Genomic DNA, 119,471 nt, shown 5'->3' with positions numbered 1-119,471 from the left:
AGATAACGGTAAAAACTTGGGAACGGAACACCTTCTAAAAAGGTTAACTGGGATCAAGTTGTTACTGATGGAGCTGTGAGTAGAATCATCTGGAAATTTATACCTCCATCTTCACCCTGGTGGGGAGGATGGTGGGAACGTCTTATCGCTCTTGTTAAAGATCTTTTTAAAAGAGTATTGGGTAAAGCAAGCTTGAAGTATGAAGAGTTAAATCCCCTATTGTGTGAATGTGAAATAGCCTATCACGTACGTGTCAGATGACAATGAACTTGAACACTTAACACCGTCTATGTTTATGAGAGACTTAATGGAATGTGGTGTACCTGATTTTGATAATTTGGAATCTACCAGTCTTCAAAAGATACACATGTATCGGTTGAAACTTCGTGAAGACCTACGTAAACATTTTAGACTGGAGTATCTAGGGCATTTGAGACAGAATACGAATAAAATTAGAAAGGCTGATGGTATTAAGGTGGAAGAAATAGTTCTCATTGAAAATAAAAATCTAAAAAGACTCTACTAGCATTTATGAAAAATCACTGTGATTTTTCCTGGTAAAGATGTTGTTACACGTCTAGTGAAAGGGAAAACAGCTTGTGGGAAAAAGTTACGTCCTGTGCAATGTCTGTATTCACTTGAGATAAATTCAGTTTCTTCGGAACCTCTTCGACATCGAGCGTTAAAAAGTAGAAGAAAAATTTTTCAATTTACGAAAAAAAATCCAAGAAATAAGACTGCTGATCCTGTCGATGACCAACCTTACTGAACCAGAAAACCTGATTGGGACGAGAGATTAAGACTGTCAAGAGACTTGATCTTTGATCTCTTAATTTAGTTTTGAGTTTTAAAATTTTAAGCTCAAAAGGTGGAAGTGTTGCGTGCGCGAGCGAAATTGTATACAACTCAACCCCGGAGTTTCTTGTACAAAAAGAACAACTACAACTTCTACTTTCTTCTGGTAAATAATGTGAATAAAGAGTATTCGTTATACAGAATGTGAGTTTTTCATTTGAAAGAGTAAAAGTATCTTTGAAATAATTATGATATTATTTACCCTTAATTTAAACGTGTTCACTTGTGATAAAAGATCTTATCTTATTTTACGTGTCAAAAGAATCTGATGATCCAGCGTTTTTTAGTAATTTCAAATTAGTTTCGGTTTGTGTATTATTGAATGTTGGTACAACACTGTCTGTGCAGCCCAGCTACTTAGCCAAGACACATTAGTAAACATTCCAATTGCGACGGACATCATATGAGAAAATATAACCACTCGTTTTCTCTTCTAAGATATCCCCACAAAAATCTCGCTGATGGAAACTGCCGAAGAAATAACAAAAAAATAATGAAATAGAAATTGTGGAAATGAGGCGATTCCTGAAACAAAACGATACTCGGAAGAAATCACCCGTCCTTATCACGAAATTAGGAACACGCTTGCCAGTGGATATTAAGATTTGGTTTAGAAATCAAAGAGTGCAACTTTTCATTGATAATCCACGACAATGTACAAATTGCTGCAGTTTCATGCACCCTTCAAGGATATGTGAAGAGCAAAAGATTTGTCATCTGTGTGGCGACATTCACGCAGGCCTCTGTCAATCACAACAAAAATGCTTAAACTGTAAGGACGAACATTCAGCCACATCGAGAGCATGTCCTTTGTTTATTAAAGAAAGGATATTTTAAAGCTAAAACGTAAAAATCATATTACAACAGCTGAGGCAAGACGAATCTTTAATCAATCAAAAAAAATCTAGTTACGCTGCAGCTGTAAAAATAAATACACCTATAAAAATATCTCCAGAAATAATAAGCGAAAAAATGGAAACTATGCTCAATAAAAGGAATGAAAGGATTGACTCAATTATCCACACAATTAAAATCAAAATGAACGAGCAAATAAACACAATTCCAGGGATGTTTGAAAAATTGGTGGAATCGTTGTCACATACTAACTTAAACGTAATGAGTAATCTTGGAAGCGAAAATCTTTCTCCATCAAGTAAGAAAAAAGCTTTAGAGAAAATTCGCAAAGCATCTGCTATCCCAATGCAATTGGATGCTGGTGCTTTTGGTTAGTTCTTGGGCTCTCTCTTTCCTTTTTTTTGTCCTTTTTCTTTTCTTTCTTTTTTTTTCTCTTGTGTGTCTTTAAACTTTTTCATTATCCCATAATTCCACTGGGATTGCATTTTTTTTATCTTAAATTTTTGTTCATTTTCTCTTTTACAATGACTTTCGTACTGTAGAGGTCTTAAAAAAATGGCTAAAAGTTCCTCCCTTTTCTACATTCAAATTCTGGATTTTCTTAGAAACATTTTTCCAGCAGATCACTTCCTGTGTTCAATTAAAAAAATTTTTTATTTAGACAGGCAAGATCGGCCTGCAAATAAATAGATTGCTACTTTAACATAAATTTCTTATGGTTTTTTTCTTTCTTTTTTTTTTTTTTTCTGCTAAAAACTGTTTGAGAGCTACATGAAAGAGAAATGAAATCATTGATTTTATAGACTCAAAAATTTAATGACTGTTAAATTTGCTGTAAAGTTATTTCAAGAAAATGACAATAATACTTGAAATCGATAATGAAATTTCTGAAAATAAAGAAAGATGAATCGATGAAAAAGGTTTATAACTCACATTTTGTCTGACAGTCATTTAAATACGAGTGTGTAATGTTTACATATTATTTTTATTGCAACTCAATCTCAATTTTATTTTTTCAGAGAAAGTTTTAATAAGAGAAACGCATATAGGGTATATTAAAAAATCATAAAATTTCATTCATTACAAAATATCTATTAGCAAAATAAAAGTATTTTCAAATTAGTATTTTTAAATGTTAAAATAAATATTATATTTAAAAAAAAATTCTGAGCCATGTTGAATATAAAATTTTTATTAAATTGGTATCATGTATATGTAGGGCACAACTGAATGCGACTCTCAAAACTTAAAAATAGTTTTTAAACGTTATTATATTTTTAGTGTTTGTTTTTGTTTTTTTTATTTCGCGAATATAAATAATAATTATATATAATAGCATCAATAATTTCCTATTTAGAAATAAATGTATAATTTCAAAGTACTGTTCAACAAAATCATGAAAGGTTTTAAAGATTATAATTTGTAAAAGTCTCTTCCAACCTTTTTGTATTTTATCTTTTAACCAAGTAATCCAATAGAAATTCCAATGAATCGTAGTGAATTCTCAATGCAGTGCGTAAATATATTACGTCATCCATCTTTAAAAATTAAAATTAAAATAGACATTATAAATATAAAAATTTTATATTTCAAAATATAATTTTAAGAGTACAAGAAGCCTACGAAATGGATAACAGAAAGATGAACTAAATGGGTATAAAATCGGTTATGTTTATCTTATTCCATTCATCTACAGCTTCTTTCTAGTTGTATAGAAGAAATATGAGAAACAAATTGATTTTTTTTACGATGATCCATGTATAAAAGTATGTATTTTGTATGAAATATTTTTTACAGGATAACATTTTTTAACTTATTTTCAAAATATGAAGAATAAAAAAAGAGCATATAAATTTTGTGATACATTAGTTGGAAAATAAATAACATCGAAAAGAAAATACGCATAAAAAAATTATTAGTATCGCTTTGATTCTCATGATAAACACCAGATAATACTTTGTTATCAAAAACTGTGGAAGTGAAGTAGAATTATAAAAATCTCTAGCTATATATTCAAGTGAAATGATTAAAATTTCAAAAAAAAAAATAAATTTCAATCTTCTTCACCATTTTTTTTTACCTCGTATATTGATAAAAAAAATGCATTGCATTCATGTGATGAAAATTAATATAAAATTGATATTTCTCAGATTAATGTAACAGCAATTCATCGGGGGACCAATCGAATTCCATTTAAATACGATGTAAAAAAATGTCTGCAATAGGCAGATATATTGTAAATGGAAAAGACATAAAATGAGTCTTGGATTTCCATCAACCCCAAACCACAAAAAAACAATTCCTCGACAAATGATATCATGTGACCGAAAGTTAAGAAGTCTGGCCCGACACATGCGAAAGAAGGGGTGACACCTGCAGGAGGACAGGAAGCATCAGAAACAGACTTTCAGCCTCAGGGATAGCATTCCCCCATCCCCTTAATTGAGACCATAAAGGAAAAGGGAGAAATCTATGAGTGAGTTGAAAAGTGAACGGACAGATTATTCTTCGATTTACAGTATCATTGTAAACATTCGAAACTGCATATCACTGAAATCGAGGTTATTCACAGGAAAGTGTTTGTAAGTGTAAAGTCGTTCTTAATAGTATTGGTGAGTTGACTTTCAGTGATTTGGCATAAGGATAATTTTTAATTGGTTGTGAAATGACCTGGCATTTGCGTTCTTTATAAGCGCCATCTTTTGACAGAATATAGAACTAAAGTGAAATATTTAGAGAAGAGATATTTTTTTAGAAAATACTTAAATAAATAAATTAATTAAATAAGTTATTTGGAATAAAATTAAAAATCAGGCTTAAATAGATAAATTAAATCAATCACACTTCACTTAAATAAATTAATTAAGTATTAATTACAATTAATAAATTTTATTATTAATAATAACTAAAAATATTTAATTAAAAGTGTGATTGATAAGCACTTATTTGGAATAAATATTTAAAAATAACAATAGTAAAAATATTTGTTATTAAAAAATTCGTGTGTTTCTTTGGTTCACGGGTGTTCTTTCTTTTATTTCACGTTTGTTTCTTTATTTTATTTACCAGTTTTATTAGAGAATGTAGATATCACAAAAATAATTTGTAACTTATAAATTATAACAGAATATAAAGAATCACAAAATTAAAGGAACATCTTTATTTCAATCACAAAAAAATGTTGTTGTTGTTTCTGATCCAAGGTGGTATAGCTGCGCTATATCACCTCCATGAAATCAAAGCTCTCTAAAAAGTCCAAAAACAATAGCGGATCCCTTAAAATCTCAAAAATCGTAAAATTTAAACATTTAAGAATATGTGGGGGAGGCTTGATCTGCCTTCAGCCAAAAACATTCGGCAAAGATCCTCCGTCCGTGTTGGAAGGTGAGGGATTTGGTGTGTCCACTTAAAAAACGAGAGAGCCGTTTGCTGTTTTCTAGAGATATTCAGACGGTGACACCAACTGGGACTCTTAACAAAGTAGCGTCAGCAGGTGGGACTCTCCAAAGTGCACTCGACTCCATTTTTTTGATAGAGGAGATTTCAGAATAAGTCTTAGAACAGTCTTAGCTAAATTATCCGCTATCTCATTACCATTTAAACCAACATGTGAGGGGACTCACTGACAGTGTATAAAGTGTTCAGCGGAGAGCCTGGCAATAATAATGTTTAGATAAACAAAAAAGTGTTAACATCACTATTCAGTCTGTGGTACTATTACAAATTTTTGAAATGTGATCTTAAAAACATAATGCATCAATTGTACTGTCATTAAGCCTGGAATGTAATTTTGTGCAAACATTATCAGCTGTCGAAAACACTCTTTCGGCATGTAAGATAGCTGGTGATACTGTTAGCAATTTGCAATATACTTTTTCCAAATATTTACTTCTAAATACCTCATCTTCAAATAAATCGATTTCTCGTCGGATGGTTTTGGATATAGCTAATTTCTGTATTGTATTTTGGTTTCTTGAATTTTTTTATCGCTAATTTTAATTTTTGTTCAAGAAACAATTTCTTTCACATTAGTGCCATCTTAATCTCCGATAACTGTACCGAATTCTTCTGAATGTGGATTGCTTTGTGGGTAAAATTTTTTTTTAAAAATTTACTATAACCAATTCAAATCTGATCAAGTTTAATCACTTTTCTTTTTCATTTTAAAAATCATTATAATTATGTAAATACGGTAAGACATTTTCTATTTCGGTATGCCTTTCTTCTGTGCGATTTTTCAATGTAATATTTAATTCTTGAGATAGTGATGTGTGCTGCTTTTCAGTGACTGCAACATGAAATTTATTGTTGCATTAGCTGTTAATAAATTTGAATCTCTCCGACATAATGCCTCAACAGCCAGTTTGTATATTAAGTTATAACAACCTGTTCTGGATATTAAGTCGAATTCACTATCTGAAAAATTAATTTGTCGGTGTAAGTCGATTATTGCTTTTTGGATTGGATTTCTCAGTTTGAAAAAACGTTCCATCATTAGGAGTAAACTGTTCCAACGTGTTTTAGAATCTCCTCCTAAACATCTCCTTTCATCTTTCCTCTCACTCCTATTTTGTCAAAGTAAACCCATACTAACGCATGCGCAAAAGGTGGAAGGTTTTACAATCCATTGTCATAGAGTATTTTATCACTTCTTTTGATTGTACGATGCAACTTTTTATTCACAGTCTAATTAATTTCGTCCGTTAGGGAGACATAAAAACAAAAACGTATACTATTTTGCCATGTTGGCGATCCCTGAACAATTTAAACAATTACAAGACAATTTAAACAATTTCTAGTAAATACCGAAAAATCGGCATTTAAACTTTTGAATAACGGTATTACAAAATTGTACAAATGGCTCAAAATACCGGTATTCGGTATCCCGGTATACCGGTATTGCAATCTCTAAATGTCATAAATATTGTTTCCCAAAATTTTAAAATACTACACAACATTCTGAGTTACTTATGTCACTTTATCAAAGCATTATATTTTGCCCGAACTGAATATATACTTTAAGCATTTGTGCGATTGCTATTTGTTATTTCTTGAAAATAAAATGGCCATTGTGATTGATATTTGTTATTGTTTGAAAATACATTAGCGATGTTGCATACTATGAATTCTCAATTTATATTGTTTCTTGCAATACACGTTTCTTTGCTTTACATTAAAATGAGTATATCCATTATTTGAGATTATATAATCAGTGGCGTAGGAAGGTCTATTGGCGTCTGGTGCGGACTTTAACTTCTATTGTCTAGTAAAATACTTCCATGTCTACTAAAATATAAAATAAAATTTATTAAGGAAGCAATTTTTTTTTTGTTTTTTCTGGAAAAATCGCCTAATGTTAATTATTTAAATATATAAAATGGTGGGCTGTAGGTAAGGCCACGAATGCCTTGTGTGGCAATGGCGAATAATGGTTTTGAAATATAGATTTTGGGCATAAATATAGCAGTTACTGAATAGATAGTGCATATACGTAATTTTTTAGTATACATAGTATACATAATACATACATAGATTGAAAACAAAATGTGACGTGGAACTACAATTGTAGTCACAAGATTACACAACGAATTCTATTATTTAAGGCATCGCGTTTATGAGTTATTGCGTTTATATGCACGCGAAAAGTACAGATGAGAGTACAGTATTTTCAGTTTTTGGATGGCTTTAAATTGTATGCAATTTTATTTATATAGCTCTGTATGATTTGTAGATAGCGAGTTCACTTGTATTCGAACAGCAAGACAGACAAACGTCCTCTCCATGGATCTCATTTAAGCTTAGATTGAACTCTAAAAATTTTATCGAAATTCTACGTATACTTTTTTGCTACGTCTACTACGTAAAGCATTTTTGAGTGGTCCTGTTCGTAGACAGACCGATATAACGCCAAAAATGTGTTTCTGGAACTCAGGGAGGCTTGAAACGTAGAGATTAAGCGGAATTTCGTGTTCGAATTTTTTTGGCGGTTACATTACCTTCTGTATACTTTTTATACGAGAAGATGAAAAGAAGTATTTATACAAACCAGCAATTTTTTTGTCACCGCTTTAGAGTTTGTGCTCTATGCGGATCGCACCCATCGCACCTACCTTCCTACGCCATTGTTTATAATCTGTCTATCTGAACCATGCACAAATAATAATTTTCCGTCTCAAATAAATAGCTAAAATAATTTAAATTAAAACTATTTCGGCAGTTATGAACACCTTATTGTTTTTCTACCAAATAATATCATTTATTAGAAATAAACAATTACGGATCAGATGCTATACAATTAATTTATATTATTATAAATTTATATTTAATTTGAAAACAAATGTATATCTGATTTATTTAGGATTTATTAATCTACTTATATATTGAAGCATAAATACATCGTTTAAGAAAGTGCGATGGCATATTATAAGCCTAATTAGCAAATTTTTGAATTTATAACAGTAAATGTAACCAAAGAAAATATTGTTACGGAACTTCAATTCCACTTCTGTAAAGTCAATAGGTTCGCTTGTAGAAGGTGTATGGTGTGAAAACAATCAGCAGGCCTCACTAACAAACGATGACTTTTATTAACACGAAGACAAGAATACGCAGACAACAAGTGCACAGTGGAGACGTACACAAGTAACACACAGCCTCATACTACAACAAAAAGTAATAGATTAGTAATAATCGGTAGTAAAGACAACCAAATCACACAAAGCGGTCAGACAAAATTCAGTAGGAGGAGGGAATCTACTTAACTACTCTCTACGGTTTCTCCAAACGCTTGCAATTCTCCACTGTCTCCTCGCTTTAGCTGTATCCTAGTGTCGATTCTCTACTACTCGACTAGCTACTGCTCACACGACTCGATGCTTCTTTTATAATAAATTCCATTATTCGGCAAACAGCTTAATTCAGCAATCGCTTGAGCTCCATTCAACACTTCTGCTTCAACTGATTGGCCGTTGACTCGCTATGCGACTCTAAACCTCTCGCCACGACTGTCTTCAGCTTAGACTGCCGGCCATTTATAGTTCCCTGAGCAGGGCTGAGAAAGTTCAGGAACAATTAGACATATCTCGGTTCCTATTGGCTCTATCGCCAAAATTCTGGAAGATTACAATATTATCTATTTTGTCGCTAAAGTTTCCAAGTTTGTCGCTAAGCCTTGAGATTATTGATTCGGTATCCGATCAACATCCAATAGATCTGATCATAAAACAGCCTTACCAGTGATTGAACTAACCATGCTGGGAAGCATGGTTAGTTCAATGAAGATGCTTCATTAACTTACTTTAAATCAATAATTTTTAGCATATATACAGATATATGTTGCTGAGAAAATCCTTTGAAAGGTAATGGCGTAATAAAAATTGTATCAGACAAAATGGTAGTATATGTTAAAAAAAATTCGAAAACATCAATTATCGGGTTTGGCTGCATTCCGTCAAGTGGTTATCACGATGTATAAATAAGTTACATTGTTTCTGATAAATTTTCTAATGTATGTCGTGAATCTTTCCTTTTAGTAAGATTATTTTTATATACGAGGTAGTATTTTATACCCCAGTACCACCACAGTGTGCAATATTTGGGAAATAGCAATATTACGTATATCGAGGAAAAACGAATATCATATAAACAATATGGATGTAATAATAAAGAATATAATTTTTTAAAAAATGCGGGATGTTTCGATCGAAAAATTAAGGCACAAAAGTAATTGCCTTTGAAATCAAGACTTATTTTTCCGAAAACATTTACTGTTTTTTGAATTTGATTTTTTATGACATTATTATTATTTTAAATAATAATATTTTTTAAAATTTTTATTATTTATTTTAAAACATTTTAAACATTAATTGAAGGTAAAACAGTTCTCTTTGTAACGCGCATCTCTAGATAGTTGGTCTAGATAGGAAAATATTGATAGGGTTTATTAATTTTTGTGCTAAATAACAGAAAAATTTGAGACATGTATGACTTTTTATTTGTTTTAAACGCACGTCAAAGCGTCTTCAACTACTAAAATATTTTTGCTGTATTAAAATCAAACCCTGTTTTGAGATTAACACAACAAATCCAATTTAAAACATTAACATTAATAAATAATTAGAAAAAAAAACCCAAAAAAACTTAACATTCCTAAATTTTTAAGAAAAAGAAAGAATGTTTCGAAATCAAAGCGAAAAGCTCTTTCTAAAAGTTCATCTTACTTTTACAATCAACAGATGGCAGCATGTCATAATGTACAATACTATGAAGAAATATTGAAATTTCCGACAATGTTTGATTTCAAATTTGATAGTACTAACTGATTCTACTATAAAAATCTTTAGCCGTTATGCTAATTGTACTATGTAGCTCTCTAATTTTCTATCGGTTTCCTTAAAGTTTGAGCTTTAAATTTAAGTGCTAGTGATTAAACTTCAATTAATATAAAAACAGTTTCTGCTAAAAATAAACGTGTGTGTGTGTGTGTTTTAATATGAGCACAGAACTGAGCACAAAATAGAACTGTTCGTCATTGAAATCTTATGGACACAACAGAATAATTTTCATAATTAATGCAATATCTCAAATAATAATTCAATAAAAATTTCTTTCATTCCACACAAAATTCAGTTTACAATTTTGCACTCAAAAGAGTATAAATGACAGAAATAATAATATTTTATTTTGTTTCGATGAATAAATATACTTCAAAAATTGTGAGGTTTAAATTTTATACTGTCTTTTGATCTTAAGGAATCATATTCAGCCAAATATTCTTGACACTCCAACTTTTGAATAAATAAAAAAAAAAAAATTTCTACGCTCTGCAATCAAATTTGACCGAATTATGAAGTTTTGAACCGTATCGTTTTAAGAAAATCAGCATTTTCATAATATTAGACCAATCAACCTTGGGGAGCTGGTGTATCTTCTCTGAGCAGGCGATCAATTGAATGGTCTAAAATCTCGCATTTTTATAAGACAGTAATATTCAAATTTTAATTACTCACTAAGATTTAAAGAAATAGTGTGGGCCTTTCTTTTATTTAAAACCATTCGATGTTGGCATCCAGCTAGTTCCCTGGGAATATCGGTTATATTTAATTTTCTTTAAATCATGCAGATATGACTTCATATCCACAATTCCTCCAGACTTCATAAAGGGCCGCGGTGGCCAGGTCTTGGCTTCAGGAACCGGAGGGTTTCAGGTTTGAGACCCGATTCCACCGAAGAACCGTCGTGTAAGGGGGTCTGGTGCACGTTAAATTCGTCTCAGCCAAACGTCCTCCCATTAGTGTGGTGTGGAAGCTTGGAGAGGGTATTGCTAGCTCAGGTGTCCTCCTCATCATCTGACCGTGGTTCAAATTCTTGAGGTCCTGTCCCAGTATAGCCCCAGTGTTGCTTTAAAACGGCACGTTAATGTAACTAAATTAAACATCCAGACTTCATGCCCATTATCAGACAATAAAATCGGATTTTTTTAAATTGTCTCTTACATATGCTTTGTTACGAATATTGTGTCGAATGGAGATCTGTCCCATAACATCTTGCCGTTATTGAAAACGTAAATGTCCGGTTCATATATCTTTTAAATTTCACGGTATGTACCTTCAATTTTTTTATCCGTCTGGCAAACTGCAGAGATGTTAAATAATATCCTTCTTCTTCAGTTATCGATAATGGGAGAAAATCAGGCTTTGAGAAAGTTGAAACCAAGAAAACGGTTTGAACTTCAGGGAAACAATGTAATCTACTGTTTGAAATTAGGCAAAATAAATAAATAAAAAAAAAATTAAAAAAACCCTGACAAAATTAGGAAAAATTTGCACGGTTATTAAATTAGTATCATCGAATGAAAATTTTTAAAATTTGAAACGGTATAAAATTTATTTTTGTGAGATTATATTTTCGGAAGTTATCGCGGAAAAATGCAAAAATTCAGTTTAATTTTTAATTAATTATTAAAATTCTAATGAGAAATTAGAAATATCACTCTAATGTACACATTCCCATTTTTACAGAGTATACGTGTGCGAAATTTGGAATCTCTAGGCCAAATGGTCTGACGTATAGAGTGTCAACACACACACACACTATTATTATTATTATTAAAATTGGAAAAACATGCCAAAACTACTATTTTTAAGAAAATTATCAAGGACTTAGGTGAACAATCTTTGTTTTACAAATAATTTTATTTCACTTCTTTTTTAATGAGGAAATCTTATATTTCTGAGATTAAAATAAAACGGTAAGTAGTTTCAGAAAAATAGGCCGATGCGTTTAAATTAAAAACTACTACATTTGAATCTAATTTCCATAATTTAGTCAAATAGCAAATCTGACAACCAGTGCTCAAAGAACTAAATTCAAAGATTCAATTCATTTAATTTTAAAGGAACTAATTTCATAGTTTCATGAATTTTTTAGATAATTATTAAATTTCAATTAATTTTTACACTCCAAAACAATTTTAGTGCAGTATTTTATTCGTATTATCTATATAGATGATAAAATTGGCGAAGTTTTGTTTAATATGCCAAATAAATATACAGCAGAAATTTTCGTATAATTTATTTATTATTGCTATACATAATTTTATACTGTCTTCTTCAAAATTAGTGAATTACTGGGAGGAAAATGAAATAAAACTATAATGCAAAGCTACTTCTAGGATTCAGATAAGGTTGAAACTGCAAAAGAGCAACTTATTACTACGAAAGGAAGAAATAACACAATAATGCTGCGGGTGGTCGAAATCGAAGGTGTCACTTTCAAAAAACACTGCTAAAGAAGGGGGAAAGCATCTTTGAATTTTTTCATGGAGGGTCCACACTCAGGGAAATTTTTCAGAATATTTTTCCTTAAAACCTAAAAGTTAAATTAAGAGTAGTTGAGCATTCTTACCTGTAAAAAGACTGTAAATAGATCCAACTTGTATTTATTAAATAAACATGCATGAGCTAGGGCATTATATGTAGGGGAGCGTTGTTGAATTTCCCCTTTCCGGCGGACCTTTAGAAGAAAAGAATGGATTTGTATGAAACCCGGTCCACTACTCTTCCATAGCTCCAGTCAATACATAAACAAAAAATCGTGATTCTGAATGTTTTTGAAAGATTAGAAATTGGAAAACACAATTAAACTGGACCTGTAAAAGACATTTTCCTTATGGCAATACTGTTTCACTTACCTCGGTTCAACATACCATTACAATATGTTATCTTTTAGGCAAAAAAGAATTACTAGAAATCTAGAAAAAAATTGATGGTGAATTGCGAGATAATTAGACTTGTCTTAAAGATATTTGAAGACTTTTATGAGTTTAACATGGTTTAGTAGATTAACATCCCATCATAAAGATTCATATTCATTAAACTAGCATTGAAAATTATTCACGAGAACTATTTTGAGATGGCCCTGTTCATTTTGAACTAGGCATAGATGAGGAAACGACTTGACAGTAAGCACCTAAGTGTGCCATATCATCATCAGGGATATTTTCCAAACAGTAATAATTCAACGTTGCTATGAAACTTTACGATATTGTATACTGAGGCATTCCAAATCACTTATGAATTTTTAGAGAATCCCAGACTATTCGTAGAATAGTAAAGGTCCCCAAAAGCACCAGGAATAGTCTTTATATCATTATTCTTACACTTTAATAACTGTTCCGCAGTTGGCAAATGATCATATGATTAACTTCAGGATTCGATTTATTTCAAGTTGCCGTCGATCCCACTACAGATCGCAATCCATAATCTATCTGCTACTCTTTGGTCTATATTGCTATTCTTTATTCCAAATTTGGCAGGTTTGATATTTTAACCAGATTCGTAAAATATAAAGTAACTTTGTACTCAGTACATTTCTTTGTTAAAAATGTAGTATAGATTTTTTTTTATTTACTTTCTTTTTGCTCACTGATATTCGTTTCCAATGTTTATCATGTTTATATCTTTGAATCTCTTCAAGGTAACTTTTTATTTCTGAATTTTATAATTTCATTTCCGACCTGTATATGACTGTATTAATAAATTCTTGTTGCATTTTGTTGCATTCTTCACCACAGTTATTAAACGTAATTGTTTGAGATAAAATATTTCCCCGTTATTTAAATTACGCCAATTAACTCTTACAGGAAGAGTGATTCTAATTATAAGGGATATATCAGACAAGCATAGAAAGAACTTTGAGACACCTTTTCAAATCGAGAACCGGAATTCTATCCAATATATATAAAAAAAATACTGTTAGCAATTCAACCGTTCTTTTTATATGGTAATAATTTTTCAAGAACAGTAATAGGCATGAACTAAGTACAGAGAGTAAAATAGAAAAGCATCATGCTATTTTGGCTTATGCAAATTGCTATAAAGCATTAGCAAAGAAATATAATAACAAACTTATATTAAGATGAATTTTTCTCTCATTATTCTGCTTTGTGGTATCAATGTAATATTACAGGGATAAAACCTTTAGAAATCATTTCTTAATATATAAATATAGGAAGAGAAATTTTAGTGAATTTCCCAAGAGAGCAATGAAATTCAAATCTTGATTTGTTTGCCGTTCCATGCATTAAGAAAATCCAAGAAAATTCGGCTCTTATAATACCATCGAAATGGATTTGCAAAAAAATTTGAAACCCCCAAATGGGAGATGAAACTAGAAGCTGGCGTTGTTTCTTTCTTGATCCTACCGAGTTCATGAATTATTTTAGTTAAATTTGCAGAGTCGCAATACAGGCAAATTTACTGCTTTTTATAGACACTTTGTATGGTTGTAATATTCTGATGCATATTTCTGCATATTAACAAAGATTTATGCCTATGATGTATATGAGAGGCTCTTTAGATGCATAACATCAAGTTGCATCCAAAGTAAATGAAAATATTTTAAGGAATTATTGAAATACTGATTAATTTAGCTATGAAATTGAATGAAAAATTCATATTGAAATTGCTGACCATGGCTGATGTATAAGGTTTTCCTTTTATTATTGTTTAGTATACATAAAAAAATACCAAATTAATTTATCTTAAAAAAATATGAAGTGGTATCTTATTTTTATAATCACTTTGGGCGGCAATGATATATATGCATTTTATTAATAAAGCAATAAAGGATTTGTGTTAATGGAAATGTTAAATTTGTTTACAAAATATTTATCTCAAGCATACATATTAATATCTCTTTAATTAAAAGCAGACATAGAGTTTTTACATGGATTAAAATGAGAAGATTGTTTTCTCTCTCTAGATTCCAAACATTTCAAAATATTTGAATCTATCTCATTATATTTAAGAAGGGAAAAAATGAAATGGTAGACTTCAATTTATACAGTCATTTTTTTATACCTGATTTGTAATATTAGTGGAACCATTTAAGTTAGGATCAGTGACTGAGGCAGCGCTCCTTACAAGTTCCACATCCTTAATATTATTCTTTTGCTAGTCAGTAAAAAATAAATATTTTCTATGATTTGCATGATTTTTAAATTGATGTTTCATATGTTAATAGTATAAAATTGAAAAGGAAATAATGTCATTCTAGCAAATTAGCAAAAAATTCATTGGACTGTATGGTTGAAGAGATCTGATTTAATAGGAATACAACAGACTTTCTAAGCAAATGGTCAAATTCACGAATAAGATATCTTGTTAGCTGTCTCATTTATTTAAAAAATATTATCATCAAGTCAAAGAAAGGGCAATTAAAAGCATTTTTAAGCATTTTCGTTGTTTTCATCGGATATATACTACACTTGTATCTCAAGCTATGAAAATGTTGGTTTTGTTCCTGTTTCCTAGCTGATTAACACATATTTGCACCGAATGAGAAGCGGTAGATCAACAACTTGTTGGTAATTGATGGAATGGAATTTCTATCAGTAAGGGGATTCAGGGATCGTCTGGTATTTAGGAATTCGTTTCTAAGGGAGGGAGGAGAGATATAGAAATGATTTCCCGACGGAACTTTTAATTTGAGTCATTAGTCACAACTGTCAGTAGTCACTAACGACTATCCACTTCGTAGAGAAATTCTGGAATTAATTTATTTTGAGCTCTATGTTGTTTTGCTGTATTTGCTGTCATATTTTTGAAAATACCCAGATGTCATCGATATTATTTCTTTGAGGCAGAGTATAGGATATAGGCAGTTGCATTATCAGCGTTATATATATATCCATTATATATATAACAGAATAGAATGAATTTAAAATTTTTTGCATACATGCATAAGTTCGAACGATAGGTGTACTAAGTTTAACCATACACTACATAGACGGTCATATCTGCATGACTATGATATTTGCCTTGTTTCAATCATTTTAAAATAATTTAATAATTGATTATTTTCTAACTATAATAAGGAAAATAAATTATTTTCTAATTATAGTTAGGAAAAACTTTCAATATGAGAATTTTCCCTTTATATCTTATCAATTCCTCAATACGAACAAATTCCATAATTAAAATGATATAAAGACACGAAAGTTTTTGTACACCAGAAATGAACTGATCAAAGGCTGCAAACATCAGTGGCATTTGCAGAATAAAATATAAGTTTGCATTTCGGTTCTAAATTCTGTGATATGTTAAATAATTAGATAATGAATATATAGTTAAATATTTTGAAACATTCTCTCACAAATCTTCAATACTTTGACACAAAAGAAGATCTGAAACTAGTTTTCAGAACTGGAAAGCTTCACATGTAATCCCTTAATAAAAAGAATTACAAGCCCTAATGATTATTTAACAGATAATGTCTCAAGTAATCAGAATTTTTAATCTTTTTCCTTACACTTGCAATGGAGTTGGGAATTATACGTGACAAAATATCATCAACAGTAAGCTAGGCTTTAAAAGGGCATGAAAAGCATAACAACCTGGTGAACTATTTAATTCCTTGAATTATACACTTGATTCATAATCACACTTGAATTAACTCGTATACTTCAACTGTCTCGTTCAAATGAAAATTTCATTAAGTCGTCAGATATCATAAGAATTAACGAGTTCTACACACATTGAATATCAAAGGGCACTAAAATGGTGCTTTCACAGGAGCGACAATGGAATTAGAAAGTATGTAAATTTGTTTCGAAACTGAACCACAGCGTCGAATAGTCATTTGCATAAAAAATTCCGTATTTTGAAACAAACCACATCCTATCTCGTTTTCGAGAGGATTAATTAAAATTTAACATCAGAAACAAACAACATTTCAGATTGTTTATAACTTTTCACACTCTTTGGAGTGTCTTCAAATTCCACTTAGCAGTCGAAACACGGCAGCTTTCAAGTTTAATTTTGTAATCGGATTATTTCAAATGTCAGAGATCTTGCAATTAACAGTTATCACTGAACTAGAGCCCAAGAAGAAAAGCACGAAGCAAAGGTAATGAAATCAAGAGTTTACGAAGTGTCTCTTAATGTTTCCTTTTTTCCCCCTTTCTTTCCTAAAGCGTTTTACTTTCATGTTTAAAACAGTGGGATTTTTATATTCGAATTTTGAGAAATCACAAAATGCGCTCTGCAAAGCTTTACTACAATTTTCGAGATAATATTTTCATATGAATTGTTAATTTGATTACACAATCTTTGAAGCTTTGATAATCAGTAATAAAAAATCTTTTTAATACATTAATTGCATAAATAAATAAATTCCAGCAGGAATGGTTCCTATATATTCTGTAACTTTCTGTTCTGTCTGTTCTAACTTTCCTATATATTCTGTAATAAAGATGCCATCCCCATCCCCCCTCATAAAATTGTGGACCTTGGGAAAGGCCACTCCTGATTTGTGGACAATAGTTATGAAATATTGATCTTCGGCGTGAATCTAGAGTTTTTACTGAATTTATCGTGCGATCTTTGGTGATTATTCCCCAGCATGCGGTTAATACACAAATACACGAAAATCAAAATGTATTTTAGACGCATTTTTTTTCGATCGATTGAATCAAAATTTGGCAAAGACTACAATTGTGGACACAAAACCACTGTCTAAATTTCATTTATTTAAGTCTGCGTTTTTGAGTTATTGCGTTTACAGATATATGGAAATTCCGATCTACAGACGGCCAATCCCTTGACAGATTTAGTTTAAAATTTGATAAGGTTCTACATTTTAGATGCTCAACCTGTGTTCCAAATTTCAGTTATCGAGTTCTTCACGTTTTATAGTTATCATGCTCTCTTGAGCTCTGATAGCTAGACATATAGACTTCCTCTGAACGGATGATGTTCAAAATCTAAATGAAATCTGGAAATGTGGTGTAAAGTCTATATACCAATTTTCATCTGTCTAGCTCAAAGTGTTTTTGAGTTATCGTGTTCGCAGATAGATGATAGGAGTGACAGATATAGTTCTGAAAACATGCTTTTAGAAATCACGGAGGTATGAAAAGTGGAAATTTGTCAAATTCCAAAATTCGATTTTTTGGAGATTACAAAGCATTCTCTTTGTATATTTGACAGTGCTTGTTAACCAAAATAATATGAGATAAATACTTATTTTTAAAGATTTATGAATATTTCTTTTTATGATTTTCAATTGCATTAACACACTGGCTACCGCATGATTTGATATGTATATTGTCCTATGTACATCTTCTATCTGATTAGTTCACTCTTTTTGACTAATTAGATGATCTTTTCTCTATAACAGTTTAGACATGGAAAGAAAGGGTAATTTAATTAAATAGACGATTGATTTACAGTCGTTTACCATGGCAGCGAATGAATTAATTAACATATTCGCAATATAGAAAATTTGGATTAAAATTATTTAATATTTTATGACAATTTTTATTCGAGAATCAAGGTTCAAAACATCATAGTGTAGGATATTTTATTTTTCGGCCTAATTTATACCAGTGCAGAATTACTTCCTATCGCGATCCAGGACTTTTAATCCAAATATCCCCAGTAAAATCATATCAAGGATTTGAATCACACCTCTCTTTCAAAAGTATTGATCACTGTTATTTATGACTTTTTAATATTGCTTACATAATACAGTCGCTCGAAAAAATATAATGAGCACCGTAACCGTATGAAAAGTTTTTCAAAAATGGAAAATGACTTTTAACGATGTGAATATAAAATATTTACAAATATGAATTAAACCATAAAATATTTACAAATTTGAAATAATGGGAAAATTAAAAAATAAATCTTGAATTAAATGTGAAATGTGTTAAATCAAAATGTGAAAATTTAAAGGAACAAGTTTGAATTAAATATGAAAATTTCATGAGAAATGTTAAATTTTAAAGAGAAACATGAACGAGTTTGAGTTAAATATTTTACAGGAATGTGTAAAAAGAAATATTTTATACACCATGCTGTAAATTGTATTTTTCCAAGATTGGTCATACAGAGAATCCAAATAATAATAATAATAAATAACCCTGGGAACTCTTCTTCGGAAGAAGAGTTCCTAGTGTTATTTTGGGGGGGGGGCGGGGGTTAAAATAAAACAATGCCATTTAAATAAATATAAAAATACATTTTATTTAGAATTATTTTACAATTTTTAAATTTAATGTATATTTATTATAAAATATATATGTTTTTCTGGGAACACAAGAATTGGCATTTTCCATTGCCAAATCTATTGGTTGACAATCAGTTAATGAAACGTGTGAAGATGACGTCTCTGCTGGAGGATTAGTCACTGGTAACCTCCAATAATTGTCTTGTGGAGGATTAGTCTCCAATCGAATGTCATGAGCGGGTGGAGGACAATAATACAAATCTCTTCCAAATTCTTCTAAAAAATCATCTATTGCTTCTGCCGAAATGTCTTTTCGAAAATACTGTCGATTCGAGTCGTCCACTGAGGTCTCGGATGCAGGCTCCACTGACGTCTCTTGTACAGGCTCCACACGAATGGGAGTCAAATATCGTGTTCTTTTCAGTTTGTTTGCTGGTCTCGCCGGCACTTCAAACTCGTGAGCAGGTGTCAGATGTGGCAAGTTGTGCACCTGCAGAGAGAAATGTTTGAGCACCGTAAAATCCAGGTGATGTTTCACCTTTTCCCAAGGCAAAATGTCTATGGCAAATAACGTTTTCTGCACCGTCAAAATGAGATAGAACGTTTCAGGAGGCACGACGTAGGTGGTGTTTGGTCGCAGTACGTACTTGTCCTAAAGATACTGATCGTACTAGCACAAACTTCGCCGCATCGGGCAGGGTTTCGCCTTACACTCTAGGCTCTTGGTGGGCAAATGATAGATCAGCATCGGTGCCTCCGACGTTTGGTAGACGTGCTCTTCTTTCTGAGAGACATTCCACAACCCAAAAGAAAAATGTTGTTTGACCAGGAACATGTTGTCCATAATGAAATGCAGGCATCATCCGACGTATTTTACTGTTGGAGGGAATACGTTTCAGTTTCATAGACGGCGTTTTCCAAATGAATTTATTGGGCTCGAAAAACTGCATTTTTTTGACTCCAAAATGGCCCTCTTAAAATTGTCGGCGTCGAGTCCGTTCCCTGTCCAGTCTTGTACACGATGATGGAAAACACTAAGAATCGCGACTTCCATATAAGAAATGAAGGCTTGCACTCTACTTTGCAGCATATAAAGACTTGTCTGAAATGATCTCCTATTTATGCCCTCAATATGTTTTTTTTTGTATTTCTAAAAAGAAACTAGTTTTAACCAGTTTTTAAATTATAATCATTCATTTATGACCCAATACATCTGGTCGCATTCTCAATGCACAAACTAAACGCGTTTTGGAGGATTTTGAAATGTCACAATCAAATCTCCAGGCTCGGGAAATAGTCCAGATTTGGGAACTTCTGAAGGAAAAGTCACTGGTAAAATGTGCATTTGAAGAGGAGAATGCTCAGCTGTGGAGGGTACAGCAACAAACTCGGTACTAGGTGGCTCCGCAGTAGAGGGTCCATGAACAGATTCAACGGTAGGTTCTATAGTAGAAGGTCCAGCAACAGACTCATGGATAGATGGCTCGGGAGTAGGTTCTGTAGTAGAGGGTCCAGAAATAGTCTCGGTGGTAGATTCTATAATAAGTTCTTCAATAGACTCGATCAGACTCGGAACAGACTGCATCATCTTAGAGTCTTGTCGAGTTTCTGTTTGAAGTCTTTTTTTTCCTCGTACTCTCTTGTTCTGGCACGAGACGCTTTTGTATCTCTAATCAGTACAATTGCAAATCTATGACAAAAAGTTCTATCCAGTCTTTGACAATGATGGAATTGTCATCTTGTTCTTCCACACACATGAGCAGAGGATATTTGCGGACAGTCGACACAAATTTCCTTATGCCATGTTTGTAAACAGGCCTGTAAAAAGAAACTTTTCAAAAAATTGAGCCAATGCCGGGTTTTCTGCAGCCATCCAGTCGTGAGCCACTTTAAAGTTGACTACGTGGGTGGAGAGGGTCTGATGAGAAATAGCGAACCCTTTCAAAGGCAGCACTCCATGTCCTTGAACAGCCAAGAATTTAAAGTGATTTTTGTAACTGTACGGTTTCTTTTTCTTTAGCAGCATTTCAATATCTAAAAGTCGGAACAGCAACTGCCCAGTCTCGCTGATGAGTACGGCCACTGGAGAGAGATAGGGAGTGAGTGCGAGTTGAAACCACATAATTGCTTAAATGCTTTGCTGACTCGACTTTTTAACAGCCCAATAGAAAAAGTTTCATGGATTTTTTTTCCACGATTTTTTTTTTTTTTTTTGGAATCTAAAGACATTTACTTTGTTGACATTTACTGTGACCCAAGGTTTTTCTCAATAATTTTGAACAAATTCGTCCATTTGTGAGAGTAAATTCTTTCTCATCTATGCAAAGAACCATCATGGCTGGCTGATGCGTAAACACTTCGGGCAGGTCCGGAATAGGAGATAGAGGAAGTGCAACAGTCAGCACTGACAAATCCTGCAACATGGTAGGCTGCATATTAAACACTTGAGGCAGGTGGAACAGTCAGTATTCAGCAATATGGTGAGTTGAAATCTTTCCAAATTATTTAATGTATTTGAAAAAATATTTCACTTTCCTTTCTTTCTTTTTTTTTTTTTCTCAAAATATTTTTTTTATCAACAACCATTTTTTTTTTCCCTTATCCATGTGGAATGGGATCCACGTAGAGATGACGAATATTTTAAGAGCGGTTATTGCGTAACCAATATCAAAAAGTCACAAATACCAGTGATCAATACTTTTCAAAGAGGGGTGTGATTCAAATCCTTCATACGATCTTACTGGTGATATTTCAATTACAGGTCTTGGTTTACGATAGAAAGTAACAATCGATACGATCTTTCCAATGAAGCTCTGGAATAAGAGTTCAATCAGACATAGGGAAAGTCCCTTATCCACTGATGCACTTTCCAGGAACAGACTTCACACAAATAGTTGTGGTGGGCGGTGGGACCTATTGATCACATGCAGAGAGCTTCCTATTTCACAAGAATCAGGTCCAAGCTCTTTCTATCCCATCGCATGATAAGGACCATCTCTAGAAGCTATACTCGACTTGTCTCATTGTACGAAAACATGATTTCTTTCGCACTCAAGTCTCCCCAGAAAAATATTTATTTGTGTTTTTAAACAAGTTTCTGCAGATATTCAGTGCTCCAAACAAATATCGTATGTGATATCCTTAACAGGATATAATCACCATAATTACTAAATTTACACGATTGAAACGATTTTATATTCGCATAGTTAAATTTTCTGTGCCTGGTTAGCATGAGAATTCCGCTGCTCTGAATGATCGCCGGGTTTTTTTAAAGACAGATTTATAGCTTATTTTCAAGCTCTTTTAAAAATAAAAGGAATATTTTAAATAAATTGCCAATGATAAAATTCTCTTCATGGACTTTTAAAAACATCTTGGGAAAGATGCACAGAAATTCATCAAAATGTAAATATATTTTTTAAATATATAACAGAAAAATCTAAATGGTGGCATCACATATACATCACTACTTTGTTTACATATCATCAATATTATGGTTAAAAATGTGGTAAAGAAAAAAATGCTTCGTTTGTTAAAATTTCGAGGATTTCAGAATTTAATGGGAAATAAATTATAACGCTCGCATTTAAAATATTCATTTATTCTTTTTGCTATAAACTGATTTTCTTTAAAATATTTAACACTTTCAATTGAAATGAAATTAAATAAATTAGCAATTAAAATAAAATATCTTTGCTCCCCCCCCCCCTTTCTCCAAAGTGTTCTAAAGGTATATAAAAGAGAACTGAAATAATTTGATTCGAAAATATAATTTCATAAATTTGCAAAAATAATAATAATAATTTCAAGAAAATACCAGTAATGTTTACTGAGTCTCAATCAATCTAAACTAAAGATTAAAAAAATTCTGGAAGTAAAGGGAGATAAATTGCTGAAAAAGAATTTCAACCAGCCTTTCGATTGTCAGTCATGTATACTCTAGATTGTATTGTCTACACATTATTTTGTATTTTATATTTTCAGTGAAAGTTTTAATAAAAGAAATGCACATAAACTATATTAAAAAATCATAAATTCCATTAACTACAAAATATTGATTATCAAAACTAAAATACCTTCAAATTAATATTCTTATATATTAAAAAAAATTCTGCATTTTTTTAAAATGTCTATTGTAACATTTTTAGCCATGTTTCATGGAAAACGTTTAAAAATCGATATCGCGTAGGATATAGATAAATGCTTGTTTGTGTCTCGCAAAACTATATAATTTTAGGAATTAAAAAAATATTTTGTGCAAATGGAATACTTTGAAATGTTATATTCTAAACTTAGAGCCAATAAAAATGTTTTAAAAATATTTCATAACGAAAATTAAATTTATAATGTAATTATTTAAAATGAGACAACTTCTACCGATTTAAAAAACTGTATACCTGAAACATAATTACTGAGCTAAGTATCAAATTTTCTGAAATTTTTTATTGGGAACCGCGCTTCTAAAAAAAAAAAAAGAGAAAAAAAAGGGGGGGGGATTCTCTTGAAAATAGACTAATATCTTCTCAACCCGAATTAATAATAATGGACTTTGCTACTCTAGAAAAAGTAAAGGTAATCGATTTTGTTTGGTCCCAAGTCAATTCTTTAACTATTATAGATAAGACTATTTCATTCTGAGAATTTGTTATTGATTGAGAGCATTTGGAAAAAGTTCAGAGATTTAATGCAAAAATTTGAAAGTTTTCTCAAATATTAAACAATTATACATATACATATACACATATATATATATATATATATATATATATATATATATATATATATATATATATATATATATATATATATATATATATATACACTTTTTACTAAATACTAATTTAAATATGACGACCCTTTTGTTCGGGCACGCATGTAAGTGTGTCTAATTCTCAGCTTTCTTATGAGTACAAATATTTACGCACTAAATTATTCAAAACATGCAAATTTTTATTGACATGTAAGATTTAAGAAAAGAATTAAGTAAAGAATTAAAATTTAAAATGTGAAAGCATAAGAAAACTATTATTTAAAATGAAATTTCATCCAGGTACTTTTCCCTCTGTTTTTCGAGGTGTGTTAAATATGAAATAATGCAACGTTCAAAATTCCTAATTAAAATCGGCCTGTGGGTAAAAGGTTTACGGAAAATTAGCAGATGTTTTGTGCTTGGGAGGTCCGTCCTTTATTCACCCTCTTCCTGAGTTTACTCGGCCCTTTACCAGCTTTGATGACTCGACTTCTGGGAAAAAAACTCTACCTGAAAAGGAAGATCAATATCTTTCATTTAAATAGGCAATTACTAAACACATGTGGAGACTTGAATACTTTTTTCTACACCAAAGTTCTGATATTTGTTTTTTTATTTTGTTTTCAGCTTCTTGCATCTTTAAAAGCTTTAGTTAAAAAAAAAAAAATTGTAATCACAATAATTTTATTTTATTGTTCACCAAATTTTAAATTTTAAATTTTTTAAGGAACTTTTTTGAAAAACCACTTGCTAATATATTTTATTCACTAATCTTGATTGTGATTATTGTAGATTTCAATTCAAAATGTTCTCGAATATATTTTAGCTGAATTAATGTAAAAAAAAAATATAAATAAATAAATAAAGCTAAAATGCAAGACCGCTGGAGACTATACGATTTTATGTAAACAAGTAATGTAAAAAAATTTTTTTTAATTCAATTCCTACTGAGGTTAACAAAGAAAGATTTTATTTTAGTTACTTTTTATTAAATAATTATCAAAAAAATTATTAAGTATCAAAAAGTTATTAATTTTCGCAAGAATTGAAAAATACTGAAATCCTTGCATTTTATCTATTGAACCTGTTGATTTCAATTTTCATTACAAATTGCTAAAACTCTTTTTAAAGTATTAAAAATTAATTAAATTTAATTAATGAATTAATATTTGAAAAAAACTGTATTGACATCAAGTATCATCCAATACAAGTTTAAAACAATGTATTTGGATTCGAGTGGATGAATAAAAAGTATTTTATTAACAATTGAAAAATTGAACAAGATATATAAATATATATAGGAAGAGTATGAGCTAATAGTAGGAATTGAAAAAGAAAGTTAATAAAGCATTCTGAAAAAATGTGTTTAAATGACATTTGGACGGATACTAGGGATTTTTTTATTTTCCTGAAAACTTCATTCCAAGTAGTAATATTAATTATTAAATTTGTCGCTTATTGTATAATACCATTTGTTATGATTTGAATTTTAATCCAGTTGTACATCGTATAAGATTCTTACTTAGTTATTATTTCATTGTAAAATCAAATTAGTCTTTTCTTTATTTTTATGACCACAAAAGAATATATACATTCGTTTAATGACGATGCTGCAGGAAATTTAACCTATAGAAAAATGGAGAAAATAGTTCAAATCCAAAGTCCTTCTTCGGTAAACTTGCAGAATAGTGTAGTAGAATGAGACAATTAATAAAAAAATTGAAAAATTTAAATACAGTAAAAATTTTATTTTTCCGTGAGGTTACGAGAAACAAACATAGCATTCGCAACATTTTAGTGAAAACTACGAAGAAATGTGATATAATAAAAATTTATAAAGGGCAGAGTGAATAATTAAGATTTTAATTCATTAATAGTTATAAAATATTCTAACAATACTATTTTTTCGATGCTATGAAATCAAATCAGTTCTACCTAAAAATGTGAACGCACACACACAAAAAAACAAACAGATACAAATGTTTTAATAGCAGAACAAGAAATAAATTCACCCCATATAAAAATTTATACAAATATATACATTTTTTTTTTTTTTTGTTTCAAGAATTAAACCTTTCTCCCTAATTTTGAGAAATAATTTTACAATTCAATGTAATAAAAATGTTTTAATAAGTTTAAACATTTTTTTAAAAATTAAACAGATCAGTCACATTTAATTTATAACAACTAGAACCTTATCAAAGCAAAAATTATAAATATTTTTTTAATGAAATTTTATGCAGTGTTATATGAAACAATTGAAAATCAATTACCAAATCCCACACAGATTTGATGGGTTTTGAAACTACAAGGCAATTTTAATTTTTCTAAGAAATCGAAAAAACAAAACGGAAATTTGACGCGATAAGCAACTAATGTCCTGACACTGGTTTTGAGTGGTTGAGAATTAATTGGCATTCCCACTGGGTGGAAAATCTGCAGAAGACGAAAACAATATTTTTGCCCTATTTGTGACACTTCAAAATAGTAAACAATGTAGTAAATATTAAACAATGTAGTAGATGAAGAAATTCAATTTTTAAAAAATCGCATTTCAGAGCAATGCATAAATATATTACGTCATCCACCCTTAAAAATTAGATTTAAAACCGACATTTTAGAAAAAAAAAGGTTTATATTTTTTCAAAATACTTTTTTAAGAATAGAAAAAGCCTATAAAAGGAATATAAAATTAGTTATGCTTCTAATAATACATCCATCTAATGATTCTTTCTAATTGTATAGAAGAAATGAATGGTTTCCTTTACAACGATCTATGAAATCACATCCATAAAAGTATGTATTTTGTATGAGAAATATTTACACGATAACATTTTTTTTTTCAAAATATATTTAACAAAAAAGAATATGAGACCTCTTCGTTGTATAATATGTAGAAACTAATTAACTTTAAAAAAATATTTTTTTTCACTTTATTAAAATAAAATTAATCATTCTCAGTATAATGCACCATGAAACCTTATAATAAACGCTAGACAATGTTTCGTTATCAAAAACAGCAGAAATGAGATCGAATTATCAATAACTACAATAACAAATTCAAGTAAAATGAATCTCAAGTTTCCTCTGTGTTGATTTTTTTACCTTGAAATATTGAAAAATATATTTAAAAATAAAAAAAAATATTTTATTTATAATGCTTAAAAATTAATACACGATCGATCATTCTTAGTTGAATGTACCAAAAATACATGGAAGGAGTCAGTCGATTTCAATTTTATGCACGATATTAATGTAAACTCTTAAAGTCGGCAATAGGAGAATATGTTGTAAGTAGAAAAGGAATAAAAAGAGTTTTGGATTTCCTTCAACCTAAAATGGCAAAAGAACAACTCCCCGTATTGACATTATGCTATCAAAACTTAAGCGGCATGAGCCGACATCTCTGAAAGAGAAGAAGGCGTATCGGCTGATCCCTGACCCTCCTGCGGGAGGAAAGGAAATCCCAGAAACACAAAACATTCTTCTCTTGCGTCCTCAGGGTCCCATTCCCTTAACAGGAAAAAGGGAAAGGGAGAAATCTGTGAATGGGTTGAAAAGTGAACGGACTGGTTATTATTGGAACTATCATATCATTGAAATTTATCAGAGCCGTGACTTAAGAAGTCACCGCTCCGTTTAATGGTATCTACCTTGACTTTCCGATATTCGCATTTGATAATGCACTGTCCCATAAAGATCATTTTTAATTGCCTGTGACATGACTTTCTGATGTCATTCGTTCTGTGCACTCTGCTGGAACCATCTATTAGTAGAATAAAGAGCTAAAGTAAACATTTTAAAGAAATTACATTTATTTTTAATTCAACTTTTTCAGAAAATGCTTTACCTCAATAAATAAATTAAATAAAGAGTTTTGAAAACAATCAAATTTAAAAAGTATGCTGAAATAGATAAATTAATTCAATCACACGTTACTAAAATTAGTAAATTAAGTATTAATTACAATTAATAAATTTTATATTTAATACTAATTAATAATTTTTAATTAATAATATGATTGAAATAACAGATATTTGGAACAAATATTTAAAAATCAGCAAAATTATTTGTTATTCAAAAAATCGTGGATTATACATCTCTAGATCCATGTTCACTTTCTTGATAGTATTAAAACCACAAATGGCCACCCATCGCACGCAATTCTTGCTACACGTTGAGCAATCCCCAGCATTGTTTTTTAAAACAATGACCGACATTTCATCGTTTTCTCTTGGCCAAAAGACTCCAACGGACATGGCTGGCCAATGGGTCACGTATAAGATCGTATTTTTCACATTTGCCACGTGTTGCATTAATTTCCTCTCATGGTCTGGATCGTTTTCCGTCACGTACGACGTTGTAACATTGGTCAACCAATATCCACCGTTTCGAAAACACAATACGGCCATTCTCTCGACGTCAGCACTTGAAGGCTGGCACACTTCGCCCGGCGACAGGCGATGGTTCCAGAGCGGCAGCAGCAGGTGATGGTTCTGAATAGGTGAGAGACGCGTGAGGATAGAAACTGGGACCTTTTGGTTAGCAGTCCAGTAACGATCCGATTTTACCATAACAGCTGTTCGAGTAGAAGCGCTGTTACTGGCTTATATGCTATTCACCACAGTTCCGACACGACAGATGCGGGCGATAGTTTTAGCACGGCAGCACCAGATAATGGTTCCAGCACAACAAGAGGCTAATCGTCCCATTCGTCATCGGAGATATCAGCCGTCAAAAAAATCTTTTCTCTTTTCTGAAATTTTTTTCAACAAAATATTTTCCTATTGAATTTAAACGTATCGTTTCTTTCTTTAAAAATAGGTCAAGGTCATTTAAATTTTTAACGAGTTTCTACGTTTCAAAAGATTTGGATGCCATTTTCAATTTTTTTGAAATATAAAAACCCTATGACTCTACGCTATTCCAATTTTGAAATTTAACCATCAACATGCTAATATACTAATCCCAACAATCAATATTCTAATTCCCTCTCGAAATCTAGAGTTTCTCTTCATATAATCTGATACATATTTTGCACTGTGTACATTTATTGAGAAAAATTTTTGTCGAAAAAAATTTACTGAAAATGTGATAAAATATTTCGGAAGAACGATTTTCAATTTTACTGAGCAAAAAGAAATACTATCTACCGATTTTTTCATATAAAAGTAAGAGAAAGGAGCAAAATTATATTCACTGTTTTGATATTGTATTGATTATTGTAGATAAATTAATGTAGTGGAAAAATATGATTGTTTTTATTCTGTAAACATTATGCAATACTCAATGACGGAAAAATTCTTCAAGTGTGGAATATCCACAAACGAACTGGTATTACATCTCGGAAAGAATGAATATGAAGAGCGAAATATTATAACGACAAACGCAGATCCTAAATCAAGAACTCCCCAAATGAACCCGTTTACGCTACAAACCTTCATAAAAGAAAAAAAAATCGCCTTGGAAATATATTAAACATGAAATTTACACTCAAGGGGAAAATCATGCTTACAACACAGGATCCTGTCTGTTGCGTACGCGAGCGAAATTGTATACAACTCAACCCCGGAGTTTCTTGTCAAAAAAAGAACAACTACAACTTCTACTTTCCTCTTGTAAATAATGTGAATAAAGAATGTTCGTTATACAAAATGTGAGTTTTTCATTTGAAAGAGTAAAAGTATCTTTGAAGTAATTAAGATATTATTTACCCTTAATTTAAACGTGTTCACTTGTGATAAAAGATCCTATCTTTAGGGATGACGAATATTTTAGGAGCAGTTATTACGTAACCAATATCAAAAAGTCACAAATACAAGTGATCAATACTTTTCAAAGAGGGGTGTGATTCAAATCCTTGATACGATCTTACTGGTGATATTTCTATTACAGGTTTTGGATCACGATAGAAACTAACAATCGATACGATATCACTGAAATTTACCGGAGCGGTGACTTCACTGGAAAGTAACAATCGATACGATCTGTCCAATGGAAGCTCTCGAACATAACAGAAAAGGAGAAATCTGTGAACGGATTGAAAAGTGAACTGACCGGTTATTGAAATCATCATATCACTGAAATTTATCGGAGCGGTGACTTCACTGGAAAGTGTGAAGTCGCCGCTCCACTTCATGAGAGTAACCGGTCTTACTGGTATTCGTATGTGTTGATACACTGTTCCATACAAATCGTTCTTAATTTCTTGTTATTTAACTTTGCATATATTCCATTTACTGCTGGCGTCATTTATTGGTAGAATATAGAACTAAAGTAAACAGTTTAAAGAAATGACATTTATAATTAATTAAAATTTTTCAGAAAATGATTTACTCCAATACAGAAATTAAATAAATAGTTTTGAAAAAAATCAAATTTAAGAAGTATGCTGAAATAGATAAATTAATTCAATCACACGTTACTTAAATCAGTAAATTAAGTATTAATTACAATTAATAAATTTTATATTTAATATTAAATAATAATTTTAAATTAATAATATGATTGAACTAACAGATATTTGGAACAAATATTTAAAAATAACAATAGCAAAATTATTTGATATTCAAAAAATCGTGGATTATGCATCTCTATCGATTGTTACTTTCCTGTGATTCACCGCTCCGGTTAATTTCAGTGATATCGTATCGATTGTTACTTTCTATAGTGATTCAAAAGTGTAATCGAAATATCACCAGTAAGATCGTGTAGTGATCTTAGCGCCAATTTTCAGTCATGTCATTCTAAAGCGCTACATATCTTCTTTTCCTAATACAATTTATGTTAATACTTCACCCAGGAAAATCCCCGTTCTATGTATACGTGCGCTAAGCAGTGATGTTCCATGGTTGTTTAGAGATGCATAATCCACGATTTTTTGAATAACAAATAATATTGCTATTGTTATTTTTAAATATCTGTTCCAAATATCTGTTATTTCAATCATATTATTAATTAAAAATTATTACTTAATATTAAATATAAAATTTATTAAATGTAATTAATACTTAATTTACTAATTTAATTAACGTGTGATTGAATTAATTTATCTGTTTCAGCTTACTTCTTAAATTTTATTTTTTTTCTCAAAACTATTTATTTATTAGAGTGAACCATTTTCTGGAAAAGATGAGTTAAAAATATATGTCATTTCTTTAAAATGTTTACTTTAGTCCTATATTCTACCAATAGATGGCGCCATCAGTAAACAGAGTACATGTAATCAAAGTCAATCATGTCACGAGCAATTAAAAATGATCTGTATGGAATAGTGCATCATCAAATACGAATATCGGTCCCTCACGTAAAGTGGAGCGGTGACTTCGCACTTTCCAGTGAAGCCTCGCACTTTCCGGTGAAATCACCACTCCGATAAACTTCAGTGATATGCAATTCAATGATACGATACGATAATTCCAATAACCGGTCCGTTCACTTTTCAATCCAATCACAGATTTCTTTCGATAGCGTCCATTGGACAGATCGTATCGTCACCGCTCCGGCAAATTTCAGTGATATCGTATCGATTGTTAGTTTCTATCGGGATCCAAAACCTGTAATCGAAATATCATCAGTAAGATCGTAAGAAGGATTTGAATCACACCCCTCTTTGAAAAGTATTGATCACTTGTATTTGTGACTTTTTGATATTGGTTACGTAATAACTGCTCTGAAAATATTCGTCATCCCTATGGTTGTTAGCGAAATAAAGAGTTAATTTCCTAATAGAGATAAAATGCTTTATAGAACACTCTACATGAACATCACCACAATCGTATCAAGGATTTGAATCACACCCCTCTTTGAAAAGTATTGATCACTGGTATTTGTGACTTTTTGATATTGGTTACGTAATTACCGCTCTTAAAATATTCGTCATCCCTACCTAACAGCAGGTCAAGTTTGCAAATCAACCAATCACAAGTACGATGACATTACTCATATATGTATTGAAATAATTTCCGAAGATTGGTTTATTCAATAAGAATTGAATTTTTGATCATTTGCCTCATAATACATTAGGTCATCAGGCATTCTTTTCTTTTACATTTCAAGTAAAACGCTTAGATTATTTCTTTACTTTAAAATTTGCCACACATAAATTAAACATATGACGTTTGATACATTAACTGTAACCGTAACCATCCGGTATTAAATCGGCGGGAGCGTCTCTTCATCAGCTGATTGCTTTTTTCAAATTAATGTTCAGCAAATTTTTTTGTTTGTTAAACATGTTATATTAAATACTTAACTTAAATATTAAACACTTTTTCAGAAATAAGCTAGCTTACATATCAATTTAATCGGTATGAGCTTTTTTTTTATTAACTAAAGAATTGTTCCATTAGAATGACTTGAATTTTGTGTGTCGAAACTTTTTTGTTTGAAAGCATGCACTATTTTTATTTCCTCATTTCAAGAATTAATTTATCATCAATTTCGTAGAAGTAGTTGCTTATTTTAATTTTTTCATCTCTTATTTAGACACACATTAATTAATTTTATAGTAATTATGATGGCTGCATACTGCATGGGATAAATTTTTTTTTCAAGGAATCGCATATATATGATTTTCATCTAATGTTTTATGAATAAAGAGTTTATTTCTACTTTATCAGTGTTAGCTCTGTTTTTCAGTGTAAAGAAAAGTATTCATGCTTTATTTATTTTCATTGGATTGTAGAGAAATTTACTCATAATTTTATCCACTTCAGGAAGTAAATGCTTGCTAAAATGTATCTGTTCTATATTTGTCTTTTAGAATTTTGAAAAGAAAATGTTCTCATTCCTTCTTTTAAATTGGAAGGAATTGGTAAATTAATTATGTGGGCTTAAATTTTCTTGACAGGCATGAATAAGTATGTGCACATTATTTTCCATTCTGTAGGAACTAAAATTTTGTATTTAAATTATTTATTTGTAGTCATGTTCACTTAGTTCAATTTGGTTTCTTAATTCTTGATGAAATTAGATCTTTTAAACATATATGGTTAATTTTTTTTTATTTACAAGCAGAGATTTAAAAAGTAGCAATTTCATCATATTTTACTTACTTCAGAAACTTAGGTCATGAATTTCTATTAATATCCAGTGAAGGGATATGTACTACAGTTGAATTTATTTATATTCTTGGATGCTTATTATTCTAATATAATTAATTATAATAATTTCTAGAATATATGCTTTTTGTTGTTTTTTCCATTTTTTTTCAGAAAATACACTTAAGAGATCCCTCTTTTTTTCGTTTTATAGCTATTTCACCATATAGATGTGGAGAGCATATAATCATAATAAGGGGGAAACATGGTAGCCATTGTATTTTGACCATCTCAAGGATGGCCATGGTACAAACCAGAATTTCCTTTGTATGTTATTTACTTCACATTCCCATTTCTAAATGTTTAGGCATGCAACAATGCTTGCCTTCTTTTTATAATACTGGTCAGAAAACTTGTTAACCTTTTTAATCATTTGATTTTAGGGCACCTTACTTTGATAGTTATAATAAAACAAAGTTATTAATTATTGTTATTGATGTATTATAAGAAAGATTATATTTGGGGCTTACTCTTGTTTAAAGATATATTGGTTCTTTGTCATAGCTCTTACATTGGTGTTGATAATCTTTGCAGATCTGAGTGACTTTTTTTGTCAAATTTGATTAGTTTGTGTCAAACTTCGGTCTAAAAACTACAGAAAATTTTCTCATAAAGAATATATATAATAAATGCAATTTATTATAACATCCGGGTTATACGATACCTGCTAATTACATATTTTTTAGCTGTTTTGAAATTATAATTTCCTTTAACTTTTCCGGAGTACCTTTCTACATAATTGTTAAGAATTAGTGAAAATAAATAATTTTAATGCAAGCCATATAATTTTTCCCGCTAAGAAAAATCCAACATTGCACTGAAAATAAAATTAATACTATAATAAAAACTTATATCAATTTTATTTTTAAAAGACTGGAAAATAAGTCATACATCTGTTTAAAAAAACTGGGCATTCTGTGGTGGCTGAAACCTCTTCAAATTGATGCCCAAACATATGAAATTTCAAAAATGTATAAATAAAAAAATTAATCTTCCTTTGTAACATTTTTCTGTTAAGTTTAATCATCAAACGATTTGTATCACAACAAAAAAGTTGTGTATTTTATTTCACCTGAATTCTTAATTTTGTGTGTCTTACAGTTAAAAAGCATGAAAGGTAATAAATCTCCTTTCCCTTAATATATAAATTTTGTTCTGCTAAATTCTAGATCATAAATAAAGAGAAATTTTTTTCTATGTAACTATAAACCCTTTTTTAAAAATGCTATTATTTCAAATAATGTTAAATTGTTACTTCTTTTCTTTGCTCTTTACACTCTTTAAAATCATGTTGCATTTTAACTAGTACGAGTATCCTCGTAAGTTAAATATACATACAGGGAAATTTTTTTCCAGATTTGAATGGCAACCCTGTTTATAACAGGATGCATATCATTATTAAAAGTTCTTATTTTTTATTCAAGTACTTATATTTTTCTTCTGTTGGAGTGGGGGAATCCCTTATGCTAGATTTACCTGATTACCGACTGTTTTTCTTTGCTATGACAGATCTTTCCGTGAATCCGGACATTAGTGGGAAAGGTTTTATCTCAAGTTAGAGAAATACTGATTGAATAAGGAACATATATCCCTTTCATTCATTAGGGTCCCCACCATTTGCTTGTTTAGACAGGGAGAAAACTCCTTTCCTCCGAGAGATGATTTTATGTATTCACTTAAAAGCCCTAGTTTTGATTTTTAACAGTGAGTCAGTATTTCTCTTCACATGATTACTTCTTTGTAGAACATTTGTTACTAGTATGTAAGTATAACAGAAAAAGAAATGTAATCGCCAGAAAATTTAAACTTTCTTTTTCACCCAATCTTCCTGATTCAAATCTCCGAATAAAACATTTTTGGAAATGTCTGTAAACGCTAAAACACAAAACAAAATTCGAGTTGAAATTTCTGAACACCAAATTTGCAGATTTCTCTCAAATTTTGAAAGAAATCTATTTCCATTCTTTATTTATTTATATCTGTTTATCCAAGTACAGGTGAATAGAACTTTAAAGCTTTAACAAAACTGGTAATATTTAGCGCACAATTTTAGCATCTAGTTGAACATTTATCAGTCTTTCTGCTCGCTTGCATATAAATATCATAACAGAGAAACACAATAATTTAGATAAATGAAATTTGATAAGTAATCTTGTTTTTAAAAATTGTAGCACCATCGTAAATTTTGAGTTCAATTGACTGACGAAAATGTTATGAAGCATATTTGTTGCTCTCCCCCCCCCCTTTTTTTGTTTTTTTTAAATACTATGCTAGACCTCTGAAAATAAAATATGTTTGTACTCTTGACTTTCATAGTTTTGCCCAAGGTTCCTACTTTTTATGCTGGAAGGAGAGGTAATGATATCTTTCTTAGAAAGTATGCAATGAAGTATTGGACATTTTCAGCTGGTTTATATGTGCTGCAGAGCATATTAAACCATTTTTTTTAAATGTGTCTGAGTGATTACCCACCCAGAATGAAATTGGCTTTTTATGCATGTGATATTTATAAATTAATAGAACTATTATTGTATACTTTAAAAGAAAGTTTAAGAAGAACATTTATTTTTGTCCGACCCAAATATTATGGAGCATATTTGTTGCACCTCCCCTTTTTTTTAATACTATACTAGACTTCTGAAAATAAAATATGTTTGTACTCTCGACTTTCATAGCCTTGCCGAAGGTTTGTACTTTTTATGCTGGAAGTAGAGGTGATAATATCTTTCTTAGAGAGTATGCAATGAAGAATTCGACATTTTCAGCTGGTTTACATGTGTTGCAGAGCATATTAAATCTATTTTTCAAATGTGTCTGAGTGATTACAATCCTAGAATGATCCTGGCTTTATCTGGCCTAAATAGCAGAAGGTCCTTATATTTATAAATTTTTGTATTCTTTAAAAGAAAGTTTTATGTGTTAAAAATTTTTTTCTGTACATTGCTAATGTCAGTGTAATTTTTCAATTACTGCAGAATAGAGAAGATAATACAGGAATAAGAGGGAACAAATTATTGTAAATCTTACATTTCACAAAAGAAACATCCAATTGTTATATCCTTTTCTAGCGTGATTGTCATTAGCTTATTTAAAAATGCCTTGGAATACAAAATGAATTCATCTCCAGTAAATTTTGCATTGCTAAGAAATTATGTTCTACAGAGAACAAGTAAGGGTGGGAAAAAAAAAAAAAAAAAGAAAACGTTTTTGTATTGCATTTTTATCAAAAAGGTATTTAGAAAAATCCAGACTTCATATTGATTTCTTGGTCAAGTTTTCTTTACACAGTTTTGATTTTAATGTCTGGAAAATGAGAATGAACTAGCTATTTTTATCCTTTAATTGAATGATTATAAATAATAATAAAAAAAAACTATAGAGTTTTAAAAATTAATTTCATTCTTTCTCATGAAAAATCATCTGTTGAATTCAGCATTAATAAAAATATTGATTTGGAAAATTTGAATGAAAAATATTTCACAACAATTATTCTTATGACTACATAAAACAGTCTGGCAGAATCCACTCAGTAGTCATTAATAAAAAAGTTAAGAATTTTAGAAATTCAGTCCATTTAAAATATTGCCTATTTTTGTAGATGGTAAAGGAAATAGTCAGTAGCATAAAGTTAGAATCTGATTTCTTGATCTCTTTATGATGAAAGAAATTTCTCTTATAAAAGGGAAATGTTGAAATTGAACACAAAACTATTTCACTTGTTTGGCAAGCTAGAAAATTTTTACTACTAATAAATTCTAATGAGTTGGAAAAGTTTTTTGGGGAAACTGACTTTAATAAAATGTGCTTGAATTTTATATTCTAGTTTTGTTTTCTTATGTTCTAAACCTTTTTTCGAGGAATTGGAATATTAATGAGGTAGGAATATAACTTTTTTTTTTCCCTTATGGAATTATACAATTGTTAATTGTATAATTTAAGACGTGGTGAAAGTCATTTAATAAAATCTATTATTATTAGTCTATGCAACCCATTTAAGACTGCAAATAAAATTACTAAATATAGTGAGTTATTGCAGGAGGAAATTTACACTTTCCATCCCAGCTATGCTGAATCGTATTTATTGCATATACAAATATACTTAATTTTTGCAGTAATTTCTCAGTAGGTGCACTGTTACAAATTATAGGATTAATTTAACATTCCACTGGTGGATGTAATTATTTTAGATTTCTCTTGCTTTTAAGAAATATCAAACAAGATAATTTTATTTTTATTTTAAGCTTATTCACTGAATTTCTTCATTAACATTGTAGAAATATTTGCTTAAATTGTATATTTATTGTAATTTACTGACTTTTCCTAGAACTTATTCTATTATATACTGAGCATGAAATAATTTTCCCACTTTGGAGGGCTTTAGAATGGCCATTCGTCCAAATGAGATGAAATTTGAGCTACAGTTTATTCAAATGATGTGCTTAACATTTATTAAACAAAAAATTTTTACATGAAAATCCACCAATAAATGGCAATGTAAATACACTTTCAAACATTTAATATGCTTTATAAATGTTAAATAACACACATCAAAAATGTAGCATTAAAACTACTCAAGATGTTTTTCTTCATGTTCAACAATGTGCTCTAATCACAGAACTATATTTGCCATATCTGACTGGACATGTTTTGGTCCATCATTGTCTTTTAGGAAACTTCACAATCAAAAGTTGCACGGAATGAATTCCAGCGAACTAAGAAGCCATATAATTGGAAAATGATGACTAATCACTCGCGAATCTGTGAAATGGTGTTGTAGTAATTGCTTTGATGATGTGAGGATGTGTATTATACTACATAAATATAATGTGACAATAATAATAAATAATGTTATTACATCTTTTTATTTTCTTTGTCTTGGTTTTAATATTTGAAAATTATAGTTATTTCATGGCCATTTCTGTACTTACAGCATTTGTCCATCTTTTGAATTGATAAATACTGAAGTAAAATGAATAGCTATGTTTAAACATGAATTGCTAGTAACTTTTTTTTGTTCATTCTTGATTTGTTTATATTATATGCAGTAATATTTATATTAGTCCAATCACAGTGTTTTGCTTGAATTTTTTTCCCCTCTTTGCTATCTTTATGTTTTACCAAACCTTTTAGTGATATAATAATGGAAAAATCTAAAAGGTTTGGAACTAAATAAGAGTTTCATTATGTTATTTTTTAAAATAAAAATGAAAAAAATGCCCCATTCTTATTAAGTAAATTAATAGGGATGTTTCTTACAATTTTTAATATTGTATATTTGTAGTTTGTATTGCTTAAATGTATTAACGGGTTTATGAGATTGTTCTTCGTGGTTTATTTTTAGTTTAGAATATTTTCAAACTTTTCTTGTTGAATTTAGTTTCTGTAATATTTTGCATCTCAATTTATATGATTCATGATGTCATAAACTGAATTTTAATTTTTTAGAATCATATCTTTGATTAAGAAATTCTTCATTCAGACATTCTTCCATTTCTTTCTTTTTTCTCTTTTAAAAATATTTAATTTCTGTCCGAGTAATGGCTTGCTAATTTTTGCTTTAAAGGATCTGTATTGCTTTGATAATGACAGTAGTGAGAGTAGCTGAAGTATTCAGAGTGCCAATTGAAAGCAAGCTTTAAAAATTGCATCATTTTTCTTTTGCTGTTGTTAAGCAATTTTTAAAAAATGCATAATTTTTCTTTTGCTGTTGTTTTAGAGTTCTTGCATTTCAGAGTTTACTGATACATATGTTAACTATTTATCTATGTACGTATTAAGCTATAATTGAATTTTATAAGTTTAAATTATCAAATTAAATAGTTTTCAGTATTTATGTGGTGCTGCCTCCTGTTACTGCAAATATATCAAACTCAATTCGTCTATTTTTTATTATGTCATAATTTGTATAAATTCTGGCATTTTATAAAATTAAAATGCCTAGTAAATATTTTAATTTTACAGAATTTATTGTGTCCAATAAATCCTTAAAAACAATAAGCTTTTTAAAAGTATCATTTTTAATAGTTGCTTTGTTAATAGTTTTTCATAAACATTGAAAATTTCTATATACTCAACAAATTTCTCTTTCCAGGGAAGCCTATTGCCTTGAAAAGAAACTTAAGAAATAGAAGATATAGACTGATATTTACAAAAGGTAAATTGATTTTTCATTTGGCATACTTTCAGGGAATAGGACTGAGCCTAGTTTTTGTTTTCATATAATTTAAAACTTAAATGAAGCAATTGTTTTTTGTTTTTTTTTAAATTTAGACTGTCTGCCTAGTGAAAAAAGAGGGGAGGATGTTATTTTTCAACTGCATAATCAACATATACAGTTAAAATTATAATAGGTAGAGGTGGAATGCATCTCAATTTTTTTTATGTACAATTTTTGATTTTATTTAATTGAAGTTTTTATTTTATTCTATAAGGAATAAGTATAATTTATAGGATGGCTAATTTCAAATTCATGGCTTCTTGTTCGAATTTGCTCAAATGAATGCCAGATTCTCTTATTTTCCAAATGCTATCTATTTAAATTTTAACATAAATAAATTTACACATGCAGAAGTTCTGTTTACAAAGTATGTTTAGAAGATGAACGACTTGTCAGTTCCTTCAACTGGAAGTATGCCTTAAACTTATTCAATTAATGATGTAAAAAATTACTGACTTCTCTTGTTTCATTTGTTCAATCATAGATTTAAAGACAGCAGGCTTCTAACTGAAGATGGCAGTCAAAAAAGATTTTAGTATTTCAGATTTAGTTTGGGCAAAGATGAAGGGTTTTCCTTTTTGGCCAGCCAAGATAGTAGAACCCCCTACAGATAAAAAATCTACTCCTAAAAAGGCACGTCATTATGTATTCTTTTTTGGAAGTCTAAATTATGCATGGATAATAGATGAAAATATTGTACGTCATTCTGAAGAAATGCTACAGTCTACTTCCAGTAAGAAAAAATCAACCCTTTTAAAATTAGCAATAAAACAAATCATTGAAGAAGCACCCAAACAAGCTAAATCACTAGTCAAAGAAAATGAATATCCTAAGAAGTCTCCTAAAGTATTAACAAGTGGTACTGAAAAGAAGATTGCTAAAGTACAAAGAAAGAAAGTGAAGAAGGAAATCCAGGAAGTTCGAAAGAGAATTTTACCTAAACGACGTTGTACGGATAAATCAGAATATGAAAGAACATCTCCTCCTCTAAAGTTAACTAAAAGGCCTACTGAAGATTTCTCTGAATTAAATACACCTCCTAATTTAAACTGTAAGTGTATAGCTGTTAGCAGACCATTAGATGAGTATCCTTCTTCAGGAATTACCAGCAGTGAATTTCTGCCATTTCCTACTTTTGAAAATGAAGGCCAAAAAGAAACTGAAGAAGCACCCAAACAAGCTAAATCACTAGTCAAAGAAAATGAATCTCCTGAAGTATTGACGAGTAGTACTGAAAAGAAAATTGCTAAAGTACAAAGAAAGAAAGTGAAAACTGAAAGCCAGGAAGTTCGAAAGAGGGTTTTACCTAAACGACGTTGTACGGATAAATCAGAATATGAAAGAACATCTCCTCCTCTAAAGTTAACTAAAAGGCCTACTGAAGATTTCTCTGAATTAAATACACCTCCTAATTTAAACTATAAGTGTATAGCTGTTAGCAGACCATTAGATGAGTATCCTTCTTCAGGAATTACCAGCAGTGAATTTCAGTCGTTTCCTACTTTTGATTTACATGAATCCAATGAAGCCATAAAAGCAGAAAATGTCACACCATCGCATAAGAAGATTGGATTTATTGGTCTCGGAATGATGGGTCAAAGGCTTCTTAAAAATCTGCTTACTTCCAATCACAAAGTCACAGTTTGGAATCGAACCCCTGAGAAATGTGCAGATTTTGCTAAAGTTGGAGCTGAGGTTGCACATACTCCAAGTGACGTGGTTGAGAACTCTGACATAATTTTTTGCTGTGTTTCTGGTCCTGAGGCCTCAAAAAGCCTGGTTTTTGGAAACTATGGCGTTCTGTCAGGTCTTGAAAAGTCGCCACCTGGATCAAAAAGTTATGTTGAAATGACTACATTGGATCCAACTACATCAATAAACATTCACGAAGCTATCACAAGTAAAGGTGGGAATTATCTTGAAGCTGCAATCTGTGGATCTAGAAAACCCGTAGAAGATGGAATTTTGTTAATTTTGTGTGCAGGCGATAAGAATGTTTTTGTCTCTTGTGACAGTTGCTTTTTTACCTTTTCAAAAAATGTATATTATCTTGGAGCCTATGTTTGCTTCGCTTCTCAGATGAATCTGATTCTTAGTACAAGAGTGGTAGAATCACCTGCTGCCTTGTTAGAAGCCTTGGACCTTGTTGAGCGTTGCAATCTTTCTGAGGCCAGTTTCTTTGAAATTATGGAACCAATATGTTCACCTCTTCTTATAGAAAAAGGAGAAGCCATATTATCACGTATCTTTAAAACTAATACTGCTCTTAAGTACCAACAAAGAGATATAATTTCGGCTCTTACATTTTATATAGACCGTGGACACCCAATGTCAGTCACGACAGCAGCAAATGAAGTGTTCGAACGTGCTAAACTTCGAAATTATTCTGACCATGATGTATCTGCTGTTTACATGGGAACTGAGTATTAGTGTCAGTTCATTGTTTTGCTATACTATGTTGTATGCCTGAGGGACATATATGTTTTTTTTATCCCAATTCATTGTAAAATGTTATAAAAGATTTCATAATCCATTAAAGATATCATTCATACAGTTTTATTTTCAATTTAGTTGTGTCTTTTTATTATTTAGTCTTAAACTTTTATATTTTCATTTTATCATCATTGGTCATTTTATATTCTGAAACCAGAGCAGCTTAATTATTAAATATATTGAATAATGATAATAAAGCGCCTTATTCCTTAAAATTTGATTTTTAATATTTATTCAATTTTGATTAAGAATATACGTACATGGTGTGCAAAATTAGTCCATGCATTGTTCTCAGCTGAAGAAAAGACATTTAATTCTCAGTAATAAATTATCCTATTGTATATATATCCCCCCCCCCTTGATGCAGGTACAGAAAGAATAAAATTGCAGTATAAAATGTGCTCATATAATTCATAGACTATTGCTATTAATGAATTATGGAAGTTTTTATTTGTGTATTGTACAATTTTAACGAATTTAAATTAATAATAATATTTATACATTTCTTCTACTTGGAATATAAAATTTTTTAAGGAAAAAAAAAGTTTGTTATTAGATACACAATGAAAAAAAATTTGTATTGAGTTAAACTCCAATTCACTCGAAATATTTTCGAAATTTACTATGGTATGAATAGCATTTTTATTTCTCGTACTATATACTGTGCCAATAGATTTTATATTATACACTTATTAGAAAAGACCTTTTTATAATTTAAAAGTAGTTTATTTATGATTTCAATAAATATTACCTTCTTAGAAATTATTTAAAACTGTAATAACTACCATTATGGTCTAGAATCATGTTGTAAAAATATAATAAATATCTTCTTTAAATGCCAAAATACATGAAATCTTATTATAAAATTACAGCTAGTAAATGAGTGTGTTAAAAGCTATATTTTTTACCATATTTGAGCAATTAAAATCAATGCAAATATTATTTACTTCTTATTTAATTTGATGTTAGTGTCCTAAAATCCACTTCACTGATAAAAATATTTTAAATTTATTATAACTATTTAAATCCAAACTAATATTATATATATATATATAGATAGATAGAAAGACAAATGTATTATTTTTCATCATTCAACTTAAATATGATTAACTCTGAGCTCAGTGAGTGCAAGAATTCCAGTGCCTAAAAGTCCTTCTCTTTCTTCAGATAAATTACAGGAGGGGGACACCAATTAACCTATAATTCAAATGTGTGGTCTGTTTTTTGCCTCCTATAGTTGCAGTTTGAAGGAAGGGTTTGTTTATTTTGTTGCTGAATTTACACTCATGTGTGTTTCAAAGATTTTAGATGCCTTTTTTTTTTTTTTTTTTTTTTTTTTTTTTTGTATTTTATAATTACTTCAGAATTAAGACTAAATTCAAAAAATAAAACAAGAGTAAACTATATTAACATCAAACATTACTATCATCAAATCTTCTTTGGATATTTTTTTTTCCAAAAGTTTATTTTCTTACTTATCAAGGATGAAAACATTTGATAAAATTAAAATTGGTATTTTCAGTTTGTTTTTTAGAATTAGTGTTTTATTTTTTAAACCTTTATATAAAGGATATAAAAATTATGAAAACTTCAATGAATAGGAAACTATTTTAGTACCAAAAATCTTGAAAATGCAAACTTGTTTTTAATTATTAAAGTAAAATTAAGCTTGCTTTTATTTGCTTTTTGAAACTAATCAATAATATTTTTACAAACTTTGTAGATATAGTGCAACATTAAGTAAGGTGTTTATAGCTCGAAAAACTGAAAGGAATGCAATGAAATGGTTGAAAAGATGCACCATTAAAATCTGTTATTTTGCTAAAATAATAAAATTATTTTCTCAACATTAAATTTAAAACATATCTCTAATTTCCAATAATACAAATTCCACAAAAAACTAATTCTGTGAAGATGGCCGTGAAGAGTATCTTAAGACAATTCTTTTGCATCTTCAACATATATAATCTTAATATTATCAGTTAAAAGTGCATAATTATGGAGAAAAAAAACTGCTCTGGTGATATTTTATGATGAAAAAATTATTGCTACCCAAATGCTCATTTGATTACTCAAATGTTACCATTATGATTGCCCAAATAATCATTTTATTCCTTCTCATAAAATAATTCTATTTCATAATCATATAGTATTCTTACAGCAATTCAAATTAGTTTCTGAATCAAAATTAATATTTTCGATTTCATAATTAAGACATAATAAATTCTATCCCAAACAGCAAGATTTTTGCGTTTCTATAAAATTAGGAAGTTTTTAATAAAAAAATAAGATTATCTGTACTTTTCGTGCACATATAGACACTTCTCAATCAGTGTTCATAATTTTTCAATTATTTTCAAAGAAGTTTCATGTAAATTTAAGTTAAATGCATCAAATTTTACTTTGTTTTTAAATTTTAGACAACAATTGATTTTTATTAACAGTCACCACATTTTTTTTAAAAAATGCACTAAATGTGAAAAGAACAGTAATTGTCAAAATTTTTTTATTTAATATCTAAGTGGCGATGTTGGTAAAGCAATAAATTTAGAAAAATTCATTTATAATTAAATAAGGCATCAAAAAAAATGAACAAAAAGATTTTTTAAAAAAACATCTAAATAATCAGTGTCAATAAAAATAAAAAAAGAAAGAAATAGATTTTTTAATTGATTTACAAATATTTTAATTAAATAATTTATTTAATTTTTAACTGATCATTATAAATATTTTAATAAAATTGAAGCATTATTTGTGTAAAAATTGAAATCAATTAAAAGATACTTCTGCAACAAGGAAATTAATAATAACCTTTTAAAAAATGAGTACAATTATAATAAAGCAAATCTTTGGGTCTTGTCACATATTACAGTAATAAAAATTCACAACATATTTTTAATTCGGTTTTTCATATTTTGCCACTTCCTACCTCTTTTTTTATTACTTGCATTTTCTATTTATTACTTTAAAATTTTAGTTATGTGTATTAATATTTTATGGTTTATATAATCACTACAGTGATTACTGTAGTGCTTAAACAATAGAAAAGCACGATGATAATGTTCCGTTATTGTAGTTTAGAATAATTTATTATGAAATCGGCAAATTATTAATTGCAAACAGGAACATATAAAAGGACCAGAAAAACTGTTTAGAAAAAAAATTAAAATTCTGTAAAAAGAAAAGATCAAAATAAAACATTTTAATTTCGGTTACAGTTAATAATTCTCGCACAAATAACAGACTTATTATTTCCAATGAGCACAGCTTCGACAAGTCAAACCTGCCGTCCTTGTTTCTTGCATTCATTTCTCAGAATCAAAAGTCCTAACTATTCGGATCTAATTTTCTTTTTTCTTTTTCGGTTAATGGTATGCGAGTTTTAATGGCGCAAGAGTCAACTTTGCTAAAATATGTAATTTCTTTTTTTCTTTCGGATATCAATGATTAATTGCTATCGATGTTTTCTTCTACAAAGAGCAACTTTATTTTTCAATGATATCCAGAACACCAATTAGATGAAAATCTAAAAAACTTTAAAAAATAAGTAAAGTGACGAAGGTATAAGTTCAAATACTTTTTTAATACATAAGAAAACAGTGTGGAATTTTTAACTGACTCTGCATCACATAAAACTATTATTATTTTTTAAGATAAAAAGAGCATTTCTCAGAACTATTTTTAAAATCTGCTTCGTTTCACCAAATAACTTTTTGTTAAAATGTGCATCAAGAATATTTTACTAAATATGACCAGGAGACTGTATAAAAATGCACAGCTAATGATGCAATAATATAAAATGCAGAATAATAATTATGCACAGCTTAGATCAATTTTTGGGTAAAGCGTATTTTGGGTAAAAAGCGTATATCTATCTCTACCGATTTACAATTTTTCATGGGGTCACCATTAGGGTGTAAATATTTGTAGTCAAACCTAAAGATCATGTAGCTTTCTCGACTTAAAATTGGCATAAATACAAATTATGAAAGAAAGTGTCAGATTTTAAACTCCCTTTTTTCTGTCGAGAAAAATAAAACGGAAGTGATAAAATTTTAGCAGATATATATAGAACGGTTTCAAAAATGTAGAAGAGTCATTGCAGATACATGCAAGATAAAATAGTATCTCCTCACCTTTAAATTTTAAAAATGCTGCGAATCCCATTATTTATTGCATATGAAATCTGCTCCGCTTTTCATAATTAGGGCTTTGGAACACCCTGCTCTAGTAAAATTTCTCTAGAAATGGTTACTTTAGTTTCGTGCTGCCCTCTTATCTTTTCGCCCATTGGTACAACACTAATCGTACTTTAGATTTCATCAAAAGATGGCGCCATGATATCTAACAAAGGCCGATCTTGATGAAATATATAAAAAAATTGCCCACGGAAATTCTGATTGACATATTTTACTCCTTTTCTCACAATAAAGTTTTCTTTAAAGATTTTTAATTTCTTCTTTCACAATTTTTCCTCAAACCTACTCTTATAATTTAATAACATTTTTATGAGCTTTTCCCGCCATACAATTATTTCATTCGTTTGCTTCACTTCATTTCAGCATTGACATACTTTTATGAAGGACTAACCTTCAAGTCCATCTGATATTTCAACTGAAATGTAAGTATATAATATATTAGTCACAATAATTAGTGAATTAATACAAAGTTTAGACGTATTATAACTGTTTACAGAGTGAAGCGCTTCGAAATTCGTAATATATATTGCAAACTTTCATATTGCTTTTTCAGCTCTATGAAAACATTAATAGACTAGTTTCTTCTATAATACACTAGTAATTCATAATTGATTAAACTATTTATTAATACCTCTTAATTATATATATGATTTCTCGAAAAAATAAGTCAAAACTTTTTATTTATTTCTCTAATTACAGCTCATTCTTTTTACCGGAAATCTACCGGACTTCTACAGTACAGTACTAAAGGTAAGAATAACAGTTTCATATCTTCCCCAATATTATTTCAGTATTTTAGTAGTATATTTTCAGTATTTTAGTAGAATGAATTTTCATCATTAAAAAATAGGACTTTAAAAATTTAAAAAAAAAAATCCTTTTTGAATTAGTCAGTGCAAATAACTTAAATCCTAATATTAAACTTGCATAAATTGCCAAAGCGTCAATCTTTTAAAATATTTATTTTACTTTTTCTTTTCAAAGTTATGAAAGATTATATGGTCAAAAATACAAAAAAGATGATTAATATGAGGGTTTGTAATAGACGCTATTAAATGTTATGGTCATACCCAAATAAAAGTTTTGATTATTTAGCAATGTGTATGGTTGAATCATTTAATATATATGTGGGATGGGAAGAGAACTGCCTTTTTGAACTGCTTGGTGAATAAAACGTTTCTTAATGTTATATTCTGATCTATTATTATTGTTGCTTCAAGGCAGAAGGTGTACTCTAATTCAGAAGCCAAGCCCAGCAACATAGTTAAATAGGATTAGAAATTCAGTTAAAATAATAAATTTTCTCAGTAAAAAATTTATTTATTGATTTATAAAATTGGAAAACTAAGATCAAGTAAACTATGTAAACCATTTTAAAAATTCATGGTATGTGCTCTTTGAATAAAAGGACAAATTGGAAATTTTTTTAATACTAAGTCTTTCAAAAGGATAAACTTATGGTTATTTTCATTATATTTCAAGTTTGATTCAAAACAATAAGGTATGAACATTTTTTTTCTTCTTTTTAAATTTTCTAATCGGTTAACAAAATCCTTGTTTTATAAATTAAATTCCTCTTCTGAAACAAAACAATATGATGCTCAGAAAAAGCTTTGTGCTTTTTAAATTTAATTATTTTAGATTTCTCTTACTGTAAATTTTAATGATTGTGTAGTAATACATATATAATTTTGATTATTCTATAATAAGCATTAATATATTATAAGATCTTTCCTTAAAGCATCACAAAAAAGTAAGTTCCTGGAATGCATTTTTATTGATTAATGATAGTTTCATTTTAAGAATTTTTCTGCTAGTTGAATAGCCTTTTATTTCAAAATTTCTTAAACTCCAAATATTTTTTCATTTAGTTCTGGTGGAAGCATTCCAAAATGTCAAAAATTAAGTGAATAAATTTCAGTTATTTCAACATATATGGTGTCTATAAAGATGAGTATGCAAAGGTTATAAATAACTAGATATTTACTTTTAATAATATAATAAAAAAAATCAAATAATTTTTAATAGTATTCATAAGTATGAATTCTGTTTGCATGAAATTGATTTTTTCCCCTAAAACCGCTATTGCTATCATGATAATTCTTTAGTACGGATGATTCATTTTGTTTTGTCAAATAAATGATGGAAATTTATGTCACACAATAATTCAAGGACATATAATTTTTCTATCTATAGGATTTATCAGTACAGATTGAATCTATAGGATTCTTACTAATACTGATTCATATTTGTGCAGTTTCTTTCTATCTTACAGTTTCTCTCAATAATATGATATTGATATACAAATATAATGAAATGGCTAGAAAAATCAAATTAAATGTTTCTGAAATTAATACTTATAGTATAAAACAACAAAATTATATATCTATATTTTTGTAATCCAGAATGCACTGATGTAGAAAAATATAAAATAAACATATATCAAATTTATTTTACGAACTAGAAATTTGTGTACAAACTTTTATTATTTCTTAAGGCTTTATAACTTAGGAAAGTAGAAGTTCTTTTCAATGCGAAGATAAATTTTAAATGAACATATTTTATCGGTAAAAGTTAGGGTTATTTTCAATATATAAATTTAATTTTGTACACAGTATTTAAATACTTCAACAATCTAGTGTAATTCCCCTTCAGTCCTCTAAAGGACAATATATTAGTTTTTTTTTTTTTTTTTAATTTTTAAAAAATTGCAACGTTGAAATTCTATCGCTGGACGCTAAAATATTTTACTTATATAGAATTTTTTCTGCCTAATTTTCTGTAAAGGAAGTGGAGTATAGTATGTCTTATTACCAGTTAAGGGAAATCTTTACGCAGTTGGTGCCATCAGAAGCAGAGAATTGATTACTTAACTCATTTTTTTTTTTTTTTTTTCCAAATGCTTCAAAAATATACGTATCTTTGATTATGATGATAAGATTTTACCACAACCAATACTCAAGTCTGGTACTGGTCTGTAATATTTTCATACATATCATCCTCTATGAATGTTTCTGAACAAATGTGGTCATCTACTATCTATCTATAAAGTTTTTATCTTTCTTCTTTGTTTTTAATGAAAAGAAAAAGGAATTCATTGTGTGTAACATGTGTTTATAATTATTTCAGTTCAAATATATTAACAAAATACTAGATGCAAGCCCTAATAAGCAGACTTATAGCCAACCAGTCATATCTCAGAACTATTTGTCAGATTTATTCACAGATGATGCAGTACAAAAACACATCTACATTGACAAAGTTTTTAAAAATGAAATGAATTGTTTAGCTTTAGTGGTGGTGGTGGTGGGGGTCTCCCCTATCCATATTGTTTATAAATATGCAAATCAGAACTGAACAATAATTCTATTAATTAAAAAATAATTTAAAAACAAAATGAAAATATTGTATCAAAATGAAAAAAAATTATTCAATGACAGCAAAGTTCCATTAACTTTTAGTCCACCAACTGTAATAAAAGTCCCTTGCACAATTAATGAATAGAATATTTAGTAACACTTAAAAAAAGTGGAAAATTGATCCTAATTAATTTTTTTCTTTATTGCTTGAAAAGAAAAATGTTTTAGAGCTGTAAATTAAAAAAAGATATATAACACGAATGAATTTTATAAGTTTTTGTGACAATGTATTCATATAGATCAAAACATGAAAAACGTTTTCTTTTCCTTTAAAAAATTTTTTGAGAAAAAAACAGGAAAAATGTGTACCTATAATGTATCAAACAAATTAACTTTTTGTGTTTAATATTATTTTTAATTTCTAGAGCATTTAAAAAAAATACAAAGTGGGAAAAAATGTATTTTAGTATAACATTTATTTAGTTACAGTTAATTGTTTAGGGAATTATAATAATGGGTCAACATTTTATATTCTGTTTAAAATAACTTAAAACTCAAAATTCATACCTTTGCTACCGTTACACGTGGAATGATTAATGCAATGTCTAAAGGAGGAAAATTGGGAGGGGGGGGGGGTAGAGCATATTATATATTTAAATAAAAGCGAGCCATTAAAGCTTACATTCGTAACACTAACAGAAGATGGGCTTTAGTTAGGCTGCCTTTTCCTATAGAAAGCAAAAACAATACCATTTTTGCTAATTATGTCAATAACTTGATGACCTCAAAAGCACCAAAAACTTTCAAAAGTGGAATGGAGGTGGAATATTATAGATTTATATATATGCAATAAATTTGATATGATGGTTAATCTTTTTTTTTAAAATTCCAACTAAACATAGCCTCATTTCCCTGCAACTGACTCGATCTAAGAATAATGAATTATTAAACTATCAGATTATCATTGCAATACCATAAATAATGCATGAGAATAAGATAATTTTTTAGGGTGAATAAATTAAGGTAAGTAAAATTTTTTAGATAAGCATACAGAATATAAAAGTAAAGGCAAAGTTAATTGACATAAAACAGCCGATACAATTTAAGTGAGAATCCATTATAAACTAGATGTACAAAATTTGTTCTTCAGAAATGAAGGAACTTCTTAAATACAGCACCAACAATGCCACATTGATGAAATTTAGGTTTCTTGGAATTTTAAATGCAAATGTTCTGCTATCTAGAGGAGTAAAAAAAACAAGGATGTCTATTGTTTTTGACTATCAGTAAATGATTTTCAATGGTTTCACAATGTTTCATTCTACTAATGAAAAATACCAGCAAATTGACAAGTTTGAAGAGAATTACTGATATAAAAAAAATTACAAGTTTGAGAATAAATTGCCCTGACTTTGCCTGATTTTTCAGAATTCCCGATCAGCTGGCCATCCTGATTATCTCTCAGATTTTTCACATAATTCAATAAGAAATTAATTCCCCACAAGTATATTTCTTTTAAACTTACACCTTGCAATTATTTTATTGTTTAACCAACTTTGTGAGAATCTTTTTAAGTATATTAAATAATACAGGGAAAAGAAATGAAAAATGAACTTCAAAATATATTTTTATTTGAAAATACATAAGTAACTAAATTAACCTATTAACTTTTTCAAAAAAAATCAGAAATAGTAAACAGTGTAAATATACATCACAGCAGTATATTGTATTTCATGAGTTGTGGCTGATCAAAGTAGTTTTAGTTTAAACCGACACTATGACTTAATAAATTTTGAATCCTAAAGAGCTGAGGAAATAAACAACTGTTTTGTTATTCAGTTAACCTATATCAGATCCTAAAGACAATCAATTTGCTTAAAACTATGAATAAACCTTTTTCAATAAAAATACTGATACTTTTATATGAAAATTGGAATTGAATAAGAAATTAGCAGGATTTGTAATATGCTTATACAATTTTATTTTCTGAAATTATGATAGTAAGATTTATGCCAATTTCTTTGCTTTAATTAGAAATAAAAAAAATCTAATAAAATTGTTATTGTATTTTGCTTAAAAGTTCAGTTACGAATTTTTAATTGTAATTTTAAATTTACAAAAATGATTTGATTAATAAGCAGAATTTTATTTTATATCATTTGCTGTTATTTTAAAACAAAATATTCCATTTAAAAGAATCATAACATTAATAAAAAATTCTGCACTAACAAGGAAAAATAATGTATTAAAAATTTAAAGGTCAAAACTAATCTTTGGAAAGCACGAGGTTTAAAGAATAAAACTTTAAATTGAAATGACGAAAAACGTTCTGATACTTATAAGGATATTCATAGTGGCTTTATAACTTTCTCCTGCTGTTTTTACACCTCAAAAGGCATTGATTTATACTCTGACCTTCAATTTTTTTGTGATAAAAATTTTCTTTAGATAATTGATTAAGATTAAAAAAATTTTTTTTTTGTAATTTTAAAAAGCTTTTATATTTATTATTTTCCACTTTTAAGTCTTTATCTCTTATGGTCTTCATAGAGGCGTAAAAAAAACCTAAGCTTAATTCAAAAATCAAATGCGATTGCACTGCATGCAAAGAACTATGCCAAAATATCTAGCCTTCTTTAACTTTACATCAATATTATAAACAATCGCATAAAATTTCAATGTGATAAACTTAAATATTCTAAATTTCTAAGAATAAATATTTGAATTTTAAAATTATCTTAAATATTGTAGTTCATGTATTCCTACTTGATTTTTTTAAAATTTCATCTCTCTAAAACATTTTTAGAATTTTACTTTAATTACTTCGTCAAGAACATGGCACTCTATGCAAATTGGGATTTTAATTAATAGATTTTTGGAATTTCTTTTAGTTTTTATTGTGTCTTAATTTCTCCATAGTCTTATTAGATTTGTAATAATTTTTATTTCCTACTTTATATTACTATAAAAGCATGTTTAATTATTTTTATATTTTAATTTAAATTTTATCCTTTTATTCTATATTTTAACAATGCTGCCTCCCAATAAAAATTAGATTAATATGCAACACTTAATTTAGCAGGATATTTAAATGAAACTATGGTAAATTAAAATTTGTGCCAAAGAAAAATGTTAACTGAAAACATATTTATAGAAAATTATTAAATTATTATTTATTAAAATTTAGAATGTAATATTTATTCTTTTTTTAAGTCTAAAAGATTTACAAAATCTAATCTAAGACTTAATATTTACAGAAATGTAGAACACATATTTTAAAAAAAAATGTCTTAGGCATCAAAACAAATGCCTATATCATAAAATAAGAAGAAGCACTTTTTAAAAGATAATAGTTTAAGTATCTTTGTTTTATTATGTTGAATAATAGCTTTGTTCAGTCTGGATGTTGGTGTTTGATTTATGAGCAAAAAAAAAAAAAAAAAAAAAAAAATTTTTTTTGAGTCAAGTAAATGGGAGTCAAGGATTATAATAGATACAGATATTCTGGAATTTATAATTTATATATCTGGAGAAAGTAAATAATGGCATGAAATTGCAATGAAAAACCAGAAATATCAAATCTCTGGTCAAATTTCAAATAAACCTGGACATGAGAGATGATTTATTTTTAAAATATAAAGAGAAAAAAAAATGAATGGAAGCATAGCACAATTTTTTTTAGACATGTATTAAAATAATTACTATACCTACAGTAGAAGGAAAATATGCTTCTATAATAAAAATCAAAAAAGTACTTTTATACAGTGTATTGCCTAGGAATTCTTGTCAAATGTAATGGTCATTTGACAAGGATTCATTAAAATAGTAAATGAAGAGAAAAGGGTTGCAATTGTTAAAAAAATATACTGGTTCAAGATTTCTTGTATCCAGTAATATAGAACAATAAAAGGAAATTAAAGTTTCTACTACCTGTATGTAGCATTACATTTGACACATTCAGTCTGAGCTGCTGCCTGATCAATCCATCCCTGCTATCAATCATGGAGTTAAAAATCTCATAGCAAAATTGAACTATGGCTGCATTGTATGTATCAAAATATAATTTTCATAGATGAAATCACAGATAAGATTGTTTAAAAGAACTTGAAGCAATGAACAAAACATTTAGGCTTAGGCTCAAATTTCTTATTTCAGAAAGATAAAGATCTAAAACCTACAACTAAAATTATTACATTATTTTATTTGTTAAGTATAATAATATACCTTTATTAAGCTTGAAATAGATTTGAATGTTTTTCATGCAGGTCTTTAATAAAGGGAAAATGTACTTTACTCAGTGTTGGAAAACATCATATATATATATTTGAGCATTGCAAAACAATTTTTAAATGGTATGGCAGTTTAATAGGATAATTAAAAAAAAAAATATTATAATAAAGCTTGCATTTGTGAATGAATGCATTATTCTTTATATATTATATAATATTACTATTTCAATAGAGGAGAGAGGTTTAACCTCTTCATTTGCTTCTTTGATTTTATTAAAATAAATACGAAAAAAAAAGGCATTTAATAAAATTTTCGAATCGTATTATCGTACCCGTAACGTGCATTTTTAAAGGATAACATCTTGCTAACGATAAATCGTTAATAAATCCAGTCATGAAACTTTCAATTTCGATGAAAGCGGTATAACCATAATATTGAGAGGTTGAAGCTGTTTCATAGTAATAAAGCAGATCGTAATTTTCTAGAATGAAATAGTGGACGTTACCTTGACTACTTGTATTCATCACACTTAAGTCCACTTGAAGTATACAGAATTTATATTTAATAAAATAATCTAAACCAGGCTCTTACAAAACAAGAATTAATCGAAAGCATGCTTTCAAATTTTGAGTTGGTATTCTGATTCCGCAGTGAAGTGGAGGTGTGTTAACTGAAGAAAAATGAATCGTGAAATAGCGTTAGGCGGGCGTCCTAGTGAATTGTATTGCAAAAGTATGATAAAATCATTTTAAAATTATTTAATGTTTGTATAAATATTTTTCTTAATGTGAGAATTTTATTTCATGTATATACATTTATTTTGTAGTTTTAAAACATTTTTAGTTTTCTGATAGCTATGAAAAAGCTATCAGAAAATTAAAAAGTTATATTTCTCCAAATTTCGATAATTTAAAACTATTTTTAATTGATTATCATTTAGGGGTAATATATCAGTGATATATCGTGGAATTTGAACGTTTACTATGCTTTTAAGGGGTTATATATATTTTATTTTTATGTACGGGTAACCGTATCTGGAGATGTGTCGTTCAGGCAGAAATAAGTTCGAAGATCTGGGTTCAAGCAGTCGGATCTAATAATTGAATGTGTTCCGTCACGACCTCCGTAATACAAGGCCTCACAACTAGTTTGTGACGTCACACAATTAGGATGATTGCCTGCCGTGAGCAGAATCCTGCTTTCTTCCTTGATGTTTAGGTATATTTTAAATTCACTTAAAAATAACTTACTATTCCTAATATTAAGACATGAATCTTGCATAAAATTCAAGATTTATTTTTTCCCGTGTGAATAAAAGAAACGGCATGATAGAAAATCTTATAAGTCCTCTATAGCGTATTGACCATTTAATAACATTCAAACTTTCGAAGATGTAAATTTATTAGATATATACATTGAGGTATTGTTAGTTTTCTTGTTTTAATAGTTTTTTTTTTATTTTATTAAAAGCTGTTAAAAATCGTTTTATTTTTTCCTTGAAAATATTTTTTAAAGCTTGAAATTAAATTAATCATTAAGACTTTTTAAAGCTTTTGATGATTTTTTTTATTGTAGTGACAGGTAATACATGTATTTTATAAACTAACATATAATTGTTTACTTCTCAAATTACTTATGAACTTTCAAATAAAACATTAATGTATTTAATATCAGATTTAAATTTTACACCAACTAATTCTGTTGATAAAAAAGAATTACTTTCACACCTTGTTTTTTCACATTAAGAATTGTTTTCATTTAATATATTAGTAATTCATACAATTTAATAAACTAGCTTTTTATTATATCTGATTTCACATTTCAATGCACTTATACTTAATCTGAAGTAACGGTAAAGGATAACACAAATAAAAAATCACACACTATTTGATTCATAACATTTTATTTTCAGAGACAATAACAAAATACATTTTGTTTCTTAACTTTATTATAAATTTCACACAGACAAATGAAAATAATAATATTAAATAAAGTTAAAATACAAATTTATAAATAAAAGTTAATAACAATATTAAAAGAAACAATTGTGATAAAAGTCAATTAACAATTTAAACTGATATTACTTGTTATGCTTGAAAATTTAATATTAAATATTTTTATCATCCCTCCTCTTTTTCAAGTTAGTAGTTTTAAATTTTTTTTCCTTTCTTTTTTCTGCTTTCTTTACAGCTAGGATTTTTTTTTTTTGAACTAAAGCTTTAGCTAAATTATCATTTTTTTTTCTTAACATAATTGTTATCGTCGATTAAAAATGGATGTATTAGAAGAAAATACGGATGACGTTATGTAGTTATTCAGGCTTTATTTTGTGCAACCGCTTTCAACGGGTTACAGCATTCGAATGTACAAGATCACATTTGTTGTAGGTGGCGCTCTTGCATGCCATGACGTAACATTCCGCCCGGCGTTGAAATATGCAAGATTTCAAAACACTTTTAATTATACAATTAGCTTACATTTTCTAAAACCAAATAAATAAACTATTCAGATGAAATATTTACAAGTGAACAACAAAATTGCAAAATATATATTAATTAATTTATATATATTAAATTTATATATTAAACATGATATAAATAAAATAAGTAATTACATACAATATATACAACTATCTTAACTATTTTAAATTTCAAAGTTATCCCTTATTGGTAAGAGACAAATTTTTGAAATAGGGCGTGTAAAAATACCTGTGTTAGTTTTTAATTTAACAACTCTTACTCTGCCTTCATTTCCATAAATTATCTCTAAAATTCTAGCCATTGCCCATTTGCAAGGAGGCAAATCATTTTCCTTTAACAATACTAAACATCCGACCTTAACATTATTTTTTTTGAATTGCCACTTATTTCTTTGCTGTAAGTGGTTCAAATAGTCAATTTTCCAGCGTTTCCAAATTGTTTGAACACATTTGGTAGTATATTGCCAGCGCGACAACCTATTGTCAGAAATGTCTACAATTTCCGGTTCAGGTATTGAAGTTATTGGGCGTCCAATGATAAAGTGTCCAGGAGTTAAAACTTCATATTCATTAATATTATCTGATAATGGGATTAAGGGACGTGAGTTAAGTATACCTTCAATCTGAATTACTATTGTTTCAAATTCTTCAATAGTTATTTTACTGTTAGCTAAAGTTCTATAAAGATGGTGTTTAAATGATTTTACTCCTGCTTCCCATAAGCCTCCGAAATTGGGAGAAGAAGGGGGAATAAATTTCCATTGAATTGATTCTGCGGATAGGTAATTGGCTAAAGTCTCATTAGTCTGACAAACTAGTTTTTTTAAGCGATTTAATTCTGAAGCTGCACCCTTGAAATTAGATGCATTATCCGACATCAATGTTGCAATGCGGCCTCTACGGGTGCAGAGTCTCTTTAAAGATGCAATGAAAGCTTCAGTCGTCAAATCTGTTACCGTTTCTAGGTGAATAGCTTTAGTTGACAAACATACAAAAATCGCTACATAAACTTTTGAATATATTCCCTTTCTTTGGTTTTTAAACTTTATTTGAAAAGGACCACAAAAATCTACACCAGAATTTAAAAATGGAGAACTAGGAGTTACTCTTTCTGAAGATAAATTTCCCATTAACTGGTCTAACACCCTAGGCCTTTGCCTAAAACATCTAATACAATCATGGACAATTTTTCTTGCAATACCTTTACCATTTAAGGGCCAGTATTGTAGTCTTATTTGATGTAACAAACCTTGTGCACCAATATGTAGACATTTTTTATGTACATGCTCAAAAAGTAACTTAGTGAATGTATGTTTACTGGGTAAAATTATTTGATGTTTAGATTCAAATGGCAAGTCAGAATTTTTAAGTCTACCGCCAACTCTAAGTAATCCCTTTTCATCTAGGAATGGATCTAAAGATCTTAACTTACTTGTTTTAGAAATATTTTTACCTTTATTTAGTGCATCTATTTCTGATTTAAATTCACTCAACTGAGCTACACTAGCTAAATATTCAGTACTTTTTTGCAGCTCCTCAGTAGTTAAATATTTACTTATCTTATTACGAGACTCCTTAGCTTTAGTGTTGTTAATAAACCTGAAAATAAAGCTAACTATTCTAATTAATTTTATGAAATTATTTGTATGATTAAAGAGTTCATCATAAAAATTTGAATTAGAGTCATTAATATTCAGAGTCACAACACATTTTAGTTCATCAACAAAAGCAAAATCCTGCATGGATTGATTGTCTACTGGTTCATCAGTAAGTTCATCTGAACCAGCAAACCACATTTTATTTCTTATGAGTTCATCTGCACTGCATCCTTTAGAAATAATGTCAGCAGGATTGTTTTTGCTACTTACATGCTTCCAATGACAATCTGATGTGAGGGTTTGGATCTCCGCAACCCTATTGCTGACGAATGTTTTTAGCTTATAGGGCTCAGTCTCGATCCACGCCAAAACAATAGTAGAGTCTGTCCACAATGAGATAACATCAATGGGCAATTGCAGAATTGGAACTATCTTTTTCACTAATCTAGATAACAGCAACGCAGCACACAGTTCAAGTCGGGGAATGGTAAGTGACTTTAATGGAGCCACTCTGGATTTGCTGCATACTAGACTAGTTTTAAACTGTCCAGATTGGGTGAAGCACTTTAAATAGACAACAGCAGCATAGGCACGTTCTGATGCATCAGAAAATCCATGAATCTCAATGCGAACTGCATCAGGAAGTAGAATAAACCTTTGAATTCTGAAGTTGTTTACTTCCCAGAGTTTTATGTAGAACCTTTTCCATTCTGTCATTGCATCAGATGGTAATTTTTCATTCCAGTCCAATTTTATCTTCCAAAGTCCTTGGATAAATATTTTTGCCTTTGTAATGAGAGGGCCTAAAAGTCCAAGTGGATCATAAAGACTCGCTATTTCTGACAGCACTTCCCTTTTTGAAAAAGAGTCCTTAGGCTTGATCTTTACCTTATTTGTAAAGCAATCTTCTTTTGGATCCCAAAACATACCTAATGTTTTTACAGAACTAACACCTTGTTCTTTCGAAAATGAATAGGATGTGGTAGACAGGTTTTGTAATAAATTAGAGTTATTAGCGACCCATTTGTGAAGCTCAAATCCAGCTCTTCCGAGGAGTTCAGAAATCTGGGTTTGAAGATTTTTAGTATCTTCTAGCGTTGCATCACCTGACAGAATGTCATCCATGTAGAAATCAGAACAAATCACATCTGCAGCCTTAGGAAAGTCCTTTTTTTCCTCATCTGCTAAAGCTCTTAAGGTCCTGGTAGCCAAAAATGGCGCAGAAACTGTTCCATAGGTTACTGTAGACAGTTTGTAAATCTTCACTGGACCATCAGCACTTGATTTCCAGACAATACGCCGTAAGTCTCTTTGAGTGGGATCGATCAGTATTTGTCTGTACATTTTTTTAATATCTGCACTAAATGCATATCTGTGCTTTCTGAATCTACTTACTATGGAAAAAAGATCTTGCTGAATAATACCTCCATTTAGTAAAATGGAATTCAGAGAATATCCACTTGTTGTTTTTGCACTTGCATCAAAAACCACTCTTAAGGGAGTTGACGTTTTCTCAGGTTTATATATCGCATGGTGGGGAATGTAATAGTTCACATTGCTATCAGCTTCAATTTTAATCTCCTCCATGTGTTCTAAACTCTCATATTCTCGCATAAATTCCTTATATAAGATTTCCATAGTATTATTTTTGTTTAATTTATTCCAGATACCATTTAGGCGCTTGATTGCATTTTCTTTGGAATTTCCTAGTAATGATTCGGCATTTTCCTTTATGGGTAATTGAACTATAAATCTTCCAGTTTTATCTCTTTTATAGGTTTTAACAAAATGCTCCTCACAATAAATTTCTTCTTCACTCTTTGTTATTTCTTTAACATTACCCGGCAATGATTCCAATTCAAAAAATTGTTTAACTGCCTCATCTAAATTTGGTTCACTTACGAGATAACAATTGGCTTTTTGAGGTAACTGGGGAAGAATGCCTGTAACTAAATAACCAAACTTAGTATTTTGTAATATTACATCTCCATTTTGCAGACGAAGTTGCTCAGGTTTTAAAATCTCAAAAAATAGCTCACTTCCTAATAGTATATCAATTTGACCTGGTGTGTGGAAATTGAAATCAGCTAGTTCAATTGAACAGGGAATATTTAATGCAGATATATTTAATTTCGATACAGGAATCTCATCGGTTATTTTAGGAAGAATAGAACATTTCACCATGTGTGAAAATGAATAATCTCGATTTGATACTTCAATGTTAGCAGCGTGTTTAATAAACTGCGTAATTCCATTTATACCAGTTATACCTTGTTTTATTGATTTTAGTTTGATTCCCAATTTTCTAGCTACATCTTCTCGAAGAATACATAAAGTCGAAGCATTGTCTAAGAGCCCTCTTAATTGAACTCTCCGACCATCTGCAGTTTTCACATAAATAAGAAGAGTGTTTAATATAACTGATTTATTCCCTTCTATCGCCTGTTTAGTCTCTCTCGGATTCAACGTCAAAGCAGATACTTCGGTTAGTACGTTTAGTTTCGGTTTCGTTTCTGCATCTGTTTGGCTTTCGCTCGCCCGTGCCCTTGAATCTGAAGTGGTAGCGCGATTTTCAGCTGACTCATCATGTATGAGCGAGTTATGCCTTTTACCGCAACTTGGAATGTTGCAAGAATATTTTGATTTGCAGATCCCCGGGTGAGGTTTAAGACAGTTAATGCATAATTTGTTATTCCTAACAAAGTTCTTTCTGTCATCGATAGACATATTTTGAAAAGTAACGCATCTAAATAGTGCGTGATAGTTTTTGCATAAAATACAAGCTTTAGCATTGGAATTTTTATTATTAACTATAAGTGTTTTCGCTCTTTTAAATATGCTCGTATTTTGTGGACGTTCGTATTTACTTGGAATACGGTTAATACTTTCTAACAAAGAACTTCGCTTTTCTAGAAATTTCATCAAATTTTCAAATGTAGGAATTTCTGCCGTATTTAGAGAAAGCTCGAATTGCTTCCTTGTCTCTTTATCTACTTTCTGTAGAATGATGTTTACAAGCATTAAATCAGATAGCTTATTTTGTTCGAATGTAAGAACCTTTAACGCTCTGATGTTTTTATTAACGCAGTCTATTAAGGCACACAGTTCTTTAGCAGATTCGCTACGAATTTTCTCAAAATTTATTATTTCTAATATATGAGATTCTATCAATTGACGTTGATTTTCATAACGATCTGATAATGCTTTAAAGAGTGATTGAAAGTTATCACTAGACGATTCTAATAATTTAGCTTCTCCTCTTAAGCATGTACGGAGATAATACAGCTTTTGAGAATCATTTAATTGCTCATTGTTGCTAATTAAATTAACAAATAAATTTTTAAAATTTGCAAAATCAGCTATTTTTCCAGAAAATTCTGGTAATGGAATTTCCGGTAGTCGGATTTTAGTTACTGCATTATCCTTTGAAACAGGGTTAATTTTAAATTCATCTTTAATTGAATTTAATAGCAATTTCAGACCTACCTCTGTTTCTTCAATCCGTATATTTATTTGATCAATATCTTCTAGGATGGTTTCTATATCTTCCGACGTTTCAATACCGCAATATTGTTCGGATATCTTGTCCAACTGTGCTTGCAATTGTCCAAGTTTCCTTAATTTCACTTCTAATTCCATTGCGTTAATGTCCTTGGAAGCTGACTTTTCGGCATTAAAACTTTCGATTCTTTTCAAAGTAGTTTTTATCGAGCCTTTCAGTTTATTTAGTTTCTTTTCTGAAACCGCTTCTCGGTCATCGCTTTTTTCAACTTTTTTATCCATGGTATTTGCTCCGGCTCGCTTTTGACCAATGTTATCGTCGATTAAAAATGGATGTATTAGAAGAAAATACGGATGACGTTATGTAGTTATTCAGGCTTTATTTTGTGCAACCGCTTTCAACGGGTTACAGCATTCGAATGCACAAGATCACATTTGTTGTAGGTGGCGCTCTTGCATGCCATGACGTAACAATAATTATTTAAAAATATATTTGTGGAGCACCAAACAACTTTCCAGATAATGGAATTAAACTGATGACCTTCATCACATGCTCCACTATTGCAGAATTCATTTTCCAAGAAAAGAAACTTTCTCCATCAAAAAATTAATTGCTTGCGAGCTAACTTCAGAATTTTCAGAAAGGGCCTTTAATAAGTTGCATATTAACTGGACTGTATCTTTTACTTCAATTTTCCCTTTTAACTCATACATAAAATTTTCTAAATGATCTAGAATTTCTATAATTGCACCTGATTTACTTATGACTAATGGAAAAGAAAAATTGCCTAAACTTCTAACCTCATGATCTGCAACATATGCATGGGCTTCTAATTTGGAAGAAATTAATAAAGAATGACTTACCTTAGGAGCTTGAGAAGTGTCTAGACAAATAAAAATTATTTCGTTTGCTTTTTGAATTACACTCCATATATTTGATTCAAAGTTTTTAAATTTTAAAATTAAATCAGAAAAAGTGTTGATTTTTTCTAACTCCTCTTTTTTTGTTATGTCCTGGAGACTGCTATTTAAAGCTGCTTTTAAGTTTTCCATATCCTTACGTGTTGCCCTATCCATTGGAGTTTCTCTTCTTGCTTTTGATTCCAAGGAAAAATATGAGGGTAAATTAGGGAAAATTGAAGGTACAGCACCAGGTACAAGCCTAGAAAAAAAAAAGTGGAATTCATTAGATAAAAAAAAATTAGTAATTTTATAATGCATAAACTGAAAGCTAACGTATGTTGGACAGTATTAAATAAAATCATGCTATTAAATAATAAAATTTAAAATCAACAGAAACATTTATTCATCCAAAATAAATAGTTCAATATTGTGTTGGAATATCTAAAATAATTATTTATTATTACTACCATTCAAGTAATACAATATTCTACATGAATTAATCAATTGATTTTACAAGGTATGAAAAATTGATTTAAAAACAGTTAACTTTTCATTACTTTTTTTAAAAAGTTTAAGATATTTTGTAAAAGTTGCATTCATTTATAATTAAAGATTGTGTATAACTAATGATATTTAAAAATAATAAATATTAATTGTTTTATATATAATCTGATGATTTATAGATAAACAAATAAAAACTATATTTTCTAAACCTATATGAGCATGCAATTCATATTGTTTTACAACTATATCTAACTTTTTTACATAATATTTTAGAACAAAATATAAATTTAATTTGCTACAATCTATAGTCATGATATATATAATAAAAAATTAAGTTTTATTATTCATTAGATGATTTTAAACTTTTTTTATAAGAGTATAATAACAGTAAATCACTTAAGTACTTTGTAAGATTTTGGTGATAATTATTACATATTTCTAAAAAAAAAAACTTACCTTTTATACTTCATTGGTACTTGAATAAGTTCTCCTGTACTGGTATTAAATGCTTCTCTGACAGTTAAAAACTGATTTTCTGGAAAATGTTTAGCACATACCTACATATATGAAACAAATATTAGGCTTAAGTCAAATTTAAAAAAAATATATATGAAGTATAATTAAAAAGATACAGAAACAAAACATTTTAAATATTAAGAACAAATTAAAAAAAAAGACTATGAGAAGTAACAATAAAACAAAGAAATTTTTTATTTAGCTCAAGCAAACAATACCAAAGTAATTGGAAGCATAAGCAACTAAATGTAGAGAAAACAAAATGACAGAAAGGGAAGTTATACATAATTTTAAACGTTTCACAGTTCAAGAGAATTAATTAACTAAAAACTGTACAAAAAAGAATCAAACTTACCTTACTATATTTAGTTGGAGCGAAATTGTCCCGCTTTATTGCAGAGATCCATGCTCTTCTAGTGTTTTCATCTCTTGGAAACGAAAATACTGAAATATTGGGGCTATTTTTCGTGTAATTACTTTTACAATTAGGAACACAGCACGCACTAGGCATCTTTATTACAATAAATTAAAATTAATATGAAAAAAAGATCAGAAAACTTTTAAATAAAACCATTAACACATTACCCGCATTTCGCTACGCCAACATCTACCGTGACTAACCACACTCTTTTACACCAGCTGCCTTTAGAATTTTCCTGAAAATTCATCCTAACTCGTGACGTCATGGGCTGAACGCGTTGGGAGTTGTGAGCACGACCTTCGTAATACAAGGCCTCACAACTCCCAACGCGTTCAGCCCATGACGTCACGAGTTAGGATGAATTTTCAGGAAAATTCTAAAGGCAGCTGGTGTAAAAGAGTGTGGTTAGTCACGGTAGATGTTGGCGTAGCGAAATGCGGGTAATGTGTTAATGGTTTTATTTAAAAGTTTTCTGATCTTTTTTTCATATTAATTTTAATTTATTGTAATAAAGATGCCTAGTGCGTGCTGTGTTCCTAATTGTAAAAGTAATTACACGAAAAATAGCCCCAATATTTCAGTATTTTCGTTTCCAAGAGATGAAAACACTAGAAGAGCATGGATCTCTGCAATAAAGCGGGACAATTTCGTTCCAACTAAATATAGTAAGGTAAGTTTGATTCTTTTTTGTACAGTTTTTAGTTAATTAATTCTCTTGAACTGTGAAACGTTTAAAATTATGTATAACTTCCCTTTCTGTCATTTTGTTTTCTCTACATTTAGTTGCTTATGCTTCCAATTACTTTGGTATTGTTTGCTTGAGCTAAATAAAAAATTTCTTTGTTTTATTGTTACTTCTCATAGTCTTTTTTTTAATTTGTTCTTAATATTTAAAATGTTTTGTTTCTGTATCTTTTTAATTATACTTCATATATATTTTTTTTAAATTTGACTTAAGCCTAATATTTGTTTCATATATGTAGGTATGTGCTAAACATTTTCCAGAAAATCAGTTTTTAACTGTCAGAGAAGCATTTAATACCAGTACAGGAGAACTTATTCAAGTACCAATGAAGTATAAAAGGTAAGTTTTTTTTTTTAGAAATATGTAATAATTATCACCAAAATCTTACAAAGTACTTAAGTGATTTACTGTTATTATACTCTTATAAAAAAAGTTTAAAATCATCTAATGAATAATAAAACTTAATTTTTTATTATATATATCATGACTATAGATTGTAGCAAATTAAATTTATATTTTGTTCTAAAATATTATGTAAAAAAGTTAGATATAGTTGTAAAACAATATGAATTGCATGCTCATATAGGTTTAGAAAATATAGTTTTTATTTGTTTATCTATAAATCATCAGATTATATATAAAACAATTAATATTTATTATTTTTAAATATCATTAGTTATACACAATCTTTAATTATAAATGAATGCAACTTTTACAAAATATCTTAAACTTTTTAAAAAAAGTAATGAAAAGTTAACTGTTTTTAAATCAATTTTTCATACCTTGTAAAATCAATTGATTAATTCATGTAGAATATTGTATTACTTGAATGGTAGTAATAATAAATAATTATTTTAGATATTCCAACACAATATTGAACTATTTATTTTGGATGAATAAATGTTTCTGTTGATTTTAAATTTTATTATTTAATAGCATGATTTTATTTAATACTGTCCAACATACGTTAGCTTTCAGTTTATGCATTATAAAATTACTAATTTTTTTTTATCTAATGAATTCCACTTTTTTTTTTCTAGGCTTGTACCTGGTGCTGTACCTTCAATTTTCCCTAATTTACCCTCATATTTTTCCTTGGAATCAAAAGCAAGAAGAGAAACTCCAATGGATAGGGCAACACGTAAGGATATGGAAAACTTAAAAGCAGCTTTAAATAGCAGTCTCCAGGACATAACAAAAAAAGAGGAGTTAGAAAAAATCAACACTTTTTCTGATTTAATTTTAAAATTTAAAAACTTTGAATCAAATATATGGAGTGTAATTCAAAAAGCAAACGAAATAATTTTTATTTGTCTAGACACTTCTCAAGCTCCTAAGGTAAGTCATTCTTTATTAATTTCTTCCAAATTAGAAGCCCATGCATATGTTGCAGATCATGAGGTTAGAAGTTTAGGCAATTTTTCTTTTCCATTAGTCATAAGTAAATCAGGTGCAATTATAGAAATTCTAGATCATTTAGAAAATTTTATGTATGAGTTAAAAGGGAAAATTGAAGTAAAAGATACAGTCCAGTTAATATGCAACTTATTAAAGGCCCTTTCTGAAAATTCTGAAGTTAGCTCGCAAGCAATTAATTTTTTGATGGAGAAAGTTTCTTTTCTTGGAAAATGAATTCTGCAATAGTGGAGCATGTGATGAAGGTCATCAGTTTAATTCCATTATCTGGAAAGTTGTTTGGTGCTCCACAAATATATTTTTAAATAATTATTGTTACGTCATGGCATGCAAGAGCGCCACCTACAACAAATGTGATCTTGTGCATTCGAATGCTGTAACCCGTTGAAAGCGGTTGCACAAAATAAAGCCTGAATAACTACATAACGTCATCCGTATTTTCTTCTAATACATCCATTTTTAATCGACGATAACATTGGTCAAAAGCGAGCCGGAGCAAATACCATGGATAAAAAAGTTGAAAAAAGCGATGACCGAGAAGCGGTTTCAGAAAAGAAACTAAATAAACTGAAAGGCTCGATAAAAACTACTTTGAAAAGAATCGAAAGTTTTAATGCCGAAAAGTCAGCTTCCAAGGACATTAACGCAATGGAATTAGAAGTGAAATTAAGGAAACTTGGACAATTGCAAGCACAGTTGGACAAGATATCCGAACAATATTGCGGTATTGAAACGTCGGAAGATATAGAAACCACCCTAGAAGATATTGATCAAATAAATATACGGATTGAAGAAACAGAGGTAGGTCTGAAATTGCTATTAAATTCAATTAAAGATGAATTTAAAATTAACCCTGTTTCAAAGGATAATGCAGTAACTAAAATCCGACTACCGGAAATTCCATTACCAGAATTTTCTGGAAAAATAGCTGATTTTGCAAATTTTAAAAATTTATTTGTTAATTTAATTAGCAACAATGAGCAATTAAATGATTCTCAAAAGCTGTATTATCTCCGTACATGCTTAAGAGGAGAAGCTAAATTATTAGAATCGTCTAGTGATAACTTTCAATCACTCTTTAAAGCATTATCAGATCGTTATGAAAATCAACGTCAATTGATAGAATCTCATATATTAGAAATAATAAATTTTGAGAAAATTCGTAGCGAATCTGCTAAAGAACTGTGTGCCTTAATAGACTGCGTTAATAAAAACATCAGAGCGTTAAAGGTTCTTACATTCGAACAAAATAAGCTATCTGATTTAATGCTTGTAAACATCATTCTACAGAAAGTAGATAAAGAGACAAGGAAGCAATTCGAGCTTTCTCTAAATACGGCAGAAATTCCTACATTTGAAAATTTGATGAAATTTCTAGAAAAGCGAAGTTCTTTGTTAGAAAGTATTAACCGTATTCCAAGTAAATACGAACGTCCACAAAATACGAGCATATTTAAAAGAGCGAAAACACTTATAGTTAATAATAAAAATTCCAATGCTAAAGCTTGTATTTTATGCAAAAACTATCACGCACTATTTAGATGCGTTACTTTTCAAAATATGTCTATCGATGACAGAAAGAACTTTGTTAGGAATAACAAATTATGCATTAACTGTCTTAAACCTCACCCGGGGATCTGCAAATCAAAATATTCTTGCAACATTCCAAGTTGCGGTAAAAGGCATAACTCGCTCATACATGATGAGTCAGCTGAAAATCGCGCTACCACTTCAGATTCAAGGGCACGGGCGAGCGAAAGCCAAACAGATGCAGAAACGAAACCGAAACTAAACGTACTAACCGAAGTATCTGCTTTGACGTTGAATCCGAGAGAGACTAAACAGGCGATAGAAGGGAATAAATCAGTTATATTAAACACTCTTCTTATTTATGTGAAAACTGCAGATGGTCGGAGAGTTCAATTAAGAGGGCTCTTAGACAATGCTTCGACTTTATGTATTCTTCGAGAAGATGTAGCTAGAAAATTGGGAATCAAACTAAAATCAATAAAACAAGGTATAACTGGTATAAATGGAATTACGCAGTTTATTAAACACGCTGCTAACATTGAAGTATCAAATCGAGATTATTCATTTTCACACATGGTGAAATGTTCTATTCTTCCTAAAATAACCGATGAGATTCCTGTATCGAAATTAAATATATCTGCATTAAATATTCCCTGTTCAATTGAACTAGCTGATTTCAATTTCCACACACCAGGTCAAATTGATATACTATTAGGAAGTGAGCTATTTTTTGAGATTTTAAAACCTGAGCAACTTCGTCTGCAAAATGGAGATGTAATATTACAAAATACTAAGTTTGGTTATTTAGTTACAGGCATTCTTCCCCAGTTACCTCAAAAAGCCAATTGTTATCTCGTAAGTGAACCAAATTTAGATGAGGCAGTTAAACAATTTTTTGAATTGGAATCATTGCCGGGTAATGTTAAAGAAATAACAAAGAGTGAAGAAGAAATTTATTGTGAGGAGCATTTTGTTAAAACCTATAAAAGAGATAAAACTGGAAGATTTATAGTTCAATTACCCATAAAGGAAAATGCCGAATCATTACTAGGAAATTCCAAAGAAAATGCAATCAAGCGCCTAAATGGTATCTGGAATAAATTAAACAAAAATAATACTATGGAAATCTTATATAAGGAATTTATGCGAGAATATGAGAGTTTAGAACACATGGAGGAGATTAAAATTGAAGCTGATAGCAATGTGAACTATTACATTCCCCACCATGCGATATATAAACCTGAGAAAACGTCAACTCCCTTAAGAGTGGTTTTTGATGCAAGTGCAAAAACAACAAGTGGATATTCTCTGAATTCCATTTTACTAAATGGAGGTATTATTCAGCAAGATCTTTTTTCCATAGTAAGTAGATTCAGAAAGCACAGATATGCATTTAGTGCAGATATTAAAAAAATGTACAGACAAATACTGATCGATCCCACTCAAAGAGACTTACGGCGTATTGTCTGGAAATCAAGTGCTGATGGTCCAGTGAAGATTTACAAACTGTCTACAGTAACCTATGGAACAGTTTCTGCGCCATTTTTGGCTACCAGGACCTTAAGAGCTTTAGCAGATGAGGAAAAAAAGGACTTTCCTAAGGCTGCAGATGTGATTTGTTCTGATTTCTACATGGATGACATTCTGTCAGGTGATGCAACGCTAGAAGATACTAAAAATCTTCAAACCCAGATTTCTGAACTCCTCGGAAGAGCTGGATTTGAGCTTCACAAATGGGTCGCTAATAACTCTAATTTATTACAAAACCTGTCTACCACATCCTATTCATTTTCGAAAGAACAAGGTGTTAGTTCTGTAAAAACATTAGGTATGTTTTGGGATCCAAAAGAAGATTGCTTTACAAATAAGGTAAAGATCAAGCCTAAGGACTCTTTTTCAAAAAGGGAAGTGCTGTCAGAAATAGCGAGTCTTTATGATCCACTTGGACTTTTAGGCCCTCTCATTACAAAGGCAAAAATATTTATCCAAGGACTTTGGAAGATAAAATTGGACTGGAATGAAAAATTACCATCTGATGCAATGACAGAATGGAAAAGGTTCTACATAAAACTCTGGGAAGTAAACAACTTCAGAATTCAAAGGTTTATTCTACTTCCTGATGCAGTTCGCATTGAGATTCATGGATTTTCTGATGCATCAGAACGTGCCTATGCTGCTGTTGTCTATTTAAAGTGCTTCACCCAATCTGGACAGTTTAAAACTAGTCTAGTATGCAGCAAATCCAGAGTGGCTCCATTAAAGTCACTTACCATTCCCCGACTTGAACTGTGTGCTGCGTTGCTGTTATCTAGATTAGTGAAAAAGATAGTTCCAATTCTGCAATTGCCCATTGATGTTATCTCATTGTGGACAGACTCTACTATTGTTTTGGCGTGGATCGAGACTGAGCCCTATAAGCTAAAAACATTCGTCAGCAATAGGGTTGCGGAGATCCAAACCCTCACATCAGATTGTCATTGGAAGCATGTAAGTAGCAAAAACAATCCTGCTGACATTATTTCTAAAGGATGCAGTGCAGATGAACTCATAAGAAATAAAATGTGGTTTGCTGGTCCAGATGAACTTACTGATGAACCAGTAGACAATCAATCCATGCAGGATTTTGCTTTTGTTGATGAACTAAAATGTGTTGTGACTCTGAATATTAATGACTCTAATTCAAATTTTTATGATGAACTCTTTAATCATACAAATAATTTCATAAAATTAATTAGAATAGTTAGCTTTATTTTCAGGTTTATTAACAACACTAAAGCTAAGGAGTCTCGTAATAAGATAAGTAAATATTTAACTACTGAGGAGCTGCAAAAAAGTACTGAATATTTAGCTAGTGTAGCTCAGTTGAGTGAATTTAAATCAGAAATAGATGCACTAAATAAAGGTAAAAATATTTCTAAAACAAGTAAGTTAAGATCTTTAGATCCATTCCTAGATGAAAAGGGATTACTTAGAGTTGGCGGTAGACTTAAAAATTCTGACTTGCCATTTGAATCTAAACATCAAATAATTTTACCCAGTAAACATACATTCACTAAGTTACTTTTTGAGCATGTACATAAAAAATGTCTACATATTGGTGCACAAGGTTTGTTACATCAAATAAGACTACAATACTGGCCCTTAAATGGTAAAGGTATTGCAAGAAAAATTGTCCATGATTGTATTAGATGTTTTAGGCAAAGGCCTAGGGTGTTAGACCAGTTAATGGGAAATTTATCTTCAGAAAGAGTAACTCCTAGTTCTCCATTTTTAAATTCTGGTGTAGATTTTTGTGGTCCTTTTCAAATAAAGTTTAAAAACCAAAGAAAGGGAATATATTCAAAAGTTTATGTAGCGATTTTTGTATGTTTGTCAACTAAAGCTATTCACCTAGAAACGGTAACAGATTTGACGACTGAAGCTTTCATTGCATCTTTAAAGAGACTCTGCACCCGTAGAGGCCGCATTGCAACATTGATGTCGGATAATGCATCTAATTTCAAGGGTGCAGCTTCAGAATTAAATCGCTTAAAAAAACTAGTTTGTCAGACTAATGAGACTTTAGCCAATTACCTATCCGCAGAATCAATCCAATGGAAATTTATTCCCCCTTCTTCTCCCAATTTCGGAGGCTTATGGGAAGCAGGAGTAAAATCATTTAAACACCATCTTTATAGAACTTTAGCTAACAGTAAAATAACTATTGAAGAATTTGAAACAATAGTAATTCAGATTGAAGGTATACTTAACTCACGTCCCTTAATCCCATTATCAGATAATATTAATGAATATGAAGTTTTAACTCCTGGACACTTTATCATTGGACGCCCAATAACTTCAATACCTGAACCGGAAATTGTAGACATTTCTGACAATAGGTTGTCGCGCTGGCAATATACTACCAAATGTGTTCAAACAATTTGGAAACGCTGGAAAATTGACTATTTGAACCACTTACAGCAAAGAAATAAGTGGCAATTCAAAAAAAATAATGTTAAGGTCGGATGTTTAGTATTGTTAAAGGAAAATGATTTGCCTCCTTGCAAATGGGCAATGGCTAGAATTTTAGAGATAATTTATGGAAATGAAGGCAGAGTAAGAGTTGTTAAATTAAAAACTAACACAGGTATTTTTACACGCCCTATTTCAAAAATTTGTCTCTTACCAATAAGGGATAACTTTGAAATTTAAAATAGTTAAGATAGTTGTATATATTGTATGTAATTACTTATTTTATTTATATCATGTTTAATATATAAATTTAATATATATAAATTAATTAATATATATTTTGCAATTTTGTTGTTCACTTGTAAATATTTCATCTAAATAGTTTATTTATTTGGTTTTAGAAAATGTAAGCTAATTGTATAATTAAAAGTGTTTTGAAATCTTGCATATTTCAACGCCGGGCGGAATGTTACGTCATGGCATGCAAGAGCGCCACCTACAACAAATGTGATCTTGTACATTCGAATGCTGTAACCCGTTGAAAGCGGTTGCACAAAATAAAGCCTGAATAACTACATAACGTCATCCGTATTTTCTTCTAATACATCCATTTTTAATCGACGATAACAATTATGTTAAGAAAAAAAAATGATAATTTAGCTAAAGCTTTAGTTCAAAAAAAAAAAAAAAAATCCTAGCTGTAAAGAAAGCAGAAAAAAGAAAGGAAAAAAAATTTAAAACTACTAACTTGAAAAAGAGGAGGGATGATAAAAATATTTAATATTAAATTTTCAAGCATAACAAGTAATATCAGTTTAAATTGTTAATTGACTTTTATCACAATTGTTTCTTTTAATATTGTTATTAACTTTTATTTATAAATTTGTATTTTAACTTTATTTAATATTATTATTTTCATTTGTCTGTGTGAAATTTATAATAAAGTTAAGAAACAAAATGTATTTTGTTATTGTCTCTGAAAATAAAATGTTATGAATCAAATAGTGTGTGATTTTTTATTTGTGTTATCCTTTACCGTTACTTCAGATTAAGTATAAGTGCATTGAAATGTGAAATCAGATATAATAAAAAGCTAGTTTATTAAATTGTATGAATTACTAATATATTAAATGAAAACAATTCTTAATGTGAAAAAACAAGGTGTGAAAGTAATTCTTTTTTATCAACAGAATTAGTTGGTGTAAAATTTAAATCTGATATTAAATACATTAATGTTTTATTTGAAAGTTCATAAGTAATTTGAGAAGTAAACAATTATATGTTAGTTTATAAAATACATGTATTACCTGTCACTACAATAAAAAAAATCATCAAAAGCTTTAAAAAGTCTTAATGATTAATTTAATTTCAAGCTTTAAAAAATATTTTCAAGGAAAAAATAAAACGATTTTTAACAGCTTTTAATAAAATAAAAAAAAAACTATTAAAACAAGAAAACTAACAATACCTCAATGTATATATCTAATAAATTTACATCTTCGAAAGTTTGAATGTTATTAAATGGTCAATACGCTATAGAGGACTTATAAGATTTTCTATCATGCCATTTCTTTTATTCACACGGGAAAAAATAAATCTTGAATTTTATGCAAGATTCATGTCTTAATATTAGGAATAGTAAGTTATTTTTAAGTGAATTTAAAATATACCTAAACATCAAGGAAGAAAGCAGGATTCTGCTCACGGCAGGCAATCATCCTAATTGTGTGACGTCACAAACTAGTTGTGAGGCCTTGTATTACGGAGGTCGTGGTTGTGAGGCCTTGTATTACGAAGGTCGTGGTTCCGTTCATTCCTCGGATCTGTAAGTGATAGCTAAAAAAAGCGTTTGGAGGGGAAGAGTTCTTGCTTTTGATATTGATTGATTGACGGGAGTTTGGAAATATTCAGTCGCAAAGGCATCTTTGCATTCACTACAGTTATATATTTATATATATATATATATATATATATATATATATATATATATATATATATATATATATATATATATATATATATATAACATTATGTTTTGTGAAGCAGAATGCAGTTTGAAGACAGTGAAGATACTTTTAATTTCGTGAGGTCGTTTTATTTCATTTTGAAGAAGCAGGCATATGTACAAGCGATGAGCACACAGAACGACACAGAATAAGAATGAGGAAAAAGCTCTTGGACATTTTATCCCTGGTCTTATATTACCTATGATTTTGATAGGGAAAACATTTCTTCATAATCCTAATATATTACGAGATTTCGATAGGGATTTTCGTTACACGCGCGGAGAAGGCAGGGGAAACACGGGGAGATTTCAAAAAAGAATTTGCCTCATCAGCGGTATTTTGCCTCTTCACGCCCAGTGTGGGAAAGTTAGATTTTAGCTGATTCAGCAATTTAACAAAGCTTCTCTTGAATTAATTAAGTAGAGACAGTGGAATTGGATCACGAAATAAGAGAATATTTTAGAATGAATTTACTATGGGCTAAATTAAGAAAAAATCTTGAAAATTAATTAAATTGAAATTAGAGTTAAAATATCATTACAATTCCTCCCCCCCCCCCACTGCAAGACGCGGAAGTATTTCGGGGCCCTCGACATACAGCCTTACCTTACAGTGGTGGTCAAATAAGAAACTAAAATTTAAAAGCATATTAAAAGTGATACCCGAGTTTCCCTTACCTTTAAAATAATATAAAAATCATTTTGAACAAGATTATGTAAAGCACAAAATAGATAATGTGATATCTGTGAAAATATTAGATAAATATTCAACAACACCAAAAATAATAATATTAAAATATGCAATATACAAATGATTTTCTGCTGAAACTCATTCTATTGTCTCCCAATCTGTAAGATTGTCTCTATTTGATGAGGAATGTTTCTAAAGAATGTTTGCATAAGTGTCCTTTAAATAGTAGATAGCTCACCAAAATGATCAAATTGAATGTAAAATATTGGAATAACTAATTGAATTTATATAATAGTAATATATCAACACAGTTCTAATTTTTGTATATAATACTTGAATCTGAAAATAATAATATGAGATTCAAAATACTCTTATAATATAAATATTCAAAAAAAAAATGACATAAAATGTATAATTGTAAAAGAAAAACTTTAACCCACTAGTTAGCCAATTCGTGGTGAATAGTAAAACCTTGTAAACCAATTTCTAGTAGTGGGTGAAACTTAATGACGCAAAATTAGGGCATCAAGAAGGGGGACATAATTCTTATTCTCTCACTACTCTCATCCAGGAATATTTATTTCAAAATGGAGAACAACATATCAAGGATAAAAATAGAAAGAGATAGAAATTAATTGTGAGGTTTACCCTATACTCACTTGTCAATAAGACTTACGTATTTGAATGTATGTTATGATGGTTCCTATCACATCATCATCATGAAGAAAAGAAAAACTAACTCTTACGAGTGGAGACAACGAGTCAACCAAAGTGGGGGTTTTATATGGAAGAAACATGGGAAATAAAAGAGGTATTTTTTTAAAAAAAATTTAAATTATTATTCATGACTTAATTTTAATTTTTCTGGTGGATAATATGTTCTTAATTTTGATACATGGACAATATCAGTAGCTTTGTTTGTTAATGCATTTGGTTTAGTTATTTCATAATTTACATCTGAAATTTTAGTTACTATTTCATATGGACCTCAAAATACTGGAGATAATTTTCTACGATTTGGGTAATTAAATTCCTCATACATTACAATGTCACCAGCTTTGAATGGAGAATCTATAAATCTAGCATCATATCTTATTTTATTTTTATCATGATATTTTATTGTATTATCTTTAGCTAATTTTCTGGCTTCTTCTACTGGAGGATAGAATTTATTTTGAGATAAGGGAGGAGGATAAGGTAAAGTGCCAAATAACAAATATGCAGGAGGAAATTTTGTAACTGAATGGGGTGTTAAATTATATTCATTAATTACTTGTTCTAAAAGTTTAGTCCAAGGAATTTTAGTAGGAGAAGAATTGACTTTGCACTTTAATTTAGTTACTATTGACTGGTTAGCTCTTTCACATTTCCCATTAGTTTGTGGATGATGTGAAGATGCTAACAGATGCTTGACACTGTAATTTCTGAGGAAATGTTTGAATTTAGATGAGGTAAAAGCACCATTTCTATCAGTTAATAATTTGGAAGGAACCTGAATTTGGAAAACTTGCTTTAATATATTAATATAAGTTTTATAATTTTCATTTATGGAAGGAAAGGCCCAAACATATCTAGTCGCATGATCAATTACTATATGAAGAAATTTTTTTGTTGAATTGTAATAGTTAAATCCACCAATAGTATCGACAGAAAGACATTCAAAAGGACGATCTGTGGGGGGTACAGCCTGTAAAAGGCCAAATCTTTTTTTCTTTTTACTTTTTATGTAATTGACAAATATCACAATGTTTAACAAAAAGTGCAATATCTTTAGTAATATGGGGCCAATAATACTGAGGAGTAATTAAATTTATCATTTTTTGAGTGCCTGGATGCCCAAATTGTTCATGAGCTGTTTGCAAAACTTTTCTCCTAAGAGAAAAAGGTACAACTATTTTAAATAATTTTTTCTTTTTAACTACAAGTACATCATTAATATTTTTATATTTAGTATCATCTAAATTGTCTAGATTTTGATAGTGTTTTATCTCATCTAATTCCAATAAATGCACAGAATGTTGGAGATATTGAGCAGTAGGATGCCTTGATAACATATCAGCTTTAACATTAGCTGTTCCCTTTAAATATTTAACTTCATAATCAAACATGCTTAGTTTTAAAGACCAACGAAATTATCTTCCCCTTAAATTTTTTACATTTTTGAGCCGAACAAGAGCAGCATGATCAGTTTGAATTATGAATTTTTTCCCATGTAAATAATAAAAAATTTATCAAGGGCATCTACTATTGCTAACTCAGTTATACAATAATTTTTTTCATAAGATCGTAAAGTTCTTGAATGATAAGATACAGGATGTAATATACCAGAACAGTCAGGTTGTTTTAGAACAGCTCCAATGGCTACCTGAGATGCATCACAAAAAACATGAAGAGGTAAATTAGGGTTATATAGTTGTAACACTGGTTTAGTTATCAATTTATTTTTTAAAATTTCAAAAGCTTTTTGACAGTCTTCTGTTCATTGCCATGGTGTATCTTTTTTAAGAAGATTATTTAAGGGTTCTCTTATTTTAGCATAAGAATCAATAAACTTATTATAAACATTTACATAGCCAAGAAAACCTTGAAGTTGCTTAACATTTTTTGGAGGTTGTAAGTTTTTAATACTTTCAATATTATGATTATCAGAAGAAATGCATCCTTCTTTGACTTCATACCCCAAGAAATTAATTTTATCTTCATCAAACACACATTTAGAAAATTTTAATTTAATGTTTTCTTTTTCACACATTTGAAAAATCTGTTTTAAATGATCATAGTGTTCCTCTAATGAGTTAGAGAAAACTACTATGTCATCAAAATAGTGACATGCAAAATTTGAAAATGTATGTTTATTTAAAATTCTATTGAATATTGCAGGTGCATTTTTAAAGCCAAAAGGTAGAACTTGAAATTCATATAAACCTTCAGTAGTTACAAATGCCAATTTATGTTTATCTTGAGCATGCAAGGGTATGTGCCAATATACAGATGCAAGATCCAAAGTTGAAAAAACTTTAGCAGTACTTAATTTATCTAATAAGGTATCTATTCTAGGGAGAGTTTCTGCCTCAGATTTGCAAAGAGAATTAATTTTACGATAATCAATACAAAGACGGCTTTTTCTATTTTCATCTCTTTTATATGCTAATGTCACAGGGGAGGAATAATTACTAGTAGTTTCTTTTATTAAACCTGCATCTAACAAATTTTTAATTTGCTTATTTATTTCAATTTCATCAGTAGCAGAGGTTCTATAAGCCCTTTGTGAAACTGGTAAATCATATGTTAAATTTATTCTAGGGGGTTCCATTCTTATTTTACCAACATCATATTTATTTTTTGCAAACTCATGAGAATATTCTGACACCAGAGATAACACAGGTTCAGATAGTTTATTTACAGTCAGAGGTGGGAAAATTTCCTCTGAGGTATTTACTACCTTGACCTTATTATCACTAGTGTTATTATTTTCAACAATATGTAAAAACATATAATTATTATTGATATGCAAATTGGTAATAATTTGTCCATTTTGAAATATTTTATTTTTGTCACAATCTATAAGTAACTTATATAAACTACAATCTGGCAGTCCTAAAATGATATATATGGTAAAGGATTGTCCATAATATATAATTTGATTTTCCTATTTATTTGGCCAATTTTTAAATATATGTCACAGATTTGGGTTAATTGGAACGTTCCATGAGCTTGTTTGACTCTAATAGGGTTTATATTTTTTCTTGTCAAGTTAAGTTTTTTTACAATATCTGCAGATATAATTGAAACAGTGGATCCTGTGTCAATAACAATATTAACATTACTATGAGGGTTATAAACATTGTCCAAGTTAGCTAGACTTGGTAAAGTTGAGATGTGTCCGGACACTAATAATTGTAACTGTGCTGGGCGAGGGGTCTCATTAGAAGAATTAGGTCTAAACTTAGAATTTTGAAAACAACCAAAAGGGACTTCTGTGCACGGGGAATTCACATTGGCTGTTATTGGAGTATTGGTCATAAAGTGAAGTTGATAAAAGGGACATGCTTGTGTCCAATGATAAACATTTGGAATACCTATTTCAGTGCAAATTCTACATGGAGAAGATGGTAATTTTTGTTGGTAATGTAAACTATGACCTTAATTATCGAAATTATTGGGACGGGGCCTTATTGAATTATGATAATTTTGTCTAAAATTATTGGGAGCTCGATGAGTAAAAAAATTTTGAAATTTATAATTAAAATTATGCCTAGGTGTAAAAGGTGATGGTTGCCTTATTCTGATTCTAGTTTCATTACACCTGCCTGGGTTTAGTTCTGAAGATTCTTCCATTTTTAATAGTTTAGTTGTTATTGTAAGCCATTCTGTAGGGGTATTAGAAACTTTTATGCTATCTAATTGTTTTAGTTGAGTTGGCAGTCCATCAGTAAGACCTTCTAAAATCAGTTGTGGATTAAGGCCTAACTGTCTGCCATAATTTAATTTTTGATGAAAATAATCAACTAATTTAGAATTTTTTGAATCAAATTTCAATTGTGAAAAGTCAGAAAAATTAACAATATTCGGTTGAATAAACTGTTCAGTTAATATACAACATAAATCATCAAAATTATCAATATTTAAACAACTATTTATATAATGTGTTAAAGCTGACCCTTTTAGAAATTTAACAATATTTTTAATTTTCCACAAATCATTTTTGTTATTCTCTTGACAAATTTTGTTAAAATATCCCATCCATAAATCCATCTTCATCCCATTTTCGGGATCAAAAGGGATTATGGAGGGTTCTTGGGCTATTTGTTCAATTTCTTTTTTTATCAATTTTAGTTTCTGAACCTTGAGAATTAGACACATTTGTTTTATCTTGGTCAGTCATTTTTCCAGATCTTAACAACATTAAAGTATATTTCAAATAAAAAACATTATAAATTTATGCATAAAATTTTAAAAAATAGACTTGATAAAAGACTAAAAATTCAATATTTTAAATAATACTATAAAAGTATAACTTGCAATAATTCTAAAATTCAAAAATGAAAATCAAAATAAAAGAAAAACACACAATATACGTAAAGTCGGGAAACACTAAACACTTTCTTGATGAATTATCACTTTTTTAATTAATCAAAAAATGCAATTTTGAGCACGGGAAATGGAGACTACGGCAGGTGACAGGAAAGCTATTTTTATATTGAGTTTATAATATAACACACAAATGATATTTTCGAAATTTGGTTGATTCAATTTGGTACTGGAGACCACTGGCGAGTATTATATTGTGGTGATGATTTAACAAGAAAATGACGTCGAGTTCGGGATTATTCAGCACAGGTAAGGAGCCAGAAATTTTTATGAAGACAAGGAGCCCCAATTCCTTGATGATATAAGGTGCACACACATGACGATATGGAGCACAAGCACAAGGGTATTAAGCAGCAGTGTCGGATGAAGTCACAGGTTAGGCACTGTACCATCGACGATGCGGTAACATGACGGAATGCAGGGGATTCAACGGGAACTGGGCCGGACCCTGGACTACGGTTTGCATGAAACGATGTGGCCGGAGGCAGCCGAAGGAGATGGCGATGAAAGAGCTTCACCACGGAAACATCGCAGCTGGCGAACCTGGACCGAAGCAGTCATCTTTGGAGCTTGGCGATGGCCTGGCCAGCGGGTTTAATTTTAATTCTTTTAGTTCATTTTATCATTTTTCACGGGAAACTATCCTGCCGACTTTTTAACCCTCTCGATTCCAGCGGGGCGGTTTGAGAATTTACCCTATAACATCCACGTGGGTCGGTTTGGGGCGGCTGCTAGCCGTTTTAGGGGAGATGGGTATTAAAAGCGGCTACTCTACTGATCACTCCAGGAGGTCCTCGTTATCTTCGACAATCGCGGCTTTTTCACAGTAGTTTCCCCTGTGCCTTAGGGCGGTAGGGGTTGAGGAGAAATTCACTAAATAGGTTCTTGGCGTATATTTTGTATTTTGAAAGGGTTTTAGTTTCTATTTTCACGTGTTGTTAGCTCAAAGTTGGAAAGATTTTATGGCCATTTATAAAAGAAATTTTCCACTGAAGTTCTCTGGTAAGGATGAATGATATATAAGGATACCGACACGTTGTTTATTTTTCGGACAAGCATCAGAAGCCCTTTTCAGTAGTAAGACTATTGTAATGATATAAAGACAAACCATTGCATTGTCAATGCGGCCTATTCACATCTCAGTTTTCTCACAAAATGGGTAACGACACTTGTTACTATGGAAGGAAGTCGTTTTACACTCCAAGCATCTTATTCTTTCATCAAAGGACCGTCGGAAATTCTGAGGCCGTGTACAAACTACCACTTTTAAAATAGAGTTAAAAAAAAAAAAAAAGAAGATTGGGAGTATTCTTTATCGCCCTCTTCAAAGAGTGAGATGTTTTATAAGTACTGAGTTCCTTTTTAGAATGCCATTCTGAAAATTTCTCTTCAGTTGTGAATTTCTACTCTTTATTTTATGTACTGTGAATCGGGTGTTTGGATTATCAGTGTAATTTTCTATTGAAACGCTTATTATTTCTTCATTATGAGTAAAAGAAATCGTGAACACACTGAAGAAGAAATTAAAGCAATTTTACTTGATTCTGATGAAAGTGACAGTGATCTATCAGCGAAGATGATGGTTGGCCAAAAAATGATACTTTAGGTGATCTCTCGTTTATTCTAAGCAAAGAAGCAGATGAAACTAACGAGGGTCAGATGAACGAGAGAGATAGAGATGAGGAGTCAAAAAATGTTATATAATGTACTTATTATCAAAAATTTGCAAATTATTCCCTCGTGTGTAAATTTGTGAATATTTAATATGAAGCTTTCGTTCAAAAATTTATCTTGTCTTAACAATACTATAGAAAACTTCACATAACATTTTAAAATCAGAAATTCAGCTTGAAAAATTCAACATGACAGTTCATACTAAAAAAGTAATATTTATGATTAATGTAATTTTAAATGTGTTAAATCTTCATATTTAGTTTATGAAGAATGTAATGTTTTAGTAAAATGTTCAGGCTGAAAACTGAAGGAATGTATTTTCGAAATATATTTCGCTGAGTAATTTTTCCCCCGAATTTTATTTCATAAATTTTTGTATTACAGTATTAAATGAAGTTTTAAAAATATGTTATCTCATCTATCGAAACAATTCGATAGATGAGATATATAACGTTTGATGTAATATATTCCCTTGGTTAGAAAAAAAATTTAATATTAAATGAAGATTTAAAACATTATCTTGTTTATTACTGAAAAGCATTGACATCTATACTATGTAAAAAAAATGTACTAATTGCATTGATATATGTATAATGTATGCTTTACATTACTATGTAAAAATTTTTTAATTTAAAACTATGTAAAAATTTTTTATTTAATTTTGGCAACAAAAAAATGTAAAAGCCTATTGAGAATTAAATGAAACAAAGATGTTTTTGAAATTGCTAGTAAAGCCAGTTTTTATTTAAATGGTTTGGAAACCTAACATGAAACTTACAAAAAAAAAAAAAAAAAAAAACTATTTTCTAAATTATAGAATAAATTTCAAATTTTTTGTAAAAAAAAAAAAAAAATACCCCACAAAGATGATGAGCGGAACACTTCACACTAAAAAATATAAATACATTAGAGTAAAACTCTTAAGCTGATGGAAAATGAATCTCGTTGTCGAAAACCGCAAGGCAATTATTGAAGGTAGAGCGAAGACAGTTTTATTACTTCAGAGTAGCGGGGGGTAACTGCCCCTCAGCTAGGAAGAGTCCATATCTTCCTGAGACACGCTGAGAAAGTCTGGATGTTAAAGGGAGTGCCACTTGAAAAGTGCTTGGATGTTAAAGAGTTAATATGTAACATTATTTTATGTGAAGCAGAATGCAGTTTGAAGACAGTGAAGATACTTTTAATTTCGTGACGTCGTTTTATTTCATTTTGAAGAAGCAGGCATATGTAGAAGCGATGAGCACACAGAAAAAGAAGCTCTTGGACATTTTATCCCTGGTCTTATATAACCTATGATTTTGATAGGGAAAAAATTTCTTCATAGTGCTAATATATTACGAGATTTCGATAGGGATTTTCGTTACACGCGCGGAGAAGGCAGAGGAAACACAGGGAGATTTTAAAAAAGAATTTGCCTCATCAACGGTGTTTTGCCTCTTCACGCGCAGTGTGGGAAAGTTAGATTTTAGCTGATTCAGCAATTTAACAAAGCTTCTCTTGAATTAATTAAGTAGAGACAGTGGAATTGGATCACGAAATAAGGGAATATTTTAGAATGAAGTTACTATGGGCTAAACTAAGATAAAATCTTGAAAATTAATTAAATTGAAATTTGAGTTAAAATATCATTACATATATATATATATATATATATATTTATATTAAAAGAATAGTTTCGAATAAAAATCACTTATGATTTTGAAAGAAAAAAAATTGTAAAGACAATAACAAAACTTCAGAGCAATTTATTATTATTAAGTGTTTTTTCATGTGTACATCTCTTATAGGCATGAATTTTAATTTTTTAAAAGAGTTTAAGAGACTCCCCAATTAAAAAGAGATTAAAATGGCTTAATCACAATTTTGAAAACACTTTTCTCCATCATAAACTCCATCACTAGAGTTATTCTTTCAAATCTTAATTTTTGGGAGGAATTATTTTTTAAACCTGTACTTGGACTTATAAATTTTCTATGGTTATTTAAAGCCTGCTTTTTTTTTATACTTGAATAATGATAAACAGGTTGTTTTTATAGGAAACTCTGAGTTTTCTAGTTTAAATTAAATAGCAATAAGTTTCAAATGAGCTTTTTGATCTTCTCTGGATTTTCAATTTATTCTTCACTGGACTAACAGTATTTTTCGTTTACTATCTTCCTGAAAATTTACCCACAAAACCCTCTCCCTTCTCAGCTGTTTGATATTATATTAATAATCATTTTCATGATTCTTTTCCAATAAATTAAAGCTAAATAACTTCTGCAATTATGCAGTTATAAAAATAGAAGTTTTTCTTGTCATCATAAAGCTACTTTTTTTTATTCTTATAAAAGTTCGCTTTTAAGAAAAAAGGATATGCTGTTATTTATCATAAAAGTAGAAATGAAGTACTATGTGAGTTTCATGACCAATTGCTCTCATTTTGATTTTTTTTTTTTTTTTAAATCCCTTTCCTTTCAATTTGCATGGTCCCCTCCGCTCATTTCGCAACTTTTTAATGAGATAATGGAGTGCGAAATTTTCCTAAAGTATTGCTTTTCTCGGCTGACTGATTATCTTTCTATTCGAATTTTACTGAATTCCTTCATCTAAAAATGTATTAAAATAGATGACAATGTTTTCTAGAATTTTGAAAATACCAAGAATTTGAAGTTATGCTTCTCATCCAATCGCTTTTATTCTGGCTTCACGCTAAAAAGTTGAAAAGCGCTGCTTTAGATATTTACTATCTCGACCCTACTCGGACTTAGAAAAATTTTTAGTCACTCTTAACTGTCATGATTTTAGCAGACTGGCAGTACTTATTTCAATCTGATAATCCAAGGTGCCAAACAGGTCAATATTTGATTTTATGAGGCTTTTGCTAATGATACAAATATTACTTATTAGAGATTTAGAATGAAGGCAGTTGGCATTTCTTAGAAAAATCATCAAAGAAGTATTCTTTTCATTTCAATGTTGTTTTTACATATAGTTAAGAACAGCATAATCGTTTACAACTCAATTGTGTATATCTTCCAGAGTCCATTAAAACTGGATAATGGTTTTCGCGTGTTTAATTCTTTTTCTCACTGCCCCCTAATTTATATTTTGTTTAAACTTTAGGTTAAGTATTTTTTCCCCTTACTACCCCCATCATTTTTTATCATTGTGTAAGTGTAATAATAAAGTTTCTATTTTAAGCAGAATTTCTTTTTATTGGAAATATGGAAATTGGAGAACAAATTCTTATGGAATAATGAAAAATTCCGTAGTATGTTTATCATTACATCATCTTTTTTGGGAAGTATCTCTACATCTAATTTTTTTTAAAGTAAATTTGAATAGAAAGTTTAGGAATGGGTATAAGGTATTTCTTACGGAAAATTGTCACTTTATTACTCTATTTTATTTGCCACTACTTTTACTCAAATCAAGAATAAAAACACATTTGAAAAATAAAATAAACATGAATATTTCTCTCCTCCCTTTCTTTTAATTAAATACTTTTTAGAAAAACAAATCAAATTTATTTTGAAAATGTAAATGTCTACAAAATAAAACATGTAAAATTTGATAAACTTAAAAATAAAATTACAATTTTTTATATGATTAATATTCCGTATTTACTTAGAATAAGCGGCTTATTTTTTACACTATGGTACATACAAGATATTTTGCTGGTAAATTTACAATCAATAATAATCATTGAAAATTATACATCTTGATTGATAGTGAAGGTTTATTGGAATCCTCAGGCTTAAAGACTTCAATCTTAGCCGATTTATAGCAAAAATAATTATATTCCGCCAATTTAATGAATCGCTATATTATCTAATTGATATATTGATATTCTTTTCATACACGTGCACTCTTGTCATTCTCTACCATAGAACTGATATATAAATTGAGGAAAGCTAATCGCTTGTTTCTTGTCTAAACAAGTGTATGCAACATGAGTCACGTGACTTCGAGGAAATCTGACCTTTTTTTGCGCCATATCGCAACTTGGCATACTCAAAAAGATATTTGATATATTCTGCATGTTTAAATTATAAAAAGTTAACTTTTTTCAATTATATGCGAATTTTCAGAGGAAAAGATAAAAATGAAATAATGGCTGTATTTTAAAATTTATGAAGTATGGAAATAACTAGCTTGAAAAATAAGATTTTTTTGTAATTTATCTTATGGTAGGAATTTTCCATTGTGGAAAGAAAGTAGTTCTTCCTTGCTGCATATCTTTGCCCACTTTATCTGGCAAAATTGTTGAATGGTAGGTAAATATTTCATAGAAAAAAATGAGGGCCCAGGTCCCAGATTTCTTCCTTGTCTGACTCTCAGTAGACAAAATAAAGATGTTTGTTGTAGCTACATTCAAAAGCAGACTATGAAATGTCAATAGTCATACCAATGAAAGACCTGTTAACAATGTGTCTGAAATAGCAACAAAATCCCATTAACATTGTAGAAATATTTGCTTAAATCGTATATTTATTGTAATTTGCTGACTTTTTCTAATACTTATTCTCTTATATACTGAGCATGAAATAATTTTCCCCCTTCAGAGGGCTTTAGAATGAAGGCCATTAGTCCAAATGAAATGAAATTTGAGCTACAGATTATTCAAATGATGTGCTTAACATTTATTAAACAAAACATTTTTACATGAAATTCCACCAATAAATGGCAATGTAAATACAATTTCAAACATTTAATATGCTTTATAAATGTTAAATAACACACAAAAAAAATGTAGCATTAAAACTACTCAAGATGTTTTTCTTCATGTTCAACAATGGGCTCTAATCACAGAACTATATTTGTCATATCTGACTGGAATAAGTCTGTTAGAATTTCAAGAACACAGTGCCAAATATTGTCCATCAGACCTAGCACAGATGCTGGTCTTTCACAGACCAACATGTTTTGGTCCATCATGGTCTTTTAGGAAACTTCACAACCAAAAGTTGCACGGAGTGAATTCCAGCGAACTAAGAAGCCATATAATTGGAAAATGATGGCTAATCACTCGCGAATCTGTGAAATGCTGTTGTAGTAATTGCTTTCTTAATGATGTGAGGATGTGTATTATACTACATAAATATAATGTGACAATAATAATATATAATGTTATTACATCTTTTTATTTTCTTTGTCTTGGTTTTAGTATTTGAAAATTATAGTTATTTCATGGCCAATTCTGTACTTACAGCATTTGTTCATCTTTTGAATTGATAAATACTGAAGTAAAATGAATAGCTATGTTTAAACATGAATTGCTAGTAACTTTTTTTTTTGTTCATTCTTGATTTGTTTATATTATATGCAGTAATATTTATATTAGTCCAATCACAGTGTTTTGCTTGAATTTTTTTCCCCTCTTTGCTATCTTTATGTTTTACCAAACCATTTAGTGATACAATAATGGAAAAATCTAAAAGGTTTGGAACTAAATAAGAGTTTCATTATGTTATTTTTTAAAATAAAAATGAAAAAAATGCCCCATTCTTATTAAGTAAATTAATAGGGATGTTTCTTACAATTTTTAATGTTGTATATTTGTAGTTTGTATTGCTTAAATGTATTATCAGGTTTATGAGATTGTTCTTCGTGTTTTAGTTTTACTTTAGAATATTATCAAACTTTTCTTGTTGAATTTAGTTTCTGCAATATTTTTCATTAATCTTTTGCATCTGAATTTAAATGATTCATGACGTCATAAACTGAATTTTAATTTTTCAGAATCATATCTTTGATTAAGAAATTCTTCATTCGCCCTTTTTACCATTTCTTTCTTTCTTCTCATATAAAAATATTTAATTTTTGTCAGAATAATGGCTAGCTAATTTTTGCTTTAAAGGATCTGCATTGCTTTGAAAATGGCAGTAGTGAGAGTAGCTGAAGTATTCAGAATGCCAATTGAAAGCAATTTTTAAAAATTGCATAATTTTTCTTTTGCTGTTGTTTTAGAGTTCTTGCATTTCAGAGTTTACTGATACATATGTTAACTATTTATCTACTTACGTATTAAGCTATAATTGAATTTTATAAGTTTAAATTATTAAATTAAACAGTTTTCAGTTTTTATGTGGTGTTGCCTCCTGTTACTGCAAATATATCAAACTCAATTCGTCTATTTTTTATTATGTCATAATTTGTATAAATTCTGGCATTTTATATAATTAAAATGCCTAGTAAATATTTTAATATAACTGAATTTATAGTGTCTAATAAATCCTTAAAAACAATAAGCTTTTTAAAAGTATAACATTTTTAATAGTTGCTTTGTTAATAGTTTTTCATAAACATTGATAATTTCTATACACTCAACAAATTTCTCTTTCCAGGGAAGCCTATTGCCTTGAAAAGAAACTTAAGAAATAGAAGATATAGACTGATATTTACAAAAGGTAAACTGATTTTTCATTTGGCATACTTTCAGTGAATAGGACTGAGCCTAGTTTTTGTTTTCATGTAATTTAAAACTTATATGAAGCAATTGTTTTTTTTAAATTCAGACTGTATACCTAGTGAATAAAGTGGGGAGGGTGTTATTTTGCAACTGCATAATCTACATATACAGTTAAAATTATAATAGGTAGATGTGGAATGCATCTCAATTTTTTTATGTACATTGTTTGATTTTATTTAATTGAAGTTTATATTTTATTCTAAAAGGAATAAGTATAATTTATAGAATGGCTAATTTCAAATTCACGGCTTCTTGTTCGAATTTGCTCACATGAATGCCAGATTCTCTTATTTTCCAAATGCTATCTATTTAAATTTTAACATAAATAAATTTAAACATGCAGAAGTTCTGTTTATAAAGTATGTTTAGAAGAAGAATGACTTCTCAGTTCCTGCTACTGGAAGTATGCCTTAAACTTATTCACTTAATGATGTAAATAATTACTGACTTCTCTTGTTTCGTTTGTTCAATCATAGATTTAAAGACAGCAGGCTTCTAACTGAAGATGGCAGTCAATAAAGATTTTAGTATTGGAGATTTCGTTTGGGCAAAGATGAAGGGTTTTCCTTTTTGGCCAGCCAAGATAGTAGAACCTCCTACAGATAAAAAATCTACTCCTAAAAAGGCACGTCATTATGTATTCTTTTTTGGAAGTCTAAATTATGCATGGATACAAGATGAAAATATTGTACGTCATTCTGAAGAAATGCTACAGTCTACTTCCAGTAAGAAAAAATCAGCCCTTTTAAAAATAGCAATAAAACAAATCATTGAAGAAGCACCCAAACAAGCTAAATCACTAGTCAAAGAAATTGAATATCCTGAGAAGTCTCCTGAAGTATTGACAAGTGGTCCTGAAAAGAACATTGCTAAAGTACAAAGAAAGAAAGTGAAAACTGAAGCAGAGGAAGAAAACACTACAGATGCACCCAAACAAGCTAAATCACTATTCAAAGAAAATGAATCTCCTGAAGTATTGACAAGTGGTACTGAAAAGAAAATTTCTAAAGTACAAAGAAAGAAAGTGAAGAAGGAAAACCATGAAGTTCGGAAGAGAGTTTTACCTAAACGATGTTGTACGGATAAATCAGATTATGAAAGAACATCTCCTCCTCAGAAGTTAATTAAAAGGCCTACTGAAGATTTCTCTGAATTAAATACACCTCCTAATTTAAACTATAAGCGTATAGCTGTTAGCAGACCATTAGATGAGTATCCTTCTTCAGGAATTACCAGCAGTGAATTTCAGTCGTTTCCTACTTTTGATTTACATGAACCCAATGAAGCCATAAAAGCAAAAAATGTCACGCCATCGCATAAGAAGATAGGATTTCTTGGTCTCGGAATGTTGGGTCAAAGGCTTGTTAAAAATCTGCTTACTTCCAATCACAAGGTCACAGTTTGGAATCGAACCCCTGAGAAAGGTGCAGATTTTGCTAAAGTTGGGGCTGAGCTTGCACATACTCCAAGTGATGTGGTTGAGAACTCTGACATAATTTTTTGCTGTGTTTCTGGTCCTGAGGCCTCAAAAAGCCTGCTTTTTGGAAACTATGGCGTTCTGTCAGGTCTTGAAAAGTCGCCACCTGGGTCAAAAAGTTATGTTGAAATGACTGCATTAGATCCAACTACATCAATAAACATTGCAGAAGCTATCACACGTAAAGGTGGAAGATATCTTGAAGCTCCCTTCAGTGGATCATTAAAAAGCGTAGAAGATGGAAGTCTGTTAATTTTGTGTGCAGGCGATAAGAAAGTTTTTGTCTCGTGTTACAGTTGCTTTTTTACCCTTTCAAGAAATGCCTATTATCTTGGCTCTGATGTTGGCTCCGGATCTAAGATGAATCTGATTCTTAGTACATTAGTGGGAGTATCATCTGTTGCCTTTGCAGAAGCCATGGCACTTGTTGAGCGTTGCAATCTTTCTCAGGTCGACTTCTTTGAAATTATGGAACTTGGACCAATATGTTCACCTCTTCTTAAAGAACTAGGAAAAGCCATAATATCACGTAACTTTAAAACTAATACTTCTCTTAAGCATCAACAAAGAGATATAACTTTGGCTCTTGCATTGGATAATGACCGTGAACTCCCAATGTCAGTCACGACAGCAGCAAATGAAGTGTTCGAACGTGCTAAACTTCGAAATAATTCTGACCATGATGTATCTGCTGTTTACATGGGAACTGAGTATTAGTGTCAGTTCATTGTTTTGCTATACTATGTTATATACCTGAAGGACAAATATGGTTTTTTATCCCAATTCATTGTAAAATGTTATAAAAGATTTAATAATCCATTAAAGATATCAATCATAAAATTTTATTTTCAATTTAGTTGTGTCTTTTTATTATTTAGTCTTAAACTTTTATATTTTCATTTTATCATCATTGCTCATTTTATATTCTGAAACCAGAGCAGCTTAATTATTAAATATATTGAATAATAATAATAATAAAGCACCTTATTCCTTAAAATTTGATTTTTAATGTTTATTCAATTTTGATTAAGAATTTACGTTCATGGTTTGCAAAATTAGTCCACACTTTGTTCTGAGCTGCAGAAAAGACCTTTAATTCTCAGTAATAAATTATGCTATTGTATATATATGCCCCCCCCCTTTGATGCAGGTACAGAAAGAATAAAATTGCAGTATAAAATGTGCTTATATAATTCATAGACTATTGCTATTAATGAATTATGGAAGTTTTTATTTGTGAATTTTCCTTATGAAATGCAAGAATTTTGTTGCTGTATGCAGTTTGTGAGCTACGTAGTTACAAAACCAGTATGTAAAGACTTAAAATTTTTGTCAGAATTGTAATTGAAATTGATAATGTATTCATTTGGATTGCCTGTGAATCTAATGGCTATTTAATTTATACAGTTGCCATGATTGATCTTTAGATTTCATAATTAGAAAAGACTAAATATCTCTGCAATTTTCTTGCAGTATAGTTTCTGTTCAAAATATATTATCACAAATTCTATATTGAAAGCTTGGTAAATTGGCTCATATAAGATATTTGAATGGCCTTTTTGTCCCATTTTAATGTGATATAGCTTGTTTGAGATTCTGTCATCCACACTTGAGTGATGATGACTCGATTGGTAATCTGTTTGCAGGCAATTCATGTTGCATCTAATGAAGTGAGTTTTTGATTGAAGAGAAACTAAAAACTCAGGATCAGTGACATGTAATGAAATATCTTTACTGAAAATCTCGAAAAGTTATAAATGGCCATTCATCAATGTGAACATTTTTTTTTTTTTTTTGTAGGAAATGTTAATAGTATTAATATGTGAATTTTTTTAGAAGCAGCTGGGCCAAACTTATTTGTTTAAAGTAATGCTCTTTTGTGCAATTCAGAATTTGTTGACATTTAAGATATCTTATTGAATGGATTAAACCCACGTGGAAAAGTTCCCAGAATACTTTAGTTGAAAAATTGCTATCAGGCTCTCAACCGTGCACAGGGTAGGAAAAATACTTATTGAAAAACATGATGAAATGTTGCCTGTTTATGGTTCCTGCAGATTATTGACATTTATTTTTGTTTGCTATTCTTTTTATGTTAATGCTGCATTTTAAGATATCTTGTCGTCATCTTGCATGTTTGTCTATTAAATTATTCATTTTCCATATGAATTTTTTAAAACCCGAAGTAAAGTTTCGATCATGTGTATTTTAATACATTATTGATCTCATGTAGGTCGTTAGTTTTGTCAATCAGTGCATATTAATGTATTTACAGAAATAAAAATGTACAAATGAAGTAAAATTATGGAAAAGAAGAAATTAAACGCATGTTTGTTTTATTTGCAGGTTTTCCTGCATATATGCAAATGAGTTAAAATTTAAATTTCAAAAAAAACAAAAAAACAATCTCACCATGATTTTAAATTATGGCTACATTTATTTCTAAATTTATATTTCTTTTTCTGTAAAAACAATAATGGATTAATGTTTTTAAAATCAATTTGATTCCTGCAAAATCAAGTGGATGAAAGCATGCTATAATATAGAGTCGAAACGGCGTATACACGTAAATTTATATCGTGATTTTTAGGTGGCATGTATATTTGTTTAAAAACTAATATCTGGTAATCAGCTGACTTTTCAAATCTAATGAAACATTTTAAGTTGTGAAGTTCTGTGTACTCTGCTTTTCTCTGCAAGAAAAACATTTCTTATGAATACCATAGAAAGTACCACATTTTTTTTTTCAAAGTATACAATATCCATCTGTACATTTTTACCATTTGAATAGTAAAATAATTTATTCTCATTTTGCCAAAAATGCTTCAATTCCCCCCCCCCCGGTGAAGAAAAGGGAAATTTTGTCTTCCAAACAACGTTTAAGCGACAGCATGTACTTTTGTTTTCTCTCAGTTTGTTGTGCTTGCGTAGAAGATTTAGAAAATGCCCATGTCTTTATAAATGTTAAAATAAAACGTAAGAAAAATCAACTGTTTCTTCATTGGGGTCAATTCATGGTCACGTGTCAGGTACCAAACAAACCGCTTCTGTTCAATTTTCAACCGTTCTGCTCATGTCGTGATGTCTGCCGATAACGTTGACGAAACCATTGTTTAGTAAATATTACGCTAGCCGATCAATTATTAAAAACTTCTCATTTTTTTAAAGATATTATTATGAATTTTTTTCTCCAAATTTTCGTAGTCATATAATTTTATTTCTTATATTAAAATTTTAATTAGTATTTTCAATGAAAAAATATGATCAAATGTTTGTTTCAATGCACTCACTAATTCAATAAACTAAAAAAAAATATTTAATATTTATCAACATTTATTTTTCTTGACACTTAGAAATAATATAAACACAGTATGACAAGAATGTCAATGTAAATGATGAAATCAATTTTATTCAACAGAAACATCCTAGATACTAAAGAACAGTTTTTTTTTATCATTAATAAAAACATAATGTTGAACAATATACTTTGAAAGCAGAACATTTATGAAATTTTTTTAATTGCTAGAGTTACATTGATAAAAATTACATTGAATGAATATCATAAAATAAAACAAAAACATACAATACAGTAAATTTAATAAACAAGAATAAGGTCATGATATATATATATATATATATATATATATATATATATATATATATATATATATATATATATACACACACACACACACAGAGAAGTTAAATAGGATATAAAGAGGAGTTGAAAGAAACACTTTTATGCTTTCACAGAATTTTATAATTCAAAATTGATACGTAAAAGAAATAGAAAAAAAAAGTGTAACATGCATGTAGCAATGAAGTTGGGAATAAAAATTATATAATAAATGCTCATATGGAAATTGATTTTCAATGAAAAGACCTTTTTTATTAAAACAGAAATCACTGACGTGCACAGTGTTATAACAGGATATTATGATAACAGTCAAATTCAGTTTAAATACAATGAACTATTGACATTTCATTTTTAACAATAGAAAGGTTGTTTGATATAAATTCACTTTGAATCCATCACAAATCTGCAAATGTAATTAGAAAGCTAGTAATATTCACTTCCACCTAAGTTTAGCATTATAGCAGTTGTTATTTTTGCAACAGGAGTTTGTTTACTTACATTAATTAAATTTAGATAAGATTTTGTAAAAAAATGCGATGTAATATTCATGTAAACATTTTAAAACCTTCTAAGCATATTCAAAATTATCAGAAATTTCATCAAATGTGAATTAAATAAATTAGAAATGCACTCACGATTTTATTTGATTGTTTTTGACGGCAAATCGCTTACCGATTTCTTTTTCTTCGAAGAGTTTTTCTAGCAAATTACTGGAACAGATATATTTAATAAATGGACACACACTGAATGAATTCTTCAAAATGATCGGAGCATATCACCGACTTCGAAGGCGCGAAAATATCTATACCAAAGCTATCAACACAAGTCAGGATTGTTGAAAGGAAAATAAGAAAACATTTTATCATGACAGTCCCTCTTGTGTTTCGCATTAAAGCATGCATCCATCAGCACATCAGCATTTCCTCTGTTAACACATAATAAGAGGAAAGAAAATGACTAAAAAATTATAACTTCAAATGTAAACAAAAAATCCGCTTCATACTACGCGGAGAACGTTAATGGCAGACTGATCGACGAAAGCGGTTCGGATGAAACTTAAATGCCATGCGCAAGAAGTACATGACAATGCGACTTTTACGTCACATGAATTGACCCCAATTGATGCAATTATCGTACACTCATTGTATATTGTACCCTGGACGTGATCTGTTGAAATTTGGAAATTTTTAGGAATGCGCGACAATTTGGAAGAAGAACGGTGAGGAGTTGAAACAAGAGATGGGCACATTTTTTATTTGTTCTAGTTTTTTTTTAATGATTTGGTTTAAAAATGGATATCAATAGCATAAAGAAGAAAAGGAAAGGATTACGAAATATCTTCACGAAACATCTAACTAAAATAAAGCATACCTTAAGTAAAGAAATTTCTAATGAATACACGAAAGAAACCAAACTTAATGAGCTTGTGAGTTTAAAAGCTCAACTCACGGAAAAATTAAAGGATTTATTTAGCGTGGATGACATTATAATATTAAATATAGACCTAAATGAAATGATAGGCCGAAGTGAGTTATGCGAAGACTAGAAAGACAAAATATCGATCTAACATCTAAGCTAGAAAGACAAATAAAAATTTAAGTGATATTCCACAAAGAAGGACAAACAGTCCAATTACAAATAACGCGGGAAATGTTATCCCCTTAAGAAATCAAAGTGTTAATTTACCTAAATAAAATATACAAACCTTTCATAGCGATTGCAATCAATTAATAAACTTTTGAAATTCTTTCGAAGTTGCAATTCATATTATTCATTCATTCATTCGAATTGCAATTTTTGCAATCATTAAATGTAGCTTCATGTACTTATAGTAATACCAGCTATTACCCATGACTTCGTTCGCGTGGAAATTTTGATGTATATGTATGAGAAATGACCTAGGCATCTTGCGTGTAAATCAATACCTAAGCTCCGTTAGTAATTAGGTCATTGTGAGTGCCATCCAGCCTATGTTGTTTCACTGCCATGGTTAGAAGATCACTCTGTTCTACCTGCGAACAAAGGTCTTGCTGAGAAAAGATTGAAAAACACAGTTGATGGAATAAAAAATATTGGTATTCCACGGGACTATGAAAATTTTTTTGAAGAAAGAAGGTATTGTTGAAGAGTTAAATAGTGAAGATCTCAAGGACTCTAAGTGTCACTATCTTCCTCATCGACCTGTCATAAAAGACTATTTAACAACAAGGATCAGACCTGTCTTCGATGGTTCTGCAAAATCCAAAGGAAGTCCATCCTTAAATGACTGCCTAGTAACAGATCCAAACCTTGCGGAACTTATTCCATCCCTAATAAATAGGTTTCGTATTGGAAGGTATGATGACAAGGATTATGTGCGATTTCTTTGGTGGCAAGATGGAGATTCAAATATTGTCAAAATCCACAGACATTGCCGTGTAGTGTTTGGGATCAAATCAGGTCCATTTCTTTTGCGGGCGACATTGAATTCCCTATTAGATGGAGCTCCTGATTGCTACAAGATGGCAGCTCAACACCTACAAAAATCTATGTATGTTGACAATTGTGTGGCTAGTGTTAAAAGCGAAGCTGACTTGACAAAGTTTATAAATTAATCCACAGAAATCATGGCTCTCGGAAAATTTGATTTACGTGGCTGGCAACACAATTCTTTTGAGTCCTTAAGAGACAATTGTAATGACTCTCAAGATGCTTTTCCTACCTTTCCAGTTCTTGGTCTTCTTTGGAACATTGAAAGAGACACGTTAAAAATTGATGTCAGAAATGACACTCAGAGTGAATCTGTGAAAGTAACAAAGAGATATATTCTCTCAAAATGTCACAAAAGATTTGACCCTATTGGAATTACTGCCCTCATAACTTTAATTCCAAAAATATTGCTCCAAGAAACGTGGAGAATTAAGGCTAATTGGGATGATACTCTTCCAGAAGAAATTGCTCATAAATTTGAAAAATGGGACAGACAGTTACATCAGTTAAATAAACTAGAAATACCAGGATGGATTGAGGGGATAAGAACTCAAAACATAGTTTGCATGTATTTTGTGACGCTGGTCAACAAGCCTATGCTACTTGCATTTTCTTAAGTACATTGAAGTAATGTTTGCTCCTCTGCCTGAAGATCGATTCAAGGATGCTTCTTGTTTTGAAGTCACTGGAATAGATCTGGCTGGACCAGTCTTCTTGAGAGATGGAAGCAAATCATGGATAGTTTTATTTACCTGTTCAGTATTCCGGGCTATGCATCTGGAACTTGTCTCTTCTATGTCTACTGATAATTTTTTATTTGCATTAAGAAGATTTATAGCTCGTCGAGGGTGACCCGCTATCAAAAACTTGGGAACGGAACACCTTCTAAAAAGGTTAACTGGGATCAAGTTGTTACTGATGGAGCTGTGAGTAGAATCATCTGGAAATTTATACCTCCATCTTCACCCTGGTGGGGAGGATGGTGGGAACGTCTTATCGCTCTTGTTAAAGATCTTTTTAAAAGAGTATTGGGTAAAGCAAGCTTGAAGTATGAAGAGTTAAATCCCCTATTGTGTGAATGTGAAAGCATTATTAACTCTAGGCCTATCACGTACGTGTCAGATGACAATGAACTTGAACACTTAACACCGTCTATGTTTATGAGAGACTTAATGGAATGTGGTGTACCTGATCTTGATAATTTGGAATCTACCAGTCTTCAAAAGATACACATATATCGGTTGAAACTTCGTGAAGACCTACGTAAACGTTTTAGACTGGAGTATCTAGGGCATTTGAGACAGAATACGAATAAAATTAGAAAGGCTGATGGTATTAAGGTGGGAGAAATAGTTCTCATTGAAAATAAAAATCTAAAAAGACTCTACTGGCATTTATGAAAAATCACTGTGATTTTTCCTGGTAAAGATGTTGTTACACGTCTAGTGAAAGTGAAAACAGCTTGTGGGAAAAAGTTACGTCCTGTGCAATGTCTGTATTCACTTGAGATAAATTCAGTTTCTTCGGAACCTCTTGGACATCGAGCGTTAAAAAGTAGAAGAAAACTTTTTCAATTTACGAAAAAAAATCCAAGAAATAAGACTGCTGATCCTGTCGATGACCAACCTTACTGAACCAGAAAACCTGATTGGGACGAGAGATTAAGACTGTCAAGAGACTTGATCTTTGATCTCTTAATTTAGTTTTGAGTTTTAAAATTTTAAGCTCAAAAGGTGGAAGTGTTGCGTACGCGAGCGAAATTGTATACAACTCAACCCCGGAATTTCTTGTACAAAAAGAACAACTACAACTTCTACTTTCTTCTTATAAATAATGTGAATAAAGAGTGTTCGTTATACAGAATGTGAGTTTTTCATTTGAAAGAGTAAAAGTATCTTTGAAATAATTATGATATTATTTACCCTTAATTTAAACGTGTTCACTTGTGATAAAAGATCTTATCTTATTTTACGTGTCAAAAGAATCTGATGATCCAGCGTTTTTTAGTAATTTCAAATTAGTTTCGGTTTGTGTATTATTGAATGTTGGTACAACACAGTCTGTGCAGCCCAGCTACTTAGCCAAGACACATTAGTAAACATTTCAATTGCGACGGACATCATATGAGAAAATATAACCACTCGTTTTCTTTTCTAAGATATCCCCACAAAAATCTCGCTGATGGAAACTGCCGAAGAAATAACAAAAAAATAATGAAATAGAAATTGTGGAAATGAGGCGATTCCTGAAACAAAACGATACTCGGAAGAAATCACCCGTCCTTATCACGAAACGAACGCGCTTGACAGTGGATATTAAGATTTGGTTTAGAAATCAAAGAGTGCAACTTTTCATTGATAATCCACGACAATGTACAAATTGCTGCAGTTTCATGCACCCTTCAAGGATATGTGAAGAGCAAAAGATTTGTCATCTGTGTGGCGACATTCACGCAGGCATCTGTCAATCACAACAAAAATGCTTAAACTGTAAGGACGAACATTCAGCCACATCGAGAGCATGGCCTTTGTTTATTAAAGAAAGGATATTTTAAAGCTAAAATGTAAAAATCATATTACAACAGCTGAGGCAAGACGAATCTTTAATCAATCAAAAAAAATCTAGTTACGCTGCAGCTGTAAAAATAAATACACCTATAAAAATATCTCCAGAAATAATAAGCGAAAAAATGGAAACTATGGTCAATAAAAGTAATGAAAGGATTGACTCAATTATCCACACAATTAAAATCAAAATGAACGAGCAAATAAACACAATTCTAGGGATGTTTGAAAAATTGGTGGAATCGTTGTCACATACTAACTTAAACGTAATGAGTAATCTTGGAAGCGAAAATCTTTCTCCATCAAGAAAGAAAAAAGCTTTAGAGAAAATTCGCAAAGCATCTGCTATCCCAATGCAATTGGATGCTGGTGCTTTTGGTTAGTTCTTGGGCTCTCTCTTTCCTTTTTTTTTGTCCTTTTTCTTTTCTTTCTTTTTTTTTCTCTTGTGTGTCTTTAAACTTTTTCGTTATCCCATAATTCCACTGGGATTGCATTTTTTTTATCTTAAATTTTTGTTCATTTTCTCTTTTACAATGACTTTCGTACTGTAGAAGTCTTAAAAAAATGGCTAAAAGTTCCTCCCTTTTCTACATTCAAATTCTGGATTTTCTTAGAAACATTCTTCCAGCAGATCACTTCCTGTGTTCAATTAAAACATTTTTTTTTATTTAGACAGGCAAGATCGGCCTGCAAATAAATAGATTGCTACTTTAACATAAATTTCTTATGGTTTTTTTCTTTCTTTCTTTTTCTGCTAAAAACTGTTTGAGAGCTACATAAAAGAGAAATGAAATCATTGATTTTATAGACTCAAAAATTTAATGACTGTTAAATTTGCTGTAAAGTTATTTCAAGAAAATGACAATAATACTTGAAATCGATAATGAAATTTCTGAAAATAAAGAAAGATGAATCGATGAAAAAGGGTTGTAACTCACATTTTGTCTGACAGTCATTTAAATACGAGTGTGTAATGTTTACATATTATTTTTATTGCAACTCAATCTCAATTTTATTTTTTCAGAGAAAGTTTTAATAAGAGAAACGCATATAGGGTATATTAAAAAATCATAAAATTAGTATTTTTTAATGTTAAAATAAATGTTATATTTAAAAAAAATTTCTGAGGCATGTTGAATATAAAATTTTTATTAAATTGGTATCATGTATATGTAGGGCACAACTGAATGCGACTCTAAAAACTTAAAAATAGTTTTTAAACGTTATTATATTTTTAGTGTTTGGTTTTTTATTATTTCGCGAATATAAATAATAATTATATATAATAGCATCAATAATTTCCTATTTAGAAATAAATGTATAATTTCAAAGTACCGTTCAACAAAAACATGAAAGGTTTTAAAGATTATAATTTGTAAAAGTCTCTTCCAACCTTTTTGTATTTTATCTTTTAACCAAGTAATCCAATAGAAATTCCAATGAATCGTAGTGAATTCTCAATGCAGTGCGTAAATATATTACGTCATCCATCTTTAAAAATTAAAATTAAAATAGACATTATAAATATAAAAATTATATATTTCAAAATATAATTTTAAGAGTACAAGAAGCCTACGAAATGGATAACAGAAAGATGAACTAAATGGGTATAAAATCGGTTATGTTTATCTTATTCCATTCATCTACAGCTTCTTTCTAGTTGTATAGAAGAAATATGAGAAACGAATTGATTTTTTTTTACGATGATCCATGTATAAAAGTATGTATTTTGTATGAAATATTTTTTACAGGATAACATTTTTTAACTTATTTTCAAAATATGAAGAATAAAAAAAGAGCATATAAATTTTGTGATACATTAGTTGGAAAATAAATAACATCGAAAAGAAAATACGCATAAAAAAATTATTAGTATCGCATTGATTCTCATGATAAACACCAGATAATACTTTGTTATCAAAAACTGTGGAAGTGAAGTAGAATTATAAAAATCTCTAGCTATATATTCAAGTGAAATAATTAAAATTTCAAAAAAAAAATAAATTTCAAGCTTCATTACCATTTTTTTTTACCTCGTATATTGATAAAAAAAATGCATTGCATTCATGTGATGAAAATTAATATAAAATTGATATTTCTCAGATTAATGTAACAGCAATTCATCGGGGGACCAATCGAATTCCATTTAAATACGATGTAAAAAAATGTCTGCAATAGGCAGATATATTGTAAATGGAAAAGACATAAAATGAGTCTTGGATTTCCATCAACCCCAAACCACAAAAAAACAATTCCCCGACAAATGACATCATGTGACCGAAAGTTAAGAAGTCTGGCCCGACACATGCGAAAGAAGGGGTGACACCTGCAGGAGGACAGGAAGCATCAGAAACAGACTTTCAGCCTCAGGGATAGCATTCCCCCACCCCCTTAATTGAGACCATAAAGGAAAAGGGAGAAATCTATGAGTGAGTTGAAAAGTGAACGGACAGATTATTCTTCGATTTACAGTATCATTGTAAACATTCGAAACCGCATATCACTGAAATCGAGGTTATTCACAGGAAAGTGTTTGTAAGTGTAAAGTGGTTCTTAATAGTATTGGTGAGTTGACTTTCAGTGATTTGGCATAAGGATAATTTTTAATTGGCTGTGAAATGACCTGGCATTTGCGTTCTTTATAAGCGCCATCTTTTGACAGAATATAGAACTAAAGTGAAATATTTAGAGAAGAGACATTTTTTTAGAAAATACTTAAATAAATAAATTAATTAAATAAGTTATTTCGAATAAAATTAAAAATCAGGCTTAAATAGATAAATTAAATCAATCACACTTCACTTAAATAAATTAATTAAGTATTAATTACAATTAATAAATTTTATTATTAATAATAACTAATAATATTTAATTAAAAGTGTGATTGATAAGCACTTATTTGGAATAAATATTTAAAAATAACAATAGTAAAAATATTTGTTATTAAAAAATTCGTGTGTTTCTTTGGTTCACGGGTGTTCTTTGTTTTATTTCACGGGTGTTTCTTTGTTTTATTTACCAGTTTTATTAGAGAATGTAGATATCACAAAAATAATTTGTAACTTATAAATTATAACAGAATATAAAGAATCACAAAATTAAAGGAACATCTTTATTTCAATCACAAAAAAATGTTGTTGTTGTTTCTGATCCAAGGTGGTATAGCTGCGCTATATCACCTCCATGAAATCAAAGCTCTCTAAAAAGTCCAAAAACAATAGCGGATCCCTTAAAATCTCAAAAATCGTAAAATTTAAACATTTAAGAATATGTGGGGGAGGCTTGATCTGCCTTGAGCCAAAAACATTCGGCAAATATCCTCCGTCCGTGTTGGAAGGTGAGGGATTTGGTGTGTCCACTTAAAAAACGAGAGAGCCGTTTGCTGTTTTCTAGAGATATTCAGACGGTGACACCAACCGGGACTCTTAACAAAGTAGCGTCAGCAGGTGGGACTCTCCAAAGTGCACTCGACTCCATTTTTTTGATAGAGGAGATTTCAGAATAAGTCTTAGAACAGTCTTAGCTAAATTATCCGCTATCTCATTACCATTCAAACCAACATGTGAGGGGACTCACCGACAGTGTATAAAGTGTTCAGCGGAGAGCCTGGCAATAATAATGTTTAGATAAACAAAAAAGTGTTAACATCACTATTCAGTCTGTGGTACTATTACAAATTTTTGAAATGTGATCTTAAAAACATAATGCATCAATTGTACTGTCATTAAGCCTGGAATGTAATTTTGTGCAAACATTATCAGCTGTCGAAAACACTCTTTCGGCATGTAAGATAGCTGGTGATACTGTTAGCAATTTGCAATATACTTTTTCCAAATATTTACTTCTAAATACCTCATCTTCAAATAAATCGATTTCTCGTCGGATGGTTTTGGATATAGCTAATTTCTGTATTGTATTTTGGTTTCTAGAATTTTTTGTATCGCTAATTTTAATTTTTGTTCAAGAAACAATTTCTTTCACATTAGTGCCATCTTAATCTCCGATAACTGTACCGAATTCTTCTGAATGTGGATTGCTTTGTGGGTAAAAAAATTTTTTAAAAATTTACTATAACCAATTCAAATCTGATCAAGTTTAATCTCTTTTCTTTTTCATTTTAAAAATCATTATAATTATGTAAATACCGTAAGACATTTTCTATTTCGGTATGCCTTTCTTCTGTGCGATTTTTCAATGTAATATATAATTCTTGAGATAGTGATGTGTGCTGCTTTTCAGTGACTGCAACATGAAATTTATTGTTGCATTAGCTGTTAATAAATTAGAATCTCTCCGACATAATGCCTCAACAGCCAGTTTGTATATTAAGTTATAACAACCTGTTCTGGATATTAAGTCGAATTCACTATCTGAAAAATTAATTTGTCGGTGTAAGTCGATTATTGCTTTTTGGATTGGATTTCTCAGTTTGAAAAAACGTTCCATCATTAGGAGTAAACTGTTCCAACGTGTTTTAGAATCTCCTCCTAAACCTCTCCTTTCATCTTTCCTCTCACTCCTATTTTGTCAAAGTAAACCCATACTAACGCATGCGCAAAAGGTGGAAGGTTTTACAATCCATTGTCATAGAGTATTTTATCACTTCTTTTAATTGTACGATGCAACTTTTTATTCACAGTCTAATTAATTTCGTCCGTTAGGGAGACATAAAAACAAAAACGTATACTATTTTGCCATGTTGGCGATCCCTGAACAATTTAAACAATTACAAGACAATTTAAACAATTTCTAGTAAATACCGAAAAATCGGCATTTAAACTTGCGAATAACGGTATTACAAAATTGTACAAATGGCTCAAAATACCGGTATTCGGTATCCCGGTATACCGGTATTGCAATCTCTAAATGTCATAAATATTGTTTCCCAAAATTTTAAAATATTACACAACATTCTGAGTTACTTATGTCACTTTATCAAAGCATTATATTTTGCCCGAACTGAATATATACTTTAAGCATTTGTGCGATTGCTATTTGTTATTTCTTGATAATAAAATGGCCATTGTGATTGATATTTGTTATTGTTTGAAAATACATTAGCGATGTTGCATACTATGAATTCTCAATTTATATTATTTCTTGCAATACACGTTTCTTTGCTTTACATTAAAATGAGTATATCCATTACTTGAGATTATATAATCAGTGGCGTAGGAAGGTCTATTGGCGTCTGGTGCGGAGTTTAACTTCTATTGTCTAGTAAAATACTTCCATGTCTACTAAAATATAAAATAAAATTTATTAAGGAAGCAATTTTTTTATTTTGTTTTTTCTGGAAAAATCGCCTAATGTTAATTATTTAAATATATAAAATGGTGGGCTGTAGGTAAGACCACGAATGCCTTGTGTGGCAATGGCGAATAATGGTTTTGAAATATAGATTTTGGGCGTAAATATAGCAGTTACTGAATAGATAGTGCATATACGTAATTTTTTAGTATACATAGTATACATAATACATACATATATTGAAAACAAAATGTGACGTGGAACTACAATTGTAGTCACAAGATTACACAACGAATTTTATTATTTAAGGCATCGCGTTTATGAGTTATTGCGTTTATATGCATGCGAAAAGTACAGATGAGAGTACAGTATTTTCAGTTTTTGGATGGCTTTAGTTTGTATGCAATTTTATTTATCTAGCTCTTTATGATTTGTAGATAGCGAGTTCACTTGTATTCGAACAGCAAGACAGACAAACGTCCTCTCCATGGATCTCATTTAAGCTTAGATTGAACTCTAAAAATTTTATCGAAATTCTACGTATATTTTTTTGCTACGTCTACTACGTAAAGCATTTTTGAGTGGTCCTGTTCGTAGACAGACCGATATAACGCCAAAAATGTGTTTCTGGAACTCAGGGAGGCTTGAAACGTAGAGATTAAGCGGAATTTCGTGTTCGAATTTTTTTGGCGGTTACATTACCTTCTGTATACTCTTTATACGAGAAGATGAAAAGAAGTATTTATACAAACCAGCAATTTTTTTGTCACCGCTTTAGAGTTTGTGCTCTATGCGGATCGCACCCATTGCACCTACCTTCCTACGCCATTGTTTATAATCTGTCTATCTGAACCATGCACAAATAATAATTTTCCGTCTCAAATAAATAGCTAAAATGATTTAAATTAAAACTATTTCGGCAGTTATGAACATCTTATTGTTTTTCTACCAAATAATATCATTTATTAGAAATAAACAATTACGGATCAGATGCTATACAATTAATTTATATTATTATAAATTTATATTTAATTTGAAAACAACTGTATATCTGATTTATTTAGGATTTATTAATCTACTTATATATTGAAGCATAAATACATCGTTTAAGAAAGTGCGATGGCATATTATAAGCCTTAATAATTTTTAATTAATAATAATTTTTAAATAATAATAATTTTTTAAAAAATGCGGGATGTTTCGATCGAAAAATTAAGGCACAAAAGTAATTGCCTTTGAAATCAAGACTTATTTTTCCGAAAACATTTACTGTTTTTTGAATTTGATTTTTTATGACATTATTATTATTTTAAATAATAATATTTTTTTAAATTTTTATTATTTATTTTAAAACATTTTAAACATTAATTGAAGGTAAAACAGTTCTCTTTGTAACGCGCATCTCTAGATAGGTGGTCTAGATAGGAAAATATTGATAGGGTTTATTAATTTTTGTGCTAAATAACAGAAAAATTTGAGACATGTATGACTTTTTTTTTGTTTTAAACGCACTCCAAAGCGTCTTCAACTACTAAAATATTTTTGCTGTATTAAAATCAAACCCTGTTTTGAGATTAACACAACAAATGCAATATAAAACATTAACATTAATAAAATAATTACAAAAAAAAGCAAAAAACTTAACATTCCTAAATTTTTAAGAAAAAGAAAGAATGTTTCGAAATCAAAGCGAAAAGCTCTTTCTAAAAGTTCATCTTACTTTTACAATCAACAGATGGCAATTTCCGACAATGTTTGATTTCAAATTTGATAGTACTGATTCTACTATAAAAATCTTTAGCCGTTATGCTAATTGTACTATGTAGCTCTCTAATTTTCTATCGGTTTCCTTAAAGTTTGAGCTTTAAATTTAAGTGCTAGTGATTAAACTTCAATTAATATAAAAACAGTTTCTGCTGAAACTAAACGTGTGTGTGTGTGTGTTTTAATATGAGCACAGAACTGAGCACAAAATAGAACTGTTCGTCATTGAAATCTTATGGACACAACAGAATAATTTTCATAATTAATGCAATATCTCAAATAATAATTCAATAAAAATTTCTTTCATTCCACACAAAATTCAGTTTACAATTTTGCACTCAAAAGAGTATAAATGACAGAAATAATAATATTTTATTTTGTTTCGATAAATAAATATACTTCAAAAATTGTGAGGTTTAAATTTTATACTGTCTTTTGATCTTAAGGAATCATATTCAGCCAAATATTCTTGACACTCCAACTTTTGAATAAAAAAAAAAAAAAAAAATTCTACGCTCTGCAATCAAATTTGACCGAATTATGAAGTTTCGAACCGTATCGTTTTAAGACAATCAGCATTTTCATAATATTAGACCAATCAACCTTGGGGAGCTGGTGTATCTTCTCTGAGCAGGCGATCAATTGAATGGTCTAAAATCTCGCATTTTTATAAGACAGTAATATTCAAATTTTAATTACTCACTAAGATTTAAAGAAATAGTGTGGGCCTTTCTTTTATTTAAAACCATTCGATGTTGGCATCCAGCTAGTTCCCTGGGAATATCGGTTATATTTAATTTTCTTTAAATCATGCAGATATGACTTCATATCCACAATTCCTCCAGACTTCATAAAGGGCCGCGGTGGCCAGGTCTTGGCTTCGGAACCGGAGGGTTTCAGGTTTGAGACCCGATTCCACCGAAGAACCGTCGTGTAAGTGGGTCTGGTGCACGTTAAATTCGTCTCAGCCAAACGTCCTCCCATTAGTGTGGTGTGGAAGCTTGGAGAGGGTGTTGCTAGCTCAGGTGTCCTCCTCATCATCTGACCGTGGTTCAAATTCTCGAGGTCCTGTCCCAGTATAGCCCTAGTGTTGCTTAAACATCCAGACTTCATGCCCATTATCAGACAATAAAATCGGATTTTTTTAAATTGTCTCTTACATATGCTTTGTTACGAATATTGTGTCGAATGGAGATCTGTCCCATAACATCTTGCCGTTATTGAAAACGTAAATGTCCGGTTCATATATCTTTTAAATTTCACGGTATGTACCTTCAATTTTTTTATCCGTCTGACAAACTGCAGAGATGTTAAATAATATCCTTCTTCTTCAGTTATCGATAATGGGAGAAAATCAGGCTTTGAGAAAGTTGAAACCAAGAAAACGGTTTGAACTTCAGGGAAACAATGTAATCTACTGTTTGAAATTAGGCAAAATAAATAAATAAAAAAAATTAAAAAAACCCTGACAAAATTAGGAAAAATTTGCACGGTTATTAAATTAGTATCATCGAATGAAAATTTTTAAAATTTGAAACGGTATAAAATTTATTTTTGTGAGATTATATTTTCGGAAGTTATCGCGGAAAAATGCAAAAATTCAGTTTCAATTTTTAATTAATTATTAAAATTCTAATGAGAAATTAGAAATATCACTCTAATGTACACATTCCCATTCTTACAGAGTATACGTGTGCGAAATTTGGAATCTCTAGGCCAAATGGTCTGACGTATAGAGTGTCAACACACACACACACACTATTATTATTATTATTAAAATTGGAAAAACATGCCAAAACTATTATTTTTAAGCAAATTATCAAGGACTTAGGTGAACAATCTTTGTTTTACAAATAATTTTATTTCACTTCTTTTTTAATGAGGAAATCTTATATTTCTGAGATTAAAATAAAACGGTAAGTAGTTTCAGAAAAATAGGCCGATGCGTTTAAATTAAAAACTACTATATTTGAACCTAATTTCCATAATTTAGTCAAATAGCAAATCTGACAACCAGTGCTCAAAGAACTAAATTCAAAGATTCAATTCATTTAATTTTAAAGGAACTAATTTCATAGTTTCATGAATTTTTTAGATAATTATTAAATTTCAATTAATTTTTACACTCCAAAACAATTTTAGTGCAGTATTTTATTCGTATTATCTATATAGATGATAAAATTGGCGAAGTTTTGTTTAATATGCCAAATAAATATACAGCAGAAATTTTCGTATAATTTATTTATTATTGCTATACATAATTTTATACTGTCTCCTTCAAAATTAGTGAATTACTGGGAGGAAAATGAAATAAAACTATAATGCAAAGCTACTTCTAGGATTCAGATAAGGTTGAAACTGCAAAAGAGCAACTTATTACTACGAAAGGAAGAAATAACACAATAATGCTGCGGGTGGTCGAAATCGAAGGTGTCACTTTCAAAAAACACTGCTAAAGAAGGGGGAAAGCATCTTTGAATTTTTTCATGGAGGGTCCACACTCAGGGAAATTTTTCAGAATATTTTTCCTTAAAACCTAAAAGTTAAATTAAGAGTAGTTGAGCATTCTTACCTGTAAAAAGACTGTAAATAGATCCAACTTGTATTTATTAAATAAACATGCATGAGCTAGGGCATTATATGTAGGGGAGCGTTGTTGAATTTCCCCTTTCCGGCGGACCTTTAGAAGAAAAGAATGGATTTGTATGAAACCCGGTCCACTACTCTTCCATAGCTCCAGTCAATACATAAACAAAAAATCGTGATTCTGAATGTTTTTGAAAGATTAGAAATTGGAAAACACAATTAAACTGGACCTGTAAAAGACATTTTCCTTATGGCAATACTGTTTCACTTACCTCGGTTCAACATACCATTACAATATGTTATCTTTTAGGCAAAAAAGAATTACTAGAAATCTAGAAAAAAATTGATGGTGAATTGCGAGATAATTAGACTTGTCTTAAAGATATTTGAAGACTTTTATGAGTTTAACATGGTTTAGTAGATTAACATCCCATCATAAAGATTCATATTCATTAAACTAGCATTGAAAATTATTCACGAGAACTATTTTGAGATGGCCCTGTTCATTTTGAACTAGGCATAGATGAGGAAACGACTTGACAGTAAGCACCTAAGTGTGCCATATCATCATCAGGGATATTTTCCAAACAGTAATAATTCAACGTTGCTATGAAACTTTACGATATTGTATACTGAGGCATTCCAAATCACTTTTGAATTTTTAGAGAATCCCAGACTATTCGTAGAATAGTAAAGGTCCCCAAAAGCACCAGGAATAGTCTTTATATCATTATTCTTACACTTTAATAACTGTTCCGCAGTTGGCAAATGATCATATGATTAACTTCAGGATTCGATTTATTTCAAGTTGCCGTCAATCCCGCTACAGATCGCAATCCATAATCTATCTGCTACTCTTTGGTCTATATTGCTATTCTTTATTCCAAATTTGGCAGGTTTGATATTTTAACCAGATTCGTAAAATATAAAGTAACTTTGTACTCAGTACATTTCTTTGTTAAAAATGTAGTATAGATTTTTTTTTATTTACTTTCTTTTTGCTCACTGATATTCGTTTCCAATGTTTATCATGTTTATATCTTTGAATCTCTTCAAGGTAACTTTTTATTTCTGAATTTTATAATTTCATTTCCGTCCTGTATATGACTGTATTAATAAATTCTTGTTGCATTTTGTTGCATTCTTCACCACAATTATTAAACGTAATTGTTTGAGATAAAATATTTCCCCGTTATTTAAATTACGCCAATTAACTCTTACAGGAAGAGTGTTTCTAATTATAAGTGATATATCAGACAAGCATAGAAAGAACTTTGAGACACCTTTTCAAATCGAGAACCAGAATTCTATCCAATATATATAAAAAAATACTGTTAGCAATTCAACCGTTCTTTTTATATGGTAATAATTTTTCAAGAACAGTAATAGGCATGAACTAAGTACAGAGAGTAAAATAGAAAAGCATCATGCTATTTTGGCTTATGCAAATTGCTATAAAGCATTAGCAAAGAAATATAATAACAAACTTATATTAAGATGAATTTTTCTCTCATTATTCTGCTTTGTGGTATCAATGTAATATTACAGGGATAAAACCTTTAGAAATCATTTCTTAATATATAAATATAGGAAGAGAAATTTTAGTGAATTTCCCAAGAGAGCAATGAAATTCAAATCTTTATTTGTTTGCCGTTCCATGCATTAAGAAAATCCAAGAAAATTCGGCTCTTATAATACCATCGAAATGGATTTGCAAAAAAATTTGAAACCCCCAAATGGGAGATGAAACTAGAAGCTGGCGTTGTTTCTTTCTTGATCCTACCGAGTTCATGAATTATTTTAGTTAAATTTGCAGAGTCGCAATACAGGCAAATTTACTGCTTTTTATAGACACTTTGTATGGTTGTAATATTCTGATGCATATTTCTGCATATTAACAAAGATTTATGCCTATGATGTATATGAGAGGCTCTTTAGATGCATAACATCAAGTTGCATCCAAAGTAAATGAAAATATTTTAAGGAATTATTGAAATACTGATTAATTTAGCTATGAAATTGAATGAAAAATTCATATTGAAATTGCTGACCATGGCTGATGTATAAGGTTTTCCTTTTATTATTGTTTAGTATACATAAAAAAATACCAAATTAATTTATCTTAAAAAAATATGAAGTGGTATCTTATTTTTATAATCACTTTGGGCGGCAATGATATATATGCATTTTATTAATAAAGCAATAAAGGATTTGTGTTAATGGAAATGTTAAATTTGTTTACAAAATATTTATCTCAAGCATACATATTAATATCTCTTTAATTAAAAGCAGACATAGAGTTTTTACATGGATTAAAATGAGAAGATTGTTTTCTCTCTCTAGATTCCAAACATTTCAAAATATTTGAATCTATCTCATTATATTTAAGAAGGGAAAAAATGAAATGGTAGACTTCAATTTATACAGTCATTTTTTTATACCTGATTTGTAATATTAGTGGAACCATTTAAGTTAGGATCAGTGACTGAGGCAGCGCTCCTTACAAGTTCCACATCCTTAATATTATTCTTTTGCTAGTCAGTAAAAAATAAATATTTTCTATGATTTGCATGATTTTTAAATTGATGTTTCATATGTTAATAGTATAAAATTGAAAAGGAAATAATGACATTCTAGCAAATTAGCAAAAAATTCATTGGACTGTATGGTTGAAGAGATCTGATTTAATAGGAATACAACAGACTTTCTAAGCAAATGGTCAAATTCACGAATAAGATATCTTGTTAGCTGTCTCATTTATTTAAAAAATATTATCATCAAGTCAAAGAAAGGGCAATTAAAAGCATTTTTAAGCATTTTCGTTGTTTTCATCGGATATATACTACACTTGTATCTCAAGCTATGAAAATGTTGGTTTTGTTCCTGTTTCCTAGCTGATTAACACATATTTGCACCGAATGAGAAGCGGTAGATCAACAACTTGTTGGTAATTGATGGAATGGAATTTCTATCAGTAAGGGGATTCAGGGATCGTCTGGTATTTAGGAATTCGTTTCTAAGGGAGTGAGGAGAGATATAGAAATGATTTCCCGACGGAACTTTTAATTTGAGTCATTAGTCACAACTGTCAGTAGTCACTAACGACTATCCACTTCGTAGAGAAATTCTGGAATTAATTTATTTTGAGCTCTATGTTGTTTTGCTGTATTTGCTGTCATATTTTTGAAAATACCCAGATGTCATCGATATTATTTCTTTGAGGCAGAGTATAGGATATAGGCAGTTGCATTATCAGCGTTATATATATATCCATTATATATATAACAGAATAGAATGAATTTAAAATTTTTTGCATACATGCATAAGTTCGAACGATAGGTGTACTAAGTTTAACCATACACTACATAGACGGTCATATCTGCATGACTATGATATTTGCCTTGTTTCAATCATTTTAAAATAATTTAATAATTGATTATTTTCTAACTATAATAAGGAAAATAAATTATTTTCTAATTATAGTTAGGAAAAACTTTCAATATGAGAATTTTCCCTTTATATCTTATCAATTCCTCAATACGAACAAATTCCATAATTAAAATGATATAAAGACACGAAAGTTTTTGTACACCAGAAATGAACTGATCAAAGGCTGCAAACATCAGTGGCATTTGCAGAATAAAATATAAGTTTGCATTTCGGTTCTAAATTCTGTGATATGTTAAATAATTAGATAATGAATATATAGTTAAATATTTTGAAACATTCTCTCACAAATCTTCAATACTTTGACACAAAAGAAGATCTGAAACTAGTTTTCAGAACTGGAAAGCTTCACATGTAATCCCTTAATAAAAAGAATTACAAGCCCTAATGATTATTTAACAGATAATGTCTCAAGTAATCAGAATTTTTAATCCTTTTCCTTACACTTGCAATGGAGTTGGGAATTATACGTGACAAAATATCATCAACAGTAAGCTAGGCGTTAAAAACCTGGTGAACTATTTAATTCCTTGAATTATACACTTGATTCATAATCACACTTGAATTAACTCGTATACTTCAACTGTCTCGTTCAAATGAAAATTTCATTAAGTCGTCAGATATCATAAGAATTAACGAGTTCTACACACATTGAATATCAAAGGGCACTAAAATGGTGCTTTCACAGGAGCGACAATGGAATTAGAAAGTATGTAAATTTGTTTCGAAACTGAACCACAGCGTCGAATAGTCATTTGCATAAAAAATTCCGTATTTTGAAACAAACCACATCCTATCTCGTTTTCGAGAGGATTAATTAAAATTTAACATCAGAAACAAACAACATTTCAGATTGTTTATAACTTTTCACACTCTTTGGAGTGTCTTCAAATTCCACTTAGCAGTCGAAACACGGCAGCTTTCAAGTTTAATTTTGTAATTGGATTATTTCAAATGTCAGAGATCTTGCAATTAACAGTTATCACTGAACTAGAGCCCAAGAAGAAAAGCACGAAGCAAAGGTAATGAAATCAAGAGTTTACGAAGTGTCTCTTAATGTTTCCTTTTTTCCCCCTTTCTTTCCTAAAGCGTTTTACTTTCATGTTTAAAACAGTGGGATTTTTATATTCGAATTTTGAGAAATCACAAAATGCGCTCTGCAAAGCTTTACTACAATTTTCGAGATAATATTTTCATATGAATTGTTAATTTGATTACACAATCTTTGAAGCTTTGATAATCAGTAATAAAAAATCTTTTTAATACATTAATTGCATAAATAAATAAATTCCAGCAGGAATGGTTCCTATATATTCTGTAACTTTCTGTTCTGTCTGTTCTAACTTTCCTATATATTCTGTAATAAAGATGCCATCCCCATCCCCCCTCATAAAATTGTGGACCTTGGGAAAGGCCACTCCTGATTTGTGGACAATAGTTATGAAATATTGATCTTCGGCGTGAATCTAGAGTTTTTACTGAATTTATCGTGCGATCTTTGGTGATTATTCCCCAGCATGCGGTTAATACACAAATACACGAAAATCAAAATGTATTTTAGACGCATTTTTTTTCGATCGATTGAATCAAAATTTGGCAAAGACTACAATTGTGGACACAAAACCACTGTCTAAATTTCATTTATTTAAGTCTGCGTTTTTGAGTTATTGCGTTTACAGATATATGGAAATTCCGATCTACAGACGGCCAATCCCTTGACAGATTTAGTTTAAAATTTGATAAGGTTCTACATTTTAGATGCTCAACCTGTGTTCCAAATTTCAGTTATCGAGTTCTTCACGTTTTATAGTTATCATGCTCTCTTGAGCTCTGATAGCTAGACATATAGACTTCCTCTGAACGGATGATGTTCAAAATCTAAATGAAATCTGGAAATGTGGTGTAAAGTCTATATACCAATTTTCATCTGTCTAGCTCAAAGTGTTTTTGAGTTATCGTGTTCGCAGATAGATGATAGGAGTGACAGATATAGTTCTGAAAACATGCTTTTAGAAATCACGGAGGTATGAAAAGTGGAAATTTGTCAAATTCCAAAATTCGATTTTTGGAGATTACAAAGCATTCTCTTTGTATATTTGACAGTGCTTGTTAACCAAAATAATATGAGATAAATGCTTATTTTTAAAGATTTATGAATATTTCTTTTTATGATTTTCAATTGCATTAACACACTGGCTACCGCATGATTTGATATGTATATTGTCCTATGTACATCTTCTATCTGATTAGTTCACTCTTTTTGACTAATTAGATGATCTTTTCTCTATAACAGTTTAGACATGGAAAGAAAGGGTAATTTAATTAAATAGACGATTGATTTACAGTCGTTTACCATGGCAGCGAATGAATTAATTAACATATTCGCAATATAGAAAATTTGGATTAAAATTATTTAATATTTTATGACAATTTTTATTCGAGAATCAAGGTTCAAAACATCATGTTGTAGAATATTTTATTTTTCGGCCTAATTTATACCAGTGCAGAATTACTTCCTATCGCGATCCAGGACTTTTAATCCAAATATCCCCAGTAAAATCATATCAAGAATTTGAATCACACCTCTCTTTCAAAAGTATTGATCACTGTTATTTATGACTTTTTAATATTGCTTACATAATACAGTCGCTCGAAAAAATATAATGAGCACCGTAACCGTATGAAAAGTTTTTCAAAAATGGAAAATGACTTTTAACGATGTGAATATAAAATATTTACAAATATGAATTAAACCATAAATTATTTACAAATTTGAAATAATGGGAAAATTAAAAAATAAATCTTGAATTAAATGTGAAATGTGTTAAATCAAAATGTGAAAATTTAAAGGAACAAGTTTGAATTAAATATGAAAATTTCATGAGAAATGTTAAATTTTAAAGAGAAACATGAACGAGTTTGAGTTAAATATTTTACAGGAATGTGTAAAAAGAAATATTTTATACACCATGCTGTAAATTGTATTTTTCCAAGATTGGTCATACAGAGAATCCAAATAATAATAATAATAAATAACCCTGGGAACTCTTCTTCGGAAGAAGAGTTCCTAGTGTTATTTTGGGGGGGGGGGCGGGGGTTGAAGTAAAACAATGCCATTTAAATAAATATAAAAATACATTTTATTTAGAATTATTTTACAATTTTTAAATTTAATGTATATTTATTATAAAATATATATGCTTTTCTGGAAACACAAGAATTGGCATTTTCCATTGCCAAATCTAATGGTTGACAATCAGTTAATGAAACGTGTGAAGGTGACGTCTCTGCTGGAGGATTAGTCACTGGTAACCTCCAATAATTGTCTTGTGGAGGATTAGTCACTGGTAACCTCCAATAATTGTCTTGTGGAGGATTAGTCTCCAATCGAATGTCATGAGCGGGTGGAGGACAATAATACAAATCTCTTCCAAATTCTTCTAAAAAATCATCTATTGCTTCTGCCGAAATGTCTTTTCGAAAATACTGTCGATTCGAGTCGTCCACTGAGGTCTCGGATGCAGGCTCCACTGACGTCTCTTGTACAGGCTCCACACGAATGGGAGTCAAATATCGTGTTCTTTTCAGTTTGTTTGCTGGTCTCGCCGGCACTTCAAACTCGTGAGCAGGTGTCAGATGTGGCAAGTTGTGCACCTGCAGAGGGAAATGTTTGAGCACCGTAAAATCCAGGTGATGTTTCACTTTTTCCCAAGGCAAAATGTCTATGGCAAATAACGTTTTCTGCACCGTCAAAATGAGATAGAACGTTTCAGGAGGCACGACGTAGGTGGTGTTTGGTCGCAGTACGTACTTGTCCTAAAGATACTGATCGTACTAGCACAGACTTCGCCGCATCGGGCAGGGTTTCGCCTTACACTCTAGGCTCTTGGTGGGCAAATGATAGATCAGCATCGGTGCCTCCGACGTTTGGTAGACGTGCTCTTCTTTCTGAGAGACATTTCACAACCCAAAAGAAAAATGTTGTTTGACCAGGAACAGGTTGTCCATAATGAAATGCAGGCATCATCCGACGTATTTTACTGTTGGAGGGAATACGTTTCAGTTTCATGGACGGCTTTTTCCAAATGAATTTATTGGGCTCGAAAAACTGCATTTTTTTCGACTCCAAAATGGCCCTCTTAAAATTGTCGGCGTCGAGTCCGTTCCCTGTCCAGTCTTGTACACGATGATGGAAAACACTAAGAATCGCGACTTCCATATAAGAAATGAAGGCTTGCACTCTACTTTGCAGCATATAAAGACTTGTCTGAAATGATCTCCTATTTATGCCCTCAATATGTTTTTTTTTTTTGTATTTCTGAAAAGAAACTAGTTTTAACCAGTTTTTAAATTATAATCATTCATTTATGACCCAATACATCTGGTCGCATTCTCAATGCACAAACTAAACGCGTTTTGGAGGATTTTGAAATGTCACAATCAAATCTCCAGGCTCGGGAAATAGTCCAGATTTGGGAACTTCTGAAGGAAAAGTCACTGGTAAAATGTGCATTTGAAGAGGAGAATGCTCAGCTGTGGAGGGTACAGCAACAAACTCGGTACTAGGTGGCTCCGCAGTAGAGGGTCCATGAACAGATTCAACGGTAGGTTCTATAGTAGGAGGTCCAGCAACAGACTTAGGGATAGGTGGCTCGGGAGTAGGTTCTGTAGTAGAGGATACAGAAATAGTCTCGGTGGTAGATTTTATAATAAGTTCTTCAAGAGACTCGGTCAGACTCGGAACAGACTGCATCATCTTAGAGTCTAGTCGAGTTTCTGTTTGAAGTCTTTTTTTTTTTCCTCGTACTTTCTTGTTCTGGCACGAGACACTTTTGTACCTCTAATCAGTACAATTGCAAATCTATGACAAAATGTTCTATCCAGTCTTTGACAATGATGGAATTGTCATCTTGTTCTTCCACACACATGAGCAGAGGAGATTTGCGGACAGTCGACACAAATTTCCTTATGCCATGTTTGTAAGCAGGCCTGTAAAAAGAAACTTTTCAAAAAATTGAGCCAGTGCCGGGTTTTCTGCAGCCATCCAGTCGTGAGCCACTTTAAAGTTGACTACGTGGGTGGAGAGGGTCTGATGAGAAATAGCGAACCCTTTCAAAGGCAGCACTTCATGTCCTTGAACAGCCAAGAATTTAAAGTGATTTTTGTAACTGTACGGTTTCTTTTTCTTTAGCAGCATTCCAATATCTAAAAGTCGAAACAGCAACTGCCCAGTCTCGCTGATGAGTACGGCCACTAGAGAGAGATAGGGAGTGAGAGCGAGTTGAAACCACATAATTGCTTAAATGCTTTGCTGACTCGACTTTTTAACAGCCCAATAGAAAAATTTTCATGGATTTTTTTTTCCATGAATTTTTTTTTTTTTTTTGGAATCTAAAGACATTTACTTTGTTGACATTTACTGTGACCCAAGGTTTTTCTCAATAATTTTGAACAAATTCGTCCATTCGTGAGAGTAAATCCTTTCTCATCTATGCAAAGAACCATCATGGCTGGCTGATGCGTAAACACTTCGGGCAGGTCCGGAATAGGAGATAGAGGAAGTGCAACAGTCAGCACTGACAAATCCTGCAACATGGTAGGCTGCATATTAAACACTTGAGGCAGGTGGAACAGTCAGTATTCAGCAATATGGTGAGTTGAAATCTTTCCAAATTATTTAATGTATTTGAAAAAAAAATTTCCCTTTCCTCTCTTTCTTTTTTTTTTTTTTTCTCAAAATATTTTTTTTATCAACAACCATTTTTTTTCCTTATCCATGTGGAATGGGATCCACGTAGAGATGACGAATATTTTAAGAGCGGTTATTGCGTAACCAATATCAAAAAGTCACAAATACCAGTGATCAATACTTTTCAAAGAGGGGTGTGATTCAAATCCTTGATACGATCTTACTGGTGATATTTCAATTACAGGTCTTGGTTTACGATAGATAGTAACAATCGATACGATCTTTCCAATGAAGCTCTGGAATAAGAGTTCAATCAGACATAGGGAAAGTCCCTTATCCACTGATGCACTTTCCAGGAACAGACTTCACACAAATAGTTGTGGTGGGCGGTGGGACCTATTGATCACATGCAGAGAGCTTCCTATTTCACAAGAATCAGGTCCAAGCTCTCTCTATCCCATCGCATGATAAGGACCATCTCTAGAAGCTATACTCGGCTTGTCTCATTGTACGAAAACATGATTTCTTTCGCACTCAAGTCTCCCCAGAAAAATATTTATTTGTGTTTTTAAACAAATTTCTGCAGATATTCAGTGCTCCAAACAAATATCGTATGTGATATCCTTAACAGGATATAATCACCATAACTACTAAATTTACACGATTGAAACGATTTTATATTCGCATAGTTAAATTTTCTGTGCCTGGTTAGCATGAGAATTCCGCTGCTCTGAATGATCGCCCGGTTTTTTTAAATGCAGATTTATAGCTTATTTTCAAGCTCTTTTAAAAATAAAAGGAATATTTTAAATAAATTGCCAATGATAAAATTCTCTTCATGGACTTTTAAAAACATCTTGGGAAAGATGCACAGAAATTCATCAAAATGTAAATATATTTTTTAAATATATAACAGAAAAATCTAAATGGTGGCATCACATATACATCACTACTTTGTTTACATATCATCAATATTATGGTTGAAAATGTGGTAAAGAAAAAAATGCTTCGTTTGTTAAAATTTCGAGGATTTCAGAATTTAATGGGAAATAAATTATAACGCTCGCATTTAAAATATTCATTTATTCTTTTTGCTATAAACTGATTTTCTTTAAAATATTTAACTCTTTCAATTGAAATGAAATTAAATAAATTAGCAATTAAAATAAAATATCTTTGCTCCCCCCCCTTTCTCCAAGTGTTCTAAAGGTATATAAAAGAGAACTGAAATAATTTGATTCGAAAATATAATTTCATAAATTTGCAAAAATAATAATAATAATTTCAAGAAAATACCAGTAATGTTTACTGAGTCTCAATCAATCTAAACTAAAGATTAAAAAAATTCTGGAAGTAAAGGGAGATAAATTGCTGAAAAAGAATTTCAACCAGCCTTTCGATTGTCAGTCATGTATACTCTAGATTGTATTGTCTACACATTATTTTGTATTTTATATTTTCAGTGAAAGTTTTAATAAAAGAAATGCACATAAACTATATTAAAAAATCATAAATTCCATTAACTACAAAATATTGATTATCAAAACTAAAATACCTTCAAATTAATATTCTTATATATTAAAAAAAATTCTGCATTTTTTTAAAATGTCTATTGTAAAATTTTTAGCCATGTTTCATGGAAAACGTTTAAAAATCGATATCGCGTAGGATATAGATAAATGCTTGTTTGTGTCTCGCAAAACTATATAATTTTAGGAATTAAAAAAATATTTTGTGCAAATGGAATACTTTGAAATGTTATATTCTAAACTTAGAGCCAATAAAAATGTTTTAAAAATATTTCATAACGAAAATTAAATTTATAATGTAATTATTTAAAATGAGACAACTTCTACCGATTTAAAAAACTGTATACCTGAAACACAATTACTGAGCTAAATATCAAATTTTCTGAAATTTTTTATTGGGAACCGCGCTTCTAAAAAAAAAAAAGAGAAAAAAAAGGGGGGGGGATTCTCTTGAAAATAGACTAATATCTTCTCAACCCGAATTAATAATAATGGACTTTGCTACTCTAGAAAAAGTAAAGGTAATCGATTTTGTTTGGTCCCAAGTCAATTCTTTAACTATTATAGATAAGACTATTTCATTCTGAGAATTTGTTATTGATTGAGAGCATTTGGAAAAAGTTCAGAGATTTAATGCAAAAATTTGAAAGTTTTCTCAAATATTAAACAATTATACATATATATATATATATATATATATATATATATATATATATATATATATATATATATATATATATATATATATATATCAATTAAACATATGTATATATATATATATATATACACTTTTTACTAAATACTAATTTAAATATGACGACCCTTTTGTTCGGGCACGCATGTAAGTGTGTTTAATTCTCAGCTTTCTTATGAGTACAAATATTTACGCACTAAATTATTGTTTGCACATGAGATTGTTTTGGAGAAAAACTGAAATTAATTTTTAAATTAAATGAATTTCATTTTTGGAGAATTGATGCCTTCTTAATTGACATAGAAAAAAAAATTTTTTTTTTTAAATCTATTTTCTTCAAAACATGCAAATTTTTATTGACATGTAAGATTTAAGAAAAGAATTAAGTAAAGAATTAAAATTTAAAATGTGAAAGCATAAGAAAACTATTATTTAAAATGAAATTTCATCCAGGTACTTTTCCCTCTGTTTTTCGAAGTGTGTTAAATATGAAATAATGTAACGTTCAAAATTCCTAATTAAAATCGGCCTGTGGGTAAAAGGTTTACGGAAAATTAGCAGATGTTTTGTGCTTGGGAGGTCCGTCCTTTATTCACCCTCTTCCTGAGTTTACTCGGCACTTTACCAGCTTTGATGACTCGACTTCTGGGAAAAAAACTCTACCTGAAAAGGAGGATCAATATCTTTCATTTAAATAGGCAATTACTAAACACATGTGGAGACTTGAATACTTTTTTCTACACCAAAGTTCTGATATTTGTTTTTTTATTTTGTTTTCAGCTTCTTGCATCTTTAAAAGCTTTAGTTAAAAAAAAAAAAATTGTCATCAAAATAATTTTATTTTATTGTTCACCAAATTTTAAATTTTAAATTTTTTAAGAAACTTTTTTGAAAAACCACTTGTTAATATATTTTATTCACTAATCTAGATTGTGATTATTGTAGATTTCAATTCAAAATGTTCTCGAATATATTTTAGCTGAATCAATGTAAAAAAAATATAAATAAATAAATAAAGCTAAAATGCAAGACCGCTGGAGTCTATACGATTTTCTGTAAACAAGTAATGTAAAATTTTTTTTTTAATTCAATTCCTACTGAGGTTAACAAAGAAAGATTTTATTTTAGTTACTTTTTATTAAATAATTATCAAAAAAATTATTTTGTATCAAAAACTTATTGATTTTCGCAAGAATTGAACTCGCATTCTTCACCTTCACGAGAAAAATACTGAAATCCTTGCATTTTACCGATTGAGCCTGTTGATTTCAGATTTCATTACAAATTGCTAAAACTCTTTTTAAAGTATTAAAAAT

The 119,471-nt window shown here is 30.0% G+C and overlaps 3 protein-coding genes across 4 annotated transcripts; all 3 read left to right on the top strand.

The window, feature by feature from the left end:
* Window positions 1-32,130: 32,130 nt before the first annotated feature.
* LOC129959994 (cytokine-like nuclear factor N-PAC) lies at window positions 32,131-41,829 on the top strand. Of its 2 annotated transcripts, XM_056072965.1 has the most exons (4): window positions 32,131-32,280; window positions 33,227-33,339; window positions 39,164-39,226; window positions 39,774-41,829. In XM_056072965.1, the coding sequence occupies exon 4, from the start codon at window positions 39,803-39,805 to the stop codon at window positions 41,717-41,719; it is 1,917 nt and encodes a 638-aa protein (XP_055928940.1). In that variant the 5' UTR covers window positions 32,131-32,280; window positions 33,227-33,339; window positions 39,164-39,226; window positions 39,774-39,802; the 3' UTR covers window positions 41,720-41,829. The 2 variants fall into 2 exon arrangements, with proteins under 2 accessions (XP_055928940.1, XP_055928939.1); XM_056072964.1 differs by lacking the exon at window positions 33,227-33,339.
* Window positions 41,830-46,354: 4,525 nt separating this feature from the next.
* LOC129959751 (cytokine-like nuclear factor N-PAC) lies at window positions 46,355-89,243 on the top strand. Its single transcript, XM_056072643.1, has 4 exons — window positions 46,355-46,403; window positions 46,681-46,731; window positions 86,925-86,987; window positions 87,526-89,243. The coding sequence occupies exon 4, from the start codon at window positions 87,555-87,557 to the stop codon at window positions 89,241-89,243; it is 1,689 nt and encodes a 562-aa protein (XP_055928618.1). The 5' UTR covers window positions 46,355-46,403; window positions 46,681-46,731; window positions 86,925-86,987; window positions 87,526-87,554.
* A 5,010-nt stretch (window positions 89,244-94,253) lies between these two features.
* LOC129959750 (uncharacterized) lies at window positions 94,254-94,757 on the top strand. The gene has a single exon (XM_056072642.1). It carries the CDS (start codon window positions 94,254-94,256, stop codon window positions 94,755-94,757), a length of 504 nt encoding a protein of 167 aa, XP_055928617.1.
* Window positions 94,758-119,471: the final 24,714 nt, after the last annotated feature.

The sequence above is a fragment of the Argiope bruennichi genome, chromosome X2 (genome assembly GCF_947563725.1).
Source record: "Argiope bruennichi chromosome X2, qqArgBrue1.1, whole genome shotgun sequence".
In the NCBI taxonomy this organism is placed as follows: domain Eukaryota; kingdom Metazoa; phylum Arthropoda; class Arachnida; order Araneae; family Araneidae; genus Argiope; species Argiope bruennichi.
Note: the sequence above shows the minus strand (reverse complement) of the source record. Positions and strands in the feature narration are given on the sequence as shown.

Coding starts and splice junctions, on each gene's coding strand:
- LOC129959994 (XM_056072964.1), top strand. CDS start 39,803: ATGGCAGTCAAAAAAGATTTTAGTATTTCAGATTTAGTTTGGGCAAAG.
- LOC129959751 (XM_056072643.1), top strand. CDS start 87,555: ATGGCAGTCAATAAAGATTTTAGTATTGGAGATTTCGTTTGGGCAAAG.
- LOC129959750 (XM_056072642.1), top strand. CDS start 94,254: ATGAAAATTTTTTTGAAGAAAGAAGGTATTGTTGAAGAGTTAAATAGT.